The sequence below is a fragment of the Manduca sexta genome, chromosome 8 (genome assembly GCF_014839805.1).
Source record: "Manduca sexta isolate Smith_Timp_Sample1 chromosome 8, JHU_Msex_v1.0, whole genome shotgun sequence".
Taxonomy (NCBI): Eukaryota; Metazoa; Arthropoda; class Insecta; order Lepidoptera; family Sphingidae; genus Manduca; species Manduca sexta.
In genome coordinates, this window is record NC_051122.1 from 10,584,477 (window position 1) to 10,728,655 (window position 144,179).

General features: G+C 35.4%; 5 protein-coding genes, 1 long non-coding RNA gene and 2 other non-coding genes across 11 annotated transcripts; 3 read left to right on the forward strand and 5 right to left on the reverse strand.

Moving 5' to 3' along the window:
- Positions 1-21,054: 21,054 nt before the first annotated feature.
- On the reverse strand, positions 21,055-41,985 carry LOC115440865 (TP53-binding protein 1). Of its 2 annotated transcripts, none has more exons than XM_030165358.2 (11): positions 41,668-41,985; positions 40,220-40,326; positions 38,895-38,952; positions 36,685-38,806; positions 34,978-35,131; positions 34,218-34,308; positions 29,685-29,858; positions 28,798-28,991; positions 27,921-28,072; positions 26,053-26,272; positions 21,055-24,837 (listed from the first exon to the last, which is right to left on the reverse strand). In XM_030165358.2, the coding sequence occupies exons 1-11, from the start codon at positions 41,720-41,722 to the stop codon at positions 24,505-24,507; spliced, it is 3,660 nt and encodes a 1,219-aa protein (XP_030021218.2). In that variant the 5' UTR covers positions 41,723-41,985; the 3' UTR covers positions 21,055-24,504. The 2 variants fall into 2 exon arrangements, with proteins under 2 accessions (XP_030021218.2, XP_030021217.2); XM_030165357.2 differs by having other exon boundaries at positions 40,220-40,338.
- A 295-nt stretch (positions 41,986-42,280) lies between these two features.
- Positions 42,281-47,311, forward strand: LOC115440867. Of its 3 annotated transcripts, XR_005111976.1 has the most exons (5): positions 42,281-42,496; positions 43,657-43,820; positions 44,098-44,222; positions 46,697-46,881; positions 46,998-47,311. It is a non-coding gene; the product is annotated as an uncharacterized LOC115440867 (long non-coding RNA). The 3 variants fall into 3 exon arrangements; XR_005111977.1 differs by lacking the exon at positions 43,657-43,820 and having other exon boundaries at positions 42,480-42,496; XR_005111978.1 differs by lacking the exons at positions 42,281-42,496; positions 43,657-43,820 and adding an exon at positions 43,971-43,993.
- Positions 47,312-49,827: 2,516 nt separating this feature from the next.
- LOC115440895 lies at positions 49,828-53,541 on the forward strand. The gene is made up of 3 exons (XM_030165394.2): positions 49,828-50,011; positions 51,915-52,129; positions 53,424-53,541. The coding sequence occupies exons 1-3, from the start codon at positions 49,905-49,907 to the stop codon at positions 53,507-53,509; spliced, it is 408 nt and encodes a 135-aa protein (XP_030021254.1). The 5' UTR covers positions 49,828-49,904; the 3' UTR covers positions 53,510-53,541.
- Trnar-ucu lies at positions 52,741-52,813 on the reverse strand. Its single transcript has one exon. It is a non-coding gene; the product is annotated as a tRNA-Arg (tRNA).
- Positions 53,542-63,306: 9,765 nt separating the features above from the next.
- On the reverse strand, positions 63,307-64,513 carry LOC115440892. The gene is made up of 2 exons (XM_030165391.2): positions 64,244-64,513; positions 63,307-63,487 (listed from the first exon to the last, which is right to left on the reverse strand). The coding sequence occupies exons 1-2, from the start codon at positions 64,433-64,435 to the stop codon at positions 63,347-63,349; spliced, it is 333 nt and encodes a 110-aa protein (XP_030021251.1). The 5' UTR covers positions 64,436-64,513; the 3' UTR covers positions 63,307-63,346.
- Positions 64,514-67,992: 3,479 nt separating this feature from the next.
- On the reverse strand, positions 67,993-69,165 carry LOC115440900. The gene is made up of 2 exons (XM_030165404.2): positions 68,913-69,165; positions 67,993-68,173 (listed from the first exon to the last, which is right to left on the reverse strand). The coding sequence occupies exons 1-2, from the start codon at positions 69,102-69,104 to the stop codon at positions 68,033-68,035; spliced, it is 333 nt and encodes a 110-aa protein (XP_030021264.2). The 5' UTR covers positions 69,105-69,165; the 3' UTR covers positions 67,993-68,032.
- A 2,657-nt stretch (positions 69,166-71,822) lies between these two features.
- LOC115440901 lies at positions 71,823-72,973 on the reverse strand. The gene is made up of 2 exons (XM_030165406.2): positions 72,720-72,973; positions 71,823-72,000 (listed from the first exon to the last, which is right to left on the reverse strand). The coding sequence occupies exons 1-2, from the start codon at positions 72,909-72,911 to the stop codon at positions 71,860-71,862; spliced, it is 333 nt and encodes a 110-aa protein (XP_030021266.2). The 5' UTR covers positions 72,912-72,973; the 3' UTR covers positions 71,823-71,859.
- Positions 72,974-88,375: 15,402 nt separating this feature from the next.
- On the forward strand, positions 88,376-88,494 carry LOC115440905. The gene has a single exon (XR_003938412.1). It is a non-coding gene; the product is annotated as a 5S ribosomal RNA (ribosomal RNA).
- Positions 88,495-144,179: the final 55,685 nt, after the last annotated feature.

Below are 144,179 nucleotides of genomic sequence, written 5' to 3' on the forward strand. Positions count from 1 at the left end.
AATTAGTTTTAAGTGATTCAAATCATTGTTTTGGTGCCATTACTACAAAAATATAACCTTGATTACTAATTGCTAAATTATAATAATATAATTCCTACTAAATAAGAATACACTTATGTGCATTCTAACACTTAGAAAAAAAAATGTATGGGAAATATATATACTATCGATAAGTCAATCGTCAGGATATTTCATTCTCATACATAATATTAGCATTAACGATTGTAAAAAGGTATTTTGGCTACGGCCCTATCAGAAGATCAATTACCTAATTAAAAATGTTGTTCATCTCTATCTAAAATTAACAATAGTAATATTTCGTAGTTTGGAATGTAAATTAGTGGATAGAAGTAGAAATGCGCGGGAACCAACGCGGCGACGTGAAACACCCGACTTTCCTGATTTATGGCACCTGGACTTCCTGGAAACGGGAATGTCTTATTTTCTCAATTATTTATTTTATTTTGAGATAAATACTTATTAATATTTTATTTCAACTTATTGCCGAGACACAATAGAAAAACATCTTAGGTCTTAGTGAATCCGTCTAGATAGTTATTTATATAAACATTGTCCATTTCTGCCATCAAGCAATGGTACAGGACAGGACTTAATATTTCAACATCAATCATCACTAACAAATTGCAGATTTCTTTATTTGTGTTGAAATTTGGGCACAATCCAACGTTGTCTTCGTCTGTCCAAACCTATTTCAATATAAAACAAAAGACAATCAAAACTGTTCCAAATTCAAACAAAGAACAATCGCCCGATGGAAATGCAGATTTCGTAAATTAGTACACGTGCGTTCGAAAGTTCGGTCCCTCTGACCCAATTCGGCGTGGGAACGAACGAACAGGTGTCGTTCGGAAACCAAATGTTCAAAAACAAATCACGCTAACCAGGAAGCGGGGGGTTGCTAGCGTAAAAAATGTGGACACGAATTCCCATGCGTGAAAAAATCTAATTGGCAATGACATTCTATCGGATACGATTATTGCGACATTAAATTCTTGTTTGAGTTTTTTATTTATATTAGTGTCTTCTTAGATGATTGAACACTGCCTTAGTAATCGATGTAGCAGTAAGTCAGAAGAGGCGGTTCTGCTCTGTTACATGGTTAACTAGATTATCTTATCGTTCTTACTGCTGTTTACCACACAAAATGCATTTCTAATTTCCGTAGAAACTAAACAGTAATAAAAACCGGTCGCCTTTGAGTTGCTGCCCTCTCGATTACCACGGCAGAACAGTGTAAAAACACTTTAAATATCTTTAGTTGCCTTATCTATACGTATTATAAAACAAAGTCCCCTTTTCTGTCTATCTATATGCTATTAATTTTCTCAAAATCTACTGAACGATTTTTTATGAAATTTGGTATGGAGATAGTTTAAGACCCTGGGTAGGTTAAAAACTATTTTCTATCCTGGGAAAATATATAGCGGGACTTTTATTCCAGAAAACTCCACGCAGGCGAAGCCGCGAGCAGAAGCTAGTTATAGAATAAATGATTTTATTAAACGAATTAATTTGCTTATCTTTTTGTTCATTAATATCATTATATTATTTATGATTAGGAGTTTCTTCTATTAACACAATAGGGAACTATTTTTGCGTCATTCTTTCTTATTTGCCGCACATTTAACTAAGTTATACAAGAAGTGGTTTTGAAGTTTGAAACAAAAACACTAATATCCTGGTTGAAAGGGAACGGTATCGGGAGAAACGCTCCCACGGGATCATATAGCCCCTATACAGACTGATTTACTTCGTTTACGGGAATTTTTTCGTGTTAATTTTGATGTGGTCTTAGAAGGCAAGGAATATTATTTCTGTTCGTTTATAAATTAAATTATTATTTTCATTACGATTCGTATTATTCGATAAAAAAATATTTATTTCATCTTATTAGTATCCATTCCAATAAGTATACGCTTAATGCGTGAGTACGTTTAAAATTTTAAAAAAGTTTTGTTGTTTTAAAACTTATAAGAATTTACATAAACGTTAAAATAACGTTACTAATGCTATTTGTAACGTTACGTTAAGAAAATAACTGAAAGATACCTCAAACTTAACCTATTTAAATCTGCACTATCAGCTTATTTTCTAAATTTAATTATTATTTTAGCTTAGTTGCATAACATAATTTTTCAATCAAATCACTTTTGCAATTAAATTGTTATTAAAACATTTGTAACTTGGCTCCCCCTATAGCTAGCTAACTTTGCTTCGTATCTGAGAATTCGGAATATTCACAGGTGGTTCCGCCCCCCGGAATGCCTCGGTTTTTGCGTGAATTCCTTTGAACTTCCCTGTATTAAGAAGTTATATTATTTGTAAATCGTTTTTGGAAATATTTCACGAGAACTATTTTTTTTTCATCAAAGCTTATTAATTTTTTTTTGATTCTAAGGATTTCGCTCATATAGCTTTCCTAGTCTATTGTTTATTAAAGATAATGTAGAAAAGGTAGGATATTATTAAACTTACGATTTTTCAAAATAACAAATTTATATAGTCTTACGCCCGAAATTAATAACCAATCCTAATCCAATGTATGCCATCTAAGATTGATAATTCATTCGTTTTTATGGATAAAGCATGCCAATAACCAATCTATAGATTGAGTAAGCTATCTCTAACAATAATCAATCTTTGAGAGGACGGATTACAGATCATAGATTACCCTCTGTTTGAAAATGACAGTTTACGCTTGCCAATACTCTATCTACCCGTTTTGACATTTGATTTGATTGTTGTAAACAATCGAATTTTCCAATCGGACCAATTCCTCAGTTTACTCCATATGTTTTGAATATCGCTTACACTGATTTTAAGGGAAACGAAAAGGCAATGGAAATATCCATATTCTCTAGTGACAGTGACGACAGTGATTTGGAGGGACTAGCGATACTGATAGCGAAACTGAAAGTCGCGCTTCATCACGGGTAATGAAAAGAGTTAACTACATGCAGACCCTGGATGAGTTTGATTTCACGTTTAGATTAGGCTTTCGAAATCTGCTTGCCAATCAGTGTTAGTTAAACTGATCTCGTATATTCGTGTTACTTCTATGTACAAGGTAAATAATTTTTGACATTATTTACAAAAAAATACCATACCTACCGAACTATTAGATAGGTGCTAACAAAGGGCAATTGCATCGTTTTTTCAGGAACTATGGTGTTTCTCCATTCCATCAACTTTTGCTGAGGAATAGGAAATATTTATATTTTCTTTTTCAGGACATTTGGTACATGGAAACGTCGCTTCCCTGTGATTGCATTGATATTGCGTTTATCTTTACCTAAAGTTCAAACAATAATAATTGCAACTGCAGTTTTGCACAATATTTGTCGGAATCACAGGCTAGAGGAAATTCCAACCGAAGTGGAGTTATCAACTGCTGATATTATTAATTATGAAAACAATATAGAGAATCAAGATGTTGGAGAAAGAACAGCATTAACAAATAACTTCTTTACTTAGTAAAATAAAATACCTTTACAATCACTGCTATTTATTTTATTGCTTATCTACATTTGTAATTCAAAATAATAATTACAAATTAACATAGTTTTATTAGTTGAAAGTTAAAACATAGAAACAGGCAAAATTTCCACACATTATCTATACTATTATATAAAGCTGAAGAGTATGTTCGTTTGAACTCGCTGGTCTCAGGAACTTCCGGTTCGAATTGAAAAATTCTTGTAGTGTTGGATAGCCCATTTATTGAGGATGGCTATTATAGGTATATGTATATCATCACACTATGACCAATGGGACCAAAAATGGCTAAAATTGATTACTTTTGAGAGCTTCCGTTGCGTGCGCTGCATAAACGGTTAAAGTTATGTAACAATTATGTATAACGGAATTGTAATTTGTTCCATAACACTGGATAATGTGTACAGAGTCGAATTATTATTATATGGCACCGAGTTTACTGCGTACTTCATACTAAAAACTAAATCCTTTAAGGATTTATTAATATATTATGAACAATGTTATTAAACTTCAGTGTCAAAATATGTTAGCAACCACATTACTCACGTTCCATTTTGAAACTAATTAAAAAGTTTGTATCTTAAATATGACATGTACTAATTATTAATTATTTCTTTTGAGGGCTAAAATACATAAAATATTTTTTTATTACTCCAAGTCTTATTTTTCGCAATTAGGCAAATATTGAAACAAATAGTTTGTATGGAAAATACAAAAAGTATTTTTTTACGAATGGAATATTCTGCATAAAATGGAATGGTCAGGAGGGAACGCATCTGGAAAGGATTGCCAGCGATCTATCGTTGAAGGCAAGCAAGGATAGGCGAGTTAAGATATTGGCATGCCGGTAGGAGACCAATCGAAAGATAGTCGGCAATCTAAGATAGGTTTCAGTCTTGGATAGTAGATACATTATTAATTTCGGGCGTTAGAGACGCAGATTGACCATTATAAGATGACCTGTATAGTGATTATAATTGTAGAACTAAGTAAAAAAGTTTTTTAATATACAGGCCTGGTAAAGTGACCTAACTGCACCTTAGTAAGTGAGGTCCAACAGAATGTCGATTGATTACTCGACAGTCGACACAATTATGCCGGCCTGTTGGAACTGGATATACACAAGCTGATCCCCGAATGACACACTTACGTATACGACGGATGAGTAAGATATCACTACTATATTTATATAGCTTCCATATTAACAGAAGAACCTGCATATATTGCTAACCTCTATATAGGTAGTCAGTCTAGAAATTGTTTTAAATAATTTCAGTAGACACCGCTATCTATTCTTTCAATACCATTACTTTTTTTTCTGCTTTGAATAACGAAACGAGCTTGCCGTTTGCCTGATGATAAGCAATACGACAGCCCATAAACAGTAGAAACACCATCCAAAACCTTGAATTACAAACTATTGTTCGGTATTCCACTGCGCTCGCCATTCTGAGACATGAGATGTTACGTCTTATTATGTCCAGTAGTTACACTATAATATAAATGTATCTCATTCTAATGTTTAATTCGTATAATTTCCAAGTAAATCGCAGTTTTTTGTATAAACAAATCAGTGCAAACTCATCTCAGACAAGATCTAAGTACGCTTCACACTCAATCCCATGAGCCGGCTCTATCTTGAGATTATGTGGATGTTTAACAAACACGGGGGACGCGCCCCAAACCGCTAGCAATTCGCGTCTTAACCCTTCATACACTCCAGGAATTCTGTTATTAGAAGATAATTTTGACAAAGGCCATTAATAACATATGAAATGAAATGAAATGATTTATTTGAATCTGTAAAATGTTATACATTATTTAGATTCCGTCAATATTAACTCTACCACCAGTTCGGAAAGCAGTTTTCACCAGAGAGGAACGGGCAAGAAACTCTGATATAATATTTATATATATTAATAATAGAATTCATGGTTGGTTGTAATTGTTTGTAATAGTGGATATTCTTAGTAAAGGTCAGGTCAAATGTACCCTGAACCGGCTCGAATGCAGATTGATGAAGGTGGAAGAAGCGAGAGAAGTATGCCATCATGCGAAGTGGCAGTCCACAGTCTCTGCCTACCCATAGGGGATAGAGCCGTGATACTATATATGTATGATTCCTGGATATCCATTGCTTCCTTCAAATAAATTGTTATTCTTTAAACAAACACTTGAAATAATCCGCTTTCATCCCAATAAACACAACAAAAATCCGAATTAAATTACAGTTATTAGCACCGATAAAGAACGAAATCCCGTAATCCTCAATTTACAGTTTAAGGACAAAGCGCGATCCCCTAACGTGAGATACGATTTTCCACCACTTGAAGACTCGGCGATTTTTGTACCCTAATCGATTGCCAACACTTCGGATTCACGGTTTAGGGTTATTTTTAATGTTTGCAGTGCGTTTAAGCAATGTGCTGTTACTTTTTTAAACGCACATTTTTTTTTACATAAATTTAGTGAAGTATAAAAATAATGTTCAAGGTTTAAAAATGTTTGATGCAATTATAAATAGTGTCTGTTATAATATTGCATTTCTTTTGCATAAAGTATCTAAAAATCTTTGATTATTTACTGTATTTTGAACCTTATTTTTTATATTAACAAAATACGTCATTACATGAAGTTAGAAATAGACGAAGCTGAAAGCTATCATTACAAAAATAACGCGATCAAATCTCCACCAAACTCTAGTATTAGAGCAAGGGATCAAGTTACACTGGTCCATCACTCAACACCGCCCCGAGTGTATAATGCTATCCGACATTTATTTGCGTTTAGAATGTTTGCGCAACTGATTTGAGAGATTATCGTGTGCGTAAGGACTTGTTCTCACTTACATTTTGTTTAGTAATTGCTCAGTCATTGAAAAGTAAAATTAAATTAGACACAATCGCTGTAAGTGGGTACCACTGGCAACTATTGCAGACATTATAACTACTTGAAATAAACACTCTAATACTCTATACTTTAAGTTGCTTTATTGTTTCTAATTCCATTTTGCTTAGAGTCGGGACAACACACTTTTTTGTATATAGCAGAATAAATTTGACTTAGTGGTAACGACCTACCGTTTATCTATCGAAGACAATCGCTTTATCAGAATTCCCAGGAAATGTTGCCGATCATTCCAAATCAGGAACTTCCAGTCCATAACCTACATTGTTTCCACTAGACTAAGGAGGCGACTTACTACTGATGTACCTACTGGAGTATGCTGGAAATCTAAAACATTAGTGGTCAAATCTAACAATGCCTAGTAAATATTTTGGTTACACTGTCCTTTGAATTTGAGCACGGCTGTGCTACAATACTGCTAACTGAGCAATGGACATAGCTAAAACAAACGAACCTATTTAGTGATGTCCAATTACTAACTTGTTCTGTATACAACACTAAATAAATGTATTTTACAGTTTCAATATTAATAACAAAATATCCATGCAAGACACCAAAGGCTAATTAATTATGATACACGCTCGCCCAATATTATTATTGGTAAACGAGCAGCACATAACATATGTACATGCCGCGTTCAATTAGCAACTAATGTTTGCTGTGATGTAGGTGGGGAAACGAAAACTGTGGACTTTACCTAACTTCATATGTTACCTTATTATATCCACGTTTGAAAGGCAATCATGTCTAAGCGACAATCAGTAAACTTTTGAGTAAAGTGATTAGTTTCAATTTTAAAAAGAAAATATGATTTGCTTTATAATAATAATGTATAATAAAATAAATCACAGATACAAAACCTTGATAAAATGACAAAGAAAAGTCCGAAAATTCCAAACACGTCGATAACGAATTTTCAGTAAATTTGTCGCTTAGATGATTGCCATTCAAAAGTCTATGTGGAGTAGATTCTAAGCCGTCTACGAAAACAAGAACGTCTATGTAGTATGTACACGATAACTAAGCATTGTATAGATATTTTTGATGGGCACGACGTGAACTGCATGGTAATATGAGTGGGGTCCAGATAGAGTGATGGGTGATATGACATGTTTATTCCTTGCTAATTGACATAATTATAACTGCCTTTTGTAACTGTATATATACTAAAAACACATAGATATACGAAAACTTGTCAAACATTTCTCGTTATAAAGAATTTCTTTCCGCGTTTAACTGGTGGACAATAATCTGACTAACTTTCAGCGACTGTCGAGAGACCCAATATCTCATTAATCTATATCATAATGTATATTATTGTCATAATAGTGTATATATCATACAGTAGAAAAAAATACTAACCGCCACTCAAATACTTAATAAAAAATGTCGAACTAAATTCTTTTGCTTATGTCCAAAGTCTTTGCATCGTCCACACGTCTGCGTGTTGTTTGCTGATATCCGACAGGTTGGCTCACTAATTTAGCGCGGGTTTGCGGTTCAATCCTGGTAATTAACCGCTCTGTACCGCCTATTGATCTAGTTTGCCAGATTTGCATATACGATGTTAGGTATTTAGTCTCGTTTAATTTAGAATAGCGAATATTAATATCTAGTTTCTCTTTGTACAGAGTGGATTTTGAGAAGCGTCAGGCTACGAAATGTATGGAGTAAGTTTTAAGCAATTTTTTACCTTAAAAGTACTCAAACCTCAGAAGGTTCCACAGTCCTGATTCTTATAAACTACATGATCGATTGGAATCAAAAAAGTGTTTGCTTTGGCCATTTTCTTGCTCACTGTAAATGTTTTCGAATTCCGTGAATGCAAATTTTATTCTGTTCAAGAGTGATGGACAGACTCCTAAGACGCTTCTCTTGCTGCTGCAGTGGTTAAGATAGCTGCTGTAGCTGCCATGTCTCAAAAATCCAACTTGTATACTTGTATTTAACAGGTATCTAAAGACATGTATAGTTAAAGAATACTGATCCAATCAATATTCTCTGTTTGAAAAGTATTGATTGTATTAAAGAAAGGTGATAAAATTCCAATCAATCAATACTTATTTAAAAACCCATGCTCGAACCGGAGACCTCGCATCGCCATAAAACTACACCACAGGCATTCTTAATTTTTATCGCCTTAAATTCCATACCACTTTAGCAATAAAGGTCATTACTCCATTTAATATTGAAACACACGAACATGTTAAAAACCTCCCTTTGTGGCTTGCAATGATCCGATTACAGCAGACAAATGAAAGCCGGTCGGAGTCGGGACACATAATCCCCTCACAGCTCAAAACCTTCGAAATTGCCCGTTAAGCGATAAAAACCTATTGAGTTGATTAAAAATTTAACAAAGCCTTTGTCGATGAAGTCTTTTATCTAGATTATGGATTTTGCGAAAATGGCGGCTAATTTATTATGATGTAAGTACATAGCTATGAGTTAAAATAATTGTTCTTCATTTGAGAATGATATGGCGATAGGCTCGCTCCTGTACAGGATCTTTTTAGGAAAAAACGCGTTATCGCTACAACCACTTAGAGGGTGAGTGGAATAGTTATGTTGGTTTCACCAGTCTTATAGCCTAATGTCGACAGTCGGGAATATTGCATCATCCGAGTGAGCATTGGACCGAGTCCCTAACCCCTGTATACCCTACACCGGCATACCAACCAAAACCCGCGGTGGCCTTCTGAACATACAGGACAGGCCCGGGATATCTTGTTTCATCATGTATAGGACCTAATTTAACCGTTTGGGGATAAAGATCTGATAGTCTTAGATATCTAAAATGTAATTATTATCATTCTTAATCAATCATGTAAATTGACTGTGAAGGAAAACATCGTGAAGAAACACTTATTTCTCCATGAGCATTTCAAATGTGAAGTCTGCCTACCCGCCCTAGGCTTGCGTCGTAAACATATAGGTACATTATATATACATTATTTCTTACTACCAGATATTGTAATATCTATTTCTTGCTAACTATACATACATATAAAGTAAGGTATTCATGGAAGCTATTCATCAGCGCAGAGATCAAAGCATTCACATGAGAGCTGTATCACTGAGGTCTGCTTTCAGAGGTCTCCGTATAGGGATGAGACTACACGCCGAAATAAAACCGAAAATCGACAGCTTTCGCTCCCGATTTGGTATAATTCAGAGAAATTAAATTTTAATTATTTGTATTATGCGAAATGAAATCGAATAATGAGTGCCGAAAGCCGTGTACTGATGAGTCGGAGTTCCGGGGTCAGCCGGTTTCAGGTGTATTCAATATATCATACCGACAAAATTCCATCGACTGTCGGGATATGTAAAACATTTCATTGATTGACATTTTAGTTAGTATAATTACATTGTAATTTCTATCAGATGCAATGGACTCACTTTGTGCTAGAAAAATATCGTCAAAGCAGTTAAAACAAAGTAGGTATGTGCCTTATGGACGTGCGAAACGAAACATATCAGAATGTGTACACATTAATATAACATTGTGTAGATAAGTAATCTTCTACTTTATATAGGTAAATAATAATTTATTTTTACAAAAAAAAAAATGTTAAAAATAAAATATATGAGACCGAAAAAACAATGAACAGAAACCGAATATTCGGCTATCACATGTCACATCTCTAGCCCTCTAATGAGGGCGGCACTCGGAGGGTGTCGTCATGTTTGTTTGAAAACTTTTGATGTTAGTACACATAATTTTTGAGTAATGAGTGCGTATTGCAAATATTGTGCCTTTTCAAATTAAATATTTACTTATTATAAACATCAAAGACCAGTAATAAATATTTTAATCACTGATTAGTGTTTAGTTTGACATTTTGTGGCGTCTGCAAAATAGTCATGAGGTACAGAACAAATTATTTAAAAGCGTTTTCTAGTCATAGGGTAGGTAAATCTTAAAGATACACATAAATGGAGGTTAGTATATATTTTGTGCCAGAAGAATTCCGCAAGTTCTAAGAGCAAGCACCTCTGACTTTTCTAGTCATGTGAGTATTCTTAGTTAATTATCATTTGCCTTAATGGTGAAAATAAAACATGTTGAAAAAACTGCATACGTGAGTTCTTCACAATAATTTCGAAGGTATATGAAGTATGCCTTTCTGCAGTAGCCAGCGTGGTAGATTAACGCCTAAACCCCCTCAGTAGTAAAGGAGGCTCGTGCCCAACAGTGGGACAGTATATAATACAGGGCTGATATTATCATTAAGAAGATAAAAAAGATAAGGCGGTGAATAGATAGACTTAGCTATTGTTACATGTATATTATTGTGTAAATTGTTTTCAGTACCTACGCATCTCTCTGCTCCTTCAATGATAAAAGTCAAGGATATAACTGAGGATGTAGACTTCAATAAATCTACTATTTTAACAAGCTCAATGAAACTATTCGCTTTTTAGTTCCAAAAACCTTTTTTTAAAAAAAGTAAAGTGGCAATCGATAAACAAATCAGTGTTGATTTTATAAATACAAATACTTTAAGATATATAATAGTTTTTTTTGTCTTACAAATATACCTACCTTAAAAGTTCATAGCCATATCTTTTTCCTTCCCAATTCCTTTATCTCGTAGCTAAAATTTCTCTCAAAGGCAGGATTCATGTGTAAATAAGCCCAGCCGCTCCTGTAAGAAATGCCATATCGTCTTGCGCACCCTGAAAATCAATACGTGGTCGGCTCCCCCGCGGCCCGCTCTCCCACCTTGACGCGATTTCATTATGTCCAGTTGATGTTTTAGCAAAGGTCTGTTGAATGGTCAAGATTTTCTCTTAATTAAGAAGTCTTTTATGTTTGTTATATTTAGGTACAAAATTAATGACTTGTTTTTATTTAATAAACTTAGAAATATGCACGTTATGTCCTTGTGCATTAATTGAATTTTGCTGAAAACCTATTTACCGAATGTTTATAATTCTTTAAATATTATATCCATATTACAATAGAAATATTTAAATGAAGGAATGTTACTTTTAAATTTTGGCCATTTTTATTGCTACAGAATTAAATGCTGATATTTCCGAATATCTTTTTACATATATTTTTGCGTCCAAATAAAAATGTATTCTTTGTTCTCATAACCGATCTTTGGCATAAAAATTTGAGAACCAAATAGCCAATATCGTGACGTTTAAGTAAATATCCTATATTCTCTGAAAACTGTTGCAGTACAGAGGGTTGTTTTTCAGCGAGTAAAGTAATTACGTAAGGGCGTAACCCCGCGTCATTGGCGAGGTCACGACCCCGCGCCGCACCACCATTGGTCGGACGCGACCTACACCCACACTTACCTTAATAAATATACCATTTTTATATTGGGTCTGTTGAGGCTGTATGGGTTTGCTTCCTTTGACTGTTTAAGAAGAGAATTAAGTCTGAGGAAGAAAATGACAGATCGGTCTCTATGGATTGTTTCCTTAGATTGCCTTTGAGGAAAGAAAAGTAAGTATATAAAAGTAAACATTATAGTGTACACATATGCACCTCAAAGCAGGCGGTTTTGAAAATATTTTTTTTATAGGTATGGTTTATATTTGTGTACTTAAGCGCGTTGGGGTAAGATCGTAGGAGGTGTAACATCGTATAAATCAAATAACTTGCAATTGTGTTATAATTTTTGTTTTTAGACAACACTACCTGAGACCCCATTTTGTTCACTACGTTCCACTATTTCACATAAATGATTCCGTCAAGTAAATAATGTTTACGGTGCTAACAAACAGAATATCGGTATGTCGTCGTTCCCTGGCATATCCGGATTAACCCCATGCAAGAATTTGCCTAATTTTAATTTAGTATTTACTGTTTTAAATTAATTTAGTAGTTGTATAGTATCAAAAAGGAAATAAATCTTGTGACTTGTTTATTCACATTTGTCGAAACACCTATATTCCCTGAGATCCGATCTTTACCCATACAATTATTTGTCGTTAAAGAACGGATAAAAATCTTTCGATCTAGCACTTGTAAAATATTGCAAGTTTGTTTCAAAATTTACATACGAAAACGTCTGAATTCAGTAATTATGTAATTTTTTTTAGCTCAGGTAAAGGGTCAATTTTGTTTATTTGTTATTTATTTACATTTGTATGTACTATTTCTTCGAATATTTTTAAAAATATCTACCGTGTCAATCATGAGGGGTAAGATCGTATGCCTAGAACTATTAAAAAAACAAAATTCGCTTCTAAAAATATCTTACGCAATTTATTAATTTTTTTGAATGTTTATAAATGACTATCTAGATCAGAATATACTCTTTTTATGGATTTTAGAATCCCTTCAACATAAACGGTTTTAGAGAGTAGTCCGAACTATACCTGTGAAGGTCCTATCTTTCTCACACATTTCTAAAAGTACGGTACTTTTTTAAAACCTTATAAAACATTAACTGTTATATATAAGGAATTGAAAAAATATATACCATTTAGTATATTTAACAACATATAGCTAAGTTAATGATTCATTATGATAACTTCTATAGAATTTTTGTAAAAAAATAATTCAAGGAGACTGTTTAACACGTCGAAAAAGCGTCCGATTTAACCCCAACGCACCTTAATATAGGAAGGAGCCTACTTATATTTTTTATAATAATTACTGAAAATATGTTGTTAGCTTCACTTAGACTATAATACAACTTCTTGTATTCAATTTATCTCTTGTTACCGTTCTTTAATTTCATAAAAAATAGGGTTAATTCAGTGCAAATTCGTTTAATACTCGTAACACAAGTAGCTACATATAACATAGACAGTTACTTTAAACAATTTACCCATTTATAAAATGAAAACTAAAATATCTACAGTTGCATAACCTATTAACACTGGCCGACAAAAATAACTCAATATAATAATAAAATAAAGAAAAAATAAAACCTCTAACCACTAGCTGATAAAAAATAAGTACCATAAACAACCCCGTTATTTTTTACTTCATCACTTATCTAGGTGATAGCGGGAAGAGTTCCCGCGGGAGTGTTTCCTAAACTTAAGTATTTTGGGGTGTCATTCCAGAAATATGGATGATGTTATCGGTGACTTCATAGGGGAATGGACGTTGGACAGTCCTTGTGTTGAAATATAGAAGTTCTTTATACGATTTTATGATATCTTGAAAGGTTCGGAAAGTATAAGTTGATTTACTTACGACGCGAAATTACGAGTTAAAATTAGAATAGTGTATGCTAAAAACTATTATGATCTAAAAATTTGTAGGTATGCAAAATTCATGGTTGTGTTATTACTATTTAAAGTTTAGTGTCCAGTCTTGCGCGAGCAATTTGTTACAAAATATTCCCTCAAGATTACATATTTACCTTTGTTTATTATTAGCTTTTGAAAGTAGGTAATAATTGTAAGCACATATAATTATAATAATATCATCCTTGTATTACTGGGCATAGGCCTCCTCTACTGATGAGAAGGTTTAGACTTTAGTCCACCACGCTGGCTGAGTGCAGGTTGGTAGACTTAACATACCTACCTTCAAAATGATTACTCGGCACTTCTTAGGTTTAAGTTACTTGATTCAAAATGAATAGACACATAACTTTAGAGTCAATTGTGTACCCTTGGGTTTTGGACCTGTGGACATTCGGCAGTTCCAACTCCAACTATGCTATCGCCGCTTGTAAGCTAAGTTTAAAATACCAGGAATTAAATTACTATTATTATGATAACTATTAACCAGTCAAGATACAAGCTGCATTTACCTAACTAGGCAGTACACGTCGGACCTTTGCAACACGACCTATCTACTACACCACTCCACATGCCACATTTTTGTCTCATATCGATATATCCAGGCATTCATAACTTTATTAGAGCATGATCTCAGCGAGTTATCAACGTAGATAACTGGTCACAAACAACCTAACGTTTATAATACATAAATGTTATCTGTCCGCGCACTTATCGGTTTCTTCGTCGCATTCTCAGAAGGGTGCCCATAAAACTATGAAATATCGATACGTAAAAAGTTATTAAAGTAAATCATTCGTTGTATGGGCTGGAAATTGGGTGATTTTTGGTCGGCCTTTTGACTTTGGCTATCTCTGGTGTTAACGTCAGGTTTTTAAATACTTTATGTTCTGTATTTAAATCTTAGGTACTTAAGAACACACCAAATTTTTGCTAATGTAGAGACTGTATCAGACTACATACCACATATTAGATACTTCAAGCTATTAACGAGAGAAAAATACGGAATTTCTAGATTTTTATACTCCGCTATTTTTCTTTTACAACAGTCGCATAAAGTTGAGATAAACATACAGATTTTAAACTAACAATATTTGTATAAAAAGTGACACTATTATATGCCGCACATGTTAAAACTTGTGTTTGTGATACACGCCATCTATTATCGTGAATAGAAAGCTACACGTTACCTTGGTCCTTTGCCACTTACTCCTGCAAATGCTGTCTCTGTATCATGATGGATGGCGTACCTAGATACAAGTCTATGAAAACCTTAGAATGCCAGAATCAATGCAGGAGTAATCTGGATAATTAGGAGGAAGATATCAAAGTGGTAGAAACAGCGAAAATTGTAGTCGCACTGTAGAGCATTGTCCTCATTACACCGTAAATTATTAGGCTCCACTGAAAACGTACCAGTGTTCCATAGTAAACCAACGATAAAGAATGACAGACCACTTTAGTATGAGAGAACTATACGTTTGTTTCTGTTGACTCTACAATCAACAATATGAACAGGCAGGACTGGGCTGGCTGACTTACTATCCGTAAGACTGGTGACCAAATAAACCGTTTCACTCAACCCCAAGTGATGGTAGTAAGAACGCCTTTTTTGCTCGCAAAAAATATACTAATATCACCCACAGAAACCACATTATCATAGCCGGCAAACAATTTCAGCAAATTACCGAGTGTTGAGGAGTTTTGTACGTAACGAAACTAGTAGTCTACATTAGTCCATGCACTTTAACTAGTGTACCACGTGGTAGTGTGCTCAAGTTATTTGCCGGCTATTATACTTTTAACTTGTTTCTGAGCATATAGGTTATAATATGATTTCTTATGATTACGCGAGTGTTAAACATCGAAATAAAATTTATTTTCGAATTTTATCGCGGTTTTTTATATCAATTTTCTCCCGACGTATCGAAGTCTTTGCCACCTTGATTGCAGACTGACACGGACACCATGGAGTCTGCAGTCTTCGAAATGTTGGGAGAAAATAAAAAAATCGAAAATTTGTTTTATTAGAAATATTCCTTTTAAGGAATTACCTCAGAATTAGCAAATATGGCATACGTAGCATTATCAACTTGCAATTATAGCTCGCACTGACAAGGGAATACATTGAGCTCGGTAAACACAATTATAATTCAAAGAAAATGCTCATTACCGTATGTCATTTATTTCAACATACAAGTGAAGGCTTGTTTATTAAATATAAAAAGATAAATTCACTTTTGCCGTAGACGGAAGAGCTACAAATGTAATGATACAAGTCTATCGCCATCGGTACAAATTGTAATTCTAGGAACAGGATTTTGTTGAACAGGGATTTATACTTTTTTAAAGCTTGATTGGTAGCTTGTTTCATAAAGTACTTATGATACTTCTAAGGCAATGAACAAATATGATTAGACCCCTACCAGGAAAGTAGAAAACCTCGCCACATTGCGGTAAAATATGGAACTTATATCTTGTATTGACAACGTAAATTTTAAATCGAAAAAGCAGGTTCCAAAAGCAGGTTCTATATATTCCTGGTCAGACTATACTTGTTGCCCTTTCTTCTGAAATATTTGTCACACTAATGCTGATGATGAAATAAAACAACTCAGTGATAAACTTTGACCATTGCGATATATTGAGAGCAGTTATCAGTTAATAACAAAAACATAGATATTACAATCTTGGAATGGTTCCCGTTTCGGCAATTAATGATGCTTATTGTAGTTAACTAATAATTTATAAATACTGGCTAGGAGAGACAATTTGTTTGTATTTTTATTTCTGACGCTAATTTTTTTTTCTTATTTCTTTGCAATAAAAAAAAGGGTTATGCAAAATTCAACTTACACAAATTTCAATGATGTAGTTTGTTATAATTACTTACTAATATAAAAGTATACAAATATACATAGTTTATGACGTTAATTACAAAATAAATTACATAGTAAGACATGAGTAGGAATAAGTAGCATTAACAGGAAGCTTAGCGTTAAATCACAAATATAATTTAGGTATACGTACCGACGGTTGAAAGGCTAATTAACTTAAGCGTCATTAATTGCGACACTAAGTTTCATATATAGATATTTAAAATCAGCTCTTTTTGCTATGTTTTCTTAACCAAGTTGTAATTTTTCGAAAAATAAGTTATAACTTAGCCTTAAACATTTTACCGTCGATAAATAATAATATAATGTATTCAGACTAATCGAAAAAATAGTTAAGAATAGGTAAGTAACTCAATTTATCGGAATTATAAAGCATGGTTTTACAATCTATTAATTTAAAAACTTATTAATAACAAAAAATATTAGCCTAAGGCCCGGCCGTAGTACGGTTTTGAACCGACGACGGTTTCGCAGCCGCAAAACCGTTTAACGAACGTACATTACGGTTAGAAACCGCCTACGAACACATATATAAAAACCGCGAGTGGTAATAGTCACATGCAAGCACGCCTACTAAGTTTCACAAGTTAATATCACCCTATAATCTAATTTCATGTGAAGCTTCATAAACTTACTTACACATTTAAAATCAAATCATTTAAAAACTATTTTAACTAAACAAATTGCGTTTGCTATTTTATTCGTAATTTATAATAAAAATATAAATAAATAAAATTCGTTGATAAAATATTCACAATAGTTTAGCATTTTATACAGTTTGTAGTTTTAATAAGTTAAATATTTTCAAAGTTTTTGTCATTATTATAATATGTTTACCATGATTCCCATACTTAGGCTTGTACAGTTGTAGTTATTTACTTGCGGTTTTTATATTAGTCGCGGGAAAAAGCTGCCAGTGTGTTTAATTGTATCGATATCTTGGAATCACAAAATAAAACGGTTAACCATAGTACGGTCTTACACTTACGTAGGTAGGTACATACTTCTTATTTAATAGTATTGTAATTTAAAATTAATTTGCATTGAAGGTGAATTAAAACAATAAAAAAACACAGCTTTCCAAGAAATCTAGACGCATGAATACGTGTTTTAAACTGGATTTGCATTTGTGTACGGCTCCCCTAGCATGAAAGTCTTTTCTCAGAGTAAAAGTCCTACTGTCCAATTCCACGGCTTAAAAATGCAATGTCAAAATGACCTTGTATATGACAATTTGCATCCAAATCTCGTCAGCAGTTTTTGCGTTTGCTTCTCACAATCACACCCTACAAACTACAGTAATTACACCCAGAACTTTAAATGTTCGTGGATCGCACTTCATCCCTGAATACCTGATTCAAGTAAAGGCCACATAATAATCAAACAAGCTATAAGTAGTGGTCCGCTGGGGTCCTATGTAAAAACATGCAACCACTGCTATGTTTCTATTGACATGATTTAATTTTATAAGTTGCCCATTAATTCTACGTTAAAGAAACCGAACTGTTTTTGGCGAAACAGCAGTTATGTAAAAAGCAAATACATTCGTTGCCCTAATGGTTGGATTTTCATATGTACTATTTATTGTATTTTTAGCACTGGCAATGAAAAATATAAAGCTCACCAGACGCTGCATGGAGTGCGGAATGGACTCAATATTATGTTATCTGAGATTTCATTCGTCTTTATCTATTATCAAAATAAAGGCGGACTACAAACAAATGTATGTAAAAATGTAATTATATCATTCCACCACTTTGAAGGCAGGCTATAAACTAAATTAATGTGTGAAATATCGATTTCTCTATACGAGGTGCTCTCCTGGTAGTAATCAAAGGGTGGGCCTCATTCATTAGAACATCTGTATGTCAACAACAAGACTTTGGAGGTTGAGTGGCTTATAACTGTTATAGGCTATTTCTTCGCGTTGTCTCTTAAAAGTTACTTATTTACACTGATAATACGAAATAACATTGTAAACGAATGTACGCTCTCAACCGTTAAATAATTGTAATTCATTATATTTTTCAGCTAGAATTTTATTTTATGCATATGCAGGGTAGAGTGTCTTCACTTGGATTCGATTTTAACGGTGGATTAGTCTATATAATTATTGTGAATTTGTAAACCAAAAACTAGGAAAATAAACCATGTAATAGACAATTAATGTTATAAAAGAAATGTTTCTTTCTGCTTGTGTTTTTCAGTTAATTATCATTTAGGTAGTTAGGTAGTGATAGGCTGGCAGGTTAGCTAGGTTAGGGCCTACATCGTCTTCACGGGCCAAGTCCTTGAGGTTATTTATTAAAAAAAAAACTCTCTTTAGCTGCCAGCATGAATTGTCTTTATATATTTCATTGTCCTATGCTTTTTAATTTTAAATCAATACTACATGTCCATCGATATACAGGGTCATTATGACATTGCGTACTAAATTAAATCACATACTCGTCTTCACCTTTGTTGACGTTGTGCCAAAAATGATCCATTAATAAATAGTATTTTCGCGAAAATCCTGGTTTTAGTTTTCTGATAATGCGAATTTAGCGTGTGTGTGCGTGGATGTATTTCTGACTGAAAGTATGATGTTACCGCTGCAAAGAATTCTCTTAGAGTAGTAGTAGTGGCATTAGGGCGCGCAAAATTAAAATTACTTTTTATGAATATTTATTTTAAACTTACACTTTTTTATTTTACATCTAGGGCTCAAGTAACTTATTATAAAGTATTATTTTCAAGTACATAAGTATGTGGTTTTATTTAGTAACGCGATGTCGAAATGACCCTGTACAAGTAACTCATTATGATAATAATTAATTATTATCATGTACATATAAGACCTGTCATAAATGTAACAACGTCAGAAACAAATTATTTTATTTATAAAAATTGAATGCGAAGTTTTTAACATCCTTTTATTAGATGCGTGAGTGCCTGAGTATATTTTCATTAAAATACACAGTAAACTAATTAATAATTAAATGTGCATTAGATTATAAACAATAGATATCTATGATCATAATATACCTACACTTATAACTACATAATAACAAAAAATATTCCTATCTTAAACGGTATTTCCCTGCCAATAACAAAAGTAAGTAGTACAAAATTAACAAACAATGAAATGGTAAATTCCAATATATCAACACAATTTTATTTATCACTCAACACTTGTAAACACATAAATATAAAATCACTCAACCCTTCCAGATGTTACTGAATAAAAACACGCACGAACACTTTTGAAAACACGGTCCTATATCTAGTATTGTCTAGTACATTAATTCCTAAAGGAACGCCCGAAGGTTTAGTCCTTGAACGACCACCAACTGCGTGTGGCGTAATATAACTGGATTTACAAAAACACATTGATGTTTTTATATTGGTAACCTTTCTGCCTGGCCCTATACCGTTGGCCTAGGGTTAAATGATACACTTTTGTGGCAAGATGTCGTACGTATCGGGATGTTCACCCCACAGGTCATGAAAGAGAATGTATTGTTCAGATAATTTGTATCTGTGGTCATTACGGGTGGTTGTTTTGATTTTATTTTTAATAAAAAAGGTCACGTTTTGTCATAGACTCAATCGCGGATACGGTTCAGTTGGGTTTATAGATTTATATTGTTTTAACATGTATTATAAATAATTTGTGTTATTGTTGGTTTGCAGGGGACTTCGATTTGAATTTCACATGCATACTCACGTATTTTATCCCTGTGAGGTAAGCAGAAGTGCAACAGGTGCAATAACTTTCCACCGTGTATTATGTGACAGCGGCGAGCCTATAGAAATATCAAGCATAAATTCCAGACTCCGTAGTAATACTGAGTAGAAGAAATATTCCTGCCCGACCTGGGATCGAACCAGAGAAACTCATTACTGCAGTCGTACCGCAATAGATCTATGCCACCGCGTCAGTCAGTTCGGTCAGTTTTTCAAACATTTAAAAATTATATTCTACCTAAGTGATGTATATTTTACTCAGTGGTTAGACAGCTGCGCATCTGTGTAGGGACTCTTTATCATTTACCCTTTGTGGAACCGTGAATGCCCTGAACAGTGGCACCTCTTATCCAGTCCTGTCGTCTATGTTTTATGATAGCACTTCGTCTTGGACTGACGATTGTTTTGATTTATAAGACGATTTCAATTCGAACCACTATGAAGATCAGAAATTAGCGCGTCTAAGCAAACTCTTCAGATTTAAATAATCTGAAGAGTTAATAAGGAAAAAAGGGAGGCTTTTGCATAACGGTGGGCTGAGACGTGAAAGCGGCTCAATGAGGCACCATTACCTAGGTTCTAAAGATTTTGTTTTACTGTTTCGTTTATCGAAATACTTGATACTAATTGACTAAACCTGAAAGAAAACACTTTTCTATAACGTCATCTATGTGATTTTGGCGTAAATACAGACTCTTACCGCCATCTATCGGAAAATTAAATAACCCACGTATTATTATAGATAACCAACTAGATGTCGCTAAAATCAAACAGCATATTTTTCTATAGTTTTATTTAGCTTACACATACATTTTCGACTTCTTAACAATGAAGTTACATAATGAATCAACAAAATAAAAACAACCATAAGAAGCAACACAAACTAAAGTACATAAATGCATTTGAAAATCGCTAATCTAATTGTCACCGAAATGCTTACCAAAAATCCAGCTTGAAACGAGTTGATGCGCCACAAAACACATTACACTATTACAGATTATTGTACAAATAGAAAATATAATGCAACAAAACTCTAAATTAAACGGGCATATTAACAGCTGCTCAATTTTGCCAATTTACGGCCGAAATCATTAACTACCCAAATCTTGATCTGAGAAATATCCCAATAAAAACAAACTGATGGTTATATACTTATATATTACTTATTTCCATTGGTTTATTTCAGCATCGATCAAGATCTTTTATTAAATTTGGCTGTTAAGCTGCCTTTGCAACACACGTTACTTTGCCAAGTTGAATGTGTCGAACAGAAATAGCTCGATTTACATAACTTAGCTTGGTTTTAGTGGAAAATATATTAATAACTACAATATGACGCTACCAATGCAGCGATCTATAAGGCGACAAACAGACGAATTGCAGAACCGCAGTCGCTACACTTACTGCAGTTATGTGCAGTCGATTTAAATGACGAGACGCAAAACGCTTGATGATTTGCGCACCTGCCAATATGTAATAGCAATATGGTTTAGGTCTTATTACAATGGGACGCATAGCAATGCCCTGCATCCGTATTCTTTAGAAAACAGCATAATTACAATGGGTAATTTCAATTGCGGAAAAGCAAAAATTTACGATGAATGATAGTCTTCAACAAAAATCAAACATCTGCTACCTCGCTTTCATACGAAGAACTTTGTAGTAAATTTTATATGAATCCGACTGTGAACTGCGTCTGCATGCAATTAGTCCGTGTAATAGGGCCTTTACGTATACATTTCAGATCTAATCTAGACAGAATCTATAGCTGGACATCTAGAGATCACAGAAGATTGCCGAATAGAAGTCAACTACTTAAAGCTTATCCTAATTTGTAACATTTAGTTCCGTCCGATAAATACAAAAATACTGGTAAAAAGACATGATTAGAGAAAAACAAGCACGAAATAAATTCAAATAAAACAGTCACCCTCGACGTGTAAACAATTTTAATTGTCAGTGTCTTGGCGCAAAAGTAGTTCAAGTGGTTATCGCGAGATGTCGCTATATTAAATTTGGTCTTAAGGCTAAATTATGTAGCTGTCGTAGTCAGCTACCAACGCATGTTATATGCGACATATAGATAAATTATTTCTTGATTACACAAATAATTAAACATAATTATAATTTGAGTCATGGCTTTGATGAAATCAAATCCAAAACGCAGGAAAATACTTTAACGACTTTCGGCTTATTTTATTTATATTGACAAATATAAATAACTAACGAATCGATTTTATTTAGACCCAGTGATTTGAATCAATCGAATCGCGATATAGATTAAATAGGAAAAAATACTTTCAGTTGTACTTCTGTGGATTGGATCATGTAGATTAATACAACCGAAAGTAATTACAGTGTAAACCGGTTATAGCGACATCGAGGGGACCACCCAATCTGTACGCTATATCCGATAATCGTTATAAACGATACGCTTTTTATATGTATATATTTAAAGATACCTTACTCTGTAGTCGTTATAACCGGTTTCTACTGTATTTTATATTTTTCGGTGTCATTTGGAACACCCATTCATCTATGCCTTCTGTCAGTTTATCTGACGGCGGCTAAAGGATTATGTTCCTTATCAACTTACTTTACACTCATCTTTAGGTTTTATACACAAAATCTTTCATAAAATGCAGATCATAGGAAAAACCTTATCAATCAGTCCAGTAATTAATAATAACACGCCCATACAGTTTTTTATCTCGTTCTGGTATTAAATGCAGGATTTAGTATTTTACTTACATGTCTATTTTTAAGGGTTCTATGTAAACTGATGCAAGATTTTGCATACTTTTAGACCATATTTATTTTTATACCCATCTTGTTTTATAGCATATTTACTTGAACTGAAAGATACATAGATACAAACAAATCATCTCGATATATGTATTCACTGTTGATGGCGTGATCAATGTGGTGGCGTGACAATTGATGTATGTTTATTCAGAGGGAACATGTGAATGTGTTGAATTTTACATCAATTGATCTTTAAGTCAATTAGCCTAACATCCATTGACACTAGTTAGCATGAAAGCATTAATTCCCTTATAAAAGAAATTACTACCATACATGGCATGCAAAACCTGCTATCAAATTATCTAGCCCCAGTTTACATAGACCCCCTAGATTACGTCAATTATATTCAATTTGTAACCAATCACCGAAAATGATTACTATTATCAATTTAGGCCAAAAATAATAACCAGAACATAATTTTTCATTACGTGAATTTGAACACTCGATTGCCGAAGGTGACAATTATCGATATCGATATAAACTCGTCACTACACAAAACTAAAGTTTAATCGATTTGTTCAAACCTTACATTCTATACACTCAATACCACAATATACAAGAATTATCAATTGAATTTATATGAATGCATATACACTTAGCTATCTAGACATCTGGTTCATAGTCTTTTATATTGTATTTAGGGTAAAGGGCCCACTCACCGTACATTACTTACGCGAAAACTAATAAATTTATCAACTAGGTTTTTGATGAGAATTCCTAAATTAGTATTTTAGGAATAACCCAAAGGACAAGTCATTTATTTAAATAGTTTGCTATCAAAATTGAAATAAAATTCGTCAGTTAACATGTTGCTTGACTGACAAGTTTTCTTTTCATTACAAATCCGAATTACTCACTATAAGAAAACAACTCGTTTTGTAATATTTCATCATACATTATCATTATGACTTTGAATACATCCAAAGTTTTGAAACCAAGCCTTAACCCTACTTTAAGTCTAGCCCATAAAATACATCAGTCCATTACATTTTCAAAATACTTCTGTTAGGCCTTGTGCCAACAAACCTAATGCTTTCCTTATTAGACACCTTACCAGTGAAAGGCTAACATTTCAGCCTAGCCCTTTACCCATCATAGGAGCAGTTGTGAATATTTGAAACTGACAATTATTTAGCAGCCAAATAGCAAAACATTTTGCCACAAACAGAAATCTTACATTGAAGAATTTATCACATTAGAAATTACCAAATCAGATACCATGGTTACATTAACTTACAACTAATCTAGTTCTTTGATACAAGAAAACACGTCTGTTGTCTTTACAACAATATACGACAAACACATTGTCACTTAGCAAATATCACTGTTGTTCACTGAGATCCGTTCACTACACTATGCGTCCATATCGCTACCTCAAGTGTCAATAGTCACGTATAATGAGGTGTTTTTTAAAATCCCAAGATCATTCAAAATCTGTAAACATGAATGAAAATTTGACGTGACCGGTGGGTGACAGAAGTTTGTCTTCAATCAGGCACTGCACCACCCATGTGGTGGCCACAAGGGGGATGTTGTCTTGGTTAGCCTTGTTCTGTACCTCGTGTGGACAGTCCCATTCTGTGACTAGAGCGAAGGCTCCGGACATGTTGAGGTCTTCTTCGTTTACTACTCTGGTGGTGGCGCCGGCGAGCGTGCACACTCGCTCCCAGAACTTGACGAATGTGTCCTGATCCCCGCAGAGGAGAATGATTTTGTCCTTGAAGAATGATATGCTTCGCCTGCCTGACGCTGGTACCTGGAAGTTATCATTTGATCACTTGAAAAATAATTTCAGACATTTCCAAATTCATACTTATCAACGCGCAATTTTTAATTACAGCTAGCTCTTTCTTTATATAATGTAAATAAGTGGTAACACAAAATAATATATACAATTTTTATTATCTTCATTTTCAAATTAATCACTCACAGTTCTTTTTTGTTAACCTTTAATTTTTAACCATCATTTTCATTAAAGGAACTCAATCGCTTTTTCCGATCATCTCACAAATGGACCAACCAGTACAAAGATTATTTCATATGCTTACAAATGAGTTATTAATTAGTTCATTCTCAGAATCGGATTAAAGATTGAGATCGTTTATTGAAAACGGCTATTAGTCGGCCACATAATAGTGGAAGTCATTTTTATAAGACCCTTTAGAATAATTTTAATTTAAACCACCGCACTCAATATATTTTTACTATAACCTACACTTAACTTAAAAAACGCGGCGATACCCTAGTTGGGTGTGGAACAGACTGCCGAGTCGAGTGTCCGCGGGTTCAAATTCCAAGGTCACATACCTCTGACTTCTAAAATGTGTGTTTTTTTTGTGAATTCACACTTGCTTTAACGGCGAAGGAAAACAACATGAGGAAACCTGCCTGCCTGAGGAGTTCTTTATAGGAATTTCGAGAGTGTGTGAAGTCTACCAATCCGCACTGCCAAGGCCAGCATGGTGGACTTAGGCCTAATCCCTCTCAGTAGTAAAAGAGGCCCATTCCCATCAGTGGGACAGTATATAATACAGAGCTGATATTATACAGGATCATTTTGACATTGCACTATTAAATGAAACTGTGTACTTATCTTTTTGAAATAATACTTTACAATAAGTTACTTGAACCGTAGATGTGAAATAAAAAAAAGTGTAAGTTTCGAACAAAATAAATATCATGAAAGTAATTTTGATTTTATCTGCCTTAATGCCACTACTACTACTCTGAGAGAATTCGTCACAGTGGCAACATCACTTTCAGTTATAAATACACTCACGCACACGCCATACTCACACTAAACTATAAAATGTTAAAAAAAAATCTGAAAATTATAACTGGGATTTTTGGTAAAAATTACATCCATGGATGATTTTTGGCACAATGTTAGCAGAGGCAATGCCGAGTATGTGGTTTCTTTCAACACAATGACAAAATGACCCTGTATATAATATGTATACACTTAACTCACCCAGTTAACGAAACGCTGCTTCAGCAGCGACCAGCCTGCCGGCAGCGCGAAAGCGTCGGGGTCCTGCGGCACACCCGCAGCGCACGACATGATCACCCACCCGTGCGACAGGGCGGGGATGTCCGCCGCCACGCACTGGATATACTTAGCGGTCAGGCACGGCCGCGGGGCGATCAGCCTGCACACGCTGTACTTGTTCTTCGGCACGTCGTCGAAGTGGCTAAGGGTTTTTATTTTTTTATTTTATTTATTTAGGAAAATAACATTGTTACAATAAAATATCAATTAACAGTGTAACTTAATATAAATTAAATTAGCTAATGTAACAACCACAGCAATTTCCATGTATTATGTAATGGATATTATAAATACATATTATAACCGTAGCTATGTTTAAAATGTGTCTTATACAATCATGCTATGTGATCTGATTAAGCTTATTTATTATTTGTTTTTTAAGTGTAAATTTTGATCTGGTGAAAATATCTACTATATTCTATATATCTACTAGATTCTTAGTAGGGGTGCATGTTCACCCGCTGATTGATAGTTGGTTGATTAATAGATTCATCTAATTATATTTTTAATTAGTATGCGAGTTTATCAATAACCAAATATACAACGTGATTTTAGAGTCGTTTTGGAACTGAAAATTTTAAGTTCTGCATCAATAATAGAGTTTAATAAATACCAATGTAATAAGATAAAAATATATTTTTTTGAAACATTTAAATGAATGTTTACGAAAAACAAATGGGAACTAGTCGTAATGCAACTAAATATCACGTACTACTATGATCACTGCGGTCTATGCCATTCATAACTATGAATTAATTGTCGCGACGTTACTATTATTATCAAACTCGAACGAGTAAAAAATATTATACTTTGTACAAAACCATTGTACTTTATTATCAACAGTACAATTAATTGACTATTTCTTTTTTGGTCGTACAAATTGTTCTAAGTAACCACATTTTGGTTCCAAAACGACTACAAAATCACGGTATATACACGCGTAGTGACTATTTTTATCCCCTAAGATAGAGGCAAGGACGCAACTGGTGCACTCACGATGTACTCCGATGGTGTGAAGGGGTATGCCTATGCCCATATCAACCACAAATTATTGATAACGGGTTGATACTGAGGAGAAATACCCAGTAACATTTTGCCCGACCGAGGATCGAACCTTAGACCTCACTACTAAATTACCTAATAAAATTACGTCACCGACGCAGTCAACGCCTAAGTGTGCAAAATTATCAATAATAAAATAAATGTGTCTCTTTCTTAGGAAAAACAAATAGATTTCCCAAGAATTCAGCTCTTTATATACAACAGTGACAGCTATTATAAAACTGAGCTATGTAAACCAATATTATATTAAATAGATTTTGGGTGTATAACCCAATAAAATATCAACTTAGGTAGATCGATTTACTAAACTAATAAAACCATTTGAGTGATATACAAATAAAACCAAGAACTGTTATATGTTAATTTTTTTTCTTTCATTATGCACCTGCCTCCATCCTCTCTATATCATCCCAAGATTGGGAGAGAATGCCCATGGCATTAAGTCCGCCTGTATACAATGTGTACAAAGTGTAAAATAATAATATCTTGTATTTTCCCCCATTGAGCGCCATAGAGACCGGATCTGGGCCGTCCTCATCTATCGGACTCCGGCGACCCTCACCAGGTTGTCGGTCAATCTCTCGCGGGCCTGCCTACGCTGGGTCTCCCGGTTCGTGGTCGCCACTCCAAAACTTCTCCGCCCCAACGGCCATCAGTTCGACGAACTATGTGTCCTGCCCACTGCCACTTAAGATTCGCAACTCTTAATTTTTTTATTTAAAACTGACCTGTAGACTATCCCGCCGCCAGCCTCCAATTGTTCCTTGAGCCGTTCCTTGTTGAACGGCTTGTCACAGAACTCCAGATCTTCGGTATCCGTGCCGACGGCCGAGATTGCCTCACCATCTTCCTCAGAGGAATAATGCCGCGGCTCTTGTTTCTAAACAATATTTAAAATAATCATTTTTAGTGATGGGTATAATAAAACGTGGCTCCTATATGGATAGAAAAAGAAAAATGTCAGTAAGAAAGCATTTCAGTAGTATTTTTTTTTGTATTATGGCTGTTTTTGAATTATGACTAACTGGAATATTTACTTACTTTTTTATAACACTGCTATGTTACAGAGACCATATTCAATAGAAAGTATTTATTAAAACAAATGAAGAAAACATTTTTGTTGCTACTTCTAAATAGCCTAATAAAAGTAAAACTAAAATGTATCTGTATATCATAATTATTACTGAAATGTCTGAATTATTTTTTTGACAAAAGGGCTATATTCTCTATATAGGGTCATTTTCACATTGCGTTACTAAATCAAACCACATAATTCTTTATTTGGAAATAACACTGTACAAGAAATTACTTGAGCCGTAGATGTAAAATAAAAAAGTATGTTTAAAAAAAAAAGAAATATTAAAAAACAGTACTATTACTCTAAGAGAATTTGTTGCAGGGGCAACATCATACTTTCACTCACGCACACGCCATATTCGCATGAAACTACAAAATGTTAAAAAAGTCAGACAACTAAAACCAGGTTTTTGTGTGAAAATATTCGTTATTAATGGATGATTATTGGCACAATGTCAGCAAACATGAAGACGAGTATGTGGTTTAATTTAGTAACGCAATGTCTCAATGACCCTGTATATTTCCTACCCTTTCAACCCTCGTCCGTCTAGGCGTCTCTGCGCAGGTGAGCAGGAAATGCCTGCCAGCGAACAGCTTACAGTCAGGTCCCGGAATAGGACCCAGCTTCAACACCGTCTCCACATCATTCTCGAATTTGGTCAATTTCGAGTTTTTCTTGCCGATGTTCTGTTTCGCAGCACCCTTTAACTGCAGCGGGCCCGCTGAAATGAAGACGCAGTAGTTTTGGTTGGGTTTTTAGGTAGACAATATATTTTTTACTTTTTTAATGATGTTTAAAAATATACCATATCCATTACACTTTAAAATGATTTTGTACCAAGCTATTACTAGTACCAGATTGAAATAGCTAGAACCCATTTAAGACAATGTATATGACATATTTTCATATCATTTGATTGTTGAAAGATATCCATGTCTGCACGTATCGGCGTCTTGTCCTTCGTGAATACAGACCTGCATCTGCGTGGATTCTTGGCAATAGTCAGATTTCTGTAAATTGGGACGAAAAAGAATAATGAAACTATGATTGTTTGTATTTGAAATATCGGAATAGTGAGGCCAATATGTAATGATATAATTTGATAATTGTATTAATTGTAATTACCAGAAAACAGAGCAAGTCAAAAAGTGACAGCTTTTACAGTTCACAGTTGTGGTCGCAACTGGCAATTGACTTCAAAATATTGAATGGTATACATCATTTCATTCATGAAGACATGATTATGATTAATCAGATGTGTTTGCAAAAACAGACCACCTTTTACACAGCATCTATAGTACTGTTGATGAGCTATACACAGGGTCTGTGATATCTACAACCAATTACCTTTTTATCCATTGACCAATAGTACAGATCATAACGCAATCTACATGTATCGTTCCAAGTTTAATACCTTTGACCCCGTCGATCTTGCGCGGGGTCCGCTGCACCTCTGGCTCGACTCCGGCAACCTCCTCGAGCCTGGTGCCGGGCGCGGAGTTGCTGCTCTCGCTGAATTCGCTGCTCTCACTCGCCACGCGCTTGCGACCGACCACCGGCGTGGTTTTGGTCGATTTGGTTGTTACGCCTGATCGGAATGTTCGTTCGAATCGTTAGATTTATTTAATGCATTCATTGTCTAATGAACAACTTTCTTATAATTTAAAATAAAACAGAACACGGGCGTCCCTGCACGTGGCTGTGATTGGTCGATAGACGGTCACATGACTCACGCGTTGGTCTATCGACCAATCACATTCATCACGATCGAACATGGACGGTTGTGTAGTTTGTGAATCGCGGCATTATAGGAGAGCAGATAACATAATGCTAAGTTATTTCCATAAGCAACTACTTTTTCAATGGACTCATGGATGCTTTACTGTTTTTAAGGGCATATAGGTATGAAGAGTGGTAGGAAATTCACCATAAAAAAATTCTGGCAACTATTGCAAGAACGCAACGTGTTTCCTTTGTTCACATTTGCAAGTACTGTTAGCCACTAAAGTAGCTCAATTCAAAATTTCAAATCACTTCTACATGTAAATTTTTTCCCTGTATACTCTTTAAAGTAAATTTTAGAGAAGAAAAATGTTAAAGACGTATAAATATATACTTACATATAGGATTAAGTTTCGTACTTGTTCAGTTACAATTTTTTCAATACGACCAAGTACGAACACGTTATTATTGCCTAAGATGTTTTTATTACATAGATACGTTGTCCGAGCTCAATACTGGCAAGACGAAAGTAAGGCAATTCCCCGACGTTCACTTAGTCAACCTCGAACCACTGTCGCGGCTAGTCGGCTTACTACCTATTTGTATTCTATTAATTAAATGCCTTCCTGTGTTTTTAGACGATGTACTAATTATGCAGCAACTATAAAAGAAAAAAACGTTTCATTTCATGTGTAATTATACACTATTTAACTTATCAAATAAACCAAATGAATTTTATTCGACTGTCATGGCGACGGCGGTCGACGCTCGCGCCATGTCAATGCGAGCTGCTAGGGGAAGATGGGTAATGACTGTCTCAGGCTTTATAAACCTACTATTTCTGTTTTATAATATAATAACACGGTATGAAATAAAATCATGTATTTAGGTAATAGTTTAATTTAAAAAATACATCAAATACTTGTAAATATTTACGGTTCTGCTTTTGTTTGAATTATAGAATCCCTAAAAATGGACTGCTAAAAGAAAAATGGTTGTGTGTGATTAGAACTGAAAGGTGTGAGAATGATTGGATACTAACTACATATTCTACTGTCTGTTCCGATCATTTCCTAGAGAGTGACATATACGTAACCAAAATAATGTTAAAAATCACATAAAAGCAAAAGGTCACATAATCCCTCCTAATGTCAAAGATATTCAAATTATAAAAAATCGGATTTTAAAATCGTTTGTAAGTTGTAACGACGTATTTCAGTCTTTAAATGTTCATTCCTTAGAGCAACACCCGACGTTTAATCATAGATTACACCTTATCCGCGCTGTTATAGATAAATTCATTAATGTTCGCTTACATTTCGCACACAAAACTAATATAGATTGTAAAACTGATTATAAAAGACAAAAAAGGAATAAATTAAGTTTGTTTGAAGTTTATATAAAGTAAACACGCTGGCGCTAAATAACTAGAGTTTTATGATGGAGACGATGATATATTATATCTTAAAGAATTTTTGTATACCTAGTTTTACGTATATAGAGCATTTAAAGCAATGAATATATTTATTTATATAGTTCACCTTACTGTCTAAAATAAATGTTTCTCTGTTCACACAATAAATTGTTTTATTAAAATGAAGTGTCCAATTTTCCCCAAATTTCTCTGATTGTAGGTCACACGCGCTTTGGCCAATGAGCGTGCGGCACTAACGTTGTTACGTAACTATCGATGTATATATATCCTTTTCTAACGAATGTGTGCTGCATCTTTTTATTCCTTCTTCGAGCCATTTGGTAATTATATGTACAGGTACGTGACTATAGCACATAGTGCGCCGTTTTTTTGTGCCATTTTGTTAGTGTATGCCGCGTCTATTTGTAAAACGTCATTGATTATTGCTCCCAGTTTTAAATGTGTAAAATCAGTGAAAATACTTACAAAATTCTTGTTGTCTTAATAACATTGTCATCTTGAGTATAAAGTATCAAAGTACTTTTACTACGGGAAGAATGAGTGTAATAAACGTTAATATCACTAAAACAAAGTTCAAGTAAGAAACACAAAACAAATTGAGGTTAGCGGCCGTTAGTGGATTGCATCACCGTCAGATAATTTAAAAGTTGTTCGCAGGGTTACCAACTCCTAAAAATAATAGCCTTAAAGTCAAGATAAAATATCCCCAAATAGCCCTAAATGCATAATTCAAAAACCCCCCAAAAAAGCCCTGTACTGTCAATGTTATTTTGTACGGCACTATATACACAATGTGGATACCTATCTAAGAATATTATTCAAATAAGTATATATTATTTATTAAAATTCAAAGGCCTGAGCGATGTCTGTAGTTGTGATGATCAAAGAAAATTATAATACATCGTGGATGATGAGCGTGTCCATAGTTTTATTCCGGATTTACACTCTCATGTGTATGACTCGTACAGGTTCAACGTTTTGCCTTTTAAATTTTTTTTTGTCGGTTGAACAGAACTACATACATGAAAACATTTTTATGGCTCTAAAAATAGCTTTTACTTTTTTTGGGGCCTGAAAAAAGCACACTACACATATTTCTGCCTTAAAATTTAGAGCTAGAAGCCTGGTTGTTCGACAGAAACGTATTACCAATTTTACCGTAATTAATATAGTGCACAGATAATAGTCAACAAGAAGTGCTACCAACCGAACCATACTAATCGAACAGTTGACAGAAAAGGAGTGCTACCAACCTAAAGCACTAATCGTTTCTTACGTTCCGTACTTCGTACTAACACCATCATGAATATTTTTTTTTTGAAAATATTTAAAATAGAAATGGCAATCCAAACAAACGAAATTACAACGTAGATGGATTATAAACTACTAACTGACAAAGAAACTGAAAGTAGAAAACAATAATTTGAGAGAAAATTAGCAAATTTTGTAAAATTTAAATGTTAAAATAATATTATTATTCATGACCTTGAAGAAAATGAGAATTCGTCAACAGAGCTTATGCAAACTACCATAAGAAGAATAAATCGAATGGGAAAAAAAGAGACATGGAAAAGTAAGACCAATTCTCATATCATTTGTTAGCATCTGGAAGAAAAATGAAATAATATTAAATAAAAAGAAATTCAAAGATGGATGTATTTCCGAAGATTACCTATGGAAGTTTTCCTGCAAAGGAGGGAATTACACACGGATCTGTTACCTCCTTGCATCGTATTCCTCATTGCTGAGGGTTGTGATCCCCTGAACATGGAGTATCTTTCTGTTGATTAAGTTAGTTCATGGGGCGCAACATGAAGCTTGGTGACAAGTGTGGAGAGGATTTGGTTTGACCATCTGATGGGAATACGACCTATCAGATGTTTGCTCTCGACTTGTTGGCAACTTTATTGGCAAACGCAGAAACTCTTTGGCTTTTGGAGAGAGAATCATTACATATTATTTTTGTTTTAGTCTTTAGATCAGATGAAAAAAGAACATTATGTAAGATATCCTCATTTGTCGTTATCGTATTTATATTTCGGGAATGGTTTTCTCTTTAGGTTCGGAAGTCTTTGTTAAGTTCTATTGCGGCTTCTTCTAACAGTTTCCCATTAGGTTTAATTATATTTAATTATATCCCAAAATGTTTAATTATATCATGCATTAATAATATGTGTACACTGGATGACAAATATACCAGGGATATAATTTAACTTAACTTTACTCAACACACTCTCTAGATGCAATGGTTTAAAGAATCATGTAAAAAATCTCTACGAGTTGCTCATTAATACTAGTGATACATGCTGTTGTGGTTTTATTTCTGAAAAATCTTCAGGCAGTATTCATTTTTGCTTTTCTATATCAATTAACAAACTGCATACTTCTTTAAATGCTCATTATATTTTCACAAGTTTTTCGAGCCGCATAACTGGAGAAGTGGCAGGTTGATGCAGACATTCAAAGTGCACAAGTATAGCCATAGCCACCAACTTAACCAACTAACCTAAGACTAGATCAATAATTTAAAGTTAGTAACACAACTAACAAAAATTTGAAATGTAAAATATTTTGATGTAGAAATAAAAAGGCTTAATTATAATTATTATCAATTACATTTGCTATTGACTATATTATATTTATCATTGTGAACAATGTAGAACCAAAGGCGGCACAGAACCGGTCCCTATGGCGCTCAATGGGGGAGGCCTATGTCCAGCAGTGGACGATTCCCGGCTGAAATGATGATGAACAATGTAGGCTCATAGAGCAGTCATAATTGTGTCTTACCTGATGTTGAAGCCTTTGGGCTCTTAGGAGACGCGACTCGTTTCCTAGCGCTCGTGTTCACTTTGTCTCGACTTCGAGCGCTTCGGGGACCCTATGCCGCAACAAATACAAATAAATTATTAATACGTCAGAGCGTTGAGTAATCTTAAAATAATTTTCTATTTATCTTGGTCGGGCCGTAACCGATTTCATTCATATTTTTTTTAAGTATTATTATATTTTATAGAAGATTTTGTATGAAACAAAAATAAAAAAAAATGGCGGTGAGAATTTGAAAATTGGGAAACTTAACGACTATACTAACTTCATGCGTTTGATGAATGTGAGCTTAGCAGATGTGTAAACACACTGAATCGTGGTTCTAGGCTGCAACAAACGTACGGGCGTGCATTTGGTGTGGAGCGCAAGCGCACGTCTGGGCGTTTGGATATGTGATGCAGTGGCGAAGGGTGACATTTTCGGAATAGATACAGACAAATATGTTTCTTGAGACTCTGCGAGCTTCACCACTGGGTGACATAAAATACGTGCCGCTCTGCTACTGCTGATTCTAGCGTACCGGAGTTGTAAGGGTGGGTGTGAGGGCGGGAAAGTCTCATAAAATGTAGCTTGCAAATCGTTCCAATGATAATTAGGTTCTACACAAACGGCAGCCGGCATGAACCCTACGCTACTGTACTAGTGTATGGTGAGATAAGTCACGACAGGGAAGCTGGAAGCAGCCTTCGCCACTATAGTGTTTTATGGTGGGGCTGTGTACCTGTATGATGTTGTCGAGGTCGAGCTCGCGGTGGTGTCGGCGGCGCGGCGTGGCGGGCGCGGCGGGCGAGCGCGCACGCGCAGACTCCTTCAGCGCCTTCGCCTGGTCCTCCGTCAGGTACAGCTCGCTCGCCGTCACCAGCACCGTCATGTCTCTGCAATGGGACTTAGCGTTATATCGACGCTTCCAACACAACCGTACCTACGTGACAAATATACCGAAATTAATTATATTTAGAATTGACACTTCTGCGTCATTACTTCTGCTGGTAATACAAAGTATTGTGCGTAATATGGCTTTTTTCTAAACCATTTTAAAAATTAATATTTTTAAAAATATACACGATCATTTCGACATTGGGTTACTAAATGAAACTATATATGACTACTTATTGAAAATAACGCTACAATAAGTTACTCGAATCGTTGATGTAAAGTAAGGAGTTTCAAACAGATTAAATCTATACTATTATATAAAGCTGAAGAGTTTGTTTGTTTGTTTGTTTGAACGCGCTAATCTCAGGAACTACCGGTCCAAACTGAAAAATTCTTTTTGCGTTGGATAGCCCTTTGTTCGTGGAGTGCTATAGGCTATATATCATCACGCTATACCCAATAGGAGCGGAGCAGTAATGGCTAATCTCAGGAACTACTGGTCCAAACTGAAAAATTCTTTTTGCGTTGGATAGCCCTTTGTTCGTGGAGTGCTATAGACTATATATCATCACGCTATACCCAATAGGAGCGGAGCAGTAATGGCTTATCTCAGGAACTACCGGTCCAAACTGAAAAATTCTTTTTGCGTTGGATAGCCCTTTGTTCGTGGAGCGCTATAGGCTATATATCATCACGCTATACCCAATAGAAGCGGAGCAGTAATAGCTAATCTCAAGAACTACCGGTCCAAATTGAAAAAAGATTTTTGTATTGGATAGACCTTTGTTCGTGGAGTGCTATAGGCTATATATAATCACGCTATACCCAATAGGAGCGGAGCAGTAATGGCTAATCTCAGGAACTTCCGATTCGAACTGAAAAATTCTTTTTGTGTTGAATAGCCCTTTATTTGTGAAGTGCTCTAAGTTATATATCATCACGCTATGACCAATAGGAGCGGAGCAGTAATGAAACATGTTGCAAAAACGGGGACAATTTATTAGTTTTGAGAGCGTCCGTTGCGTGCGCTGCGTAAACCGTTAAAGTTATGCAACAATGATGTATGACGGGATTGTTCCTCTTAAAAAGTTCTAAAAAATATATTATAAAACAAAGTCCCCCGCTGCATCTGTATGCCTGAACGTGTTAAACTCAAAAACTACCCAACATATTAAGATGAAATTTGGTATGGAGACAGTTTGAGATCCTGGGAAGAACATAGGCTCCCGGGAAACTACTACTTTTATAACGGAAAACTTTAGCCTGAAAAACTTTATAACGCGGGCGGAGCCGCGGGCAAAAGCTAGTATTATCAATAAAAGTAAATCTTGGTTTACGCGTCACCCGAGTTCTAAGAGAATTCGTTTGACAAGAATACACTTAAGCATATGCTTTATTCGCACGTTCAAGATGAACGGGAATATTGTTTAAAATATTCGTTATCATGGATGATTATTGCCAATGGTAACAGAGGTAAAGACCAGTATATCGTTTCATTTATTAACGCAATGTCAAAATGATGGTATATATTTTAAGTAATGTATTTACTCACCCATCAGTGATGCACCTGTATGTAACAGTTCCGCTCTCGTTCTTCTCAAGGTCAAGCACCAAACTAGGCTCATAGTTCTGTTCCTCATCAACCACTGCGTACACAGACTGACCCAACAATGGCAACGTCTTCATGTCGCCGAATATTATGAAATCATCCAACAGAACTTTCGACTGGCCGTCGTCGAATTTGATCAAATATTTGTTTGGCTCCGTGATCTCCAACACTCGCCCTGAGTAGTAACGTTTGTCTACCCATTTGGCCAACACGACTGTGTCCGGGGCGTATCCTGGATATTCCTGCTTCACCACAGCCTTTTCCACCGGAGTTGCTGGTCGTGGGGAAGTCGGTCGTCGCTTTTGCTTCAATTTGCTCACAGATTTCGGTGTCGCGACCAAAGTTGACAATGGTCTTTCGTCTTTCGGCGATTTCACTGGCGACTCCTTCCCAGTATCGCCGTTGGTCGGCACCATTTCTGGCGAATTCATCCCGTGCATATATTCCGGATCTTCAGCCTGCGTCGGCAATATCGCCCGTTTAGTTTTACTAGACAAATGTCGCCGTCCACGCACGCGAGTTTTCTTTAGTGAACTCTTTGGTGTTGCTTTATCGCATTTGCTAACTTCTTCGGGACTAGCGTTTCCATTACTTAACACACTGTCGTTCGACAAAGATGTTTGAATTCCTACAGAGATTTTTTCATCATTAATCGATCGACTTTCGTCTGACGCGTCACGGATATGCGAGAATATATCTTGGAGCTTTTTCATTAGTGCTTCATATCCTTTGATAGTTGAGCTTGGGTTAGAAACTGATTTTCTTGGAGGTTGGGGTACAACGAACGCGCCGTCGCTAGTTCTATTACTAGATGTTGACGTAGAACTAATGGTTGAAGTATAAGACGTCCTATTTGGTAACGTAATCATCCCACCGCTAGTAACGCTCGAAGGAGAATTGCTGACAGACACATCTGCTAAGTACGGGTCGATAGTGAACCTTTTCGAAATTCTTTGGTATTCCTTACACATATCCATACCTAGATCGTTATCTGTTCTTACTACGTACAGAGAGAGAAATTCATTTTCCTCATTATGGCTTACATGGACATCGAAAATAGGAATTTGCGGAGTATTCATCGGCAATGAATGACCGTTTGGAAGCGGCGATATCGTCGACGGAGTGGTTGTGTTGCTAGCTCTGAAGGACTCATTTTTATTTCGTTTCCCTTTGTTGGCAATCATTTTGACATCAGGTGTGACGTCACTATCCTCACCAAGAAGTTTTCCATCACTCAACTCAGATGGCGTCGAAGAATTACCGTTAGAAAGTTTAGATATCAATTTGGAGGCGACTGTTGGAATGTGATCTGGACTTTCTAAGTTAAGCGAGCCGACGCTATCGGTACTCTCTTGGTCGGTATTTTTGCTAAGATTGAAATCTTTCGGTCTCGGTTGAGACAGATTACTCTGTTCTGAATAATTGAATCCATCACTTTGCGACTTTTGTACATTACCCGGTTCGATAATCTCCTCCCTATCCTTAACTATCACTGGGTCACTATTGTATTTCACATCAACTTCAGGTTTATCATTTTCTTCCGGGCTCGGTGATAAGACTAAATGAAATCCTTGCGAATCATCTAACTCCGAATTCTCTAGTTCCTCAACTATTGTCTCCGGAACCTTCTTTGGCGGTGGGATTTCCCTAACGAACTCAACGCTGGGCCGTGAGCTCGAGCTATCAGGACTAACAACTTGAACATCTCGACTTTTCTCTTCATTTTGTGATGTTTTGGCATCTTCCTTGAATATCTTAAATAGGGTCTTACAAGTAATATCAGCACTCGCTGATCTTGATTTAGGGGTCTTTGGCGTTTTGGGCTTCGACGCTTCGACACTGTTGCTCCGTTTAGTGATCTTTCTGGGGCTGGACCGCACCGGCGTCTTCACCCGCGAGGTAGACGGCAGTTCCAAATCTTGTAACTTACGTTTAGTTCCACTATTAATTTCAGACACTTCATCATCTAACGACTGACTATCGAACGTTGGGTCTAGTTTTTGAATTTTCGCACTTGTACTATTAGATTCGTCTGATAATTTTCTTTTTGGATGTGTTTGTTCATCTGTAAGTTGGAAATGTATTGCTTTAATGAAAATCTTGATTTTTTATGTCACAATCAAAATAAATGAATAAGTACAAGAACACAATACCTTTAGAATCTGAGGAAACTTCGGTTTTGGGTTCTTCGCTTGCAGTACTGGAGATAAACTGTAAATACAAAATTGATACTTATAACATTTAGTATAAATCAATATTAATTTAAACATTTAACTTTCTATAATATAGTATTATAAAAAAAAGATTTTTTATATAGAGTAAATGAAACACAAATTAGGTACAACATATGTTTTATTATTTCCTTTTTGTACAATTTAGCCTCACAGATTTAAGACTTTGTTATTGTATTACATCTTCCACATGCCCAAATCTTCACATGTGTGGGGTCAGCCAACATATATGTTTACATAAATTCTCACATACACACGCACTCACACACGCATCACTCCCTAAATCCCAAAGGGGTAGGCAAAGATGCAACTATGGCCCCACTCACAGTCACATGTATTCTGTTGTATGACGTGATGGGGCAAGCCCATTAATATATAGGACACTAATTCCAGACTCCTGGCAGGTCGTGATTAGAAAAACCTATAATACTGCCCGACCCAGGTCGAAATTAGGACTTACCGCCCACACTATATAAATACGCCACGAAGGCAGAACTTCCCACATATTGCTTAATAGCAATAAACTAATTTCCAGACCAGGGATGCTACGGAAGTAGGTACGGAAGGAAGGTATACCGGAACCGGATTTGAAACCGGAGCTTTTAAATCCGATTCATCGGAACCGGAATCACAATTTGAACCGGAGTCGGAGTTCTATATCATTATCTCTTGAAGAGGAGTTGAAGTCGAGGACAGCAGGTCTTTTTTTTCAGTATCTGGATTAAATGTACTGTTTGTGTTCTGTGGCATACATTGACTTTTAATGACTTTAAAAAAGTTGTTGTAGAACCTTTTCTTGAATAAATTTTCTCACAAATTTTACATTTTGCCATATTCGCGACTAAAGTAATTTCATATAACGCTTCATTCTCTATGCATTGCTTCATTTTGGATAAAACTATCACGACGATAATACTTAATGCGGAGCTAATAAATAAATCGGATTACAAATTATAGGTTCAATAGAGGCTCGAATAAAAAAAAACAACTGCTCAACGGTGAGTACGTGCGCGAAGCGGCTCGCTAGGCGACAAGTCAAAACTTGTCCGAACACGTTTTGGCCACGATCGATCACTGCATTTGATATTCGTTATAACTTCCGATTCAAAATTAACGAACGCGAAATCGAAATCGGAAGTGATTAATCGGAAGTTCTGACGTATCGGAATCGGAATCAAAGCAATGTAACATCCCTAGTTCAGATGGCCATTAAAAATCTTTATAAAAGTAAAATAAAACATACAAACCTCAACCTCCTCCGGTTCATAAACAGGACTATCGGGGAAGAGTGATTGTGAGTTGTTGGCTGGTTGGCTTTCCACATTTTCTACACTTGGCTCTTCACTCAAAGGCACTGAAACAACATCTATTCATATCTTATTATAAATGTCTTAAATGTAAAGCGAGAGTATTACATATTCATTGTAATATTTGTAATGTGAAAATTTAGAACAAGTTAGTAATGAAGTTTAATGTTATAATGTCTAATTAATAATGTCTTAAAAAATACTTTTTAACTATTTTAGCATGAAATGTATAAAAATAATTTAGAAAATGATTAAATTCATCATTTAAGGGTGCCGCTTATACTCCAATAGACACAGATATTTTAAGCTGACTATTTTCACTCTCTTTTTTATTTTAAAAATTAATAAAGCGAATTTATTTTAAAAAAATTAATAAAGCGAATCATCATCACAACAATATTACATTTAAATACTTAATTGATATTGTTAAATTTTATCTTTAGTTTTTTAAACTGTTGTTAAATAATCTGCTTAATTTTTAAAATAAAATCTATGAATATTTATTAAAACAACCCCTATAAAATTATACTTTTCAATAACAACCTAATGTTATATGGGTACTATCAATTTCTACTCATCCAAAATATATACATTACATACACATACATACAAACACACATACACATCCATACATACACAAAACCCTATGTCAGAAGAAAATTATTTAAATGTTACCTAGCTACATAAATAACAAATCCTAAATTGACTTAGGTCTTAATATACATACATACAATTATCTCCTTATTTTTGAATTATTGATGTATGATTAGGCATTTTTGAGGCTCATATAAAAACCATTTAATTCAGATTGTACTTTATTAAAGGATTGTCATCAATGAAATGTCTATATTTTTTCACTTCAATATAAGTTCATTAGACAACATTATAATTCTCATTGAACTACGACTGAACCTGCCAATCTATGCTTCTGTGACATAACCTCAAAATTTTGGAAAACACAAAACACAAAAGTCCCGCGTATTACTTTCTATCGGCTATTTTAAACCTTAATTAGATCGTTTTACACATATGAATCATTATTATAAACAAGTCTACAATTTGTATATCGACTGATAAAAATTATTGATGTTTGAAATATAAATCGACAAAATTAAGACGTTACGTGACATATGAATTTAGTTCAAATAAAATTGGTTAGCTAATGATAAATATTATATTTTACGATCAATTTTGTATTATTTCGTGAAAGTAACTAAATTTAATGCCATATCATAAGAAGAATACTAATTATAAGACATTTCTTATACAAAGTCTCATTAGAATGTCACTCGATCAGAGAATGTTTTTAATTTGTTCAGTTTATAGCAATGAACGTCAAAAATCTTTTACGAATTACGATGCATTTATAATTTATAATAAAACAATACCTGTGACTTGAGGTTCCGAATCCAATTTATTAACGTTTTCGCTTGATTGTTCCATGGTTTTATGAATAAAAACACAGTGATTCAACACAAACTATAGAGTATCAACACAGAAACATCTGTCACTTTAGATAAAACGGAATTGTAAGCATGGCTAAAATAATCAAAGGTAAGGTGAACTACACTGCTATTCTGCTTGTTATTGTTGATTAAGTTGTATAAATTAGACAAAGTGAATCATGGGGAAACTACAATTTTTTATAAATTCTCAAACTATTCGACATAAGCAGACCGCTTGTTGATCTGGCCAGTGTTGCCAGATTAAATATTTTTTTACTGCTGTTGAATTATGATAACATAAATATTAATAATATTAGTCTGAAAAATGTGGAACGTATTTACAATGATATATATTTTTTTTATATATATACCCTATTTTATATATCTCAGATTAATAAACCAGTTATTATGAATATGTACATGAACCAAGGAACTGTATGAACCTACTTATAATATTATTTTTACCGCATCCGACATATTTTTTTCAAAGGAAGATAGATTGATTAGAATGTAGGTACCCTCAGAACAATGACAAGTTGGTATCTCAGGTAGGAAGATATAATATTAAAGGCAAATTTGCATCCCAGAAAAGGTCACAGTTGGACTTTTATTCATTGAAAAGAACATTTCATGTGCGGAGTCGCAGACTTCAGGGATACCAGAATAGTAAAATTGATATTGTCAATATTTATGATCGATGTATCCAAATTTAGAAAAAAAAATGTTTATAAAAATTTAGTACAAGCTGAGAAAATTGCTACTACTACGTACAGTTAATTATATATTTTATTAACCACACATTAAGCAAATTAATTACGCCTGTAAGGATACCGGATAAGTACTTACTGTTCTACAACGTTCTACGGTTAATTAACCCAGAAGCATAATATACGAAACAATGTATTGTGGTATAAATTATGAGTAGGTTTTTTTTTTGTGGACTACTTTTGATAACCTGATGCGAGTCGGTTTCAGTTTAAACTCCGGCAGGACAATTTTTAGAAGAGGAGCATTTTATGAATTTAATTGTTGTCATCGTCTCGTGGGCCAATACTAGGATCAGAATAGCGGGGGCGCCGCGTAGAATGAGGAAGAACGCTTCCTCTTCTTATCCAAAGAGATCAGACATGAATAAGCTTGGCCTCAACTATATTGGGGGTAGAAACCAAGCATAATATGATAAGGTTTGGAGGACCGCGAGTGGGCTCGTATCCGGATATTGTGTCTGGGAATCAACCCAAAAGAAATCAAACGGCAATCGCACAAATGATCGCGAAATGTGGTAACGGTGAAGGACAGCTTAGTCCCTGGGGGGTAGTTCCAGGGGTGTATCTGGCCTTCCTTGTTATCAAAGTATATGAAACTAGCTTTTGCCTGCGTCTCCGCACGCGTGAATAAGTTTTCCGCGATAAAAATTTTTTTGGTGAAAGAGTAGTCCAAACGGTCTGGAGTAATATAGGACTTTCCTGTTAGTAAATAATGATTTAAATAGGTTCAGTAGTTCCAGAGATTAGCCCCTATAAACTTACAATCAAACTTTTCCTCTTTGTAATATAGTCTAAAATATGTTGAATACTGGAATATTTCGTTTCCTGACGCGACATACCGTAAAAACTGGAGATTAAAATCAAGAAATATTTCTGTTGTTGGCATATTATTTAATCCGTCATTATACAAACAGCCCATTATTTAAATGTATTCAAAATGGATAATTCTGAAGGTAAATTGTATTATTTCTCTGTTTAGTACTTCGCATCATTATAACTTTTTGATTCTAGGTCTCGCCAGCCCCTTTACATTATAATGCTAATGTGACCAATTGATATAAGCGGTCACGATTATTTTTATTAAACTTCGTTAATTTCCAAAATAACCTTATTAAGGTGATAAGTGTGAAGTGCCCTTTTTTAAATGGTAATATTTATTATTTAGGTATTAGTACAGATGAGTGTCAGAGAAGGGAGGCGAGGTTCCGATATTTGATACCTATCTCGGCCCGCAATAAGTACTCATCTGTTGATTATCGGATCCAGTTGTTGTTCATGTCAGTCGCGTCACTGGATGTTATAAAATGATAGGGAAGCCGATTTTGTTAGGTAAGAACTTCAATTGCCATACTTAATACATACGCGAGGTAAATTAGCAAAATGAGGTTTCCACAGCGCGGTGCAGACGGCGCGGCGCGGCGCGTTTGGCTCGATTCGATAGTCTGTGGCACGTGGGCGCCAAACAGCGTAAACGATCACTGCATTTGTACCCAGGCTAGGCAGTTCGTAAAATAGCTTATTAAACAATTTGCCGACTACGCTTATTTTTGTCGTCGCGTATGGATCATATTTAAGCTTCCTTCACATTTTGCATTGATATTTTCAGATAAACACCTTAGATAAATTATAGTAGTGATGTCGAGCGCACGTGGATTACGTTTGTTGAAATCATTGGAAACATATCGCAAAAAACTACCTGATGTTTATGATTGTTCAACAATTTTGAATAAGGTATGATAAATATGTAATCATTCTTGATATTACATTGTTATTATTTATAAGCTTTTTTTTTATATGTTATATATAAAAGTATTGTTAAATATTGTAATTTTAAACTCTCAACCGACCGTGAGCTTGACATTGTCTACAATTCTAACAGCCCTTCTTTGTAAGGACTAGATGTAGTTGTTGAATTTAGACTCTTACTATTGGTAGATAGAGGTTAGGTTACATCAATCATTGCGTATCGGTCAATTTCGAAACTGATGATAAGATAAAAAAACCTGTTAATCGTATTAGATAAATTACAGATTAAGGTAATCGAGTTAATTCGCTGGTTATAGGATAGTATACGTATCCACTCTGATTAGGATCACCGTACACACACACACACACACACACACACACCATCACGCATTTATCCCCGAAGGGGTATGCAGAGGTGCATTCAGGGCACCCACTTTTCGCCGAGTGTGTTCCATCCCAGGATGTGATAGGGGGCGAGCCCATCGCCATATCGGGGACAAATTCCAGACTCTGGGCTGATATTGAGCAGAAAAACCCAATTATCACTTTGCCCGACCCGGGATTCGAACCCAGGACCTCAGAGCGCTGCCGTACCGCGCATGCAGTATAATTACGCCACCGAGACAGTCACACCATCACCGTACATAAGGTTTGAAATCTACTATAGTGGTTTACATAAGTGTGTCGCGTTCTGGGTTCAGTCTGTATATCCGGTTTCGAACAGGCCGGCAAAATTGTGTCGACTGGCGATAGGTAGACATCTCTTACCAGTCAATATTTTCAAGCCACCCTTTTACCATCAAGTGTTAAAAGAAACTGTGCCTTGTGCATATACAATAAATTAGGTAGATACTTGAGTACCCCTACCCAGTTGTGTGAGCAATATTTGTGGTTTGTATAGTAGTAATCTTTGACCTAATCAGTAATATCGTTTAGCTCTACCAAGGACACCCAGAAGGCTAATTGAACATATATGCTTCAAGAAATTGATATTTTAATGTTAAAATCCCTCAGATTAAGAAATTTCTAATTAATTCCGTCCATAATTTGTGAGTTTCAGCTAATTTGTTATTGCTATCTCTGACACAGTGTAACTTATTTCTTATTTTACTTTTAAGTATGTAGTGTTCACTTCTAGAAAGTCGAGCACCCGGTTATGTTCTTAACTATACTTTCCGCGTGTCTCCTAAACACCGCACGAAATCTTGACTAAGTTTCTCCGGACTCCCGGAGACCTGCAGGGAGATTCCGTGGAATTATAGGGCCATGATAGAAAATCACTTCTCCACATAAATAAATGAATCCCTCCTCGCCGCATTTCAGCCCATTTCAACAGAGATCAGCCAGGAACGCAAGAGATATAGTGCACAGCCGTGTGCTCAATATACAGGTGTACTCCCTATACCTTCATTTTCATAGTGCGGTGAGACGGCAATCCGACATTTCCCGAGAGAGATCACGTGCAGGACCAACGGCTTAACGTATTTTGCTAGGCACGTGTGGATAAACACTACCATCTTTATGCCTCGGAGATGCTACTGACTGCCTTTTATAGAACCACTAAGATTCGAACCCATGACCACAGCGCGATAGTCTTACTCGTACCACGTACGCATTACAGCTATGCCACAGAGGCATTAAAGGTTAATATATTTCATACAGCAGCAAAGCCTTTTAAAATATATAAAAAAAGAACCGCCTTTGATGTTGCACACATATGACACATACGGCGAATAAATGTCCTAGCTACCTACATACCCTTTTGGCGTAAAGACGTGATGAGTTTTTTTATTAACATTTTACAAATGTTAATAAAAAAACTCATTAAATTAATTCAAAACAATTAAATTACATCTAATTTAATTGTTAAATACCGAGCGTTATTTTTTTTAAAAAATACATCATAGAGCAATAAAGTTACTTACTGATAAAAAACAAAAAATATTCACTGAATAAAAACCTTACGGGTTTTTTGTTCCCTCCGAATATTGCCGTGTTAAAATTGCTATAAACTACTCAAATGTACATTTAATATCTCGAATAAAAGATAACATCGTATTGTCACTCGTAGCAATTTACATAATACTTTATACCATTGTTATTTACGTATTTTCCGTTGGTATCTGATCAGATTTTGTCATTTTAAAAATTAAAGTGTATGTAAATATTGTCTGATAAAGGATTGTTGTTTTCTTTTATACGTATTATCATAAGGTGCCTATTTACTTTATTAACATTTTTTTTCCCACAGTGTTGCCTATGTAAAAAACGTTGTTCCGAGATAAAAGTACCGCTTTATATTTTCCAGGAATAAAAACCTATAGCATTCAGGAATGGTGTATTATCACTTACTAGGTTCTTTACTGCCACGGCTTGCACGTGCTGCAACGAATTAAGGTGCAAAATTCAATAAAAATCTTCAAAATCCGCATTAGCTTTATAATCTTTTTTGTTTTCAGGTAAATATAATATCAATGTCTCAAGGATGTACAAAAAGTTCGTTCACAGTGGATAAATCGATGTGCAACGGTGGGTTTACTTTGCATGGGGGATACATAGCATCCATAGTGGATGTCCTATCTTTCTATTCTATTCTCAGCCACAGAAACGGTAAAATTTCCTGGACAACTAACTTGAATGTCGAGTAAGTATTTTCTTAGGCAGATAAACAATGTTCTAATACTAATTAGTAACTAATTATGTATGTATATAATTCATGTCTGCCTTAAGTATTTTTATTAATAGCCGTATTTTTTCTAGTTATTTGAAATCGGCAGCAATCGGTCAAAAAGTAACCGTAGAAACAAAACTACAAATGAATGGTAACATTCCTATAACGGAAACAAGTTTATTTGACGAATCCGGCACAGTGTTGGCAAGAGGTACTGCCTCTTTCAAAGCAGGCAATGAAGAATTACAAATTATGCTCAAAAAGTTAATTGGTTTCGATGTGTATGAAAATGAATGTTAAAAATGAATGTACCATTTTGGTGGAATTTTAATTTGTCACACTTGCTATATACTTATTATGGACCGGCTGAAGGACATGTATCCATGGCTATGAATAAATTAATTAAAAAAAAAACCTATTATGGAAGAGGACATTTTCGCGCGAATAATAATTTTGAACCCGCGAAGATAATATATATTGTCGCTGTTCCAGACAAATAGATTTTGTTTTTTTTTACGGCAAAAATAAAAATAAACTAAATATTAAATATGTTGCTGTAATTTTAACCCACTTAAAAAAAGAAGAAGATTTTATCTTCCCCTGTTTGTATTTATATTTGTTTATGTGTTAAACCGTAGAGCGATTTTTTGTCAAAAATAAATTTGAAAAGGTAATTTAAAAATATTTCGCAATGGCATATAGGGCCAATTTTTTAATAAGATGTTAGTAATATATGAAAAAGCGACGATAGCCTAGTTGGGTATGGAACGGTCTGCCGAGACGAATGTCCGCAGGTTCAAATCCCAAGGGCACACACCTCTGATTTTTCTAAAATCATGTGTGTATTCTTTGTGAATTTATCGTTCGCTTTAACGGTGAAGGAAAACATCGTGAGGAAACCTGCACATCTGAGAAGTTCCTCTATAGGAATTTCGAAGGTGTGTGAAGTCTACCAATCCGCACTAGGTCAGCGTGGTGGACTAAGGCCTAATCCCTCTCAGTAGTAGAGGAGGCCCGTGCTCAGCAGTGGGCAAGTATATAATACAGGGCTAATATTATATATTATATTATATAGTAATATATTATTGTATAATGAATAGAGACATAAATATAAAACCTGATGGACTCATCTTTTTATATCAGTTCATGAATCATGTCACAATTAAATAAAATATGGCGAACTGTGTTTTTTTAAACCAATAAATATAATTTACACTTGAGTACTATTAAATTATTAAGAGCAGTAAAATATTTCGAAGGTTGAATGATTCTTTTTAAGGCGATACCTCAAGGTCCATTTTCATACATTTTGTTTCACCTTTAATCTGGGTAACTAAACAAGTATTGGCAAGTAAAGAATTTAAATTCACGTCTAGTTAGTGATTAGTTCTCGCAGTTGAAAGAAAAACGTAAAAATCTATACTATTATATAAAGCTGAAGAGTTTGTTTGTTTGTTTGTTTGTTTGAACGCGCTAATCTCAGGAACTACCAGTTCAAACTGAAAAATTCTTTTTGCGTTGGATAGCCCTTTGTTCGTGGAGTGCTATAGGCTATATATCATCACGCTATACCCAATAGGAGCGGAGCAGTAATGGCCAATCTCAGGAAATACCGGTCCAAACTGAAAAATTCTTTTTGCGTTGGATAGCCCTTTGTTCGTGGAGTACTATAGGCTATATATATATCATCACGCTATACCCATTAGGAGCAGAGCAGTAAAAGCTAATCTCAGGAACTACCGGTCCAAATTGAAAAAATATTTTTGCGTTGGATAGCCCTTTGTTTGTGGAGTGGTCTTAGTTATATATCATCACGCTATGACCAATAGGAGCGGAGCAGTAATGGCTAATCTCAGGAACTACCGGTCCAAACTGAAAAAATATTTTTGCGTTGGATAGCCTTTTGTTCGTGGAGTGCTGTAGGATATATATCATCACGCTATACCCAATAGGAGCAGAGCAGTAATGGCTAATCTCAGGAACTACCGGTTCGAACTAAAAAAATCATTTTGTATTGGATAGCCCTTTGTTCGTGAAGTGCTATAGGCTATATATCATCACGCTATGACCAACAGGAGCAAAGCAGTAATGGCTAATCTCAGAAACTAGGAGTTTGAACTGAATAATTATTTTTGTGTTGGATAGCCCTTTGTTCCTGGAATGCTATAGGCTATATATATCATCACGCTATGCCCAATAGGAGCGGAGCAGTAATCGCTAATCTCAGGAACTACCGGTTCGAACTGAAAAAAAAAAATTGTGTTGGATAGCCCTTTGTTCCTGGAGTGCTATAGGTTATATATCGTCACGCTATGACCAATAGGAGCGGAGCAGTAATGAAACATGTTGCAAAAACGGGGACAATTTATTAGTTTTGAGAGCGTCCGTTGCGTGCGCTGCGTAAACGGTTAAAGTTATGCAACAATGATGTATGACGGGATTGTTCCTCTTAAAAAGTTCTAAAAAATATATTATAAAACAAAGTCCCCCGCTGCATCCGTCTGCCTAAACGTATTAAACTCAAAAACTACCCAACGTATTAAGATGAAATTTGGTATGGAGATAGTTTAAGACCCTGGGAAGAACATAGGCTCCCGGGAAACTACTACTTTTATAACGGAATACTTTAGCCTGAAAAACTTTATAACGCGGGCGGAGCCGCGGGCAAAAGCTAGTAATTAATAATCATGGATATTTCGGCCTTTAAAATTTAATATGACGAAATTTTAAAGGCCGAAATATCCATGATTATTAATTATTTTTACGTTTTTCTTTCAACTGCGAGAACTAATCACTAACTAGACGTGAATTTAAATTCTTTACTTGCCAATACTTGTTTAGTTACCCAGATTAAAGGTGAAACAAAATGTATGAAAATGGACCTTGAGGTATCGCCTTAACTTAAATAAAATTAAAAACAAACACCTTCAAATAAAGAACGCGAACAATACCGACAATACCGACTACCTTCGCCTCACGTAAAAATCAAAGTAAACATGTTTATGCACGATAAAGGAGTTTTCATATTTGGAATAAGAATTGTGGAAACTAGGAGGGACGCTATATCTCGTCTGCCTTTGGAGCTGTCGTGGAAGATATTTTCGTAAGTAACTCCTTGTTAGCGATGCAGACACATATTTTAAAGTAATCTGATTAGGTTTTTCGATGCGGTTCGTGCCAGACCGCGTACCGCTGCTTTTTGTTTTCTTTTGTTTTAAATTTAGTTCTTGTTGTTACCACGCTGCTTAAATAATACTCTTGGGTGTTTAATACACAGTACATACTTATTTATTATTATATTAATATATAAGTACTAATTATTTAATGTAATAATTAATAAGCAAGTGCCTGTTTATTTACTATAGTACTAATACTGTTTAAGTACTATTTCGTGGAAATAAACCATATATACTTATTTTTAATGCACATGGCGCAAACATGGGTTTATTTACGTCAAGTATATAAAAAAAACAATGAAAAAAATGTTTCGGGAAAATCGCGTTTTCTCGAACTATAAAGATAAAATTAAGAACAAAACCTGATCTAAATACAAAATTTTATACAAATCTGTTCAGCTGTTTCTGCGTTTACTTCTGACAAAGATAAAAAAAAAAAAAACATCCAAACCCTTTTACAAACTTTTGCATTTATAATATTATTAAAATAAGATAAGATTATATTATTAGATAATTATAAATTTAAAATATTATGTAAGATACTAATGTTAAATTTTATTTATATTTGTCTGAAGAACAAATTTGTTTTATTACAGCTGGTTTTTTTTATATATTGACTTTAGTTATTAACATCGTTTTCAGAACTGGAATCTGTAACTGAGTTTTTTGAGATGTCCACATTATATTCATTAGATAAAAAGTTCATAGGCGTTGTAGTCAAGTAGCAGCACGGCCGGCTGTTAAATTTTCGCACGGTTTCGAAAAACGGGACAATTTTGTGTCCCCGAGTTTTTTGCGGGGACACCGGGACAGATTACGGAAAAACGGGACGGTCCCGTTCAAAACGGGACGTCTGGTCACGTTATGTATATACCTAAATATTACAAACTTTACCTAGAAGTACCTATCTAAGTATATTTACGTAGGCTCGTCAAAACATCCAAGAAAAATGTGTTTTCTAATGTCTGGGTGCGTATTGTAAAGTGTTCTAGATACCGGCTATTGTATTTTATTACGTAGACATGTCAAAACTAGAGGTAACATCCAAGAAAGAATGTATTCTGTAAAATCTGTCTAGGTGACAGTGGCGGAGCGTCCATACAACCAGATTCCTACCGGTTTCCTTTTTAGGTTCATTAACGTTTGTCTTATTTTTTGTTTTTTGTCAAATTGGTTGCGATATGATAATTAAGGTGATTTTTTTGCCTGGAGTTACCTTTTGCATAATTTCAACCTTCGCTACTGCTGGGTGAGTATTGTAATGTGTTTTAGATGCTCGTTATATAGGCTATACCTAATCACTAGATGTAAAATAAAGTGATTTGAGAACAGAAAAGAATTTTATATAATCATAACGTTAAATTTCGTATTTATTATTATATTTCATTTGAATTTGGGATTGCTTGATAGATAACCATCTCGGGTGCACGTACGTAAGCCGACAGTACTTCTTTTCAGCCTTTTAAGTAACTTGTTGATGGCCATAAAAATAATAACAAATTAATGTCCAAAGTGGAATCTCCTGATATCTGACATTCTTAGAAAAGGCTAGGTCAAAAGTACATTGAACCGGAGGGAATGCATGAAATGATTCATGAAGGTGGAGGAAGCGAGAGAAATATGCCAATTTTTTTCAATTTGGCAAATCATTGTCTCTGCCTACCCCTATGGGACAGAGGCGTGATAATATTTATGTATGTATGTATGTATGAAACTTCCTTATCCTATTATCGTTCTCATTACTTTTAAACTACTTGTACCAGAAGAGCCATCATTCATAATAATGACACTATATTCTAGTCCTAATTACACCTTATTTCTTCCAATCAGCTATCTAGACAAGTTGTCGCTGCGCAATGCAAAACATTCGCACAAAACATGGGCGCGAATCATTTTAGCCGATAGGAAACTGCGGAGTCGACTGAACAAATTCGAATTGGCCGATAAACTGGGTTCCGAGAGCTTGGCGAAATTCTACAAACGAAATAAAAGGAAATTGAAAAAGGAAATGGGCAAAAATTACTTGCCGCGGTGTGAAGACGCAGGTAATCTTGGAATTATTATTATCGGTTTGATTTGGACAGATGTTTGGGGAGATAGGACCTTGATGGGATGATCGTCTATTGCGGAAAATGGGAACATAAGAAATGATTGGTCAATTAGTGCTGGGTTTTTGTTGGTAGATGCATTGACTGCTAGTTTAACCTCTTCGCAAGAAGCAATCTAATTTATGTTTTTAGTTATACATCTACGTACTCCATATTCATTGAAAAATAATGTAAAACGAGTTAAATTTACACTTTTCTTTTCATACTTAATGGTTATTGCATAATAAACGGCGCATTATCGTCATAACAAATTACTGTTTCGCGTTTTATTATTGTAATGTTTATAAATGGAATTAAAATGACTCCTGACTGTAAAAGAATTTGGTTGTTTTCTTATGTTTACGCGAATGTTAGGCATTGAAATAAAACTACTTTTGGGACGACCATGAATGTCTTCGAAACATTGGTAGCAAATTATAATTAAAAAAACCGCGATATTAACCGAAAAATAGTTTTATCATTAGAATTTGGTGACAGATCATATAAGATGTATTTTTTGGGTATCAAACAAGTTAGTTCAGTGACCTAATTTAAAAAAGCAGTTCAAGCATCCCTGGTGGGGATCGAACCCACGACCTTTGGATTAGAAGTCCAACGCGCTATCCTCTGCGCCACAGGGACATGTGTGTTGCCATTCGTAGTTACTAGTTAAAACCTTAGAGACTTGGGAAAAACAGTTTGTTTGTCGATACCGACACTAACCCCTATAGTTATGTTTTTTGCAATTGAATATGACGAGTATGTTGCTCGTCTGATTGTAAACGATACGATCATCCATAAATTTATCAACACCATCAAGAATTTTGAATAGAATATTTGTTAATTTCCAAAACCAATAGGGCCATTTTCTAGAACTGGAAAACCCACAGAGAGCAGTTATTGTTTTTGTTACCAAATTCCCAAGGGTTCTAAGATAGTAAAACTAAAATTTATGCCGTTTTAAATAATACTTGTTTTTTGTGCGTTTTCCTTGCGTTCCTGTAGATAAGACGTGATCAATGGCTTTTTTTTGTTATGTTTAAAAATGAATTTCTGATGTTAAAGTACCAAAAGCTTTAATGGTAATTGAAATTATAAACAGGATTATTGTTGATTATATTAACGATTAAGAAATTAATTTAAAACATTTTCTGTATGAGAACTTAAAAAAATCTGATAACAATATTTTATAACCACATTGTTTTTTGGTTTCTCTCTTGTTATAATATGTAAAAAAAAAATATGATTTCAGTTCAATCAACGAAAACAATGATTGCGAAATCGAAAAGAGCAGGAGAAGCCTTAGTGATTCATATGAAGCGCTATAAACTATTTTAACACTTCGAAGTGTGAAATATATGACTCAAATACATACTTGTTTTATTTTATGATGACGGTATCCCACGTTTTTTTTATTGCTTTGAATGACGAGACAAGCTAACCTTTCGCCTGATGGTAAGTGATACGACCGCCCATAAACAGTAGAAACACCATCCAATATTTTGAATTACAAAGTATTGTTTGATATACCACAGCGCTCGCCATTCTAAGACATGAGATGTTAAGTCTTATTATGTCTAGTACTTACACTGGCTACAATGAATTTCTCACGTTAAATTTCCTATCCAAAAATTAAATACCGGATCTTTTTTTATATACAAATAGCTGGTATTAGGTGCCTAAGACTTATAATTGTACAAAAATGTACTTATAATTGTACAAAAAACTCGAAAGCAATATTTTAGAAATAGTCAGGCTTTATTCCGTCTACGAGGTATATCCATATTTTTCTAATTACGGGCGTTCTATTGAAAAGTAGTATTGATAGTTACATAGGTAAAACAGTCCAAAATGCCTATTTACCTATACGGCTTTCAAAACTACCCTTCCATTAGAAAGCCCCTAATTCCAAAAAGACGGATTTGTCCACTTTGATTGAATAGGGACCATTACTATAATGCAGAAGATACTTCGCGAATTTTTACAATCGATAACAATATTTCGTCAGGAATTAAAATTTTAACCATTGAGGTAAGTACTAGTAATATTTTTTTTTGGGTGATCTAGAAGTCAACATAATGTTTCCGTCCATAATTTATACTAAATTATCATGCTTTCTATGGGCATAACGTTTGATGCAATTATGAGATAGTCCTAACTATATGTTATTTTCAATAACTTTCAATAACATATTATTGGAGCTCTCAATTATCTTTAGTGGAATCGTCATACTGTGTTTCAACTTGCCAACTTTTATAGAAAACTTAAGCGGAGTTTGATTATCAAGGAAACTTGCAGAAGTTATCTTCCGTAGATAGACACGTCAAGCTGTCTTCTGTTTATGATACTTGTGTAACTTGCTCGGAGTCATATGTATGTATTTATTGAAATGTTGCTACTAGTGTAAACGTATCTGGGAGTTCTTGAACAATATATTCCTGCGAGGACTTACTAAACAATAAACATAGCTTTAGATTGAGTTTATCTAGTTATTTCGTTTATATATTAATTAGGTTACTTTCCAATGTTAGATTTTGTTAATTATTTTATATGTAAAATAATGCGAAAAAGAAAATCTGTGAAATCAGTATCAAAAGTAGTTGAAAAATAAAGCAGTACTTATTTGAATATTGTTGTGAGCAAAAGTGGGGGTGAGATGGATTTATTATGCTATCTCTTTCTCACGCACGCACCATTATGGTTGGTGCCACTTGGTGACGTCAATTTGCCAGTTACGTTCTTCGACAGCTACTCCTTCCACTTATCAAAGTTCTATAACTTATTTGATATTGTGTGGATTTTGAAAAATATTTTTCCCCTAGATTTTAAACGAGTAACTTATTTGATAAATGTTTTAAAAAAAGTCAATACCTCTATTCACACCACTTAAAGGTATCTACTGTCGCGTTTGCTAAAAATGGATTTTGAACAAAAATACCAACTGTTTATAACGCGTTCGTGTTGCGAGTCATAAACATGATCATAAAGCAAATATTTGTTATTAGCACTAGTCGATTTCTGTGGCTTTGCTTTATATAAATTAGTTGAAGACATTATTCACTCAGTATAGTAGAAGCAGCAGACTGGAAGTTCCCGGGTTCAAATGGTAGGCCGAGTAACACTGTATGGAATTTACAAATTATGTGGTATTATGCGACTGTTTGTAAAATTTAATCCGAAATCTTTTACAATATGTGCAAAAAATGCTCGTGGTAACGCCATTCAAATAAGAAGATGGAAAAATAGTTGATAAAATAATACACAGAACAATATTTTTCATAAGTAGATATTTTTGTGTTCTGAGTTTGTAAAGGCGACAAAGTTTAATATCGACAGAGTTTTTATTATCAACATTTATTAATGCTTTTACTAAATAATATTTAACACAATATTACGTATCTGTACTCTGTAGATCAAGAGTTTTGTGTCTCGATCACCCAATTTTATTCTCACAGAATTTTGACCACACCAACTGTGTATATAAAACGTTTGTACGGATAAAAATATGATACAAAACACACAAACACAATAACAAACAGACAAAAGCTAAGCTAAAATAAGTAAAGTTCGTGTTAAACAACAATAAGTCATGCATAACTCGCATTCGCCACGGCGAGTTTACTTCATTTCGCTAAGTGAACATAACTGCACGTTTATGTAAATAGAAAACTGAGTAAGTGCATGAATTGCCATTTGTGAACTGTAATGGGCACTTTTCTAGTATTTGGTTGGAATGCACTGGCTAGGTTTGGTGTTATTTATCTTTGGATGGAGAAAAAATTAATACATACATAACATCACGCATTTTATCCCCGAAGGGGTATGCAGTGGCGCAACTAGGGCACCCACTTTTCGCCAAGTATGTTCCGTCCCATGATGTGATAGGGGGCGAGCCTATCGCCATATCGGGCACAAATTCCAGACTCCGGGCTGATACTGAGTAGAAAAACCCAAATATCACTTTGCCCGACCCGGGATTCGAACCCAGGACCTCAGAGCGCTATTGTACCGGACATGCAATACAACTACGCCACCGAGGCAGTAAAAAATTAATATCATTTATTATTATTTTTTATAAGTGCACGTCAAAGTAATCCAACTGCACCTGATGGTACGTGAAGTGCGAGACGAGAGATGATACCTCGGTAGTCGACACAATTATGCCGGCCTGTTGGAACCGGATATATACAGGCTGATCTTGGGCTGCCTTGGTGGCGTAGTTGTAGTGCATGCGCGGTACAACAGCGCTCTGAGGTCCTGGGTTCGAATCCCGGGTCAGGCAAAGTGATATTTGGGTATTTCGATTCAGTATTAGCCCGGAGTTTGGAATTAATGCCCGATTTGGCGATAGGCTCGTCGCCTATCACATCATGGGTCGGAACACACTTAGCGAAAAGCTGGTGCCCTGGTTGCGGCTGTGCATAGCCCCTTAGGGGATAAATGCGTGATGTTGTGTGTGTCATTTTGAAACGCGACATACGTACGTGGGCCACTATGACGGGCGTTAACACTTTGTATACCCCCCTGAGGCAATTCTTGTGCGCTTGGTCTCCACACCAAATGCACGCCCCTGCATGGGGGAACATTTGTCGCGACCCTAGGCGCACAGCTCGTGCGTTGGTTGCTAAATTCACATTGAGGTCTGTCCAAGGGTTCGTGAACATTTCCCTTCCCTTCCTTCCAACCATCCTAAGAACTCTTATTACTCCTCTTCTCTTCCTTCCCTCTATCCCCTCCCTTCTTCCTCCCGGGCTCTAAGACTGTCTAGCTGGATGCTACCGAGCCTCTAGTGATAGCGGTAGGGCCCACCAGCTCATCATGGGGCTACCGTGGTTGCTAAGCCGGGGTATCGCTTGTACAACGTTAGCAGGGTACCCCCGGTGATAACCACGGCAGTTCCCCAAAAAAGCAATATGACCGCCCATAAACAGTAGCAACATCATATAGAACTTTAAATTACAAATTACTGTGGCGCACTCTATTGCGCTCGTCACCCTTAGATATAAGGTGTTAAGTCTCATAATGCTCACTGGTCAGGTATTTATGCTGGCTACAATCTCCTCCAAACCGGAACAATGCATGCATACTGTTATTTGATAGTAAAATAATGTATAGTATTTTGTGAACTGTTTCCACCTATTCAATGTTGGGTCGGCGCAACTTGTTCAAGCAAGGAGCTTTTGTCTATTTGCATATAATATGGTTCGCAAGTTCTTGGGTTCGATTCAGGACAGGCAACACTGGGCGAATCCCGTAAAGGGTGTTGGCGTCATTCTAGTGGCCGAAACTAGGCAAAATCTCAAGTGCGTCAATGTTAGTTTAGATCAGATTGCATATCTGTCAATGTTGAAACTGGTAGTCTAACCTTGAATATAATCGTCGTGGAAAATAATATATAATCGTCGTTAAAAATATACAGTTAGGAAATAAAATTAATTCGCTTTTCGCAGGAAAATGGCGTAGCGTTTGACCTAATATTTTCTCCAAAGTCCAACTACAAGAAAATATGAAAGGATATATATTTAATTTTTGAATTCTTTTATTTTTTATCTTTTACCGCTTCCTTAAAAGTGCCACTCGGTGAGAGTTACTCCTATTGCCCCCACTACGCAGCGGTACTGTAGTAGGATATTGATTGTATCCACTCGGATAGCGACACAAGGTGTAAACTCGCCATAGTGGCCGTAATTGTGTCGCGTTCCGGGTAGCCAGGCTTCGATCGGTTTTGAATAGGCCGGTGTAGTGTCGAACTCGGCTGACGAGATTCAATCATCTCTAGTCAATAGGTACTCTGTCTGGTTCACTACTTACTATCAGGAGTTATGTTGCCGTATCCATATCCTTATATATTATAAAACAAAGTCCCCCGACGCGTCTGCCTGCTTAAACGTAAAATAAAAAACTATCGACCGAATTTCGATGAAATTTGGTTTGGAGATAGTTTAAGATCCTGGGCAGGGTATAGACTATTTTTTATCCCGAAAAACTGTTTCATGCGGAAGAAGCTGCGAGCGAAAACTAGTAAAAAATAAATAAGTACAAACATCCAAAATATACGGAAGAATTCGCAAGCAACATAGCTTTCCAGACCGACTACGTTCAGGAATCGTAAATAATTTTGTGAAACGGTATGAAATATCGCAACCACACTTTTCCAAATAGACTTGTTAAATCGTAGCACATGTATCAAAACAACGCATAATAAGGACCGACCAAGTCCATACATTACGCGCTTCAAGTAAATTGTAAAACATTTCATGTGCGAACCACGGTCGCGTGATATACGGCCGTCGCTTCTGCAGCCATAGTATATGGCGCGGAAGCCCATACCAAATTCACATCGGAATAAACGCAAGCGCTTGATAATTTATTGCTTGTGTATTGTGCAGCGGAGCTGTGTTTAGACAGGCGATTGGTTTAATCAGAAACGTGAAGCGATAAAGCTGCTAAATTTTGTTTTTTGCGTGTGTTCCGAACAGAACGGTCATGTTTTATTAGATTTTGTTTTCTGATGAAGTTTGCATTTGCTTTATCTAGATTGATGGTGTTTTATGGCTAGTGTTTTGCCAAAATGCAAATCGATTTATCCGTTACGAAGCTGTAGTAACAAATTCGCATTTGTACAAAGAGAATTGCATTTTTAGTCAGTAATATTTTATTTTGTTGTATTCTGTTTTGTAGGATGTCTGTTGGGTTTTATGAATCAAAATATATTTTGAATGTTCCGGCAAAGCCGGGAAATGCAATTATTCTTTGAAAGGAAAGATTCTGTGTGGCGTTGCTGATGTTTGTAGGCAGACGTTGTACTTATTATCAACCAAGCGATATGTTCTCACCAATAGTAAACAAAGATTTTATTAGTTCATAACATCAAGATTAATGACGAACGTGGTGCTGGCTACCCTAGGTACCGTTATACTAGTTCAGCCGCCCTTTCCTAAGCTTGTTAAAGCCACCGCGTTAGTGCTCATGCTCGTCTGACCAATCCAATCTACGCGAAACGTGTTGAAATACTTGAGACAATTCAGCATCATTCATTTTCACGCATTTGTGAATTATCTGACCGCCTCCCATATGTTCTAAGCTCGGCTCTTACAAACTCCGCCACTGAGAATAACATAATTTAATTCGAAACAGTTACCATCTGGAGTTTGAAATTCGTATCATGGCGTTGACCGCGTCTAGTTAATTAATGTTACTACAATCGGACTTAAGATGTATTAATTTACACTCAGTTACACCCTCATCAAGTGACAGGCACTTTATTTAGTCTACAATTACCCGGTTCATTAGTAAATGGTTATTTGTAATTCTGGCTTCATTCATCATTGAGTGTGTGGTCCTTGGATCCAAGGACGTGAGTGATTTGGAAGTCGGTGGTGAGATTTAATTATGATGATGGCTTTTGGTTGGGGGAAATCTTTTTGAGATAGTTGAGTCATATGGATCTATGTTTGCATTTTTGTTTGGGTTAGAATCCTTTTTATATCAATTAAGGCGATGATGGTAGTACTGTTTATATTTCAATAATTATAAATTCTGTTTCGATTTCAACGGTGATTTTAGTCAAATTAATTGTTCAATATTTTTATAAAAATAAAAAGGGTCGTAAAAAATTTTATCCTGAGTTTTCCAGAGTAACGTAACTTGTATTCCAATTTCAGGAAAAAAAGCTCCAGTACGTCTATATAATAACGTAGCACACGTATTTATTTTCAATTAAAAGCATAATATTATGGAACATAATCAAAAAGAAATCCAAATCTTCCTTAATTAGGTTATAATCAAATTGAAATAACCGATAAATGCAAGTAGTTTTTAGATAACATTAAATATTTTAATTCATCGTTAAGAGGTATTCGTAATAGAAGATTTAAGCAAGGTTGCAAAGGAGGTACTCACTTAGATTAAGTGGGATAATGATCCGACAGAATGGATGCGGTAATCACTATAATTAGGTGTATCTTAACGCAAGCCAGATAGCTTACATGTTAATTGTTAAACCCTGCTAATTCGTCTGTCGATAAGCCATGTTCATTATCAAATGGATGGATTTAATGTCTTGGTATAGGTTACTTAAGTAGCAATATTTGAATATGATTTATTACAAATGTGTTATTTTAAATTGACATAGCCTCAGTGGTAGTAGTATTGCGTGCTCGGTAAGATACCGCTCTGAGGTTCCAGGTTTGAATTCCGAGTCGGGCAGTGACATTGGGTTTTGCTGCTCAGTACTCCGAATGGAAGGCATTTTCGAATTGTATATTTGCTCCACCGATGAAAGGTCAAGGCTCAGGTGTACTGTGTAAGGTCTTGTTATGCCGGATATTTTCACAATAAGAATTTTATTCCAGAAAAGACCTTCATACGATGAAGCCGTAAGCAAACGCTAGAAAACAGGTAATCGAAATTAAAGTAATATTTAAATTCTAGAAGGCACATAACAATGTTTAGTTATATTAATAACCAAGCGCCCTGTCTAGCAAATATCAAGTAGGAACGCAACGATACGTACCTATGCTAATAGATTTTGTGCTCATGCAAGCAAATACATACAAGATCTACAAGCTCTGCGACTGTTAGATATTGAAATGTAGGAGTATTAAGTTGAATTATTATATTTATTCACTTACTTGCCAATGGGTAGACTGAAATCCTAGCTAGGCTTATTCCCTAAGTATTAGTATATTTTTTGTAAAGCTAGAAGGTTTTTCGTTTAGATGCTTATTTCTGGATATTCTCTTTCGTGTCTGCAAATTTTAATAGGAAGCTACAATAACCGCGGGTGCTTTAGACTATTTTTTACCTCGCAAATGAAGCTAAACGGGAGCGTAGAAGCAACGTAGTGCTACTCATTGGTATTAAAAAAAAAATACTCTAGGATACTACGATGCATTGCTCCTGAAACTAATTCCTTTGTTTATTAAATATTATTATCACATTTTAGTCTTAAGTAATTCCTTCTAACATCGTACACAGAGATATTACTTTAGTTATTTACTATGAGAATAGGTAAGTTTAACATTACCCACATTTGCATACATTCTGACATCATAATAAAAAAAAATGTTACAAAAGCTTGAAATATATCCACTTAATTTCTCACTGCACACATATAAAAGATACCAACAACATTTGAAGACACTTTAGCAGAGGAAGAAAGCCCTCATCCGAGTATCAGAATTCGGAGTGCACTTCGCACGAGAGCGTCAAAGCGGCCGGATGCGTCGATTTGGCGGGCGCCATCTTGTATCTCTTGACATGGCGGGAATATTACTCTACACCCTTTTTCGGCTGATAAATCTTGACCTAAATTCGTAGCATTTTCTCAACTAGATTTCTTTGTTGCACGCATTTTTGTTGTATTGTTTTTGTGGTATGAGCTGGCTATTGACTACCTTCTTTCGTGTTGATTTTCCATCGTCTGTTTAGGCGCCAATTTACTGACCATCAGATGAAGTGTAGTTACTTTGTACCGACCGAATAAAAAATATTATGAACTAAAAGATTAACCACGCAATATGCTATATGATTTAAGAAAAAAATAAATTAAATGAAAATTAACTGTAAGCAGTGGGATGGGTTGCGTTTCCTTTAACTATTTGTGGATTGTAAAGAGGGGACACAGATTAATACATTTATTGATTGACTAAATAATTAGGTGGTTTGCGAGCGACCGCTATGACCAGTTGCCTTGCATATTTAATATACATTAACTAATGTAAAACTTTATTATACATAGATTATAAGTATGAATTTTACGCCACTACTAATATCATTTGTCTCGACATCTTTTCTTTCAAAATCGAATGGAAACTCGTCAAATTCCTAGACATAGTTGATCTAACACAAAAAGTAACCCAAATAAATAGAAATAAAAATATTTCACACTTTCCTTGAAACAGTAGCAGCCCTTACCGCGTCATTTGCCCTAGCAGTGTTCTCGCGATAGTACGGCGCTAATCGATGTCATTTAGCCAATCTGTACTTTGACCACATGGCTTTTAAGTTAATTGTGGAAGTTCGACGAGGGATAATTGAGTTTTTCATAACCAAAAGCAGTTATAATTTAAGTAAAATGTTGTCATTCGCTGTTAAGTAAGCTTAAAAAGTCCTGGGTTTTGCCCAGTAATGGAACCAAATTGCTTAGAGATATTGTCGCCTTGTTCAAGTAAATATCATTTGTATATTGCACTACTAAATGAAACTATATAGTTATCTTCTTAAAATAACATTTTACAATAAGCTTCCCGAACCATAGTTATAAATTAAAAAAGGTTGAGTTTCGAAGTGGCTGTAGGCTAGTTGGGTGTGGAACGGATTGCCGAGAACAATATCCGCAGATCCAAATCACAAGATCACACACCTCTGATTTTTCTAAGAATTCGATGGGTATATTCTTTATGAATTGTCGCTTAGTATAACGGCGAAGGAAAATATTATAGTGAAGAAACATGCGTACCCGAGAAGTTCTCTGTAGAAATGTTGGTGAAATGGTGTGTGAAGTCTACCAATCCGGACTAGGCCAGCGTGTTGGACTAAGGTCTAATTCCTCTCAGTAGTAGAAGAGGCCCGTGCCCAGCAGTGGGACAGTATATAATATACGGCTGACATATTCACCATTAAAAATCTCGTACAAAATAAATATCAGTAAAAAGTAATGTATCTCTATACGCCCTAATGTTACTACTACTTCTCTAAAAAGTTCGTCAAAGCGGCAGCATCACACTTAGTGTGAAATATACTTACACAAAAGGCACATGCGCACTATACACATAATATTCAAAAAAGTAAAACTTTGATTGGTCAAAATAGTGTGCACAATCTTAGCACAGGTAAATATGAGTATGTGGTTTCATTTACTAACACCATGACATAATGACTGTAGACTGTGCACCGGAAGGTCTTGCGTTCAGATCGGTGACGGCTTCGTGAGTTCATGCAGGTAACTGACACGTTTAGAAGGTAATGTCTAGGCGTTATCCGATTCCGAAAATTCTTCCACAAACTTCAAGCTTTGTTTTCTTCAACTGATAGACGAATCTTATCGTAAAGAAAGAATACTACAAAAGCGAAACCCAGAGCAAAAAACTACCAAGGATAAGAAACGGACAAGAGAATACACAAACAATGGCTAAGGATAAATCAACTATAATTCATGTTCAATTAACAATTTCAAACGTAAATGTAGATGTCGTACTGCAGTCTTTTGCCACGGTCGCTTTTCAAGCGCAGGGTGACGTGGTTGAAGCCCAGGCCGCCGCTGGTCACGTTGGCCGAGGCCCCACTATTGGTCAAATCGTAGGCTAGGATACCCTGGAATGTTGAAAATAAAATAGTATATCTTCACGAATGTATTTCCTGCGGAAGATTTCCGAATTGAGATAATGAGATTATGGAATGGAGGGTTTAGGTATAATTGAAATATATAAAAAAAAGAAATATTTATGATGATTTAAATCTTTAACGTAACAAAATATAATGGAATTAAGCACCAAACGGTAAGGCATAGATTCGATAAGCGCGTTTATTAGTAAAGTGATTAAATTATCGATAGAAATTCGTTGATAGAAAACACTGCTCTGGGTTGTATATGTTGTAATAAGCTACTGATCTCGAATGTACCAGAAAATATTTTTAATGCATTAGTCTCTGGAACTATCTAGCGCAGCGATTTTAAAAATTCTTACGAATTAGAAATCAGCAATCATCTTATCTAATTACGAAAGAAACATTTCCTTAAGCGTTAAGATAAATTATACTATTCCGTGATAAAATGTAGCCTATGTCTAGCAAATATAGTATTAGTAAGTCAGTCCGACATAAGATTGATGTCTTCCCCCCGTTCACTTTAGGCAGTTTCCTTCCATCATCGTACGTTTTCTTTGCCACTAGGCTGTCCCGTGACTAAACTTCTATGAGCCCGGTGCGAGCTTCTATAACTACGGTCATGTAGGATCCAAAACTTGTGTCCTGCTCTAATTTCTGTGCCTCTCCATGACCTGCGCCTTAGGTGCAGCTGGCCTAGTTACAGCACTGTTATTACATGTAGGTACTTCGGTATTTACTAACCTGGATACTCTGATTGTGGCTGTTAGGTATCGTGTAGCTGACATACTCGATCCGCTTGGAAAATGTATTGGCGGCAAACTTCGCTTTGGCGTGGTGCGCCTGCCGTCGCATAACGTTCGTGCCCATAAATGTGTGGCCACACTCCGTCGCCACCACAACGGCTAACAGCAATCCCAGGATGTACAGCTTCATTCTGATTATAATCTCTTCTGCTTCCAGTAGTCTTATTCGTAGTCACCAGTGAGGATGGTTCACTGAACGTCGGCTATTTCTTATATACATATGTTCTTATCATTTATCAAGTTATGATCAGTAATTAGTTTTCGCGGAAGTTATCTTGTCAATTTCTTTGATGATTAGATATTGATGCTATATTAAATAAATATTTAACTCATCGACATATATGTACTACGTAATAGATTTGGCGTTCCGAACACTCACCTTGTTCAACAGAAGGGTTCTGCAATCCGGTGCTGGTCGCCGTTTTACTGATACTCTATTTAAAGTGCTTTAGCACGGCATGTTTAAAAAGTTTGGTTAGTCGATGATTGATGTTTTAGCACTGCAGCGAATTTTTTTCCGAACTCTAGATTTTGAACAAATAGTTTATATGGATGTTCGTGTCTTTAAGTAGAATATACGTCAATGAATTAACTGTTTATTCATGCTTCATGTGCGTAAGTGCCAAGTGAATTAATACTGTAATTCTAGGACTATGATTCTTAAGAAATATGCCTTTACACAATAGATGATTATCGATTATTTAAAAAAATATTAGAACTCTACATACCGTTAGATTCATAAAATAATTTAGTTCTTTGTAATAATCTGACCTCATAAGTCATTAAATTACAAATATTTCTATCGTAATTAGGTTTTTGACGTCCGATGTTTATTATTACTTCTATTCCAAATTATAATAGAGCTAAAATTATGCATTAAAATCTGAATTAAACTACGTTCTATGTATTCCAAAGCTCATAATGTTGATCGCAACTATAATGCTGCGGAATGTTATGATTTTAGGGATCTGTACAATAAGAACAGTAACAACTTATAACTCTTTCAAAAGATGGTAAATAACCTAATCTCTTCCTTAGCTCAGCTTAGCTTGTTAGCTTTAATAATTATCATTTAAATGTGTTATCTTTAACAATCAATTATATTTTATTAGAATTGAAAGGTATCTATCACGTGCATCGGCCAAGTGTCTTCATATTAACATGAATCACGTTTTTCAATATATCTGGGTGTAATCTGTTTCGTAGCATCTCTTCAGTTTTACGAATCAAAATACATTTTGAGAATTCCGCGACAGCCGGGAAATGCAATTATTCTTTGAATGGTAAGATTCTGTGTTTCTTTGTTGCTGTTTGTAAACAGGTTTTGTAGGTACTCATTATTAAACAAGCGATGTTTTCTCACTAATAGTAAAAAAATATCGATTTGATGAGGTTTTTTTTGTAGTGCTGCCGTGGTTATAAGCCTCAATGTGTATTTAGCAACCATGAGGTATACACACTGAACTGCATGCCTAGGGTTGCGGCAAATGTGCCCCCGTGCATGGGCGTGCATTTGATGTGGAGACCATGAACCATAAGGTTAAGATTAATGACGGACGTAGTGTTGGCTCCCCTAGCTCTTGTTATACCAGTTCAGCCGCTCTTTAATAAGCTTGTTTTTAGTCACCGCGTTGGTGCTCATGCTCATCTGACCGATCCAATCTACGCGGAACGTGTTGAAGTACTGAAGACATTTTTAGCATCATTCATTTTCACACATTTAGTCAAATTGAAATTATTGATGTTTTTATAAAAATAAAAAAGATCGTAGAAAATTTTACCGAGAGTTTTTGGAAAAAAATGATTTGTTTCCAATTTCAGAAAAAAACCCTCCAGTACATCTATTTAACTGTGTAGCGTATTTTATTTTCGAATAAAAAGCATATAACAGAAGACAATCACTCAGAAATCAAGATTATCTTCCTTAATTATATTATAACTAAGTGGAAACAAGCGATAAATGCTTATTTCGACTTAGTCATAACTTTTAGATAACATTAAATATTTCAATTCATCATCAACAGGAATTTTAATTAGGCACCGACTCCAAAATATGTATCCAGCATATACCTGTTATGTGAAATATTTTTTTGGTTTTGAGTGGTTTTTTAAGGCGGTTTAATTTTTTGTTAAAATTGATTTTATTTTTTGCTATTTGTGTTAGTAAAAAATAGACTGTCTCGATGGCGTAGTTGTGTTTCGCTCACAATACGACTATCGCGCTGAGGAGTTACACCTCTGCCTACCCCGGAAAAAGGGAAGAGGTTTGATGCTATATATTGTACGTATGCAGTAGATTCAACCATACCAAACGCAAAAACACAACATATATATTTCGCTCACAGTACGACTATCACGCTGTGTTGTTACACAGGGGAAAAGGTGTTATGCTATATATATATATATATATATATATATATATATATATATATATATATATATATATATATATGTGTGTGTGTGTGTGTGTGTATGTTAAGCGGCGATAGCCTAGCTGGGTGAGGAACGGACTGCCATGACGAATGTCCGCAGGTTCAAATGCTAAGGGCACACACCTCTGACTTTGCTAAAAATCATGTGTGTATTCTTTGTGAATTTATCGTTCGCTTTAACGGTGAAGGAAAACATCGTGAGGAAACCTGCACATCTGAGAAGTTCTCTATAGAAATTTCGAGGGTGTGTGAAGTCTACCAACCCGCACTAGGCCAGCGTGGTGGACTAAGGCCTAATCCCTCTCAGTAGTAGTATACAGGGCTGATATTATTATTATTATTATTATGTTAGCAGAAGAGTCAACTAAACCCAAAGCAAAAACACAATTAATGGGTTTTGCGAGTGATACGACTATCGTGCTGAAATGTTACGCCTCTGCCCACCCCTGACATGGGGAGAAGATGTTATGCTGTATGTATAAGTATGTTAGAAGTACACTCAACCGAACTCAATGTAAAAACATAGCGAAACATGTCATAGAAAGCAAAATTTGCAATTTTGTTCATTTGGACGACATAATTATTTTAGTTTTTTTAGTTTTAAAACCAAACTACTGAAGCGATCTTGAAAAAATATTATGCGACCAATCTGGAGGTACATTCTTTCGAATAAAAAAAGAATTTTTCAAATCGGTTCATAAATGAGCGAGTTCTGAGGTAACAAACATACAAAAAAAAAACATTCACGTCGCATTGATAACCTCCTGATTTTTTTGAAGTCGGTTAATAAAAATTAATGTATCTCTATACGCCCTAATGTTACTATTACTTCTCTATAAAAGTTCGTCAAAATGGCAATATCACACTTAGTGTGAAATATACTTACACACAAGGCACATGCTCACTATACTACAAAATATAAAAATAACTGAAAAGTAAAACTTGGATGAAGTGTGCACAATGTTAGCAGAGGCAAAGACAAGTATGTGGTTTCATTTACTAACGCAATGTCAAAATGATTGTATAGACTGTGCACCGTGATGTCTTTGGTTCGGTCATGGCTTGGTCAGGCCATGCAGGTAATGTGCAGATTTAGTAGGTTATCACTGGATGTTATTCGATTCCAATAATTCTTCCACTAATTCCAAGCTTTGTTATACCATTCTTATCGTAAAGAAAGAACACTACACAAGCGAAACCGCGTGCAAAAACTACCAAGGATAAGAAACAGACATGAAAATACACAAACAATGGCTAAGGATAAATCAAATATAATTCATGTTCAATTAACAATTTCAAACGTAAATGTAGATGTCGTACTGCAGTTTCTTGCCACGGTCGCTTTTCATGCGCAGGGTGACGTGGTTGAAGCCCATGCCGCCGCTGGTCACGTTGGCCGAGGCCCCACTGTTGGTCAAATCGTAGGCTAGGATGCCCTGAAATGAAGGAAATAAAATGGTACTTATTCACGAAATTAATTTCTGCGTTGATTTTCAAATTGACGTAATGAGGTTATGGAATATAGATTGTAGGTAAAATTCAATTATATATACATAAAAAAATACGATTAATGACGATCTTAAATATAATAAAAAAAGAATCAAATTAAGCACCTAACGGTAAGACATAGACCCCATAGCGCGTTCATTAGTAAAGTGATTCAATTATCGATAGAAATTCGTTCATAGGAAACACTGCTCTGGTTTGTAATAAGATACTGATCTCGAATGCGCCAGAAAATATTGTTTAATGCGCTAGTCTCTGGAACTATCCACCGCAGCGATGTAAAAATTCTTACGAATTAGGAATCATCTAATCTAATAAGGAAAGGACATTTTCTTTAAGTGTTATATATAAATTCTACTATTCCATGATAAAATTTAGCCTATGTCTAGCAAATATAGCATTAGTAAGTCAGTACAAAAATAAGATTGATGTCTTCCCCCCGTTCACTTTAGGCAGGTTCCTTCCATCATCCTACGTTTCCTTTGCCACTAGGCAGTCCTGTGACTAAACTTCTATGAGCCCAGTGCGAGCTTCTATAACTACGGTCATGTAGGAGCCAAAACTTGTGTCCTGGTCTGATTTTTGTGCCTCTCTATGACCTGCGCCTTAGTTGCAGCTGGCCTAGTTACAGCACTGTTATTACATGTAGGTACTTCGGTATTTACTAACCTGGATACTCTGATTGAGGTTGTGGGGAACCGTGTAGTTGAAATACTCGATCCGCTTGCTAAACGTATTGGCGCCGAATCTCATTTTGGCGTAGTGCGCCTGCCGCCGCATGACGTTCGTCCCCATAAATGTGTGTCCACACTCCGTCACCACCACAACGGCTAACAGCAATCCCAGGATGTACAGCTTCATTCTGATTATAATTTCTTCCGCGTCCAATAGTCTTATTCGTAGTCACCCGTGAGGATGGTTAACTGAACGTAGGCTATGTCTTATATACATATGTTCTTATCATTTATCAAGTTTTGATCAGTAATTAGTTTTCGGTGAAGTTATCTTGTCAATTTCTTTGATGATTAGATATTGATATTATATTAAATAAATAAATAAATATTTAACTCATCGATATATAATATGTACTACGTAATAGATTTGGCGTTCCGAACACTCACTTTGTTCAACAGAAGGGTTCTGCAATCCGGTGCTGGTCGCCGTTTTACTGATACTCTATTTAAAGTGCTTTAGCACTGCATGTTTAAAAAGTTTGGTTAGTCGATGATTGATGTTTTAGCACTGCAGCGAATTTTCGTCCGAACTCTAGATTTGAACAAATAGTTTATATGGATGTTCGTGTCTTTCAGTAGAATATACGTCAATGAAATAACTGTTTATTCATGCTCCATGTGTGTAAGTGCCAAGTGAATTAATACTGTAGGACTATCATTCTTAAGAAAAGATGCCTTTACACAGTAGATGATTATCGGTTATTTAAAATAATATTAAAACTTTACATACTGTTAGATTCATAAAATAATTTAGTTCTTTGTAATAATCTGACCTCATAAGTCACTAAATTACAAATATTTCTATCGTAATTAGGTCTTTGACGTCCGATGTTTATTATTCTTATTCTTTGAATGGTAAGATTCTGTGTGTCGTTGTTGCTGTTTGTAAGAAGGTGTTGCAGGTACTTATTAACAACCTGTTGTTGGTACTTATTATCAACCAAGCGATATAACGTAAAGACTAATGACAGACGTAGTGTTGGCGTCCGTAGGTGATAGGTCCCGTTATACCAGTTCAGTCGCCGTTTACTAAGTGAATTTTTTGGAGAAATATAATTTTATTCCAATTCCAGAAAAAAAATCTTTAGTAAATCTATTTAACTGCGTAGCACATTTTATTTTTGAATAAAAATCATATTACGGAACACAATCAATCAGAAAACAAGATTATTTTCCTTAACTATATTATGACTAAGTCCAAATTAGCGATAAATGCTTATTTCGATTTAGTCATAACTTTTAGATAACATTCAATATTTCAATTCATCAACAAGACGTGTTCGTAATACAAGATTTAAGGTTGAAAAGGAGGTACTAACTTAGATTAAGTGAAATAATGATTCGACAGAATGGATGCGGTAATCACTATAATTAGGTATATCTTAACGCCAACCACATGCTTACATGTTAATTGTTAAACCCAAATTTGCCTGTCGATAGGCCATGTTCATTATCAAATGGATGGATTTAATATCTTGGTATAGATTACCTAAGTAGCAATATTCGAATATGATTAATTGAAAATGTATTATTTCACATGCTTTGCCTATTTACTACACAATTATTTTATTATAAGGTCAGGGGGCCCTATTCCATCTGTAGGGGCGAATTCGTCTTTTTGCAATTACGGGCGTGCTATTTGAAGGACAGCTTTGATAGCCGTGGGTATAGGTATGAAAGTCAATAACTCTTATATTGACATATACGGCTATCAAAGCTGTCCTTCAGTTAAAACGCCCGTAATTGCAAAAAGACGGATATATTCCCGCAGACGGAATAGGGCCACTTGACCCTAGATAACTGATAATATAAGTTTGGATTTTATACTGTTACTAAAATCATTTGCCGTGAGACCTTTTCTTTCTAAGTCGAATTCAACAATTCATCAAATTCCTTCACATCGTTGTTCTAACATAAAAAGTAAGCCAAAATTAATAGGAATTAAAATATTTAACACTTTCCTTGAGACAGTGGCAGCCCTACCGCGTCATTTGCCCTAGCAGTGTTCTCGCGATAGTACGGCGCTAATCGATGTAATTTAGCCAATCTGTACTTTGACCACATGGCTTTTAAGTTAACTGTGGAGGTTCGACGAGCGATAATTTAGTTTTTCATAACCAAGACCTTTAATAATTTTAAATAAAGTATAGTTGTCATTCAATGGCACGTAAGTATAATAAAGCCTCCATTTTGCCTATTAATGGTATTAAAACTTGAATGTTACTAAGAGCTATCGTTACCTTGTTCCAGTAAGTATACAGGGTAATTTTGACATAACGTTATTAAATGAAACTACATACTTATCTTCTTGAAAATAACACATTACAATAACCTGCTCGAACCATAGATGTAACATAAAAAAGTGTAGGTAAATCTCGAACAAAATAAATATCACTAAAAAACTAAATTATTTTTGTACGCTGTAAGTTTACTACTACTACTCTAAAGCGGTTTGTCACACGTTTAGTCATAAATATACACACACAAGGCATACAGGAAAGTGATAAAAAAATCGGATAAGTTTTACATGTTTGGTGAAAATATTCGTTATTGTCACCAAACATGTTTGGATGAATTTACGCCATTGTTAGCAGAGATAAAGACGAGTATGTAGTTTCATTTACTAACAAAATGTCAAAATGATTGTATAGACTATACACCGGCAGGATTTAAGAGGTAATCACTGGACATTATGCGGTTCCAAATATTCCTCCACTAATTTCAAGCTTTGTTTTGCTTCACAGCTAGACGATTCTGATCGTAAAGAAAGAATACTACACAAGCGATACCACGAACAAAAACTACCAAAGATAAGAAACAGACATGTGAATACAAAAAACAAGGGTAAGGATAAATAAAATATAATTAATTTTCAAATCATTTTAAACATAAATATAGATGTCATACTGCAGTTTCTTGCTGCGGTCGCTTTTCAAGCGCAGGGTGACGTGGTTGTAGCCCAGGCCGCCGCTGGTCACGTTGGCCGAGGCCCCACTGTTGGTCAAGTCATAGGCTAGGATACCCTGGAATGTTGGAAATGTTACATATTCAGGAATGTAATTGAAGCAAAAAAAAAAATCAAATTTAGATAATTAGTTTAGGGAATACAGGTTGTAGGTGCAATTCAGTTATACACATATAAAAAAATATGAATTCGTGATAATCTGAATCTTAAACCTTATAATAAATAATCGAATTTAAGCATCTAAGAGTATGGCGTAGATCCCATAGGCGCGTTCATTAGTAAGGCCATTGAATTGAATCGATAGAAATTCGTTCGTAGGAAACATTGCTTTATGTTGTGACTAGGCACTGATCTCGAATGTACCAGAAAATAATGCATTAAATGTAATGCGCTAATGTCTGAAACTATCTACTGCAACCGTTATTAAAACTACGGATTAGTAATCATCAATCATCTTCTCTAATAAGGAAGCGACATTTTCCTTAAATACTAAAAACAAATTGTACTATTCCGTAATGAAATGTAGCCTATATTTGGCAAATATAATATAAGAAGGACAGTACAGAAGTAAGATTAATATCTTCCTTCCGTTCACTTAGAGCAGGTTTTTTTCCATCGTCCTACTTTTCCTATATCACTAGGCAGTCCCGTGATTAGCCTTTTATGTGGCTCTATACCCCGGCTCACGTAGGATCCAAAAATTGGTCCTGGTTTCGTTTCTGCACCTCTCTTACTTACGGCACTGTCACTAGAAGTAGGTACTCTGTATCTACTAACCTGAATGCTCTGGTTGTTGCTGTAAGGCATCGTGTAGTTGACATACTCGATCCGCTTGGTAAACATATTGGCGCCAAACTTGACTGTGGCGTGGTGCGCCTGCCGCCGCATGACGTTCGTCCCCATAAATGTGTGTCCACACTCCGTCACCACCACAACGGCTAACAGCATTCCCAGGATGTATAGCTTCATTCTGACTATACTCTCTTCTGCTTCCAGTAGTCTTAATTGAGTAGGCACGTAGGAGTGGTTAACTGAACATAAGTTATGTCGTATATATTTATGTTCTTATCATTTATCAAGTCATGATTGCAACAATTAGTTTGCGGTGGAGTTAGGTTGTTAATTTCATTGACCATTAGGTATTGATAGTATATTTAATTTAATTGTTTATTCATTATCTACGTGTGTAAATGCCAAGAGAATTAATTCTATAATTCGAGGACTATGGTTCTATAAAAAAATATGCATTTATATACTAGACCTTCTTAAAAAAAATTGATACCTTTATTTCATTGTATTTTAAATATATTTGTTCAGCCTTTATATACCTGTGTTATTTATTAGTGGAATACACTGTATTTTGTAACATATTCTTTAATTTATATTTCATGTTTTCTGTTTGTTTCCTAAATATTAAAGAAATAAATAGATAATTACCGATTATAAAATAATATGAAAACGCTACATACCGTTAGATTCATAAAATATTCCAGTTCTTCGTAAAAATCTTATCTCATAAGTCACTAAATTACTTACAACTATTTCTATCGTAATTAGATCTATCACGTCGGATGTTTATTATTACTTCTATTCCAAATTATAATAGAGCTAAAATTGTACATTAAAATCTGAATTAAACTACGTTCTATGTATTCCAAAGCTCATAATGTTGATCGCAATCGGTGCATGTTTAACCTTAGTTGGTTAGGCTTCGGAATGTTATGATTTTGGGGATCTGTAAAATTACAGTAACAACTAACTCAAAAGAGTGGTAATAACCTTATCTATTTCTCAGCTTAGCTTAGCTTGATAGGGTAAATACTTCTTTAAAACCAGTTTTCAAAATGATCCCAAACTCAACACACAAAATAGGGGTAAATAGCCTCATCTCTTTCTTAGCTCAGCTTAGCTTGATAGGTTAAATACTCATCCGACTCCGAGATTGAACCAATAAAAATAACTCATTTGTAAGCAAGTCAAAAACACTTTGTTCTGATTGGTCTATTTTTGAGATTGATCGATAAAGGGATTGGGATCATTTATTGAAATGGCGGAAGGTGTGTTAAATATCTTTAAAAATGAATAGTATATTTTATTAGTATTGTAAGATATCTATTGCGTGCGTCGTTAAGTGTCTTTATATTGACACAGATTACGATTCTCCGTATAACTAGGTGTTGTTCGTGAACCGTGGTAGACGGTTGCGGAAATGTACGAAATGCTATTAATTTTTTTTATAACTTTTATAAAATATGTTTTATAAATTCTAAAACAGAAGAAATCGTTGAAATCTGATGCAAAATCCACAAGTTATAAGCCATTGAAATTTGGTAGTAGTGGTAAAAATAGAAAAGAGATGAAATACTTGCATGTGACGTCAGCGGGCTTTACGATGCGTGCGAAAGAAAGGGATGGAGCGATATCCCCATTCAATGCCCACGCCTGCACGTTGCTATATTTGAAATTTGAATGACTGCATCATTTCTTATCAAATTTTAATGCTGTGTTCACATAAGGATATTTTTTTTTGAACTAATAGCTGTTACATATTAAAAATGCATAAAATAAAATATAGTCAAATACTCTATTCATGACGTGACGGTCGCTTTCACTCTACGACAATTTGAATTGATCCTAGAAGTACATCGCATCATAGCATTGCTTCGGTGGCGTAGATGTATTACGGTACGAATGCAGTGAGATCTCAGGTTCGAGCCCGGGTCGGGGAATGTGATATTATTGGGTTTTTCTTCTCAGAATCAGCCTGGAATCTTGCCTTGCGCCCGATATGGCGATAGGCTCATCCTTCATCACCTCATCATCATTTGATCACCAACTTTCCACTGTTTATCACACCATAGGTCGTAATAGACGGCCGAAAGTGAGTGCATCAGTTGCGTCCCTGTCTACCTCTTCAGGTGTAAGTGTATGATGAGAGAAAATGTTACGGAATTCCCATTATCTATTTTTATTTACGCTTAACATTTCTCAACATTGCTCTAAATAACTACATATTGCTATTGTTTGTTGATTAAACAGTCCCGTTTATTAGTTACAGTTAACCACAATGACTCATGATAACGGAGTTGATAAGAAACATTTCTTAACTCCATTATAATAAGTATGAATAATCGTAGTATATTTTATATCCGTCTGGATAGCGACCTTACACAAGGTGTTAAAACCCGCCATAGTGGCCCAAGTGTGTTGTGTCGGTACACAACACACTTGGGCCACTATGGCGGGTTATACACAGGCTGATTCCGGTGAATCAGCCTGTGTATAACCGGTTTTAATAGGCCGGCATAATTGTGTCGACTGTCGAGGGGTAACCATCTAACAGTCGACATTCTATTGCACCCCACTCCACTTACCATCAGTGGGGTCTACACTAAACATGGAAAAAAAAGAATTCACGTAGCAAGTGTTTTTTTATGTGTCTGTGATTTTTTAATTGTGACCATTTACTATCACATAGGCTTGCAAATAATATGTTAATAGATCATATCACGAAATATTTAATTAATACGGCTTTATATGAGATGGTTACTGGTAGTTAGGGCTGCCATCCGTCCGGTATTCCCTGGATTTGTCCTAATTTTAAGAGGGCCGTCCGGCGGGGGTATTTAAAAAGTGACTATTTTTTTTATAAATAAGTGATAAATTGAAATAAATCTTAGTTCAACATTCATTCCTAAACCCGCATTTAAGAAGGCACGGCCAAATAGTCGACGATCGAACGCCCCATCTTGAACCTACGCGTTGCAAAAAAAAAATTCAGAGGTATCCGGGGAAAAACCTATATTTCGCCCAAATGTCCGGTATTTTTGCTGTGTTCATACGGCGTCAGCAATTTAGGTGATGGCAGCCCTACTTCTAGAGTAAAGCATTTAACTTATGGTAAAAATAACTTTAGAACATGTCCTTAACCATAAATACCATGCGTTATAGTATTAAAAAAACGAATGTTGATTGTAAAATTCACCCAAAACGTCACACTAGCGCCATCTTTGAAATAGTTCATATGCATTTCCATTTTTGTTCCATTCGCCTTTATTTTAAACTAAGAAGAATAATATAAAAATGCAACTTGAAAATCGTCCGTCCGTATTGTCAATAAACAAAACATAGTAAAAAATGACCTGAGCTGATAGCGTGTGACAGCCCGATAGACGTTGTGGTCACTGATTGGGTTTAGACCGAAGTGTAATTTCAAGATATGTTATTCCAAAACTCGCCCCTCTGGATTTAAGTGTAAACAATGAAATAATAATTTTGATCTGGAAAAGATATATTATGGTATAGGTTAATAATATTATTTGATAATAATTCTTTGGTTTAAAACTTCTCTTCGTCATATATTATTTTGAAAACATTGAAAATTTACATTGTTTTTAGGTTTTATTTATAGTATACTAGCTTTTTCTGGCGACTTCGGCCGCGTGAAGGAGTTTTCCGGGATAATTTTTTTTTTCCGACAATACTTGATATGTATGAACCCTGATAGATAGGGCGATAGATTGTATGGACTCTGAATTTAAATTTACCTTGCAATGTTGATTTTTATTATGTTTGAGGTGCACTCTTCATTACAAAATGAATATATCACGAGACAACCCTCGTGCAATACAAAATTTATACGTTATATCTAAACACTTAAGAAGTAGTCATTTAAACTTAAAAATAAGTTGAACATAAAATTATTTTTATGAATGAATTATATCTTTAATAGAATGAGATAAGACGTTAAATTATTATATTTGTAATTTGGTCATAAATATTATGACCAAATTACAAAAATATTATAAACTAGCTTTTGCTCGCGGTTCCGCCCGCGTTATAAAGTTTTTCAGGCTAAAGTTTTCCATTATAAAAGTAGTAGTTTCCAGGGAGCCTATGTTCTTCCCAGGGTTTTAAACTGTCTCCATACCAAATTTTATCTTAATACGTTGGGTAGTTTTTGAGTTTAAGACGTTCAGGCAGACGGATGCAGCGGGGGACTTTGTTTTATAATATATTTTTTTAGAACTTTTTAAGAGGGATAATCCCGTCATACATCATTGTTTCATAACTTTAACCGTTTACGCAACGCACGCAACAGTAGCTCTCAAAACTAATAAATTGTCCCCGTATTTGCAACATGTTTCATTACTGCTCCGCTCCTATTGGTCATAGCGTGATGATATATAACTTAGAGCACTCCACGAACAAAGGGCTATCCAACGCAAAAAGAATTTTTCAGTTTGGACCGGTAGTTCCAGAGATTAGCCATTACTGCTCCGCTACTATTGCGTATAGCGTGATGATATATAGCCTATAGCAATCCACGAATAAAGGGCTATCCAACGCAAAAAGAATTTTTCAGTTTGAACCGGTAGTTCCAGAGATTAACCATTACTGCTCCGCTCCTATTGCGTATAGCGTGATGATATATAGCCTATAGCAATCCACGAATATAGGGCTATCCAACGCAAAAAGAATTTTTCAGTTTGGACAGGTAGTTCCTGAGATTAGCCATTACTGCTCCGCTCCTATTGGGTATAGCGTGATGATATATAGCCTATAGCACTCCATGAACAAAGGGCTATCCGACGCAAAAATATTTTTTCAGTTTGGACTGGTAGTTCCTGAGATTAGCGCGTTCAAACAAACAAACAAACAAACTCTTCAGCTTTATATAATAGTATAGAAGTATAGATAGTATAGAGTACAGATGTCGCAGTAGTCAAAGTTGCGTTAATGATGAGATGTGTATTCGTCTGCCAAGTTTGAATTTCCCGCCCTCTAAATTCGCCGCCCGGGGCACGGGCCCTGGCTTGCCCCCCCCCCCTAGATCCGGGGCTGACTGAGAGTGTTATAAACGTAAGAGTAGACAAATATAATGAGAAAGCTTCGAACTGCTAAGCTATCGGGAGTTACACGTGTTATTGTGAGTCAACCATAAAAGATAGACATATGCTGTCGTGGGATATTTTTACATAATTTTAAGGAGAACATTTCCGTCATACATGATTTCTGTGTAGCTTTAACCATTAAGGTTGCACACGCGACGGAAGCTTAAAAATGGAATAACTTCTCCCGTTTTCCCAACATTTACCTTCACTGCTCTGCTCCTATTAATTGTAGCGTGATGAAAAGTATACTATAACCAGCACAGGAGTATGACAAATAATTGTACCAAGTTTCGTTAAAATCCGTCGAGTAGTTTTTGTTTCTATAACGGTTATACAGACAGACAGACAGACAGACAAAAATTTTACTAATTGCATTTTTGGCATCAGTATTAATCCCTAATCACCCCCTGATAGTTATTTTGGAAATATATTTCATGTACAGAATTGACCTCTCTACAGATTTATTATAAGTATAGATATAGATTGTAGCCTATGTGTTATTCTGATGTATAACCAATTATACTGTAAAGTTACAACAAAATCCGTTCAGTAGTTTTTCATGAAATAGGAAGAAACTTACATCCATTCTCGCAAACTTTAGTATTTATAATATTAATAGGATTAAAATGATAACATAAAAATTGTTTATCAAAATGTAGGTGGTTGGAAGAAAACTCTAAGCTTCATTTTTTGTCAATGGTCCTCATTATTTATTAAACAACATAAAACGAAATAAACGTGTGCTCGACGAACTGCGCGCGCATTTTTATTAGGTTAACCCGACACCATGTTCTGCGTCTCATTAAATTAAGTTATAAGTATGCGTAATTTACTTAATAAACAGAAAGTGATGTTTCCATTGCGACGAATTCTCTTAGAGTAGAAGAAGTGGCATTAGGACGTGTAAAATTATTACTTTTTATTGATATTCCTGTTGCTCATAATTTAGACTTTTTAATTTACATCTACAGAGAGTTACTTATTGTAAAATATTTTCACGAAAACTCGTAAGTGATTTAATTCAGTAACATAATATCAAAATGACCATGAATGCCGAAAGAAGCATTAGATTATTTAGATTAGCTAATGGTTTGTTACAAAACGGTGTGACTGCCGCCTCGTTGTTGTTTTATAGGAATACCTTACCTGACTTGTCCGCCCGGGGTGGATTTCAAAATGTTATTTTTCTAAAAAATAGTTTTGCGGACTTTGTCTGCTTTGATTCCGCTAAACTGACCATTGATAAAGTAGAAATGTGTTTTTATTTTTTTACAAAAAGTGTAACGTCCAAACGAGTTTTCGAACGAGTAGTTGATTTTAGATATAAATCTATGGTATAATCTGATTTGTGTACTAATACTTAGGGCTTATGTATTTAAGAATCCATCTGGGTGGGTGTTATTGTCTATTTCTGAAGGTAAGCAGCAGCGAGCAGGTACTGTTCTCTTTCTAATTAAAGAAAGATGTAGCAAAAATCATTATTAGGCAATAGAATGACTCAAAGGTTAATTCTGTGTTGCTATGATTTATAGGTAGTTGTAAAGATTCCCATTACAATTCGTACAAATGTAGAGAAGTAGGGAAATAGAGAACGTGAAGCTAGATTAAACTAGATAGGTAACAGTGCTAAATTTATATTTTTTATGAGTTTAGGCCACTTTATTTCTGCCGCTTATAATGATTAATTAAATCGAGTGAGGGTCCTCTGAAATCTGCCGCCCCTAAGAGGCTGCCACCCATAGACCGCGGCCTATACGGCCTATTTACAAATCCAGGACTGATAGGTAACCATATACTAACAAAAGTTTTAAGTACATAGCCCCGGTTTTCGGTAGTTGCACCTGATTGTGTGACAATGAACACAACTTGTGAACAGGTATCGGGCAAGTTATATAAATTAAGTTGCCAACTTAAATTGACTTCGTATCACTATCCTCTCGTATAGCTTGGCTGTGAACTGAACGATCTGAGAACTATATTTGGTAGAATAATCTTACTCCTACCTTCTTATTTTATCTTATTAATGAATGCGAAAGTTTGTGAAAATGTTTGTATGTTAGTTACAAATAAACGCAGAAAGTAATTAAAGAATATGGATGATATTTGGCACAGAGGTAGCCCATGTGCTGGATTAACACATAGACTATTTTTTATCTCGCTTCCATGAGAAATAGTGGAAGTGAAAAACCGATTTTGTAAAAAGATGGCGCTGTTTTCGTCCATACGATTGTAGAGACATCTAGTCTCCGCCCTCAGATATTGTTAAACAAATAAATGTATTCAGTTTGAAGCCAACCTTTATCTACGAGTCCTTACTCAAAGTTCGATATTATATGGCAACATCGTGTTCCGATGAAACAATATATTAATTGTTTGTTATATTATAATGTTATTTGTTATTTATATTTGTTTTGATAAACGTGATGGAGCGTATATTGTATAGGCGTTCAGAATTTGGTAATGAAAATATTTTGTACAAATTAAATGTCGAAAGTAATGACAAACGTCAGTGTAAGCAGCGAAGATGATTATTATGTTTCTTAAGAAAATATAAGAATTTGAAAAATATGCGTTGCAAGCATTTATAAACTTGTGTGGTAGGATGGCTTGATGACTTTCAATTTTAGCATTTTACCAAGGGTTAATATTACTTATAAGTTAGTAAACTGAGCATTCTGATATGTTATTGAACAACAGTTCGCTAGTAAGAAATTAAAAATCACTGTTGTATGTATTATGTCAGGTTTGTCAGTAAAATTAATATTACTCAATAATTTTTGCTGGTGGTAGGATATTATATATCTGCACATATAGGGAACACCGTACACAAGGTTTAAGCCCGCCATAGTGCCTTACAAAGTGGGTCACGTTCATTGATCAGCCTGTATATATCCGCTTCCAACTCGGCATAATTGTGTCGACTGCCGAGGGATAATCATCTCTCGTCAGTCGACATTCTATTGGACCCTCCACTTACCATCAGGTGCAGTGGAGTCACTTTGTGCATGTATAAAAAAAAGAGGAGATTAAATTATGAGGATACAGCAAATAGAAATTAAAAGCATTCGGAACTAAACTGCCACGCTTACTTTTAACGTTTTATTTTGTTTGTAAATGGGAATTTTATTCGTAGTACATTTATTTTAAGAGTTGTTTTTGCCTACTTGATCTTCTATGATGCGCATACATAGACTAGACAGAGGTTTTGGGTTCGATGTGCGGGGCAATGCTATGTGGATAATTATGACGTCATTAGCATAGATTGAATGCTTCAAAGGTAACATTAGATACGAATTCTGGCCGTAATTTATAATATACTAACTTTTACTCGCGACTCGGACGTGTGAAAAAGTTTTTCAAGGATAAAACTAAGCTTATATTTTAAGTTGGACCTTTAGCAATACATTGTTGAAAACTGCATTCAATGCGATGCTTTGTGCGTGATGCGTACAGAAACAGAAAGACAGACAAGAATTCTACAAACTATATGTTTTGGCTTCTGTTGCTTTAACGAGAATCCCCATCTTAGTGTTTATTATATTTTTGTAATGTACAGTCATGTTTACAATTTTATTATATTATGTGTAGATATTATATCTTATTTGAAATCTAAACTTGACTTGAATAAGACGTCTTGATTCATTGACTTTGTCTTAAGTCAAAACATAAAAATAACGACAAATAAGGGAGTTTCTTCAAGAATTTTGTGGTTAATTTTAATATGTCATATGTATCTAGTAACTATATTATTAATTCATAGTAACTATTTGCAAAAGTAAGCGTGTAGAAATTGTTCCAGGTGACCCCTTTGCCACTGCATCACTTCATGAAAGATGCCATGAAATATATTGCATGTATCCTTGAGAGGTGAGGTCCATGAACTTCACACCCCTAAACCTTTATTCAAATACTATCCAGCGATAAGAACGATCAAAGAAAAACATAGATAAATCCGAGTATCGCGAAACAATGGCCGTAGAAGTTAACAAGTTATCTCCAGCTACCATTCGGTGAATTTTCGATGTAAACTTGTTGGCCGTTTGATGAAGATTACAAAGTAATTTGAAATGAGTACAAGCTGATTTTGGGACGTCATTTTGTTTATATAAAATGGAATATATTTACCTCACCCGGGTTGCCTCATTAAGAATCAGTGCTGCGGTATTAGATTGGTACTGCAGCAAGAAGAAATGAGGGTTGCCAATGTTGGAACAATAGGTACAATTTATATTTGTAATTTTATGTTTTTGTTCTTGTTTTGTTATGTTACTATGTGCACGTTTGTATGCAATATTTTTTTTTCATTCTTAGTATTTTTTTATCATAATATGTCCAACATTGGATTTCTGAAGGTAGTTGGTGTTAGGCAAGACGTTAAAACCAAACCTTTATCGAGTTGACCAGTTCGCGTTATAGGCAATATTATTAAAACTAATGTTTGATTTACTTACGGTCCATTCACAAGCATTACACATTTTTTGCTGATGGTAGGAAATATTTTATAACCACCCAGATAACCACCATAGTACACAAGGTGTTAAAATGCGCCGTAGTGAGTTTACTTATATATTACCACGTTGGTGGTAGGATATATATGCTCAGATAGCGACCAGCTTAAGCAAGGTTTTAAAACCTACTATAGTGGCTCACGTAAGTGTCGCGTTCCGAGATCAGCCTGTGTATATCCGGTTCCAACAGGCCGGCATAATTGTGTCGACTGTCGAGGGGTAATCATCTCTCGTCAGTAGACATTCTATTGGATCTGACTCCACTTACCATCAGGCCTAGTGAGGTAATTTTACCGTGCTTGTAAAAGATAAAAAAGTTCCATCCACACGGACCACATTTTGCCGCCGAATTCCACCTTTTGGACGATATCCTCTGCATCGCAACCATATTGCAAGCACAACTTCTGGCTGCATTTTGGTGTCGTTGTCGTACGTGTAAAAGGACCCTTATATTCCGAGTACTGAATACAGCACCGGATCTTGACTTTTTTCGAGGCGGGGCAAAATTCTGAAAAATGCCGCTCCCACCCACCTATATTTTTACCTTTGTCATCTTCATCATCATTTTGCGCCTCGCGAGAAATAATTTGAGTATTGATTGTACTGTTTGTGCCAGTAGTCAAAGTTGCATTAATGATGAGCTATGTATTCGTCTGCTAAGTTTGAGTATGCCGCCCGGGGCATAGGCCCAGGTAAGCCCCTCTTGGATCCGGGGCTGACTGAATACCATGTCGCTAAAAGCAACAAAGCCAAGTATCTCTTTCAAACGAGTGGGGCGTCGTTAGCCCAACCAAGATGCTATCAAGTGGACCACGTGCCAAATTTTCAAGAGTTTTTAAACTTAATTTCCTAGCCACAATGATCTTGGCAGCGAAGCAATGGCACGTAACACTCGCGTCTTTATAAATACAAATTTAACTTTTAATATACTTTATTTCTTTTGTATTCGTGATTTTAAATAAGGGGAATTTTGGATGTTTCAATTAGCCATTTAATGCTTTTATTAGGATTCCTTTACTAATATTATAAATGAAAAAGATTGTACAGATTTTTGGAGGTTTAGATGTTTGTGAGACGCAAAAACCGTTGATCGGATATGCATGACATTGAAATAACATTATTTTACGAATTTTATCGCGCTTTTTTTATTATAATTTTCTCCCGACGTTTCAACGATTTTGCAGCCTTCGTGGTCTCGGGCGGACTGAGGTGTTGGTCATCCGAAAAGTCAAAGTTACAACATCTACCTATATTTTACAAATACCTATATATTTAATTTTAGCTATTGATGGTCTGATTTGCGTAGAAATCATTACGGATTTACATGAAATATACACAAATAGATTTTAATAAAATACATTATTATAAACTATATTTATATCTATGATCTTTTTTTTTCGCTGGGTAGGGACGCCTTATCGGTATGAAGATCAGTGTAATGGTTATGTTGGCTTCATCGGTCTTACGGCCCAACGTCGACTCTCGGGAGCATCATCACTTAATGTCTTAGCATTGTCCGAAAGATTGAGTATCAATTTAGAAATTGACAAAAAGATAACATAATGTGACCAATTATTATCGAGTCGAGAATCTTAAGGCAACAAAATTATTGAGTTATTCAGTTTGATTGTCAATTGTTTTTAACGTACTACCTAAAATGATCGTCTTATAAAGACAATATTGGAGCCCATACAAGTGACATTTTTAAATGAGTTTATGATACTGTGTCACATCCATCATCCACCCCGCATCGCGTTTACTATTTTAGTTGGCAATCTAAATAATTACTTTCAATAATTGTACCTATTCAAAGACATTACCCTCTTCATTAGCGATATCAAAATTACCGTCGTGCCAACGTACGGTGACATAAAAATAACAGTAAAGGAACGGAACGAAGCACGCGGAAACTTAGCAACAGTATTTTTAATATAATTAAAACTGTTATTGGCGAAGACCTCGCTTGTTCAGGAGTTGCTACGTGTACGGTTGTGAATTTGTTAAAATGTACGAGGTAATTTTGTTTCAGTACCATAATGAATTAGATACCTAATTTGTTCTATATTTTATTTTTGAAATAGGTACCTATCTAGTTCTATATTCTTTCTATGTTTATTTATGTTCTTCTTTCCTACCAGCCCAAGCTGGCTTCTTTGTTAACTCTGTACTTTCATCTGTTTTATGTCCAATATAAATGTCATGTCAATCATGTCATATAAGCGACTTAATTGGAGAAATTATTATAATATAATTATATTTAAATATTCTCCTATACCTTGATTTACAATCAATATAACTACTAACTATGTACGCCTACGTTATGAATAAAGCTTTATTTATTTTATTTTTATTGCTTGAATAACGAGACGAGCTTGCCGTACGCCTGATGGTAAGCGATACGACCGCGCATGAACACTAGAAATACCATCTAACATCTTGAATTACAAAGTATTGTTTGGTATTCCACTGCGTTCGCCTTTGTAAGACATTAGATATTAGGTCTTATTATGTCTAGTAGTTTTTTTTTAAGCCATCTTCGTTTCGCAGACGATGTAGTCATATTCGCCATGAGTGCACCAGAACTGGAAAATATGGTTACAGAACTCGCAGCAGAGAGTCTGAAAGTTGGACTATCAATGAACATGTCAAAAACAAAAGTTCTCACCAATAGTGAACACCAGAACATAACAATAGGTCTAAGCCGATTAGAATATGTAGAAGAATACATTTATTTGGGACAACTTGTTTCGTTTGTGAACAGCTCAAAAAAAGAGATACATAGAAGAATAGCTTTAGCTTGGAAAAAGTATTGGGGTCTGAAAGAAATTATGAAAAACAATTCCATTAATATGCATATAAAAAAGAAAGTTTACGATATGACAATTTTACCATGCCTGACATATGGCTGCCAAACATGGTCACTGAGGAAAATAGATGAGGAAAAACTTGCAATCAGCCAAAGGAAAATGGAAAGGAGTATGCTTCAACTACAACTGTCCGATAAAGTAAGCAACACTATCATAAGAAATAAAACAAAAATAGCAGATGTAAGGAAAAGAATCAGAACACTAAAATGGAACTGGGCTGGGCACATATGTCGCTTAGAAAATAATAGATGGGCAAAGCGCATAACGGAGTGGATACCAAGGGAAAACAAAAGGAAAAAAGGAAGACCGAAGATAAGATGGAGGGATACCTTTGATCAAAGATGTGGAGGCAACTGGATGCAACAGGCACGCGTAAGAGAGGTGTGGAGGCAACTAGGGGAGGCCTACGCCGCAGAGGCGACTACTACTAATTAATTAAATTAAGTCACAAAACTTTCTAGGTATAAGATTAAATTTTAAATGTAAAGTTGAGTAGTGGAAATAAAGGCTTTTTATTTTATATTTTATTTTATTTATGTCTAGTAGTCACACTGACTACATATTATTCAAACCGAAACATAACAGTCGTATTAATTTAAACAGTCATTTAAAAATATCGTACCGAAATATTTGATATAGAACGCGTACAATATAATAATTGTCATAAAACTATACGGCCAATCCACACTATACAGCCGGCAGTTCACGCTGGACTCATTACGTCACCACCGGGTTCGGCCGCGCCCGCGTAAACCATTTATGCAAAATAAAGCATAATTTAAAGTGACACAGACGGTTTTAGCGTGGCAACTTAATTGTCTAGCCGTTGGCTATTTTATGATAGTAATTTTGATAAATATAGACACTCTTTAACAGTTTCTTTATGAACTATAAAAGGGGGCAACTATAGTTAAAGCTATAAGAATTGTCACAACAAATAAACGCTAAAGTAAAAGCCATGAGAGTTACCATTATATAAATGTTATAATTTAAGAAAAATAAACTACAGTTACAAATACTCTTAATGATTGGTGTACATAAAAGAACTAGCCAATCTTATATCTTAATTCTCAAATGATATCTCAAATGACCAATATCTTGATTAGCATCACGGGATCTCGGGATCAAGCCTTCCCCAAATATGTTCAGACCTTCATGTTGAAAACGACATGTATCAGATCGACTGTCATTCTTCATAATATTTAGTATTTATGTTATTGCGTTAGTTGACAAACTAGCACTGCGTCCGCCCAGTGGTAACCGAAACTTGTCGCCCATAGACTATGACAACGTGGGGAGTACAACCAACTCGCTACATACAGGGAGGAGAATATTATTTTAAACTTTGTATAAAGGACAGATCACAGCGCTCAAGAAATACTGACAAAAACGGGTCAGTTCAGTCATCAGTCCGTCAATCCAACGCCGGCAGTATGTACCAGCCACATAACGCGTCAAATTGACAAATCTCACGCAGACGTATATTAATTTCAGCGCCATCAAATGAATATTTACGTCAACAGAAATCACGTCTACGAAATTATATGGAACGAAAACATGTTTGCGTTTCTGAGCGTATCTTGAATAACAAATTTCATCGTTGTATGTTGATTCGTTTGATTGGTCGCCCGTTTGGAGTTTACGAGTTTTATGTGTGAAAAGATTTTGTTTTTTATGTATTTTTTTATTTTAATGTGGGCAGGGATCTAGAAAGCCTATTTGGAATCAATACAAATAATTTAATTAAAGAGTTTACGAAAATTTAGTTTACATAATGGTTTCTTATGATTACCTACCAGAATGTTAGGTATACATTGAAATAAATCTATGTTTCTGGAGTTTATTATATTATAATTTTCTTCTATAATCAGACACATTACAATGTATAGTTAGTTACTAAAACCACCTTAGTTTTAAAACCGCATGTTGACCAGAATTTACACGACATAAATAAAAAATGTATGGAATAATTGGCAACTCATCAACTTAAATTATGTCAAATCGAAGCCAACTATTTCCTTTGATACCAGTCAGTGCATTATCTTAAGCCTTACAGATACTGAAACCTAAATTGTTTATTAACTGATGAGTACAAAAATTCGTTTCAAACACGTGGTCTAACTGTTCTAAGAATTCGAACTAATCCCAAAACTATCTTATCTAATTGAAAGCAGCCAGACTAACGTTAAGGAAGCAGAAATAGTCTCAAGAAGGCAATTAAGTTTATCTAAATCTATCCAGGTGTAGGGAAAGTAAAAACCAACTAACCAACCTCAGGAGTCCCGCGGGTAGAATCTGGAATGCAGTTTGAAAGTCAACAATATGCACTTCATTTTGATTTCTTAATAATATTGCGTCTGTTATTTCTATGCTTTTGAAAACTGAACTATTTAATAAAGTTGCAGAATTTGTTTATATGAATGGGCCAATTTTAGGAAATATTAGTATAATAATAATATCAGCCCTGTATTATATACTTGCCCACTGCTGAGCACGGGCCTCCTCTACTGCTGAAAGGGATTAGGCCTTAGTCCACCACGCTGGCCTAGTGCGGGTTGGTAGACTTCACACACTTTCGAAATTCCTATAGAGAACTTCTCGGATGTGCAGGTTTCCTCACGATGTTTTCCTTCACCGTTAAAGCGAACGATAAATTCACAAAGAATACACACATGATTTTTTTAGAAAAGTCAGAGGTGTGTGCCCTTGGGATTTGAACCTGCGGACCTTCGTCTCGGCAGTCCGTTCCACACCCAACTAGGCTATCGCCGCTCTCAATATTAGTATACTTAATCTAAAAATATTTTACTGATAGGATGTCCTTTTGGGTTATTTGGGCTTTTAGATACTTACAACTGATTCCTTACATTATATGACTGCCTCGGTGTTGTAGTCATAATTTGTAAGTAGTATGAGTACGACTACGGCATTGCGGTCCTGGGTTCGAATCCCGAATCAGGCCAAAAATAATTGAGATTGAGTTTTTCCATCTTAAAAATTATTCTCCGGTGAAGAAACAGAGAGGTCATCTGTGTTTGCGCACACACTTTGTGCACTATAATATCTCCTGCGTACTTGGCTAAATATGATCCGGCACATGACGCCATTATAGTGTTTAACCTTGTGCGGTGCGCGTCCAGACCCGTCTGTATGGTGAGGGTGTCGCCAACGTCCATACCACGTTGAATATACCGGTTCTCGTCCGATCACCGAAGTTAAGCAACGTCGGGCGCGGTCAGTACTTGGATGGGTGACCGCCTGGGAACACCGCGTGACGTTGGCTTTTTGCTTTTTTATCTATACCTCGCTAAGCCCTTATATCCGTCAACTATTTGATGTTGGTCAATATAAGCCTCACGGGCCCTCACCTATCGCTATAATTACAGCTAAATTCTGACATTTCCAACGACACACATTCTGACTTTTCTATAATTATGTGTGTATTCTTTCCCCCTTATTCATAAACGTTTTTTATCTAAGGACGGAGTAAAGCTGTGATAACAAGCCTGTTTCTCAGTGCCCAACGGCACTGAGAAATAGACATAGGGCCGTTGTGATTGGTTATTATTGTTGTATTTCAATATTAGCCAATCCCAACGGCCCTACGTCTACGCACTGCGAAGACTGCCATGCCGTCAGCACTGAGAAACAGACTTGTTATCACAGCCTTACTCGATCGTTCGATAAAAAACGTCTATGAATAAGGGGGTTAGTATTTATCGCTTGCTTTAGCGGTGAAGGATAACATCGTGAGGAAACCTGAATACCTGAGAAGTTCTCTATAGGACTTTTGAGGGTATGTGAAGTCTACCAATCCGCACTAGGCCAGCGTGGTGGACTAAGATCTAATTCGTCTCTGTTTGTAGAAGAGGCCTGTATATACAGTGGAACAGTATATAATAGGGCTGATATTATTATTATATTATATTTAACTTCCCATGTAATACTGGGTATTTTTAACACGTTCCTTTTAGCCAAAAACGGTTCACTTTAGGCGGGCGGTCAGTCCTGTAAAAACGGTAAATTCTGTGTTGCGAAACCTGTGTTGCACCGATCCATTCTGATATAAGGATTGAAGACAAATAAGAATATTCCCTTAATGAAAATTAGATTAAATACCGCACAGTTCAAAATGAAGAATTTTAAAGAAAATTTTCACGAGATTGAGTCAACAGTAAAGTTTCCCGGCAGCGCTTTGTCTGATGGAAAAATTCCTGTCGTTTTCCCGGTTGATAGACTTCGGGGACTAAAGTTGTAACTTCGGATTGATAAGTTGAATTAAAATTCAAGACACCAGTTCAATCAGCGCGTGGTCTGTGGGAGAGGTCATAGCGGATTTAATTAGAATATTATTTTTTAAGTGATAACCGCTTTCTTTTTAAATATTCTACCAAATTTCTTTTGACGATTTTTATAGTTAAATTAGTAGATATGTTTATGTAAATAAAATGTTACATGACATGACTGTAAAAATGGGGCCGAAATTTCACCAATTAAAAATATATTTTGCTGATATAATATTGAAATAATATTTGCTGTAATTGAAATACAAAAAATAAACACACGTGTTTGTTTTTGTATTGTGTATAAAAACCTAATATCACTTTACCTGACCTGCGATTCAAATCCAGGATTTCAACGTGTCGTACCGCGCACGCAACACGACAACGCTACCGATGCAGTATTTAATATACAAACATGTCTAACCACAAACGCCTGAAGCTAGTAACTTACGTCTAAAAAAATCCAGTAGCCCGCGAAACTCCGTACAGATCCAACAAGACTAAACGATAATAGTACTTAGTTTATTAACTTCTTCTGAGAAATTAAGACATCCACACACTTAATTTATATTGTGGTCGATTTAACCCAACCTTATCAGGAAGCTGGTAAAATATTTGGCAAGCTCCATTATCTAATAATAATGTAGATTTATTGAAAATGATTACTATATAAATTTATTAAATTATGAAATTGACTAATCAAATTCAAATAATTATAATGTTATATTCTGCCAAGTAATCATCACAAAGTCTGGTAAGGTTTCGGGTAAATGGCAATAGGCTCATACGACATGACTTAACATAACTGGTAAAATGTGGGTGTGATTAACACCTCTGCCTACCCCTGAGAAAAATGCGTGATCTATGTAGTCATACATCAACCATCATTCACAAACGTCCTTTTTAATAAATCAAAACACAAAACATTGAATAAAATTTTAAATTGACGTTTAATGTATTCAACTATTTAATGCACAAAGCTTAAGTTCAGATTTAAGAGTTTGTCCTCAGCTGAGTAGGCTGCAGCAGCTGCCTAAATACGTCATATGCTGTGACTTAAGATATCATTTGAGACGTTGGTTTCTGTATATAAAATACCGATGGCCTAAGATACTGGCTTTTATTTGACAGCATCTCAGCTAAAATCGCATTTGAGAGCGGCACTGAGCATCAACACGGCCCTAAAGCCAAAACCGTTAAAAATTCAAAATCCAACGCGTCGATTGGCGCATTACCATGCCCAAAACTAACAACTATCGTATTCATTAGCTTCCGTCTATAACCGTTAATAATTTAAATTGAAAAGCGTTCCATGTTTGAACATACAGTTTTATCAACGTCGATATAAAACGACCGAAGTCCGGGCGATATTAGAAACGCGATTTATTTGTCGCATCGTTTGTGTCGTATCGATTATTTGCGATGTTTACGAGTGGTATTTTTAATTTGTTGTATTGTGCTATAAATTATGATAGTTTTATAATTTGGGATAAATAAGTAAATATTTGGTTTCCTGAAATATTATGGAACATTTGTCATAACGGGTCGATCTTACAAGTCCCGAAACAATAGCCTGTATAGTAAGTTGGATAAGCTGACATATTTCTGGTGATAATCAAAGAACGCGATCAAAACCTGTTTGGACTCTATAATTGTTCTTAATTGATAGCAGTATCAGTGTAGTAATCATTTATATTACACAAGAACAGTAACTTCATCCCCACAATCCAAAATGGTAACAAATAAAAACTCATACAAAACCATTGTGTGTGAGCAATTTCATTCTAAATCCCAAATTGCTTCGGTCAATATCTGTGTCACAGCCATTCGGCACGACCGTTACGCAAATATTAATATTGGAGTAAACATCACAGTGCCGTTTTATTTCTGCAAAAAAACTTATAAACGATATAGATTCATTTAGCGTTATTGCTCATTTGTTGACTTTATCGTGAGTTCCTTGTAGTTTTATTGTTGTTCCTTTATCTGACGGCCGGAGATTTTTGTCGTGATTCCTTTTATGTGTAGACATTTTATTTTGGGGATTCTGGGGTTTATTCAACGATGTATTGAAATAAAATTATCATGTGATATTCCGCTCTATGTAGTTCGTCACACAGGAATTTTTATGACAAAGAATCTTTGCATTACCATTATTAACTTCTTCATCTTTTTCCTTTTCTATGGCTCCCTTCCATCAGAAAACTGCCTAATAAACCATTATTTATATCCATGATCAAAATTCTTTGCCGACATTCTATAGATAAAATATACCTTTGTCAATGTATTAGTATATTATTTACCATATTATTGGTAAAATATATTTCGTTATACATTTTTCATAAGTATATGTTTGTGGTTAATAATTAGTAGGTTTCGTTAAAGCCAATTAGTAACATGAGCATCTGACAAAATACAACCCATTTTCAGTACCGATGTTGGGCAATATCATAATATTGTTGGTAAAGCAAGATATGGATCAAATATTGCGCATTAATATGAAAGCTACCCTGTGAAGTGTATTGTTAGCTAGTACCAGGAATGTTACCGAATATCTCCTCTATTTTTATATCTGTATTCATTGATTAATTATTGATATCTGTATTCATTTAGTTATAGAAATTATGAACAACGACAATAATTACACTAAATATATTTGGTGTGCGATATTTGTGTTTTGCATTATAGATGATTTAATAAAAAATTCTGGTTACAATTATTCATTCAATTATTTATTTACCAAAAAAATGCCTTTTTGAAAAATAAGTCCTATATAAAACATATTTCAAGAACGTATCACATATGCCTCGTAAAAATCAGTAATGCAGAACATTTATTTGCTGAACATATTAAAAAAAAACACAAAATGTATGTAAATTAAAATTATATTCCATAATATGTTGAACCTACTTATTGCATCATATTATAGTATTAATAATTGAAATCAATATCATTTGCACACCCTCCGTATTTGGAACTACTAAATTACTATTGCGTATTGTATAGAGTCAGTCGCTCTTCATACTCCTTAATGAATAAGTCCTATATTAAAAAAAACTTGTTACAATATCTTACATCCTGAAGTACCCATTGTTATTTTCTTCAACCGCCAATAAAAAGCAAAATCTAATTGCAAGATAATAATCGTATGAAAACAATGAAAGATATGTTCTCAGCATAATCTTTCGAACGCAAACACGAATCTGGCCGAGTGTACAAACATTTCGTGTTATAGTGCTATAGATCGGTAACGATCTCGACCCACAATAGCAGGCTCGATGTGATTCGCTGAATTGATTGGTTGCTGCATTCGTAGGGTTGCCGTGGTTAATATTTATCGAGACATATCACATCGCTATCCTTAAGATAGACAGAGACTATGGATTATCACCTTGCTCAAATATGGCACACTTTCTTCGCGTTCTCCACGTTCTTTAATCTTCTCATCCAATTCCGCCGGTTCTGCGCTTTTATTTTATTTTATCTGACAATCGAAGGTTCGGTGTGGTCGATTTCTACCAGCTTTTTCATCCACCCTCGCCTTATATTCACCCACCCACACACTCAGACCCAAATTTATAAAACCTTGCATTGATGTTTCGCAATTTACTTTATTTTATTATAATGTGTAACACGGTATGTAAATCGGTCGCCTACGATACAGGCTGTGCCTAGTGTAGGGACCGAGGTATTGTTTTTGATCTCAATTTAATATTATTAGTATGTTACCACCTAAGAGTTATTTGTCTTAATTCATAAGGAAAATTGTATTTTTGGTAAATTTGATAAATAAATATATCTTCCCTCCCTATCATGCATCGTCTTCAAACGCCCAAACTACCTTAACACACTTGCTTCAATTTTAGTCAGTATATCTTCTTTGGCCTCAGACTGATCTACGACCCAAGGATTCCGCACATTCAATTTGTCGACAGATTTGTACATTGGTTTACTTGTTTATTTATTTTAAAACATGCAACATCACGCATTTATCCCCGAAGGGGTATGCAATGACGCAACCAGGGCACCTACTTTTCGCCAAGCGTGTTCCGTCCCATGATATGATAGGGGGCGAGCTTATTGCCATATCGGGCACAAATTCCAGATTCTGGGCTGATACTGACAGAAAACCCAAATATCATTTTGCCCGAATCGAGATTCGAACCCAGGACCTCAGAGCACTGCCTTATCGTGCCCGAAGTTGTAGTCCGTCACGGAGGCATTTTTAAACCGGAGGAATTTAAATCGAAGGAATTTGAATCGAACTTCGAGGAATGAAAATAGTTATAAGTGTTATTATTTGTTTATTGTTCTGCCTCGTATTCTTATACCGCCTAATGTGAGATCATGTTAAAAAATTAAGCAAAGTAAGACCTTGAAATTGAATTCAGAACCATTCAGATCACTATCCATAGTCCATATTATTATACTCTTTTTACATCATATTATATTTACAAAACAATAATTAGAGACTTTTCACAACAATAGATAAAAAAGTCATCTAATGTGAAATGAATAAGAACTAACAACACTCACTATGCTAATTGCATTGCAGAAGCATTGAGTATTAAGTTTTAAAGTAAACAATTTAGATATAGCATGAGGGTATGTTGGATCTCTAAATATGCATAAGTTAGAACTCCGCGTTTACCTCTGAGAATACAAGCAAAAGTAAATGACAAGAGTCGCGTGCCAACCCTACTATGTGATGAATTAAAGCAAAGAAAGCAAATGGCAAAACAGTAGGATAAAATAACGCGGTACTTGGATGTATGTTTACATCATCTAGAATGGTCTAATAATGTTACTTTATGAGTAATCTAACGTAGTAACTATTTACTGTGTTGCTTATTGCTTTGTTGCGGATAATATTTGAGTGGACATAATATTAGAGCTCACTGAATGATCAGACAACGTCCCGATTAAATCTGGGGTTATAGAATTGTATATTTGTGTACGCATAAATCAACAGTAAGAAATAATAAATAATACCTGTTCTGAGTAGTACTATAGACTGTCTCCACCTGGATACGGCCCAGTACTATTGAAAGGGCTTAGGCTTTAGTCCACCACGCTGGCTTAGTACAGATTCACAGATTGCACACAACTTTGAAATTTTTATAGCGAATAAAAATTCTCATCATGAAACCTACATCACCGAGGAGCTGTTTATATTTCCTAACGACTATTGCCTTCACAGCTAAAGCGACAATTGACAGTCATAAAGAAATTGCAGATAAAAATAAAACCACAACTGAAAAACGTTTGATGTCATAAACGAAACAAAATAATTCGAAAAAAAGATAACTGTGAAATAAATAATCAGCGGACAGACAAAAGATCGACAAGAAAGGTAAGAGGATGAAAAAAATAACATTGGAAATTAATTTCCTCGACTTTTGAAGATCACTTCATCAAGATAATGAAAGATTTTTTATAAGCCCCCGTAACTGGCTTCGGCGCCCAGCTATGTTTGGCATTTATCATTTTTTGGGTTATTTATTCAAGTTGAAATACTACTGGCTATAGGTAGAAATAAACTTTGCACTTGTAAATAAAATTTAAGAAATTAATTTATACTAGGATATTGAGAGAAAGACTATGAAAAAAGCATGCCCCATATTAGCCGTACTAAGAATTTTCAAATTCATATCACGCCTCCATAAGTTTAATGTACTAACCGGCCACCTACATCGCTAGTTTTGGAAATTTTAAACTGTTATCGACTCATAATTTATTTCATGCTATGACCTAATTTGAAATTAGAAAATATTTTGACCTTCCAACTAATATACTTGAACCTATTCATTTTTTTTTTGTTTAAGAATGGAGAAGATAACTGTAGACTGCTTTACTCAGATGAGTACAAGATTGTAATAACCGATACTCGTGAAACATCTTTCTACGAAAGTGTTATTCCGAACAACACATTCACATGGTGTGTGTGTGAGGTGTCTATGAAAACGTCAGTTGTCATGACAAGGAAGTACGCACGCATCAACAAGAAAAAAAAAGGTTTTTTTGAATCTATATATCTGTCCCTTCGATTTTATTTTAGTAACATTAAACACTTTAGTAAAATACTGGGTAAAATTGTCGTCGTGTGAGTGCTGTGAACGCGTCAGCTTTAGTCAACCATAACAGCCCTTTTTAAATAAACGATCCCAATCTCAATCTTCAATCCGATTCCGAGAATGAACCAATTAAAATACCTCATTTTGTAAGTATGTCAACATTACTTTGTTCTGATTGGTCCATTTTTGAGATTGGCAGAAAAAAGAGAATGGGATCGTATATTCAAAATGGCGGTACGAAGCTACGAACATCTAAGCTAGTTATTTAAATATTATAATTTATTTACAAAATAAACTCAATATAATAACGATTATTAAGTTGTTTTAGCACCGGCACAGCCGTAAACGAGCAACAAGCTTAATACTTTGTTGTTAAAAATTAAATTACGCTCTATAGCGAACATTTAGTAACAAACTTTTTACAGACGAAAAACTTGGACGGCACGAATGGCAAAGGCATAAAGTTATTCAGCCTTGCCCATCGCAATTCCATTTTACCGCCAACACTCGGCCAGCACCTAACGAACTGTCACATTTTCGCGCCAAAATGAGCGCCACCATAATTAGGTTCAAACCTCCTACCATAGTTGCTTAACTACAGAAGTTATCGCAATTTCGAGGGACTTTATCGAGAGGAATTTTCTTCGCTTATTTTACTTTTTATAAAGAAACATCAGAAGAGATTAATTTAAATAAGAAGCCTAAAAAGTTATTATTATAAGGCTGCGTCTCCTTTGCGTTTATCTGAACAAAAAAATAAAATTATAACATTGTGTATTCATCAAGTATCTTGTAGATTTATAATTTAATGTAGTAATATTTCTTGTTATTCTACAGACTATTCCAGTTTAGTGTTCAACGTTATTCTCTCTCAGGAGTTGCTTTGAGTTATCAAAGTTTCGACGTCAATCTTGTAATTTCCTTTACTTATTCCTATTATTCTAAATCGCATATTTATCTTGACATTTGAATAAAAAATAAGTAAATAACTAAAATGACATGTTTCTTCATATATTTATACCTGAATTCTACTATAAAAACCGGGTCAAATCCGTCTATTCGTTTGAGCCATGATGCTGTAAACAGCTATAATGATATACAAGCACACAGACACCTACTTTGAACTTATAACACTCCTCTTTTTTCCACTGGTTTAAAAAGGGAATTTGTAAAGAAATATTCCTTACATTAAAAAAAAAAACGTTCGTACATAATTTCAGAAAATACATTAACTATTATGACCGCCTCAGTGGCGTAGTTATTGTAGTCGTAGATGTGCGTTACAGTAACGCTCTGAGGTCCTGGGTTCGAATTCCGGATCAGGCAAAGTGTTATTTGAGTTTTTCTGCTCAGTATTAGCCTGGAGCCTGGAATTTGTGCCCGATACGACGATGGTCCCACCCACTATCACATCATGGTATGAAACACACTTGGGACAAGTGGGTGACCTTGTTGAGCATCTGCATACCTCTTCGGACATAAATGCGTGATGTGTCTCTGTGTGTAAAAACAACAATATTCGATTTGACAATCATTCTAAATATTTTTAATTCGTTTTTAAACCGGCCAGCTATTTATAAAATTAGAGAAGAGAGTATAACCAACCTACTGCTCATAAACTGATACATATTTGTACATGTTATGTCAATTCATAATTCACTAAATACAATCGAAACGTAGTAGGGGCTGTCAAAATGCTTTCCATAATAAATACCAACAAGCCAAGCATGGGATAATAAACTTCGTTAGATATTATATAGAAAATAATTTAATTACGTCTTGCTGATGTCGCTTAGTAATGTTAATGACCTTTTCTTTACGTAATTCTGACAATACTTTGCACAAAGGTAGCTATCGGCCAGGATTATTGCATTAGTATCGATAACGGATCAAGAATAAAATATACGGAGAAATACGGAAGACAAAAGCATCTTTTACTATATTTATTAAGTCTCAATGGAATAATGTTTTTTGTTATTTCTTACGTTATCAATATTATGTACTTATTATATTAGTGAGAGTTCTTTTAAAAATTGTAGTGGGTTATAATGTTTAACTTGTAATCTTTGTATATATATCTATGTATGTTGTTGGTGGTAGGATATATTTATATCCACCCGGATAGCGACAACCATACACAAGATGTTAAAACCCGCCAAAGTGACCCACGTAAGAGTGTCGTGTTCCGGGATCAGCCTGTGTATCCGGTTCCAACAGGCCGGCACAATTGTGTCGACTATCGAGAGGTAATTATCTCTCGTCAGTGGACGTTCTATTGGACCTCCCTGCATTTACCATCAGGTGCAGGGGAAAAATTTTGCGGTGCTCGTATAAAAAAAAAATGTTCTGGTTAGATCTTGCAACTGAATTGTAAAGTAGTTGTCCTCAACCAATTGATAGGAAGTTTCTCATACGTTTAGTTTCGATGACAACGCGTGGTTAGCTGAGTGACGTCATTCTAAACCCAATATGGCGGACGGCCTAAGATGGCGGACTTATTATTTTTACGCACACCTATAAATATTACAAATTCGTCAAAGTGACTTCTCTGCAGGTGTTAAGTGAAGTGAGGTAAAGAAATATAGTCTATCAAGAGACGACATGAATCCTTTGCTGATCAGAAACTGCTTTTAATATTTTTTGGAAACTGAATGATGCACACGCCGCTCGCCTGATGGTATACAACCGTCCATAAATAGTAGAAACACAATACAGAACTTGATTTACAAAGCACTGCGTTCTGAGACATAAATATTATGATTTTAGGAATCCATGACCATAAATAGTAGAAACACATTACTGATCTTTGATTTAAAAAGCACTGTGTGACCCTCCACTGCCAGACATAAATATTATGATTTCAGGAATCCATAGTCACTTGTTTTTTCAATTCTTGCATATTTCATGCAACACGCGCCATCTTGTGCATTAAATTTAGATTTCCTATGGTGATACATTAGAATCCGGTTCGCGGTAAAAAGAGAGATTTAACCCCGGCCAAGATGCTCAGACAGCGCTGTGATTGATGACGTAGCTTCCGGGAAGCGTAACCACAAAGTCTACTTTGAATTTATGTATTATAAATATTGAGTTCTTAATGCACCTGAATGATCCTTTTTCGTATTCTTGAATTGGTGAAAAGAAACCAAATATTTATTATTTACTTTATATTTAATGCCATAAGGTTGAAATTAGGGTTGGGACGGGTAGGCAGACACGAAATGATTATTGAGTCCAGCGTCATATTTAGTTAATTTATACTTACTATAGGTATTTAATAAATTATTATAATTTACTAGCTTTTACCCGGGGCTCAACGCAAAAGAATTTTTTTTTACAGAATAATATTATTCTGGGATAAAATGTAGCCTACAGCTCCGGAGCAAAGTAACTTCCGCTAAGAGAAAAAAAAATAAAAATCGGTTTAGTACTTCTTGAGATTAGCCAGGTCAAACAAACAAACTCTTCAGCTTTATATGTATATTAGTATAGATAAGCCCATTGAGATATTGAGGTCAAATTATAAGCAAATAATGTGTTTTTACTGAACCGTTAAAGAAACTCCGCCCATGTGTAACTCAGTACAATAGGACAAGGGAAGGAAGGAGGTACGGCTATTCTTTAAAAAATCGTATTTTAACTAACAATGATTTATATTCTAATAATATTCATATTTTTTTTATCTGAAATATAGTTATGTATGCCAAAATGCAATAGCCACTTACCACATTCGATTTTGAACAGCAATTTTATAGGAGAATATATATTTCAGTAGAAATAGAATTCGTGAGTTTCCGCGACGGCTTCGGATTACAACGCGGCATGCCGCCATAACAGCCGTAAAATAAAATGTTCCATATCAATTTTTATTTAAACCTATATAGATTTGTTCTATAGAAAATAGATTATATTTTATTGTATGTAATTATTATTTTGAATTGTTGGTACTAAAAATATTCTGTAGTCCGCTTACAATTCGTAGAATCACAGGTTATATTTTTGATTTTATTAAAACAAAAAAAACAACCTTTAACTAGGGTAGAGTGTGCATTATGCCTCATAAATCAGAATCATTTTAAAAAAAATATCGCAAACAAAAAAACAAATCATATTTCTAAAATAAGCAACCTGATAGATATAATATGTAAAATGAAAGGGTTAGGTGCCTAAAATGCAATCAATTTTACTGTCATTCAATCAATCTTTATTCCCGGCGCGTGACATTAATTTACATTCTACATTTGAATTTAATTATTATATCCGGATTATTCTTTTTTCGAATTTGATTGAATTTTAACAGAATTACGAATACGTTTAAAATTGGAATGACTTTGGTGAAATTTTTCGTTCTTTTTTTTAATGTGTTCAATTTGTCTGTACAAGAAAAGTTTAATTAGTGTTGTTGCGTAGAATGTAAGTTTAATAATATACTTTTTAGTTACAAAATCATAATTCATTGCTCCTAATTTAAGCTGTATTTTTTATTATACTATGACCTAAATATCTATCCAGAAGAGTGCAGTAGCGGTAGTGTAATGTAAAAAGTCAGTGCCAGAAGATTTAATCACGTTTGCAACAAAGTGTTAGCCTCATAAACCTGTCGCTGGGTGGGCTCTAAACTCTGTCAGTGTAAAAACGATGTCGTTCGTCCAATACTGGCGGGTTTTTTTGGCATTCGCTAGCGGCCATGAAATATGCGGGCAGATTGTAGTATTTGACGTGATTTTTTGTCACAAGTATCCAAAGCATGCTAATGGAACCATTTTATTAATCCTACGCTCCCTATTTCAAAGACTATCTTTCAATTGTCTCAGGCTGACGAACGCTGTAATATTACAATGGTTCATAATTCAATGTTTCGATATTGTAAAGAAATTAGTATATTGATACTCCCAGGGTCGGCCCGTTCGTAGGGCGAACGGGGCGGCTGCTCCAGGTGCTTAAGGTTAGAGGACGCTCTCTGACCCTTGGAGGGTTCTAGGTGTCCACGGAGCCGACGGGGGGAGGTTGCTTCTAGTGACGTCGTGGCTTGGGGGCGTCTAGAGAATTCTGCCAAAGTATTTATCTCCTCCTTGTCGTAAGAAGCGACTAATTTAGGTTGAGAGAGTTGCTACGCAAGGAGTAGGGGGCTGCTTCTTGACTATAGTGACGACAAGGTGAACGACAATACGGGTAGTCGGTCTCTCAAAGTTATAGGCGTCAAAGGCATCTTTTAGCGCACGGGGATATCTTAGTTCCCTCAATTAGAGTATCACGCAGGGACGGTTTGCGAGCAGTTATCTTAGTGCTACAAGATAACTCGGGGCCGTCCTGTATGCGCCGGAGTTTTGGTTAGAGGGTTGTAAGACCAGTGAATGAATTACCATAACCTTTCCATTCATGCCCAAGACACTAGCGAATACATGTTATTCTCACGTCAAAATGCCTTTCCACCTGTAGTGCGAAGACACATATTCTTAATTCTTTAAACCTTTTTGGGTATTAAAACACAGCTACTCGAGAAATTCAGAACTTACACTACAATATCACAAATCGATTACTCGACCACGTTGGCGTTTCAAATCGCCCGTTTTATGGACTGGACTATAAAAACTAAGTTAAAACAATATAAACTACAATGTTCGAAACGAGTTGCCTATATGAGTTGGAATAAGAGCGGCTGGAATGGACATTTAGACATTGTTTTTGTTATGTCTGGAATACTTTCTTAGAAGTTAGACTTTCTTGTTTGTACGGGACGTTTTTGATGTGTAAATTCATGTTGTTTCGTCTGTTTGTGTCCGTGTCTATATAGATGTGATACATGTTTATTTGAAACAAAATGAATCGCAGAAATAAAGGAACTTAGTTACAAACAAATATATACACCTGGCAGACTTGGACAATGCTATTTAATATTAATAAAGGTATATAATTACAATTGCGACATTTGCATATACACGCGTATAATACATATTATATAACTAGCTTTTGCCCGCGGCTCCGCCCGCGTTATAAAGTTTTTCAGGCTAAAGATTTCCGTTATAAAAGTAGTAGTTTCCCGGGAGCCTATGTTCTTCCCAGGGTCTCAAACTGTCTCCATACCAAATTTCATCTTAATACGTTGGGTAGTTTTTGAGTTTAACACGTTTAGGCAGACGGATGCAGCGGGGGACTTTGTTTTATAATATATTTTTTAGAACTTTTTAAGAGGAACAATCCCGTCATACATCATTGTTGCATAACTTTAACCGTTTACGCAGCGCACGCAACGGACACTCACAAAACTGATAAATTGTCCCCGTTTTTGCAACATGTTTCATTACTGCTCCGCTCCTATTGGGTATAGCGTGATGATATATAGCCTGTAGCACTCCACGAACAAAAGGCTATCCAACGCAAAAAGAATTTTTCATTTTGGACCGGTAGTTCCTGAGATTAGCCATTACTGCTCCGCTCCTATTGGGTATAGCGTGATGATATATAGCCTATAGCACTCCACGAACAAAGGGCTATCCAACGCAAAAAGATTTTTTCAGTTCGGACCGATAGTTCCTGAGATTAGGCATTACTGCTCCGCTCCTATTGGGTATAGCGTGATGATATATAGCCTATAGCACTCCACGAACATAGGGCTATACAACGCAAAAATATTTTTTCAGTTTGGACCAGTAGTTCCTGAGATTAGTGCGTTCAAACAAACAAACAAACAAACAAACAAACAAACTCTTCAGCTTTATATAATAGTATAGATAGATAATATCAACCTTGTAGTATATACTGCCCCACTGCTGTGGCTCCTCTACTACTGGGAGGGATGAGCCTTTAGTTCACCACGCTAGCCTAGAGTGGAGTGGTAGACTTCACATAGTCACAAAAACTATTATAGAGAACTTCTAAGGTATGCAGATTTCCTCATGATGTTCACACACAATTCATAAAGAATACGCACATCATTTTAGAAAAGTTAGAAGTGTGTGCCCTTGGGTTTTGAACCTGCGGACATTCATCTTGGAAGGAAGAGTGAGGGAAGGATGGATGGGAACTTAACAATAGTAACTATTATTATAACTTGTATTGACGTATCATAAGCGCAACTTTGTTTACCTACATGATAAATAAAGCATTTTATTTACTTTTATATTTTAGGATGAGTGGAGGGGAGAAGGAGGGGAAATGTTCCCGAGCCTTCATAGGCCTCAATATATATTTTCAACCACGAAGTATACACACTGACCTATGTGCCTCGGGCCGCGTCAAATTTCCCATAGTGCATGGGCGTGCACTCGGGGGGAAGACTGAGCGTACAAAAATTGCCTTGGTTATACTTTTTAACTATCATTGCGACCAGATATTAATTATTTTTGCGGTTGGACAGGCCTACATAACTGGTACACGAAAAGATATGTAGCCCAACATTGATTGACATTCAAACCTCGGAACATAGAGATGAAAATACTTAGCGGTTTCCCGACTTTACAAATTTTAGGTCAAAATATTACTAGGTATTTATAATAAAGTTAAAAAACAAAAACACATTTATTTTTTTACGTTTTAGAGGTTTTTGTGTCGTAGTTTATTGTTTCTGCATGCTTATACTAGCTATGGAATACTATAGCCATTTGTCAACAGAAAAAAAATTAAGAGTGCGTCCCAAGCCTCATCCAGCGAACAACCGCAACGTAAATTTCATGTCGACACAGTTTTCATTGTATTTTTCTTGTTTTGTCACCCCACAACGCGGCAAAGTCGTTTATTAAATTAATTTCGCTATCAAATGTTGTATAGAATTTATTTACGCGAAAAAAGCGGTCACGCGATGCATAATACGTTTTTACTTTTAAAATTATTACCTGCTTGACCACAATAGTATAATTAATAAAAAGTTGTGACTTAATGCGCGGATAAAAATGAATAATGATAGGTTGATAGTGTTTATCAAATCTTTACAATAGTATAAGTTGCGCATAGTTTACTGAATTTGTAAGAATCTAGTATTTGTAATAACAAATAATTAGATTCTTTATGGCCTGTCTTTGTTGTTCCAAGTTGTATGTTAGTGGTAGGATATATTTAATATCCGCCCGGATATCGACCACCGTACACAAGGTAAAACCCGCCATAGTAGCCCACGTAAGTGTCTCCATCCGGGATCAGCCTGTGTATATTCGGTTCCAACAGGCCGGCATAATTGCGTCGACTGTCGAGGGTAATCATCTCTCGACAGGCGACATTCTATTGGACCCCACTCCACTTACCATCACGGGCAGTGGGATCACCTTGTCGAGCACGTATATAAAATAATATTTCCCATAGCGTTAAAGCTTGACTGCCTCGGTGGCGTAGTTGTACTGCATGCGCGATACGACAGCGCTCAGAAGTCCTGGGTTCAAATCCCGGGTCGGGCAAAGTGATATTTAGGATTTTCTGCTCAGTATCAGCTCGGAGTCTGGAATTTGTGCCTGATATGGCGATAGGCTTGCCCCCTATCACATCATGGGACGGAGCACAATTGGCGAAAAGTGGGTGTCCTGATTGCGCTGCATACCCCTTCAGGGATAAATGTGTGATGTTATGTGTGTGTTAAAGATTGTAGCAAGACATCTTGGCTACGGCCACAGGCATTTTGCCAAAATTTAAAACATCGAAAACAAACAGAAATCAATCCGCATACCCGGCTCGTTACATTAAACATATTCGTCGAGCATTATTCAAATACAGAATCTATTTTCCTTAAAACAGTAGCAACCCACGACAGCTAAATAAGCTTGCTTCCCGCCGTATATAAAGAATTCAGTATGCAACCCTTTTAAAGTATTGAATGGATTTTTGCGGGCGTTTGACAATACGGATACAAGTGGATTGAAGGAATAAGTGAAGAGGTTTGGTAGCAGCGTTTCCTTGTTTTTTTTTTTTTTTATCAGTAAGGACGAAAAACAAATAAGTGGGTTACTGATTATTAATTAGCATGGTACTAAACCTTATTTCTTGAGATTAGAAGCTCAGTCGTCAATACCCGTACCTAGTGGTTACATTGTCATTTTATTCGGAATACGCAATTGACATGATACTGAGCAATAGACAGACAAGGAGCTTACGATCGCGGACACAGAATTTTTGAGAAATACTTACATAACAATGTAAGTATCTCTCTATATATTATATTATTATATGTTTAGTATTAACAGGATTTTTAACTTCACACGAGTTGTCTTATGATTTATTTACGTATACATTTATACAATTTATATACGAAAAAGTATATAGGCGGACTTAATGTGAAAGGCATCGACTACCAACTGATTAGGGTGATGCAAATACAGTACTTAGTTCAAACCGCCCTAGGCCAGCGAATTAAGTTCTCAATTCTCTGACAGCCTTGCCTATATAATTCAGTATTGCATTTAGAAAAAAATACTTACCATTAAACTTACCATACTATAACTTAACATCATCTCCATCCCCAGGGGCAGACAACGAGAACCTGCCGCTCCGCAGGTTAGGATGCGGTTACATTGACTGAACGTACCTGTTTACGTTACGTGTGTGATTTCAGCTATTCCTAGCGAATGTACTTATCTCTGTCTACTTTCACGCTTGTGTACCCTTGTATAATGGATTGAATATTTTCGTGTTGGATTACGTGTGTAACTATACGTAGCGAGTGATCTTTAATCTTATGTCTTGTAATGGATGAAAGGATCATTCTCTTTTAATGTAATGCAAACGTTGGCGCAGATGCTTTTATGTTTAATAATAATATCAGCCTTGTATCATATACTATCCCACTGCTGGGCACGGGCCTTCTCTACTATTCTAAGGGATTAGGCTTTAGTCCACCACGCTCGCATAGTAGGGATTGGTAGACTTCACACAGCCTCAAAAATCCTATAGATAATTTCTCGGGTATGCAGGTTTCCCTATGATGTAAAGCAAACGATAAATCACAAGGAATACACACATAATTTTAGAAAAGTCAGAGGCGTGTGCTCTTGGAATTCGAACCTGCGACATTCGTTTCGGCAATCCGTTCCACACCCAACTAGGCTATCGCCATTTATACTAATAATTACTAATGTTTGTCAGATGTTAATGTTTACTCTAATTGATTTGGACAAAATTTTGCACACTGATCTGATTGAATGATTAACCTCGTCCTGCCTTAATATTATAGTCTTCTTTCAACCTTCAAATCTCACAGCAATATTTAATTCTGGAAAGATTTTAGACAGGATTTGGAGCCGCAGGACCCGGACTTATAAATTTAGATATCTATCCTGATAAACGTATTAATCATCATCATCACTATCATAATCAGCCACAGAAAGTCCACTCAGTATGTATGTAAGATGTAGCTCGTTGTATTGAACTGCTAAAAACAATACATAAATGAATAATTATATCTTATACAGTGAAGCTATTACTACATACTTCAGCTCTCTCGCAGGGGCAATCTTTTTTAATGCAAATACGTCATTAGTGGTACCTCGATAGCTATTTGTGTCGACGAATTTTAATGCATGGAAATTTAGCCATCGATAAACGGTTTTGTGAATATCCTTTTTTACCATCGATCAGTAGACTATACTATAGATAGCATTAAAAACACTGGAATTTCAGGAAGCTACGCTTAATGAGAGTTAATGCGACAACAGCAAGTGATTTAACTAGATTTTGATAATTGTTTATGAATCTTTTACTACTACAAGTTAAAATAACTTAAATTGGCATCTAGAGTATCGACAGTTCATTAGAACTCTTTGTTAAATTTTGAATGGTAGAACTACGTTGTTGGCAGTTTTTTAACACTAAGATTTGACCAGCTCCACTCGAATTCCACTACGGCAACACCTTTGCCACTGCATTTCGCTCTATTAGTAGAATTTGCATGATCTCAAACAAAAAATATCTTCTCTTAATCCTATCATCAGTTTAGTAAGACCTAGTGATTAAAATTTTCTGAAACCCAAACCAACAATACTTCCTCTGCAAATCCTGATTCCCTTCTCCAGTTAAGCAACTAAAATACTTCTAGCCTCCATCATAGACTGCGATAAATCAACAATTGTCCCTCTGTCAATTCTGATTCCTCTCTCCAGTTAAGCATCTAAAATACTCCCAGCCTCAAGTTCAGTCACAACTCATTTGCAACACCGCAAAAAGTTAAAACGCTAACCGATTCCAAGTCATGAAATCACATATAAAGACCTGACGAGGCTCCGGCAAATTTAAGGAGTTTTAACGAGGACACAGAGTGAAAACTTTGTGCAATTAGTGCACGTTCACGAGGAACTGTGATAAGTGCAGGCCGGGTGGCGGCTTAATTATTGTTCAACTGTTCTAGCATAGGTTTTTATATTGTGATTATTTTTAATACGTGCACGACTCAGTGATCCTATTGGGCCTGATGGTAATGGAGAGGGGTTTAATAGATTGTCGACTGATAAGAGCTGATTCCTCGACAATCGACACAATTATGCCGGCCTGTTGGAATCGAATTTACACAGGCTTGGAACGCGACTTTACGTGGGCTGATATAGCGGGTTTTAATATTTTGTGTATGGTTGTCGCTATCCGGGGCGGATATAAAATATATTCTACCACCAGTAATTCGTATATGTAAAGGAATTAGTAAAAATAATCGGACTTGGCCCGCTACGTGACCATTAAGGAGTCTTCGAAACATCGGGAGTAAAATTTAAACAAATTTATCGCGAAAAAATCAGTTTAGATCTTTGATATTGATGGAATTGGATATTTTAATCCTCAACGATTTGTTAGGTCTAATAGAGTTCGATTATGGTCAAGTATATTTGGTCTAATGAACTTCATTTTTTTACAAATTAATGGTTGGGTGTAGTCGCTAATCTGATGATAAGCTTGTCTATTCTCAACACACAGTAACACCACCCGAACCTTGAATTACCAAGCATTTAGAAGCATTGCACTCCCCCTAAGACATTCGGTGTTAAGTACATACTGCCCAGTTATTCCATTGGCTACAATATCATCTAGATATCATATGCAATATCTTTAATTTTTTTATAATACTTTCTCTCGCAACTCGTGTACGTGGTGGCTCACGAATGTTGTAAAGTACTGCTGCTATAATATCCATCACTTAAAGATATATTCAAGTATATGAGGTCAAGTATATCATGGGTTATTAATTTAAAACCAATGTGTAAATGGAACGAAGGGAAATAAAATATCCAGTTCGTAATAAGAGAGCATTAAACTAGGCCAAATATCGATCAACCAGTTACGATACTAGAAATAACATTTGATTTGTTCCGTTCATGTTTTGTTAATGTGTCCTTGCTAAAAATTTAATTGGTTCGTTCGTATTGAGAGTTAAATATATTTTCTATCTTCAAATTATAAGGATTGGTTGTACAAAAGTACTTTGTTATATCTATTTTAACTGATGAGCATCATGAATAACCAAAATATTTATTCCACAGAGAAAACGCTTGAATCCTTTGTAAATTCTCGGACACTTTAAAAAAGGAATTACAGCAATACGAAGCAGCGACAACGTTTAATGGAGAAAAATTGAAATAGGCCATATTTTAATTACATGATAAAATAATAGAACAATGGAAGTTTGACGTGGAAGTTCGCGTTTCGCCGTTTTCCTTTGTTAACATTCAGAAAGTCTCGCTCCACAGTTGTTTTGGGTTTTGTCGTTAACGACTCAACATTCGACCCTATCAATTACGTGTTTATTACTTGTTGCGTAGGAACGCGCTCAAAATGATTAGAGAATTATAAAATAAATTTGCCTAATTTTAATAGTCTTTAATAAGAAGGAGGGTCTCATTTCTTCGGGTGCGTATTTTTAAATTTAGGTATTTTTAATTCGATTTGGGTATTTTAAACTTTAGTATCGTCTTATTTATTGTCTGAAAATAGACAATAATATTAGGTCCTTATTATATGGGACATAACCCGACAAAAAATGTGTTACACCTCTGCCAACCTCCAAAGAAAGGAATGGCATAAAATATGTTATATTGAATAATCGCAACTCCTTGCATGTGATCCGAGCATCTAATCCTCAAACATAAACACAAATGCATCACTTAAGCACACAAGTAGGAGCGGAATTGTTTCGTGGCAAAAGTTAACGAACGCGAGGAATTTTGATGAACCCATACATTTACTGTTATTTTTGCAATAACAACTTTATATATACTGTATATTAATTAGTTTATGGATTTGTGCGTGTTTACTGCGAATTTGATGCCTGGTTTCGCCACCGATGGCTTGAGTTGACGATATTACAACTGAGTTTTGTATCAAAATTGAAAAGAATGCGTTGGTTAACGAAGCACAACTTATTAGAGGAAGCGGTAGCGTTGCTATTGTATCGAAGATGGTCTACCGCTGGGTTTTGGTTATGCCGATGAAGAATCACAGGTGGGGGAGAGAGAAAGGCTAGAGTGAGTGAGATTATAATTTTTTCTACGGACAATATGACCACCAGATAAATGGAGCAGGTTTCAAGTGGATTGTTGATTTGTAAGAGATAATCATCTCTTCCTCATTCATTGTTGCCTCAGAGATGATCACCCAGTCAACATTTGCCGGTTTGACTGATGACTTCCTCTCTCATTTCCTAGCCAAATTACAAGACTAATAACCTACCTATTTAAAGTCGGTTAAAGTCTGTCGTTTTGATTACAATGGACTGGTATTTAATTTAAAGGACAATAGAGTTGATAAGGTAAATATCACTGCTAATTTGTCGTGGCACTTTGACATTTTACTGACATTTAACATCTGCTAGCAGCAGTGGCACCATTCCCATGGAAAAATCAATTATTAATGATTGTAATTAAATTCTCCCGAGGCCTTTTCCTTATACAAAAGTATTGTTGTTTATGAAACTTTTTGCTAGTACAATATATTTTGGATAGCGACCACCGTACACAAGTTGCACCGTTGTAAAACCTGCCATAGATGCCCACGTAAGTGTGTCGCGTTCCGGGATCAGCCTGTATATATCCGGTTCCAACAGGCCGGCATAATTGTATCGACTGCCGAGGGGTAATCCTCTCTCGTCACATTCTTTTGGACCCCACTCCGCTTACCATCAGGTGCAGTGGGGCACTTTACCATGCTCGAGTAAAAAAATGTACATAAGAGTACTATCTACATTAACTGTTTAATACGACAACAGTAAAATAAAATTTATGTAAATTAATTGTGAAACAATAGCGGCGATAGCCTAGTTGGGTGTGGAACGGACTGCCGAGACGAATGTCCGCAGGTTCAAATCCCAAGGGCACACACCTCTGACTTTTCTAAAAAAAATCATGTGTGTATTCTTTGTGAATTTATCGTTCGCTTTAACGGTGAAGGAAAACATCGTGAGGAAACCTGCACATCTGAGAAGTTCTCTATAGGAATTTTGAAGGTGTGTGAAGTCTACCAATCCGCACTAGGCCAGCGTGGTGGACTAAGGCCTTAATCCCTCTCAGTAGGTAGATGAGGCCTGTGTTCAGCAGTGGGCAAGTATATATACAGGGCTGACATTATTATTATTATTAATTGTGAAACAAACCCTTAGACATAGTCAAGAGCTTGCGTTACATTCATGAATCTTAATTCTCACTAGCTGTTTCAATATTGTTTCGTTTACATGCCTTATTGTTGCAAAGGCAAGTTCCATGCATATGCAATTAACTCTAGCGTGTTCTCGGCTTTATTTTTATAAATAAGTTAGTGCCACTCAAACAATGGAATTATTGTCGCATTATAATTATGGGTAATTAACATTTGGCATAAAGTATTTATTTTTCCACAATAAATGTATGTTTTTCACCTCTTTTCAAAGGGACTGTTGAAAGCAATATGGTGCGGAATGCAATGCTAAAATAGGTCGACATGCTAATGGAAGGATATATTTTATATTCGCTCGGATACCAACCACCTTACAAGGTGTTAAAACCTGCCATAGCGGCCCACGGAAGTGCGTCGTTAATCAGTGTATATCTGGTTCAATAGGCCGGCATAATTGCGTAGTTAGCCGAGGGCTAATCATCTCTCGTCAGTTGACATTCTATCGGACCCCACTCCACTTACCATCAGGTGCATTAGGATAATTTTGTCGTGTACATATAAAAAAGAAAAAAAAGAAGTTCGACGTGCTGCTGCTACAATACATTGTCATGTTTTGCTTTTAGTCTATATTATGGATGTAGATAGATTAGGCGAATTGCGGGAACAGCATGAAAATAGTACCTAACTAATGAATATTGCATGACAATCGAACCGATTAAACATGAAAAATATTTTTAATTTTATTGAGAAAAAAGAAAAACTTCAGTTGATCACATAAAAAGAGAATAGATAACAAGGTCTAATAGCTCTAAAGTACGTTACTCATTAGATCAAGAGGGCATATTAAAAGAACATTTAGAAATAATCCGTTCGACATTCGAATTTTCAAATAACGTAGAATCCAACGCTAATGATGTAAAAAGTCAATAGATATAGGAGTTATCTACCTCGGCCGGTGGACTAATTGGCGGAACGTTTAGCGGTTTGCTCTGAGTACTCCATTGAGTAGGGATTATCGAGTCAGACTCTCATTTGCGGAGCTAGTAATATCGCTCGGTAATGACGTGGCGACCTTTGTCGTGCTGTTTGCTTGGGGTTGTCGATGGGTTTTTAAAATAGGAATTTTTATTTTTGTACTGATGGCAGACGGCTATATTGATATATTTTTGGGAATATTAATAGCATCATTAGTAAAATATTGTACCTTAATCATTATAATAATTGTCATTTTCCAAGATGCTTCGAGATTTGTCGCTTAATTTTAATGTAGAGAAAGATTTGGAAAGAGGATGCTATGTATTATGGCTTCTAGAAATAACGCGAAAAAACTATCAGCACTGCTATTATCCTTAATATAGTACCAGCTATTCTCGGAAGATACTTGGGGGCCAATCCAGTAAGCCAGTGTCGCCAAGCTGGTCTAATTTGTTATCCAGGAGAGTAATCCTCGCCGATGAAACCGATCCATTGTTATTGTCATGAAGAGACTATTTTTCTTCTTTCTAGTATATATCATATAATGTGACTCGATTACTTAAAGCCATAATATAATATATCTCAAAATCATCAATATATATGTACTACGTACTAGATTTGGCGTCCCGAACATTCACTGTGTTCATCTGAATTAAACTGCGATCCATTCAAACTGACTTTAGTATGGTCAATATTGACAGTTTGTGGTTGAGTACGGAGTGGCGCTCATGATATAAGAACTCGAGTCTAAGTGTAAACCTGGATTTGAATAAAAAATATTAGTCAAATAAATAACATTATTTGTTGTTCAAGTGAATGAATACGTTATAACAGGGACGTTTTGGTTGCCATTTTAGTTCAGATTTTGAACAAATAGTTTATATGCATATTCATGTCTATAGAATATACGTCAACGCCTACAATAGAGCATCCATAGAAATTGAAATCCTCAAAAAATTCTCAAACATTACGTGTACTAAAAGCAATTTCTTCAGCTTCCTCACTTAACTCAGTGTAAGCCAGTCATCAATATAATATTCAAGAGTTCGGTGACAGTAAGCGAGCCGACTGCTATAAAGCATCGATTATAACCTGACTTGCGTCGGCCTGATCCCGGCTTTACCATTGATTCTTATATTTATGTGGGGTGGAAATGGTTCTTATGATTATAAACCCGGTGATGTATAGAGTCGGAAATACTTATGATTATAAATTATGGGAATGATAACTATGGATACTGGAACACCAACTTTTATACTAATGTGTATGTAGGTTTAGTTTTATATAGATTTTGTTGATGTCGCTTTAATAGCTGATAAGCTTTTGGTATATGATAATCCACTTGAGTAAGTGCTACTTACTTGATTTCCTAGAGTCACGAATTTGCTACTTTTCAAAGGACAATATAAGCCAATAATTGAATATTGGGTAGTGTTTTTACGAGTAATGGTATTAGTTAAATTAAGAGTTACTTATTCGTCTAATTACGTAAATATTTTACTTTGTTTTATTTAAACTGTTATTTGGTTACGATGAAATCGTATTTATGACTCCATTATCTGACTAATTATGTTTTTAATGATCATCATCATTACAATTTTAATGATTTCCGAGTTCTCCAAGACGTTCTCAACGGACCTTTACTTTCTTAGATATCCTGCCGGAGTTCCAATAAACCAACGCCCCTTAAATATATCAGAAATATTTATAGCAACATCTGGTGCCTGAAATTAACAATTTCAGTTAATTATGAAACGATTAAGCATGATAAACTGTTCGACTAAATGATATAGTCGACTGCTTCGTGGCAATTTGTGTTTGATAATTTTAATAACTCAGTTAATAATGGCATTATTAAAATGTATTTATTTCTACATCCCTCGGCAGTCGATACAATTATGTCGGCCTTTGGGAACTGGGTATACACAGGCTTACGTACACACTTACGTGGGCTACTATCTATAGTGCAGATGAAGTTACAAACTCTAAGATAATGATTTCTTATATTTACGCGAATGTAAGACATTGAAATTAAACTAATTTTCCGGATTCTATCGCGGTTTTTTGTTTTTTATTTTTCTACCGACGTTTCGAAGACGTTGCAGCCTTCATGGTCACGGGGAAAAAAAAATAATAAAAAACAAAAAACCGCGATAGAATCCGGAAAATTAGTTTAATTTCAAACTCTAAGATGTTAACACCCTCCAGGGTTTTAACATCTTGTGTACGGTGACGCCACTGCACCTGATGGTAAGCGGAGTGGGATCCAAAAGAATCTGACGAGAGATGATTACCCCTCGGCAGTCGACACAATTATGCCGGCCTGTTGGAACCGGATATGTACAGGCTGATCCCGGAACGCGACACACTTACGTGGGCATCTATGGCAGGTTTTACAACGGTGCAACTTGTGTACGGTGGTCGCTATCCGAGCGGATGTATAATATATTCTACCATCAGCATATGTCACCCTGAGATATTAAATGTATGCTAAAAATATTGTGCTAAGGGCCTGTTTCACAACTTCTGAATAAATGCTGTTCGTTATTAATGTTTTTTTTTTCTTGCTTTGAATGACGAGATGAGCTTGCCGTTTGCCTGATAAGCGACATGACCGCCCATAAACAGTAGAAACACCATCCAACGCCTTGCATTACAAAGTATTGTTTGGTATTCCACTGCACTCGCCATCTTGAGACTTGAGATGTTAAGTCTTATTATATCCAGTAGTTACACTGGCTACAGTGTCCTTCAGAGTGGAATACAACAGTGACTAAACACTGCTGCTTGGCGGCAGAAATAGACATTGCGAGAGTACCTATCGTATAAAATAAAATGTAAGCCGTAGCCACCGTGGTAGTAATGTATAAGCCGACCAAATATAAATATCACTCTAATCTATGCTCCCAAATTAATGGTAATAGAATGAGTACTATCTCTGTATACGATAACTGTCAAATAAAATATACTTGAAACATGTGAAACAAGCCCTAAATCTATTAAAGATTCGGTGACCAAACAATACATAATACATAGAGAGTACAGTAGGACGTGCGAACAAAACCGAGCGCATCGTCGTGCCAGGCACGTGTTTTTCACAGTACATTTTCACAGAGAGTAAACTCGGAGGAGGTATCGGAATGCGAAGCGTTGTCCCACTGCGTGCTTTATTGCGTTGGAGTGTAAGTGTTGAGAGAAATCGATTTATAATTTGTAAAAAATATTGTTATTATTTTTTTTTTCAAAAAAGGTTAAATATAAATTATAGATTATAAACATAAGGTTTTTTATAATATCACAAGTGAATATTACGTACCCACTTACTAAGGATTAAGCAAGTGCTTGCAAAAAATCTCTTATTAATGAATAATTCTTATTATTGATTTAATTAAATGAACAGGAAATAATTGTACAAGTAAATACACTGTAATTTAAGTCCTATAATAATATTTTTTTTCTGTGTAGGTCACCAAATAATATTAAGTATTTTTTATTATCGTGTACTGCCCGCTAAGATTGTTTATTAGTAGCAAATGTAGAGGACTTATGATTATATTATGCTTTCGAATCAAAATTTTCTTTTTCTTCATTCTTTCGCTTTATGCACAGCATGAAAACATTATTCAGGCAAACTTTGGCCAGCGTTACTATACGCAACTTAGTATATAGGTACTAAATGTTCACTTTGAAACTATAACACTAATATTTACTCATATGTTTAATATTTTTTCATCCTGACATATATTCAATTACAAACTTAAAAAAGTAGCAAATATGGCAAACGTCGTAAAGTATTGTGTGTCTGCACATATATCTAAACTAGCTGACCCGACAGACGTTATCCCGTCTTAACTATGAATTTGCAGCGCGCATTCTGTCAATCGCTGACAGTTATTTCAAACAATTGACAGTTATATAAATTTAACATTATATTTAAGTTTTCTGAAATTGTCTCTTTCATAAGAACCTTCTCCTGACAATAACAAACACAACAAAAAAAATATAGTGAAATTGGTCCAGCCGTTCACGCGTGATGGCGTGACCAAGGGAAATAGGGATTCATTTTTATATATATCTAAATAGCTTATGCCTTGGACCCCACAGCTGTACGTGGCACTCTAACAAGGGAAATTTTTTGTACTAACTATTTAAAATCTTTACAGACGATATGAAATATTATTTCTGCCGCTCTGTGTACTTTACTAACCGATTGCGGCTAGAAATGTATTTCTAATTCATTTTATAAATGGAACGCTGAGAACTGAACAACAGATAAAATAACCGAGCATTTGAAACAGTGAATAAAGAAAATATACACGTATATATAACTATAGTTTTAACATCAAACGAGTAGAAACAACTTCATTACCATCCAGACATTGTTATTTTAAATATTGTTACAGTTAATAAAGTTTTAATAAAACACTGCATTTAGTTTGTATAATCTGTGAAAAAGCAAACTGAAGCTTGGTAAATTACCTGTCTGACTATTTAATTATATAAGCAACTCCAATACTGGCTGCTAACATTAAATGGAGACGTTTAACATAAATATTTTTTCATAAACATAGCACAGCTCAATAGAATTTCTTAATATACAAATCTTGTCAACAAAATGGCGGGTAGGACAAAATGGCCGCCCCACAAAAACACAATAGACAAAAGAATAAAGAGCTAGGGCTCTTCGCGTCCCTTTAATGAGGGTTTCGGTCATTTTACGCTCATTTCGATGCAAATTCAAGGGTCTCATGATGTTCAGAGGACTATGCAAATACGGCCGAAAGATTTTGATTAAAATTCATCAAGAAACTAGCAGTGCAATCGGGACTTGTCTGAAACAACCACGAGTATCATGAAATTATCTCTCTTCAAGCATTCCACATGGATGTGGGGTCAGCCCTTTGCTTGTCCACTCTGTCTTCAATGTCTTTAGTATTTTCTTCCTCTCTTACATCAACAGTACCCATATAGTATGCTTCTACCTTCATAAGTCTCTAGGTTTTGAGCTGGAGATGGATAATCCTATCGCTTTATATTTTTAAGTCAGGCGGCTACCTCATTACGTATTTGTTGACTGTGCAGATCGCATTTTTATATTATTAAAATTTTAACTGAATTCAAGCCTTTTAATATTACTGTTACATGAGAAATACAGCTGATAAAATGTAAGTACACCTGTGCCTACCCTTGCAAACAGAAAAAGGGGTAATACTGTGCCAGGCATATTATGAAGGGAAGTCTCTTAAAATTTTATGAGCTCAGATTTGAATACACTGATAGGTCATGCATGATAATCTAGGATTTTCGCTTTTTTTATTTTACATTATTAAAGTAAAAATACACGCAGACAAACATACAGCCTTTTATATATAGATAAAACCAATCTGTTCTGATAATGTTATAAGTCGGCAGTTTAGAACTATTCCAAAATGGCGAACCTTACCTAAATTCATGAGGTATGTTATAATTATGTCCAATAATAAAATCTCTTCTTATTTATGTACTAGCCAATAATCAGTGTGCAATATGTAGCTAGACTTTGAGCGAAGCAGGCAGCTGAAGACCGTGCGAGATGAAAAGTTACTGTGGGTGCCCTTTGCCCCATCTTTGGGACACAGGACCTGAATGGTGATGATGTTGCTTAGTCGAGACCGTGAAGCATTTGTTTTTTTATTGCTTTGAATGACGAGAAGTGCTTGCCGCTTGCCTGATGGTAAGCGATACGGCCGCCCACAAACAGTAGAAACGCCAACCAACACCTTGAATGACAAAGTATTGTTTAGTATTCTGCGCTCGCCATCTTAAGACATGAGATGTTAAGTCTTATTATGTCAAGTAGTTATACTGACTACAATGTTCTTCAAACCGGAACACAACAGTGACTAGACACTGCTGCATGGCGGCAGAAATAGACATTGTGGTGGTACCTACCCAGACAAACTATCTCATATGATAGAACTACCAGTAAATTTACGATCTTTAATATGACACTAAAATATTGCAGAGCGTCATATAATGCGCAACATTTTATCCAAATGCGTTCAGCGATTTCTGCTTCACTTCAAACAAAGAAGCAAATAACTAACAGCCCATTATAAAATTAATAAGGAGAAACCATTTGTAGATTACAGGTCCTTACGCCATCAAATCTAAACCAAAGATTCAAGTCTATTAATAAAATCGCAACATGCCGCTATAAGCAGAAACGTTCATATACCGATAGAAACGTCCCCAGAATATTAAACGAAGCGACAGCCTGGGGCGTCGGAAACTCAAAGAAAATATTCCAAAACTTAACCAACGTTTATCGGACGGAGCATATATGGTGGAACGTAGCGCTGAGAATTTTATACTGTCAAACTATTATCTAAATTATCTTAATGCAAAAAATATTCAAGAACAATTAACGCAACAATGTAATGCAATTTATTGTTCTGTTAATGGATTTTGAATATTATTTTTATTATGATAATGTCGATAATAGTTTGACAACAAAAAAAATTGTGCTGCGCCCTGCTATATATGCGCCGACCCTACAGGTCTGCGACTAATGTCTAGAATAAAACGTATTACCAACTTAGCTCAAAATTGCTGTGTAATTTTCTTCGTTTAGTAAGCACTTATTTTGCTGGCCGATAAAATGCTGCTGGATTAGAATTGGGGAATTAACTTTGTCCGACCTTAGCCTTATATTGTTTTTAAGTTCAGTTTTCAAGTTGAGACAATGGTAGTTCATTAGCACAGCGGTATGGTATTACAGCAATTTTTATACAACTAAAATGGGGTTCTATTTTATATCACAAGTAAAGCACATGCAAGTGAATTAGCTGGAAAATATCTATCACGACTGGATTATTGGTTTAGTGATAAAGTACTTTTCCTTAATCATGAGGTTTTGGGTTCGATTCCGGTAACATATTTGCCAGGCATTTTTTGATTCAAAAAGTCTTACTCGAGTAGGAATTTGTGTTTGATATAGCGATAGATTATACATACGCTAAATACGTATTGAGTGCGTATTAAAAGCCCATTTATATAAAACAACATGCAACAGTAGTCCTACGTCTAGAAATACAAACCTTTCCACATAAAGATATCTACACGTGTCATTCTGTGGAAACAAGGAAATAATTAATTTTTTTTATTCTTCCAATGCCCTGCAGGTTCAAAATCCATTGGATAAACTGGAATAGACTGAAAAAAGGCCGGAGCCCGACGGATAACTCTGAACTAGTTAGCTTTATCCGGAAAACTTTTCTAACAGGTAAAAATGGTTTCGTTCCCTGATTTCCTGGAGTTGTTTGTTCATCCCAAATTTTATGTGTCAGTTGTCTGTGCTTTTTATTTTTGGTCATTAATTGGGATATTTGAAAATATGATTTTGTTATATTTAAAGATAAAACGTTTGGAATCAGAGTGCGGGCAAAAAAAATTTTTTTTCACACCTTTACCAGAATATTCAAATTATTTGGACAAAGTTATGTTATTTTTACACAGCGTCGTTTTAGTGTCATGCGACTAATAATCATGGGATAAGATCCAACCCCTTTTCACTCCGGATTTATATTAAATTCCTTAATCCAAAGACGCAACAATGCCCATGGGCGCACCTAACCGCGATTTTGTATCCTTCCGCATAGTTCCCCTGTGTTTGTTTTGCTATTTTCGTGGTGTGATTTATTTGTTTAATTGTTATTAGCTTGGTGAGTTTTGTTTTGGGATGATTAAAAGTCTACACCTATATCAACAGCGTTTATTACCATGAATACCGGGGAAATCGATGGTGTGTTGTTAAACTTAAGGAAAGGTATGATGTGTCATGGGTGTATTACATGACCTCTGTCAGTAATTAAAGCCATTTATATATTTAAACTGTTTATTGTACATAAAGTCTTGTATTTGTAAATCAAAACATTAAGTACATTTAGTCGTTTATTTCATAGTAGGCTTGTTTCACGATTTCTGTAAAAATGCAATTTATCACATTCATTTTAACACGATCAAATAAAAAAGTCATAATCTAATCTATGCTCTCAAATAAATTGTAATCAAATCAGTACTATCTATAATAGTTGGTTAATACGCTGACTATAGGATAAAATTTACTCGTAACTTGTGAAACAGGTTATTAGACTAATAAGGGCACTATTTGTATCAATTTCACAATAGGAACCATTAATAATATTAATGCACCACCATAAGGTTGACTGGTAGAAAATACCTTCGTCATTAAGTCCGCCTTTATACTCTGTGTATAAAGTGAAATAAATAAAATAATACAAATCTACTCAAGCTTATGAAAATCTTCGGACCTGAGAAGTAGCTCTATTTCATATTTTTTTTTATTATCCATATCATGTAATGCGTAAACATAGATTATCATCGAAAACCACACGGATTTCAATCTTTATCATACTTAAAAGATCCAAATATTGAACAGAATACGTGACCTATTTCACTTAAGCTGAGCTAGATGTATCAATGCAACAAAACACGTACACAGCAGTAAAAACTTGGTCCGTAGTAGATGGAGTACCTTTCTTCTTGTGCGGTTGAGTGATAACTCTAATCTTGTTTATGTACGAAGTGACATCCCCTAAACTTATTAAATTAACGTGTGGATTGAGGTGAGAGCCTCTCAGTATAATAAACAGGAAGAAAAATGTAAGCTACTTTTGCCAAGTGTGAGAGGTGATTTGAAATTTATGAATCGGTAGATGACATGTTCGTACTTCAAATTGAATTTGGAATTTGGTTTCTGGATCTGTTGGAATTTGAGTGATCAGTCGACTTTCTTAAAAAGTAAAGTAAGCAAGTCTTATTAAATCATTATTAAAATGGATTACTGTAATGGAACGTTGAACATATAGTCTTCCGTGTCTTCTATTTTATTATGAGCTGATGATATGCTTCCCAAGTGTTTACGATGAAATTATCTAATTGTAGAGATACTATATGCTTTAATATTATTTATTATTGCTTTGACATCCACGCTTTTTTATCCCCGAATCGGTAGGCAGAGGTTTAACCTGTGCCCTCACAAGGCGACATGCTCGTATGTGTTTTTCCACATGATGTGATAGAGAGCGAATTTATCCCCATTATTATTGTTTCCAATTAAATATATAAAATTACAAAAAATCAGAGGATACGCAAAATGAACCTGGATTCAATATACAATATGGATTGGATGGATGGATTTAATATATAATTTAATTTCACAATGTTTGCTGATGTTGTTGAACAATATCCTGTTGATATTTAAAGCTTATCAGACTCATAAATTCTCACAACAATATAGTGTACAATAACTTCCAGATGCATTTACACAAGCGGCAATATTTCAATTATTCTATAAAAATGCAAATTGCAGGAAGTCCGGGAAACTTCAAAATTCCCAGAACAGCTTGCGGTTACTGTTTCCACAGTTCAAATCATTGCGAAAGATAACTACTGCAAGTTTTCTAGCTAATCTAAACCCTAAACAAATATAAATATCATTATATGTTTTTACTTCAGACATAACTTATTTGATGTCAACATTTCATTTATTTATAATTCATTAATATTTCTATATGTCGTATTATTTATACCCACTGTTGTATTTGCTTACCGCAACAGATTTCTTTGATGCTCCTACTTTGTTCATCTCTGGACCACCTAAAGGTTGACTGGGAAAGAATACCTACGGCATTAAGTCCGCATAGTACAGCATTTTATTCTACATAAATTGCAAATAAATAAATAATAACTGATAATTTCTTGGTAAACAAAATCTATTTTAAATTATTCCAAGCTAATAATCTCACGTCAGTTTAGATATTAATGCATATCTCTATCAGGCTGGGTGTAAGAAAAGCACCTGCTGTTACATTATTTAAAGAATTCCGAGGCGTGAGCATTCCACTCACGTTTACTAAAACCTTGAACGGCTGTGTGGGTGCATCTTCGTGATCTACAATCTTGTTTCGCCTCTGGCTGTATAATTAGCACAGGAAATACAATGTAAAGGAGTATGCTTGCTCAAGAATTGTCAGAGATTATCAAATTGGATTAGAATTTATTGTTTTTTAGATTGTTATCATGTTTTTCGTTAACTCTGCCTAATTAGTTAAGGAAAGTCGTTCAATATATTTTATTTAGAATTTCGTTATCAAAAAAGTTATTTGTCACGAAAAGGCGCCAGAATTATATTTAGCTGTTGCTATGCACGGTTCTGCCTAAATGCAAGATCTGTCACGGAAAGAAAGTAACACAGATTTTTTTTTCTTAAAAATTTCTATATCTGTGTTAATTTATGCCATAATCTCCCAAACATTTTCACTAACTCCCTTTTTTTAATTCCGCCACGGTAAAGCGACCTATTGCAACTGATGGTAGGTGGTTCAGATGGAGTGTCGACTAACCATTACTCCACGCTAGTCGACAAAACTTCACCGCCTTTTTTGAAAATTACATAACTATTCCCGTAGTTGACCAAACGAACAGAACACTACTTAGGCCGGCACCGAATCGGTCGGACGTCATTCATCAACACGGGAAAGCGCAAATCTCTGGCGATTCCCGCGGGATTTATCCCTCAGAGCTTAATATCCCGTCCTGCAGGACTAGCGGGATATCGGGAACCGAACCGGTGTTATCCACGTTGATATGTGTTTAGTAGATTTATGTACGCACACTGGCTTGTAGGGTTTACAAGAACTTAAGACTTTATGGTCTGGTGATAGCACGTGGATCCTAGAATGTGAGATTTTCGATTATAAGTTATGTCAACTTGCGTCGGAATTGTATATTACGCATATAAGAAACTGGGTAAACGTTATTTTATTAAATTTTTTGTGTGTATTCTAAACAATCACACTGGTGATAGGTCTCTCATATCTGAGAATCCGTATCTCAGGATGGCGAGCGCGGTGGAATAACAAACAATACTTTGTAATGCAAGGTGTTGGACGGTGTTCCTATAGTTTATAGGTGGTCGTATCGCTTACCATCAGGTGAACAGAAAGCTTGTCTCGTTATTCAAAGCTCTAAAATCGTTAGAGTAAAAATAAAATATTATTAATTGAAATATAAAATTAACTGAATCTCTACACACGGCACTGCTAACCGTTTTTGGAACCGTGGCGGGGCCGTACCGTGTCCTAAACAAAACAAGTCATCGGAGCATGATGATTTTTAGTATGGTATAGACTATTTCAATAAGTTTTCCCTGAAAACAGTAATGATATATAATAATTTTAAATTGTCAGTCATTAACACAACTTTTGCTCGCGACTCCGTCTTTGATAAGATATCCCCGGCATAGGAAAAATTCACTTTGGGGTAATGTTACTATAAATATTACTGAGAAATAAGGAATCAGTGTTTCAGAGATATGGTCTTAAATAAAACATTCTTTCTATAGGAAAAAACGAGTAACACTCTGGTATAATGTAGGTAAAAATATTAGTAAGTAATACCGAATCAGTAAATTCAGAGGTTACGTATTACATCAAAATTTATAAACTTTACCTATTTAGAACGTTAGTATACGTCCTCGTCTGACCGAACCTTAACGAATGTAAATAAAAATCAACTTTATCCGAGAATCAATAAGCGTTCAAACAAATCAGCGAAGGGTGTGTCAATAAACATTAAGGCGGTAGGCGTTGAGCGCAAACTTCTCTCTTTAAAACTGCGAAAGCCATGTTTTTAATTTCCGTACCACTGAGCACGTGGCAAAGTACTTTAGATGTACTTTTCTAACTGTGTGTACGGTTGGGAAGGATGGCTAACTGATCTGCCAACATTTTTAAATAAATAGTTTCTGAAACACATTTTTATTAAGAGTTTATTTGATGAAGTGTGAAGGGCAGTAGCGCGACTAAAGGATGCCCAATTAAGACTGGGCATCCTTGAGCTAAGGCTCAAGTTAAATATGCCTGTTCAATTTCTATAGTCGCTGTGGCCAAAATCGGCTAGGAAGACATCATCATCATCATCATTTGATAAAGTATTAGTAATCATTCATCGACTGCATTGGAAGTTACAGAAATTAATAAAAAAGAAACACATTTTTGTTATTTATTTTATTACACCTTATATGCAAAGAGTAGATATAAATGCGGACTTAGTGCTGAAAGCATTATCTACCAGTCAATCTTAAGCTGGTGCAGAGACTAAAGAAGGTAGGTGTACATAGAGAAAGGATAGTGAACAAAACATTATTTTCATACAAATGTAATTTTAAAATCCGTTGTGTTGTTATTAATGATTGCTGAAAATAAATCTATAATATTGCGACACAGCCGATCTAATAGTCACATTCACACCTCTCAGTTATATAGTTTCGTAGAAGAAGTCCGCTGATTCAATTTATGATACAGGCAACAAAAAAGAAGAAAAATCTGGTATTATGCATTGTACACCTGACCAACACCATTAAAACCACTTATACCTAATATCAAAATACATCAACTCATGCATACGTATCAGACAAACTAACAATCAATGTGTATCGTTACATGATCTTTGCGCCCGTGTGTCTCGCAGCGTCGGCGTGAGTTCCCGTGTTCTAATAGTTCTGGCTGTATTAAAACTTTCTAACGTCCATTACATTAAGAAGCGTTCGGGTTAGCGCTAAGCTTTGTGTGCTATTGACGTACATGTTTCGATGTAATTTAGTGCTTTAACTTCTGTTTTATTGCTTAGTTACTGTTAGAGTCGCACTGATGTTTTAAGTTGGTGGTAGGTTTTATATCCGCCCGGATAGCTACCACCTTACACTTAGTTGTTAAAACCCTATATAGTTTTATATTGGTAGTAGGATATGTTTTATATCCGCCCAGATAGCATCGTACACAAGGTTTAACCCGCCATAGTGGCTTACGTAAGTGCCGTTCCGAGATCAGCCTGTGTATATCCGGGTCCAACAGGCCGGCATAATTGTGTCGACTGTTGAGGGGTAATCATCTCTCGTCAGTCGACATTCTATTGACCTCAACTTCAACTACCATCATGTGCAGTAGGAATAGTTTGCTGCGGACGTATAAAAAAATAATAACATATTATCTATATATATAAAAATGAATTGCTGTTCGTTAGTCTCGCTAAAACTCGAGAACGGCTGAACGGATTTATCTTATCTTGGTCTTGAATTATTCGTGGAGGTCTAGGGAAGGTTTAAAAGGTGAGAAAAATTCGAATAATTGCCGGGAAAATCCTCAAAACAGCATTTTTCTATTTCCCATACAAACGTTTTCTAAATAAAATGGAGAGTCAATTTGTAATTTATTACCGCTGCATAAAGTTCAAATTCGCGTGCGCGTTGGAGGATCTAATATCGCGTTCTGAAACTCAACAAAAGTGAAAGTGAATCGCGAACGCGACAAAATTGCATAGTCTCAAAATACATAGTACATAAATAGTGGTCGGCTTCGAGAAACTCAATTTTAGCTAAATTCAGTTGTTAATATAATATATAACTCAAAGGTGACTGACAGTGATATATCAAGGAACAGCCCAAACCATTGGACGGATCGGGCTAAGACTTTACATGCATAAAGCTACTATGACGTAGGCATCCCCTAAGAAAGGATTTTGATAAATTCTACCCTTAAGGGGATAAAATAGGGGATGAAAGTTTGTATAAATGTTCTTAGATTTTCGACTGATTGAACTGAAATTATAGATTGGGGATAAAATTAGTTTGAACCTATAAGTACCGGGAAAATATGTAGCAAGACTTTTATCAAACAGTGGAATTTTATCCTGGAAAACACCTTCACGCGGGCGAAGCCGCGAGCAAAAGCTAGTAGTAAATAAAAATCCTGTAAGTATGTCAAACCTTACTTCGATTAGTTTATTTTCGATGTCATTAAGTAAATCTTAAGACCGATTATTGAAACTGGAGGTAAGCGAACGTAAAGCTAAAAGCAACTTTTAAGTGGATATAATAAAACAACTCGAAAATTCACTATATTTACCGCTTACCCGTTTCAAGTACACTTAACTCCGATTAAATTTTAAAACATATGTAATTGAACGTAAATAAGTTGTACTAAAAGGTCTAAATTCAGTTTCACCTCGGATTGACCTTGGACGTTAAGATACGTCTATTAGTAGAAAATAGTCTGAAACTAACTTAAGTATATTGCCAGTATAACGTTGTGAACATATTTTACGTGAAGAAACGTTTCGGTAGAAGTGGTTTGAATGTATGCTGTCTATTTTTTTTTATAATCTTACTACTACCTACTAAAATGCGAAAGTGAAGATATTTATATTTGTTAGAATTAAATGCTAGAACTTCTGAACGAATTTGATTATATAAGATCAATTCTCGTTCGATACAGTATAAGGTAGGACTTTTAAATCGGGATAGCTCTTTCACCCCAAACCGAGTGCAAGGCGATTTAATTCTTAAATTAACGTACCTATACGTCACATAAAATGCCACAAAAACCTTAAAGAAACCACTCCTCGTATATCCGAATCTTAGAGCAGTATAAACGGAACATGATAAAGAAAATGACAGACCCCCTCCCTCAGGACGTCGGGAGGCGTCCCGTTTGTAAATCAACTGTGAGTAACGATCCAACTATCGCCGGGTACAGACGCTGCAACTTTGCCTCTACTTACGACTTGATGTTTCTATTTCTTTGATAGATTAAAAATGTTTTTTCAAATGTATTTTATTCACGTTGTTTATTTGTCATTGTGATATATTAAGAATAGTATTATTAATATCTTTAAAATTTAACAGTCTGGCAGTAGCGAGAGGTGAAATTTTCGAAAAACAACCCGACACAACAGAGTATAGGTACTTATATGCATAAATGCTGTCTGCAAATCGTTCTAATGATAATTATGTTGTTCATAATATAGGAAAGGGAAGCCAGCAGGAATCGGGTTATATAGACCGTTCCCCACTGGAGTCTATGTCTTGGCTTACTTCATCAATAATTATAATTAAACATTATTTTAATTTTATAAGTACCTAACATATTATGTTATCATTTATATGTCGGAGATCAAATTAATTACTGTGTAATACTGTGTAATACGAGATATTGTTTATTATTTTGTAACAGAGCCGAGGCTACTTATTGAGCGGGGTACACGGGAAACACCTGGTAGAAACCTTCGAGAATATGATTGTACCTTTTTTTTAGAACAGTTTATATTATGTTGTGCAACGAGTATTTAAGTGTGAAGTTGCAACCTCCTTACGCTCTGACGTTTGCTTTGAATCGGATTTGAATATGGAATGCTTTTGTAAAATAATATGATGAGAGTATGAGAACGATAATGGAGCAATTGTATTGTGAAATGCGCGTTGTAATTGATTATAATAATGGTATGGACTGGAGTTCTAAACCCTCTTCTCTGATATTGTTTTGTAAATGAGAAGCGTGATTTAATTAAATTGTACATCCATTGAATAGACAGTTTTCTTGCTCGGGAGCCTATATTCTATGCAAAGATGGTAAATCTACTGATGAACATGATGTCGGTCCTGACATTGATAATGTACTACGTACTAGATCTGGCGTTCCTAACACCCACCGTGTTTGTCTCAACTGTACTGCAATCCGTACACCTGTCTTTAGTATTCAACATTGACGGCATGTGGTTATGTACGGAGCGGTGCTTAAAATATAAGAACTCGAGTTTAAGGGTTAGACGAATATTAATGTTTTAGCGCTGCAGCGAACTTTAGTTCTTACTCCAAATTTTGACCAAATAGTTTATATGGACGATCGTGTCTATAGAATATACGTCAATGGGTCCTGACAAATAAATATACCTTCATAATATACATTTCTTATTCAACATCTTAATCTTTAGTCACGTCGAGTTATTCTTTTTTTTTCAACTTAATAGAATTCCAAAATTCGTAAAAAAATTTCACTAACTGCTAAAAGCCATTAGTCCAAAACTAGCGTTACATATAACGTGCCGGTCCGCTGCACAGAAACCTCTGAAAATTCACTCCGAAGACATTTCGATATAGCGTGAGGTACTAAATTACCTCTTTTTTCGACCGAAACGCTGCATTGTATATGGAGGGCAGTATAGCAAGTTTGTTTTCATTTACAGCTCTCATCTGTTTGGTTTATTTTGGAGTCAATATAACACTCAATCAAGTGTTATTAAGTTCATCGATATAGTTTACATCTGTTTTGTTTATTTTGGAGTCAATATAAAACTCAATCAAGTGTTAAAGTTCATCTATATTCTAGAAATAGATTGTGCCTTTGTTTTCGGATCAAGGTTGTTGCTCTACAAATAAGTTTATCCGGTTCCAACAGGCCGGTATAATTGTGTCGACTGCCGAGGGTAATCATCTTTTATCAGTCGATATTCTATTGGACCTCCACTTACCAGTGTTGCCAAGGCCCTTGAGTCGTAAGTTACGTTTCGTTTCCTGAAATGTTACATTTTTGCTGCAAAAGTTACATTATTGTTTTTTTTTTTAGTTTACGCGTTTTTGGGCAAGCATTTCTGTAGCTACGAAACCGCGGGAACTCGCGAAGTCGGAAATGTGCGCGCGCAAACTCAAGCAAAATCAAGTTTTAATATATGCAAGATACGTTTCATTTTGTCATGGCGAGCCATCTCTAAGTGTGATATGGAGTGAAATACTTTTTAGATCCGCCAATATTAGGTGCGTTCAATTTGGATGCGTTGAATAGAAATGCGTTCGTAGACTGGTTACAATAAAAATTTTGTATTACAAATCTCGTTGTTTTCAAAAGTTGCAAAAATTGCCTTAAATATAAAAATTACTTACATGTTACGTGAGGGGGTCAAAAGTAACGAAAAATGTAATAAATGTAACCTTCTGGCAACACTGCCACTTACCATCAAGTGCAGTGGGGTCCCTTTACCTTGCACGAAAAAAAAACAACATTTCTGCAGTAAATATGACCTCCATTAACACAGATTTACGGCACGGGCTTGCACGCAAATGTTATCCTACTCTTCCTTTATTTACGGTGTTTTCTCCCTTAATGGCTATGTATCGTACAATGTACTAATGTACAAACGTCTATCCATATTCTCAGGTATGTTATCGATCTCGCTTTAGATATGACTGTTTTGATGGAAATGTTTTGTAAAGAAAATTGAGGTAAAAAGGAGTATATGAATGTGATGAACGAAAATTGGGGTAAAAATTGTAAAGAAAATGGATTGTATATTATGATTTGGAAAACGAACGTACCGCGTTGGAATTTGCGCCCAAAATTGGGATAGGATAGCCTATGGAACAAGACATCGGAAGAACACTATAGCAAGGCAAACTAAGGACGCATTAGTGCATTTAGACAATGAGGTTACTAAATAATAATGCTGTGTCTACCCACTAATGATAATATACTAGATCTGGTGAACAACTTATATTAAAATATACGCACACACTCACGCTTTTTATACCCGGAAGGGTAAGCAGAGACACAATTGATCTTCTCACAGACTCCGGCCTGATTTGAGTAGAAAAAGCTAATATCACTTTACCCGACCCAGGGATCGATCCCGCAATACAACTATGCCACCGAGGCAATCGGTGTAAAATTTAAAACATATTGGAGCTTAAAAGGTTAGTTGTTATAGTCCTTCCAGTTTCTCCACGTGTTCAGAATCCAAAATAATCTAAATCGTAAAATATTTTAGGTACAACTCCACTGTGTAATAAATAAGGCTCTAGCATCAAAGAATCCTATCTTGGAATTGGATCTCGCTTTGAGTGATTCGAAATTCGTATTTTTTAACCCATAGGAATTATTTATATATTACTTATACACATATAACACCATAATTACAGTACTAAAGCGATGACATACAAAGTAGGTATTCATTTTAACACATACATTACGAATTTATCACTGAAGCGGTTTGCAGATGCACAACCAGGGCACCCACTTTTCGCCAAGTGTGTTCCGTCCCATGATGCGATAGTGGGCGAGTCTATCGCCATCGGGCACAAATTCCAGACTCCTGGTCGATACTGAGCAGAAAAATCCAAATATCACTATGCCCGACCCAGGATTCGAACCTAGGACCTTAGAGCGCTGATGCACTGTAAAGCGCTGCCATACCTTAATTTTTAACAATTGCTTTCAATACATTTCTGGGCCACTTCTGTGAATTCCTGCAGGTTGCAACTTCAGGATTAAATTATATGACTGGAGTTTGTTTTATATAGTTTGCCTAATAGCGTGACGAAGAAACATACAAGCCATTTTTTGTATAAACTTAAAAGTTCTAATGTCATAAACGCACGAAGCCTCATAAAGAATGAAGAAAACATTCCTTATTGCCGGTAGAATGTTGTTGACATATCTTGCTGGTGAATCATTTGTATACCTTTTCAATAGGTTTTTGTACGCAGTTACTTGAGGTTTTTATTTTGTTATCCTTTTGCGGGGTTTAAGCTTATTCGATGCCGAGTTTTATCAAAATTGGTTTAGTGGTTTAGTAATGAATGAAAATTTAATAGACGGAGTTGTTTTTGGGTTTATATAAGTAAAAGTTCCATTTCCTCGCTGATACTAGAATACTTTCTAAAAGGTTACGAAAAACCTTTGATGTGGAGCAAAAATATAAAAGCATTTTTCGTTTAGCTTTAAATATGATATTAAATAATTTATTAGAATCTGTAAAATGTTAAACATTATTTAGATTCGGTAAAATTTTTACTCCATCGGTTCGGAAAGCAGTGTTCACCAGAGAAGGACGGGCAAGAAACTCTTGTGAGCATTGTAATTCCATAAGAAGACATTTTTAAAACGGACATGATAAAGTGACTCCAATGCAGCTGATGGTTATTGAGTGGGGTCCAATATAATGTCGACTGACGAGAGATGATTACCCCTCGGCAGTCGATACAATTATGCCGGCCTGTTGGAACCGCATATACACAGACTGATCCCGGAACGCGACACACGGCGGCCACTATGGCGAGTTTTAACACCTTGTTTACACTGGTCGCTATCGGCGCATATATAAAACATATCCACCAGCGTGGTATTATATAAGAAATTATACGAATTAATATCTTAAACATAAATTTTGTACCACACGTACGATGTAATTGTTCGTAAATTGTATTGTGCAAAGGAAGTTGTCAGCTTAGACTCAATGCAAGACGAGAATCTTCAACATGAATTTAATTTCACACAATTTAGAAACATTTCCGTACTGTTTAGGGGAAGAGTAATTTGCACAATGCATGAGATACGCTCAATTTGCTTTTGAATTATTATTCTATTTAGAGTGTAGTTATGTTAAGCTAAAGCAAGTTCTTGCAGCAATATATTACACAAGAACATCCAGTTGCGTTACACTTATAATAATAATAATATCTTCACTGTTCTCAATTGGACGTTGGGTCGGATGCCAGATGCAGAAGGCAGTATTGCTGGACACGGCGCGCATTGTGAGGAGATTCCTCACTTTGAATCCTTAACCGCATGGCTCTTGAGCTTCGCCTTCGGAGTCATTATTTTTTTTATATTTTTATAGGCATGTTTTTTATTAAAGAATAGATATGTAAAAACGAAAGAAAAAACACCTATAAAATAAAAAGAGCAAAATATCTGCACTTATACGAGTACACCGTCCCAGTGGTGGGCATGGGCCTCTTTTACTTCTGAGAGGGATTCGGCTTTAGTCCACCGCACTGGCCTAGTGCGGATTGATAGACATCACATACCCTCAAAATTCCGATAGAGAACTTCTCAGGTATGCAGGTTTCTTTATGATGTTTTTCTTTACCGTTAAAGCAAGCGATAATTCACAAAGAATACAAACATATCTTTAGAATGCTCACAGGTGTGTGCCCTTGGAATTTGAACCTGCGGAAATTCGTCTTAGTAGACCGTTCCACACCCAACTAGGCTACCGCCACTTTTTGCATCACCTAGTAAGACTAAAATGAATTTCCCTCATTATTCCCTTCGTAACAAAATCTCCGAAATCCATAAATTCTTCTTTTTGGATCACCCAAAACTTATCTTTTTTTTCTAAATTTTTTTATACACATGCACCTTCAGCTCTGCAAGCTTCAAAATTTACAAAGGTCACCTTGCCGGTATTACTTACACAACAAATCGATTGCGGAAATCGACTTCTGATAGTTTTCTTAGTAATATAAACTTTGCTTTGTAATTGTTTCTGGCAAGTCGAAGGAAGTTGATCGATGTTAGATTTTGCCTATACTTAGTATGAGGTTATAGTAGAAGCTTATTATCGTGTCAAGAAATAAAATGTCGTGCATCATTACGTCGATCAACGAAGTCACAATGATAGTCTATATCTGCCTACATTAATAGGTGGTCAAGCCAACATTTTAGTACTTTACTATCAATAATAATAATAATAATATCAGCCCTAAATTATATACTTGCCCACTGCTGAACACGGGCCTCCTCTACTACTGAGAGGGATTAGGCCTTAGTCCACCACGCTGGCCTACTGCGGATTGGTAGCCTTAACACACTTTCGAAATTCCTGTTAAATTTATTAATTTACTATCAAACCTGATAAATTTTCGTGAACCCCCATTACTAATTGCTGACCCCCATTTTTTAGTCACGTCATTCTAGACCCCCGTCAAGTCTCCCGTGGACCACTTTGGGATCTATGATCTATATTATATTATTATTGGACCGTGTGCCAAAATATACTACTTTTACTTTACCAACTAATTTTAAACAACGTTTCTGAATGCGTATTTGTAACAGTTAGATTTTCTATACAAAAAAAATATGGACTGGTTCACACTTATATGTCAGATATAAATATATCGGCGTGTTTGCCTGAACAATAAAGTATGATGTTAAATATTGCGCGTTAAATGTTACTAATTTATTTTTGGATAGTTTTTGGGTTAATAATATTAACATACCGGGGTCGAATTACAAACAGGTTAATTGCTGTTTTTTAACTGTGTAGGCGAAGGAAGAAATGTGGAGGTTCGCAAGATTGACCATGATTGACATTATACATGTATTTATAATTAATAATGTACTAACTTTGCCGAATGATAAAAAAAAATCAAATGCGTGACAGTATGGCACAACGTTCCTAATTTTAAGTCCCTCTGTGCCACGGAGAGCTTTACACAGCTGCCCTAGTTTTGGCAAAGTAAGACAACTCTGGGGCCTGGTAAGAAACTTTATGGTAACTTATGCTAAATTGAAAATTTTAGAGTTACTTCTTTGTTTCTGTATTCAGGCGGTCAGATAGCAGTGGTCTAATTCACTTAATTTGGATTTTTACTATAGAAGCTATGCAACCAAAATTGAATATCGCTACTTAAAAATATTGAAAATGAGAATCGGATTCAGTTATCTATGGTACTTAGTAGAGAAATTACTACAGATAAATATTGCTGGCGTTATCTGTGTGTTTAAGTTACCCAATAATTGAATGGACTGCCTTGGTGGCGTACTGTACTGCGTGCGCGGTACAGTAGCGCTCTGAGGTCCTGGGTTCGAATCCTGGGTCGGGAAAAGTGATTTTTGGGTTTTTCTGCTCAGTATCAGCCTGGAGTCTGGAATTTGGCCCGATATGGCGATAGGATCGCCCCCCGTCATATCATGGGGCGGAACACACTTAGCGAAAATTGGGTGTCCTGGTTGCGCCTCTGCATACCCGTTGGAGATTAAATGCGTGATGTGCATTTGTTTTTGAATGGATGGATCCTTCCTAGCCATATTTTGGCGACGGCGGTCAATTTTAACGGTTATCAGTCAGGTACGCAGGAGATATGGTGCACAAGTGTGCGCATAATACACCGATGCACTCTCTGTTCCTTCTCTCTCATAGTTCGGTGAGACGGCAATCCGACATGACCGGAGAGAGATCAGGCGCAGGATCAACGGCTTTACGTGCTTACCTAATAATTATGAAGCTATATTTAAATGTTTACCTATTTGATATATAATATTTAATTCATCTGATATTAAACAAGAGTGTATGCAAATATTTTTATATCATATGAATATTGTCAAAATGTCACTCAAAATAATTTACGACAGGGAAAATAAAGAAAATATTTTACTTTCTTGAAATTATCAGACTGACATCTATTTAACGCAAATTCCACGTTTTGAAAACAGAACATCAAAAAGCTCGGGTAACAATCCCTCACTTTTGTTTTTTTTACAAGACAAAGGAGGTTGCCCGCTTCGGGCTGTACGCGTCTTGTGTAACACGTTTTATTATGCCGCCAAATTAAGACGACCCCTCGCGTTCTAACGACACTGTGACGGTGGATTACGTAAGCGGGTCTCCCCATTTTGGACGTTTACACTTGTCTTGCTCGGGGACATAAAGTATGGGTGTGTTTTCACATGACGACTGCCGTGTCATGTATCAGTCTGCAGTTGCCAGTGTGACGTCTTTTGAATCGTTCTCGCTGTTTTGCGTTGGTCTTTTTTCTTTTTCCCTCTTTTTGTTCGTTTTGTTTTTGTTTGTAGACAGTGGAAGTGTGTGGTTTTTAAAGAGGCGGATCTCGTTTAAGATACTTTTTTAATGCAGCGCGATTACCTCTTTGTGTGAAAAGTATTTGAATTTAGAACTTCTATTTTTAACCAAGCCAGACTGTACAATTTAGATTCTTTAGCCGAATATTAAACTTAACTTTAAAATATTATACTTTTCTGTATATAGAGGAAATGAGTGATTTTATTGGTTAAAATTAAAGGGAAATGTATCGGAAAAGAATTTTCACTGTCTACGAGCGACATTAAAATTTGTACTTTATAGATATCCCAAACTAATCGTCCAATAGAAAGTAAATTTGCCAAAAATTTCTTTTAATCCTCATGAATACCGAATAAAGGCGGGCGGTGGAGGAGAAATTTTAGAGTTTTCCACCGAAATTGTGCTTGTAGTTACACCGATATAAATTTCGGGTCCTCCGTTTTTTCTTTTCAGTTATTTATGCGACAATCTATTGTCGTGACTAGGTCGTAGGGTTGCAAGGTTATAAAATTTATAGAGAAAGCTAAAGAAATAGCATAATTGATTATTCTAATTATATACAAAAAAAAAGTTGTGAATTATATCGCAATAGATTTTAGTGTTATGGAGTAACCATTGTGTATCTTGCGGTCAATGAAACGAAATTATAAATTTGACAAGGAACCCAACTAGAAAGACATCACTTTAAAATTGGCCAAAACCATGCGATTTCTTTCTTCAACCAAAGCAACGACAAACCGGGACGTTTTAATATTAGCCTTTATTTATTTGTAGATTAATAAATAATATTAGAATGGCTTTTCTAGTGAGCACGATTTGAAAAATCCAGAAACAGAAGATTATTCCAGAATAAATACAAACACTCACGTTTTTTTACCTCCAAACCGTCTTTTATTTTAATAAAAACACTACAATATTCTCCCAAAACCTACCATTCTACTACCCTCATTATTTTCCTGGCAACCCTGAGCGAGGGCATTTTGTTTTAAATTAACGATGGAATGCGAAGAATTACGAGTGGTGCCATAGACAAAGGCGAAGTGCTTCGTTTGTAATTGGTCGATGCCCGGCTCTAATCCGATAAAAGGTAAAATTAAGTCGATTTCAGGAGAGCTATTTGTTTTATCCGTGTTGTATAACGTTAAGAGTGATTGTTTTACATTTTATAACGTTTTACGTATATAATTAATATGTCATAACAGTATCCCGGCTTTTATCTTTTTTAGGGGTAAGTAGAGGTGTAACATTTTGTCAACTGATATAGATTTTGGGTAGCCTAATCTTATTTCTTCAGCAAAATTCTATTGTAACTTTGACTTTGCGGATGACCAACACCTCAGTCCCCCCCCCCCTGACTACGAAGGCTTCAAAGTCTTCAAATCGTCGGGAGAAAATTAAAATATTAAAAGCGGGATAAAATCTAAAAAATAGTTTAATTTTAATGTCTTACATTCGCGTAAACATAAGAAATCATTATACTAAACTTGATGTTAAATGCAATATACAATGAAAAATGTTGTCCAGCAAGGAATGCTGCATCTATCTGCCAGTTCTAGATTGTTATTGTCTAAAGTCTTTCTGTTAATATTAACGTGCATCACATCTATTTTATTTATTTCAAAACAACTACAGAATTACATTCATTTGCGTGAGTGGATTGTAACAAGACTTTGCATTCACATTTAAGTTTGTACATCCACTAAATTTGCCAATTAATTACGGAAGCTGTTTCTCTTGCCTGAAAGTATATAATACTAAAATATACTTAGCTTCCGTGAACGTTTCTTACAAAATATAAAATAATGCGTTGTTGCATCCACTTGAACTAAGAACTTCTTGTTGGTACAATTCGCCAAGAACTATATACAATGTTACTAGTAATTAATTTAACATTTCTCCCCAGTCGCTTTGTGTTCTGATGTCTAGGCGTCTGTCTGAATCAATGCATTAAAGTTTGTGAATATTTTGCCTAATTTCTGCACTGTCTGATATGATCTTTAACTATGAATTTATTGTGGAAAAGTCCCCCTGCGAAATGTTAACGATAAAAAATTATCGAATTTTAATCACAAATATAAAATTCGACGTAATATTGTCATACACAATATAGCAAGATTTAGTAATTTTTAAAATAGTTTTAGTTTGAGATAAGCTTCATTTTCCTACATCCAGATCTGTCAAAGATTTCTTCTAACCCTAGAGTGAATGAAGAAAAGTATGGTGTAGTCTTTTGTCCAGCAAAGACGATGACCAAAGAAAACGTCTACAACTAAGCCAAGAAAAAGTAATAGACAGCTCCAAAGCACCCTCAATCGAAATACCATTAGCAAGGAAGCAAACTGGTCTCTAGGAATCCCTTTGTTCCATCGGTCATCGCCCGACACAAATTCACGGATGGTTAAAACGTAATACATTGTTAATATCACTATTGAAATATTTTACCCACACATTATCAAAAATGTTTTGTTCCTTCCACGTGCCGATCTCCCGATATAATGGCCTGGAATCATCGGGCGTTTCCAACGCAAATGAGATTTTATTTCAGAAAAGAGCTTTAACATTGTTTGAGAAACGTTTTATGTGGCAACACCCTGACATTTTTCCCCCTAAATATTATAATTTGATTGTACGCTCTATGTAAAGCATAAAATGCGGCAACATTGTGCCGGTATTTAGGGGAAATTTGTGATGTTTCATTGTTTTTTATTTTTATATCTTTGTGGAACGTTGGAAACATTTGGAATGTTTACTTGCAAAAATCTGTTTATTAATATGGAAAATTCATAATTGTACAACATTTTAACGTTACCTAGATTTTGTTTGGAGCTTACATTGTCATCCTTTCTCGGAATAGAAGTCCCATTGTATATTATACTGGGATAAAAAGTAGCCTATATGTTCATTCAGGACTTGATATCTGTGTTACACATTATAACGAAATTTATTTCAATAAATTTCTGAATACACCTCTACAAATATGCAAAAATTTCATCGCTGTTTCTCATTTATAATATACTAGCTTTTTCTCGCGGTTTCTTTAGCGGTCTACAGTTTTGCGGTGTAATAGTTCTGTTATATATTTTTATCCCGGGAAATTCCAAAAAGTAACCTATGACCTGCCCAGGGTCTTAAGGTGTCCGCTCTAAAATGCTCCTCTCGTATTGGTCATAACGTGATGCTACACAGCTATCCAACACTAAAAGAATATGTATTTCAACCAGTAATTCCTGAGATTTGCACGACCACACAAACGAACTCTTCAGCTTTATATAATAAATATAGATAGAACGCTGTATAAAAAGTGGAATTGTAAATAAATGAGGAATTAAACTTATGCAAATTAAAAGGCACAAGAAAAAGACAAAAACGTATACGAACATATGCATTTTACACAAAGCGCTTTAACCAATTAAATGAAAGCATTTTAATCAGTTACATGGCTGTACGAACTCAAACGCCTTTGCTCTGCAGTAAAATAATTAAAATAAAATTCGAATTTAGAGCGATACTAGTATTAAACGATAAATTTAATCTTTGATTGATTCGGTGTCGTAGTTGTATTACAGAACGACTGTAATGTTTAAGGTTCGAATCCCGGGTTGGGAAGTGATATTGGTTTTATACTGAGTATCTTGGGGTATGGAGTTTGTTCCCGATATGGCGATAGGCTCACTCTCACCATATTGGACAGAATACACATGACGAAAAGTGGATACATCACGTGCGCTTCTGCCTACCTCTTTGGGGATTAGCCGTGAGTGCAAATGTAATCTTTTATCATCTAAACAAACAGGACATTGTTATAGTCGTAGTTTATAGCGGTATCCAAGCGAAATATCCGACATATAAACGATTTTATTTCGTTTATTTACGCGACACACGAGTAAATCATATAGGGCGGTTATTGGACATTATTATTGCTTTGCCCGATGTTATTAAGTACATGTTGTTGACGTACACAAAGTTAGACGTTTTGCTAAACGTCTATATTATATTTAACTTGATATTAAAAACGTGACTGCAGTGTATTTAATCAGGTAGAGAGAAGAATTGATTTGCTCAAATAAAAAAAAACAGTAAGATTGGGTTCAAAGTTACTGGTACTTATATTTTTACTTATAAGATTTCTATTGATTATTTGGGTTATGGGAAATTAAAAAAAAAATGCAATAGCTTTATTATTTTTACAAACTCTGTCAGTAACTAGATACAAGTGATGACAATTCATGCAAAGTACAGACAATTAGAAACCTTATTATCATCTTAGAGAGTTCTATTTCATAAAATTGTTGGGAGTTGCCAGAATTCAATTGAGCGCGATAAGAACTGTAAGGGTGAAAATGCTACATCAACTAAAAAATGCAACTGTGAACCGCAGTGAGGGTTGTCAAGTTAAATTTCATTATGACTCTTCTAAGTATCTACAATTTACATATTTAGGTATTTTATACGTATGTAAAAAAACATTTTAACTAATCAATTAGTGACTTTCTTTTTTCCTCATATTATAGCGATAACACTGACCAATCAGGATTCATGTAGGTTATAATATTATATTATAATTCCGTTTATAATTTTATGTATTTTTGAGCCAGACTAAAATTACTCAGGGTGTTACTTATCACATTTTTTTGTCTCGCTTCCTCTGACGTTAAATGTCATTCGACATAGCAAGACAAAGCGCTGTATTACTAACCGCCATTTTCAATAAATGATCGATAGTAAAAATATATACAATGGAATACCAAACAATACTTTATAATTCAAAGTGTTGGATGGTATTTCTATTGTTTATGGGCGATCATATCGCTTACCATCAGGTCATGGCAAGCTCGTCTCGTCATTCTAAGCAAAAAAAAAATATTTGTTAATTGGTAATTTCATTCTTTCAAATTAGAAACTAACTGCAACACGAAAACACTCTAGTCACAAACATCCTGCAAAACAAAACTTCAAACGTAGAGGTTCACGTCCTATATTAGCCCTTATGACACAAGATTATGTGCAAATCCGAATCATTCCGTTCGGCAAACATCGGCCTCCGGCGTTTACTTTTGTGTAATTAATTTAATGTTTACTCTCATACTGCTACGTATATACGTAATTACATTTTATTACACTGTGTAGTCAATATTTTCTATACTTATCTTAATACTAGCATTTAGTAGTGACTTTGCCTGTATGATTTGATATTACTATATGTATGAATAGAGTCGACATTGGAAGTATTGTATGAGTTTCATGAATATTGCTGGTGGTAGGATATAGTTTTATCCGCCCGGATAGTGACCAATGTACCCAATGAATTAAAACCCGTCATAGGGGCCTACGTTGGTGTGTCACGTTCCGCGATCAGCCTGTGTATATCAGGTTCCAACAGGCCGGCATAATTGTGTCGACTGTTGTGGTAATTATGTCTCATCAGTGGACATTCTATTAGATCCCACTCCAATTATCAGGTGCAGTGGAACCATTTTGAAGTGCCCGAATAAAAAAAGAAAATCTAGACCAACAAAACAACTCATTTAATTGATACAATGAAGTCCTTATCCCAGTTATTGGATACCTTAGAAGCGCAGCAAAGGAGTTATTATATGATCGATTAAAAAGAAATCTTTTGAACTTATCTAAAAATAATTTATTACATAAAATAATGATAGAATCAGTTGATACTGCCTTGAAAGCTCATTCAGAGTAATGAATAAGGTATATTTCTTTCCATGGTAATGCTATCGATAAATAAACGACTCGGGTATGATGAATAGTTGTTATCGATAGAAATCAAGACAGCAATACGGGTCATTTTTTATACAACTTAATGATGAGAATAGCTCGCTCGCTTGAAAGTAAGCGCCCCTAAGCAGAAACTCCATTCAGAATTCCGATTTATAAAGATTTACAAATCATTAAAACCAAATAAACAAATACATCGTCTTCTATTCCAATAGGTTTGGGCAGAAGTGTTCTGTCCCATGATGTGATAGTCCTCTATTACATCACGGGGCGGCACGTCCAGTTAAAGCAAGCGATAATTCAAAAAGAATACACACAATTTTTAGAAAAGTCAGAGTGCCCTTGGGATTTGAATCTGGGGACATTCGTCTCGTCAGTCCGATCCACACCTAACTAGGCTATCACCGCTTATATTAATTGCTATTAATAGTACATACTTACAATCATTACCATTCGCAAATTCCAGAATTTTCGCAAAACAACCGACAATAAACACAGCCTCCAACACATATTTAGACATAATACGTAGCGGAATAAATACAATTGCGGTAGTTATTATTTTCTTTTGTAATTTGCGGTGGGGTACCGCCATAACGATCTGATAATGATTTAGGTATCCACCGGTACCGGTTGTTACCGTTTATCGGCATTAATTTAGTTTTTGAGAAGATATATTGTACCCCTTTAAGGGTTTGGTATTTATGGCTATTGTATGTGTGTCTTTTGTTTTATTGGACATGGAAAAATGGTGTCACTGGTGTCAATGGTGTGATCCCATAGAGTTCCTTTTGAGATACGGAACCATAAAAAAGCAAACAAATATTGACGGTCAACATATTTTTGCATCATTTCACTTACCATCAGGTACTGTAGGGTGTGTATTGAAAAAATATTTAAGTTCAAGGGCCCTATTCCGTCTGTAGGGGCGAATCCGTCTTTTTGCAATTACGGGCGATTTAATCGAAGGGCAGCTTTGATAGCCGTAAAGATAAATAGATAATTCTTTGACTCTCTTACCTAAACGTATAGCGAAGATGTCCTTCAAATAGAATGCCCGTAATTGCCAAAACACGGATTCGCCCCTATAGGGCCCCTGACTCTATAGATAATGCATCGTAAAATTATGTATACTAAGTTGATATCTCTACAGACACAAACCAGAAAACACATTTCAATGTAAAACTTTCCGCTGTTAAACTGGGCAGCTATTTTTCTTCATAGTCGAATGTCGCCAAATTCTGGCAACAAATCGTACTTGCAAATTTACGAGTAAGGCCGAGTGCATATTGGCTATGATGTTCTGTATTCTGACATTTTTTAGAGAATGGATTATTTAGTTAGCATTTTTAAAGACGAAAATGGTATAGAAATTAATTTTTTTCAATTCCAAATATGGATACTATGGTAGGGTTGTTTGTAAATATTTGTCTCAGACATGAAGGATATCCACACCACATAAATGTTTAGGAAATAGACTTAAACTAAACCTGTATTTATAAAGCCATTTTTGAAAGATCATTCACCATACGAATTTCACAAGTTGGTATGTGAAGTTTGCCAACCCGAAGTAGGCTAACGTAGATTAAGGCCTAAACCCTCTCCGAGAACCTATACGAATAGCTTTGATTTCATAAATTGAGTTATGCAAAACCAAACATCATTTTATGACCATAACGATTTCTTATGTTTATGCGAATGTTAGACATTATTATAAAATTTAAAAAGTTGTATAATTGTAAAATGTAGGTAGATATTGTAACTTTGACTTTACGGATGAACAACACCTCAGTCCCCTCCGTGACCATGAAGGCTGCAAATTCTTCGAAACGGGGAGAAAACTAAAATATAAAAAACCGGGATAAAATCCGAAAGATAGTTCAATTTTAACATTTTATGACCAGTTTATTCTTGCCATGATTAAATGAAAAACATATCTACACACGGCTTTAAGTTCCAACGTGCCGAATAATGAACCTTCGTCTTAGGATGCCGTCAGTTTGTCACTCGCGAAGAACTTCCGAGGGAAAGTTTGTCAATGCTCGCGGTTACCCTCAAGCTGACATATTGCGAACGAGTGTTTGACTTTCAATGGATTTGTTCATATTTGAGGGATTGAATTGTTGGCGATGTAATTTGTTTGTCGACGAAGTTCTTTGTTGTAGTTTTTATGATGTTTTAAACGTCACGACTTTTGGGATCAGTTGTGATACTACTCAGCATTTGTTCAACAAACGCGACTCGTGAGTCGATGTCGTCAATTTTGACGTTTGTGATTGGTCGAGAAACCGATGCGTCAGTCACGTGCTAGCCTCTCAACCAATCACAATAAAACAACGGAGTCGTGTCATGTTTTTAGCATATTATAAGCACGCAAAAGTTTGTGTACAAGTATGAGATATTTGTTATAAATTATGACACGCTACTGCGTTGTATTTACTGATACATTTATTTTTCTGGGTATAAATAAAAATTCGTTTACATTGCCTCATTTTATATTATAAAGTAGACTTTATTTATTAATAACATACAAAAAGCGAAAGACAATATTCAGAAACCATCACAAACCTTTCTAAAAACTGTACTAAAATCATACACAATACGACCGAAACACGAAAAATCAATAAAGACTCCTCAATAAAAATATAATTAAAACTCAACTCACATTCCGTTGGAGTTCCCGCGGGAATAATACGTCACAATCCCGACGTCCCGTATTTTAGTACAATCAGAGTGAAATTTTATTCAGTCGGATCGCATGTGCCGCGCGGCTGCAGCATTCTGATGGTCTGAAATGCTGAAATAAAATTGTCGACCATATCATCTACGTTTTCAGCATTAAAACGCTGAAATGAAATTTAGGAATACTGTAAATTGGACGTGGTTTTGCAAAAGAGATCCAGTAGACTATTCTATTTAGTAGATGTTTATAACTCAATTGGTTTGTCATATGAACTTGTAGGAAGCAAAGTCGCTTCTAGAAGGTCAGTTTGTATTTTTATGTATGGTCTGTGTTCAGCTATAGACTTTTCGTGGCTGATAGTGATATTTTAAAATTATATTTTTATTATACCAGTCATTTGATGTAAAGTGGAATTTTATAAATTAACTATGGTGTCTTGAATTAGCCCTAAATTAAAATAATATAATTTGTTGTTAATGTTAGGGATGGGATATACTGCAGATTAATAACGCCCTTAGAATTTGTAAACAGAGCAGACTTTATTTACTATTAGCTGAGTTTTACGCTACATCGTATGTATCACATTAACACCATTATTTTTCTCGTTATTTTTCATCACTATGGAAACTACAATGACATTTTCTATATCAGCCAGCTAAATTGATGTAATACATATAAAACCTTCAACAGTTAAGATATAAATTTTGCTTATTTGGTTCCTTTTTGCAGAACTACATCCAATTAATATTAGGATATTTAATGTTTGTAGTAACGTTATTTAATTGGGAACGGTTAGTTAGTTTCGCCCGAGTGTATGCTTTGTGTAATTTGTATTATTTTTGGATGAAGAATAATTTTAAATAAATGCAGTTTTGATTCTAGAATAATTTTGTTTTGTTAAAAAGCACGGTTAAATTTAAAAATTGACAATGTAACTGTAAATAGAAATAGGAATATTTTTATTAATTATGTAAAATCTTGCATGCCTATACTTATGTTCTTTTAAAATAAAATATCTTAATATTGTTTTTTCTACCATCATGATTTTTACGCATTCAAAGAATGAGTTGAAATAACCCTTTAGAATTTCATTTTAAATTAAATAATCCTTTTCACTCAATATGAAGAAAATGTACTTCTTTTTATTTTACTTAAAATTCTTTATCACCTATAATTGTAAGCATTTATAAGGGATCTCAAACAGTACCATTATGACTGTTGTGGTATTCAATGTGAATTTCTTGGAACGCTTTAAGTACAATACAATTTCAGTGCCTATTCTTTCACGGAATAGAATGTTATAGTTCCTAGAATTTATATACGGACAGTTATTTGAATGTAAACAGAAATGTACTTGAAACATTTTGTTTTGTGAAGGATTATATATTAAGTATTTCTCGCGGCTTCGTCCACGTAAAAGCATATGTTACCAAAAAGCCCTGAAATCTATACTAAAAGCTGAAGTGCTTGTTTGAACGGGCTAACCTTAGGAACTACTGAACTGATTTTGATTATTATTTTTTTATAGGAAATTAAATTACTCTCGAGTGCTATAGGCTACTTTTTATCCCGAGAAAAATTTCAGATTAGTCCAACGTATGATTCACTAAAGTTTGATAGCTATTGATTATAATTAGTATCCGTTTGAAGTTGGTGTAATTTACTAGTTTAACCAAAAATTCTTACTTAGCAGATATATATAAGCAGCGATGGCGTAGTTGGGTGTCCAATGGACTGTCGGGACGAATGTCCGCAGGTTCAAACAACAAGACCACGCACCTCTGACTTTTCTAAAAATCATGTGTGTATTCTTTGTGAATTATCACTTGTTTCGGTGAAGGAAATCTTCGTGAGGAAATCTGCATACATGAAAAATTCTCTCGAATTTTGAGGGTGTGTGAAGTCTATCAATCCGCACTAGGCCAGGGTGGAAGGCCTTATCCCTCTCAATAGTAGAGGAGGCTAGTGACTAGCAGTAAAACAGTATATAATGCAGGGCTGATATAAGCTTATATATAAAAAAAATGCAAAGCTATGCTTAGTTAAAACACAAATTTACTCGCTCAGCTGTAAGTCAAAACCCGCCATCTTGTCTCTTAATGAGATTTAAACTAGGAACCCGTGATGTTTTTAACAGCTATTTAAGCAATTCTTAACCATCTCTTAACGCTAAAAGAAGTTTATAAGACTGTTAATTATT

Excerpts from the sequence above, each read along its gene's own strand:
- LOC115440865 (XM_030165357.2), bottom strand. The coding sequence starts at position 41,722 with ATGGAACAATCAAGCGAAAACGTTAATAAATTGGATTCGGAACCTCAA. Across the intron at positions 38,807-38,894 it reads AGTTTCCTCAGATTCTAAAG|ATGAACAAACACATCCAAAA; the intron begins GTATTGTGTTCT and ends TCCAACTTACAG. Across the intron at positions 34,309-34,977 it reads ACCTCGACAACATCATACAG|GGTCCCCGAAGCGCTCGAAG; the intron begins GTACACAGCCCC and ends GTTGCGGCATAG.
- LOC115440895 (XM_030165394.2), top strand. The coding sequence starts at position 49,905 with ATGTTTATGCACGATAAAGGAGTTTTCATATTTGGAATAAGAATTGTG. Across the intron at positions 50,012-51,914 it reads CTGTCGTGGAAGATATTTTC|CTATCTAGACAAGTTGTCGC; the intron begins GTAAGTAACTCC and ends TCTTCCAATCAG. Across the intron at positions 52,130-53,423 it reads GCCGCGGTGTGAAGACGCAG|TTCAATCAACGAAAACAATG; the intron begins GTAATCTTGGAA and ends ATATGATTTCAG.
- LOC115440892 (XM_030165391.2), bottom strand. The coding sequence starts at position 64,435 with ATGAAGCTGTACATCCTGGGATTGCTGTTAGCCGTTGTGGTGGCGACG. Across the intron at positions 63,488-64,243 it reads GCCACAATCAGAGTATCCAG|GGTATCCTAGCCTACGATTT; the intron begins GTTAGTAAATAC and ends TCAACATTCCAG.
- LOC115440900 (XM_030165404.2), bottom strand. The coding sequence starts at position 69,104 with ATGAAGCTGTACATCCTGGGATTGCTGTTAGCCGTTGTGGTGGTGACG. Across the intron at positions 68,174-68,912 it reads ACCTCAATCAGAGTATCCAG|GGCATCCTAGCCTACGATTT; the intron begins GTTAGTAAATAC and ends CCTTCATTTCAG.
- LOC115440901 (XM_030165406.2), bottom strand. The coding sequence starts at position 72,911 with ATGAAGCTATACATCCTGGGAATGCTGTTAGCCGTTGTGGTGGTGACG. Across the intron at positions 72,001-72,719 it reads GCAACAACCAGAGCATTCAG|GGTATCCTAGCCTATGACTT; the intron begins GTTAGTAGATAC and ends CCAACATTCCAG.